Source organism: Xenopus tropicalis, chromosome 4 (assembly GCF_000004195.4).
Source record: "Xenopus tropicalis strain Nigerian chromosome 4, UCB_Xtro_10.0, whole genome shotgun sequence".
Classification (NCBI taxonomy): Eukaryota; Metazoa; Chordata; class Amphibia; order Anura; family Pipidae; genus Xenopus; species Xenopus tropicalis.
Window position 1 is genome coordinate 98,557,705 of NC_030680.2, and position 143,798 is coordinate 98,701,502.

Here is a 143,798-nt window from a genome sequence, read left to right on the forward strand (position 1 = left end):
GAACAATGAGACATCGGCTGCTCGAGAAAAGAAAATGAATAGATACACGGTGATGAAGAAACTGCCCTTTATCAAACACTGTAGAACCCTGCTAGCCGGTCTTTTAAAATCCAGAACAGCACAGCCCCTTTGCAACATTAGAAGAAAAACATTACTGACCAATAATGTATTTTGTATGTGTGAGCAGGGGCAAAACAATTCCCTGAGAACATGAATGAGCATTAAGCATAGGATATCAGATTATTTGGTACTATACTGTTTATCCACCCCAAATAGAACATGTTGATGGGAACTAAAGTATACATAGGCAGACAACTTGCTGTATGGGCTGTGGCCTAAAATGATCCCTGCCGATATCTTGTTCAGAAAGTTAGGCAGAAAGACCTGTCAGCAAAGGACATTGGGCTAAGGGAATAACACAAGCACAAACTTACCAACATGTTATTCTAAGGTAGCACCCAAAGACAAACAAAATCAGTGTGTGTGTGGAGATCTTTTATTTACATGTTATTTCGATCATGAGGTGGGAAAAGCGCAAAAAGTATGATCAAAATAGACACAATTTAGAATAATTTTAAAGAAATATACTTTTTAATGCACAAACCTAAAGATAACTGCATTAAATTGCTTACAGTTTTTGTAAATTAGACTGCCTTATTAATAACACCACTTACTGTCTCCTTCCAAGTGAAATTTGCCCTACATGTGCAATATAGCAGGGTCTTTAAATCACTTGTTAGACTCAGCTATTACTGAAAAGGACTCCAAACAAATGAGGCCAGTTAGCAGTTTTGTAGCAGCTAAGCCCTATAATATCTGCTAGATGGTGCACGAGTCTTCATTTCCTGAATCCATTCATTATTTTGTATGATATGCCATCTTCAAAAAGGTGTGTCCCAATATCACAAACTTATTAAAAAAAACAAAACAAAAAAACTGGGAATGGTGTTTGAGATTACTCCCCCTATGATAAAAACAAAGTCTCTACTACCTGGGTTGATTCTTCAGTGCTGGTATGATCCACAGTGCGCAAGCAGCTTTGAGCTACAGAACCCCTTAGTATTAGGGTAGAAAGCAGCACCAGAAAGAAAACTACACAGTAGTGGAGAGCAGTTGAGGAACCCAGATTTCCCTTTGGGGTTACCAATCTTACCCACTCCTGCCCTTGCCCTCCTAAAGACTTTAAGAGTCCAGAACAGAATTATGGTAAATGCTCTAATATTCTTTATTCGGTAGGGTTTAGAGTTTTCTTCTGTCTTGGTAAATGTAGCATGTCACTTCATTTGTAATTCAGAATTCCGTGTTTCATACCAGTTCCAGTACCTGTTGGCAAACAAGATAAAAATATTCATTCTGGTAGCAGTGAAGCAAGCTAGGGTAATGGGAAAGCAGAGGAATGCATGCTACCTGCCACTCCTGGTGACAGTTTTCTGGAGGGCCCTTGGCACCCCAGTCCGACACGGAGAATCTCTCTATAATGCTTTGCCCAGCAGTCAATGTGTTTTGTACATGAGAACACCCCCACATCCCTCTCTGCAAGATCATATAATTATAGCTATTTGGGTGTGCTCCCCAAGCTCCCACACCTCCTAACCAACCTGTGGCCCTCCAGTTGTTGCTGAACTACAATACTGGTGGTATGTCAGTGACCATACCAACGAAGGCTAATTGCAATCTTATTTCATTCTCACAATAACTATGGTGATTTAGGTCAAAATTAATGCTTCTAATATATTCAAATATTAAAGTACTCCAGAGGACTGTATTGCTATCAATAATGTTTTATAGTTACCATCATGTACATTATACTGCATAATTCCTATAGGAAAAAGTAAACCCAAAAATAACTCATAAGATCCTGCTCCTAGTGTTTATGTATATTATAACAAACTGTTTATTACAGCTTAGCCAAAGAAAACAAACTCCCATTTGTAATAAAAGACAATACTAAGTTTGCCAGTAACCCAAAGTGAACAATAAGATGTTTGCTTTTTAAGCAGGTGACCAGTAAATTCTACCTGATGAATGGTTGTTATGGATTAGTGCAACTGGGCGAAATTAGTGCGTTTTATTTCATAACTCCATAGTATTTTACTACAAGATTCTCTGTTTTAAATCCGACCAGTACTTATTTTAGCAATACAGTATATTCATCTGTACTTTACTCACTGAAAATTACTAACTAGAGTAGTAGCCATTTCAAAATCTTTGACCAACCAGCAAATTTTAAGTTAGCAATTCTGTACAACTAACACAATGTACTTGTACAGTGTCAATGTATTAATGTTCAATTATTGTTGGTTATGGCTGAGAAATAAAGACAAATCGTTAATGTTTATCAGTTTGTTAACTCGTCCACTCGTTCCAGAGAGGAAAACATTTTCTGAATCATTCACTTCCGCTTGTAATTTGCATCAGTGACGAATGATTTGGAGTAGTGCACATAGCATTAGAACACATTCCGCCTGACTTGACACATCTATCTGTGTTGAGAAATGTGTCTATATATTAACACTTTAAATGAAACAGAAAGCAATGGTTTACAAGTACTGGTTTCAAAAAATGTTAACAAATGTCCTTGAATGCGTTTTAAAGTCCAGGCAGGGAATACATTGGAGAAAAGTAAAGGTAGAACTTACCTTGATTGTGCCCTGACTGTTAGCAGCAATAAGTACATTTGACTCCTGTGAGAGGAAAGAGAGATAAGATCTATTACTCAAGTCCCAACACTGACAGCTCAATTCTTTATTGAGACATAGTACATCTGTTTCATTCCTAACAACATATTTAAACTATAAGGCACATTTATGAACATAAGTGCTAAAGCAAAAATGTATTCTTGGGTGATATTCACAAAGGTGCTTCTGTAAATACTGTAGCCCAAGGAAAGCCAAACCGTACCCCCATTCCCTATATTTTTCACATGGATCTTCTGTCAGCTTCTGGTCCTATGCACTTGTCACTGGAAGAAGATGATGAATAGGGTGACTTGAGACATAAATGAATGTCATCTACAGTAAAACTAACAACTTTAGTTTTTACTGTTAATAGAGCACAGGGCTGTTTAAAGGACATGGAAAGGCAAAGTCACTTGGGGGTGCCAAAATGTTAGGCACCCCCAAGTGACTTAAATCGCCTACCTTTTACCCTGTAGCTGCAGCGCTTCCTCCTTCCTGGTTCGTGAGTGCGCGCATGCGCAGTAGAGTGAAAAGCCGAACTTTAAAAGAGAAGTCAGCTTTTCACTCTACTGCGCATGCGCCTATCGGATAGTCACAGCTAAACGCAGGCGGAAGGAGGAAGCGCATCGCTACATGTACCCCGGGCTGGTGCTGTTTTCTCCTAACCCTTGTACCAGCCCGGGGTACAAGGTAAGCGATTAAAGTCACTTGGGGGTGCCTAACATTTTGGCACCCCCAAGTGACTTAGCCTTTCCTTGTCCTTTAAGCCATGCTGAACACAATTGCTTTAAAAATACTCTATCCACCCCCCCCCCCCACCCTTTCAAAACACTGGTTTAATGAATAGGCTTTGTGCTGAGCATACTTTTGGCTTATTGTTTTAATTAGAAAATATCTTGGCTTTTCTTGGTTGGCATAATTTGAAATTGAAACAAAAGTCATCCTACTTTCTGATCCCAATGAGCAAAGTCTACTGAGTCCACTGAAAAGTCTCTGGATAATGAGCTGCTCTTTATCTAAAGAGATAACAGGCTGTAGCTGGGGAAAGGGAGGGGTTATTTATATAAAGGGCTTCTCAGTGGGCTGCTGATTTGCTTGACTATGCAGAAAGTAGAATGTGATTTCATTTTCAAATCTTGCCCTCTTTATAGCAGGGAACAACAAAAACCATAGACACTACCTAATTAGGACAGCAGACAAGTTATGTTCAGAAAACACCTTATTCATAGCTCTTGTGAAAAAGGGGGTACCCTGTCCCTTTACGTAGTTTTAAACACAAAGGAACCACACAGAGGAACACTAAACTATCCCCCATAATCTTGGCCGTAGCTTTTGCCAGTAACTGGATATTTTATAGCGAGTATACAGGGGCAGTTTCTGCCTTTTTGGCGCTCTGTTTTTTGACATTTGATCATGTATATATTAGTGTAAAGTTTTTTTTTTTTTTTTTTTATGAATACCATAGTGTCAGGGATCTATGAAGGCAAGTCAAGTTCCTCCGCTTCCAAATCATAATCCCAATTCTGCAGGGGGTATTATAATGCTGAAACAGGAAAGGGTCACCCTCAAACTGTCACAGAGCAGAAGTTAAGCATTGTTACAGAATACTGTAGTGTAAACTTGTTCACACTTATATTAAACTTTTACTATGATAAAGGCAGTGATATTCTGTGACAACCTGCAATAAGTCATTATCTTTTACTTTTTTTTTGTTTTTCAAATGATTTCGATTTTTGTTCAACAGCTCTCTAAATCGGCATTTTAGCAGTGTCCAATTCACCCTAACCATCAGGCAGTGGTTTAAATAAGAAGAGACTGGAAAATGAATAGGAGAGGTGCTGAACAGAAAGATAATACAAAGTAACAACAAAAGTGTAGCATCACAGAGCACTAGATTTCTGGCGGCTGGCAGCTTCTCATGTCAAATGCTTTCAGTGCCATGCAAATCCTTATTGTTTAGACATGTAGGTCACTTTCAGATGACTTTTGGATGAGACAGGGCATTATACGAGGCAAAATAACTTCAGTTGTGACAGAAAAGCAATAAAAAATTCGGTTTGAATGAGTATTATTTAAAGGGAAAACGAACATACCGTAACTTTTAACACGGAGACATTCGTAAAAACAGAAATTGAGTTATCAATAAAAAGTTGTTTTTATGGTGTTTATTCTATTAAAATCCTCCTGTCATCAGTCTCCATATACTTTTCCCCACCTCATTAAAGAAGCCTTCAGCTGGCTTCACAATCTTTCAAAAAATGTTCCAAACAAAGATCTAACTGTAATGCCTGCTCAAGGACTATGCCTTGTTTAAAATGAATGGCCCCCTTTTTCTTTGTGATACATATTTATTACCTAGTGGTTTTTTTTTTTACTTCAGATTGATGACAGTTGAGATAAAATTCCCTGTGCTTCTGACTGCTGAATTTTATGAATGCAATTAAACTTCTTGGCATGCTTTTCTGTTTTATCTGCCACCAACTTCATTAAACTGCTAGAATTTCACACACTGCATTGTTTTAAAATAAAATAGCAGATGACAACACCTATTTGACAGTTATTTAGGAATATGTGATGGAGTAACTGTCGCCTTTTCTGATATTTGGGGGGAGAGGGAAGTCTGATATCCTTAAATCATATTGAGGCAGAAGAGCAGAGGACACAGTGCCGGTAGGCCTCTGCTATAGGGGCCACAATTAGACCTTGCATCTTACTACCTTACTGACTTCTTACTGGTCTGAATGAAAATTTAGCAATATTTAAGCACCCAGGTCATGTAATGGCCCAACAGGTAAAAAGTCAATCACCCATAAAAATGTGCTGACTTTTTTATTTTATTTTTTTAAATTTGTAGCTGATACAAATTCACACAGATTATTAAAACGCAAAAAAGTGGTAATATTTGTTTTTTAAGTACAGGTATGGGATCCCTTATCCGGAAACCAGTTATTCAGAAAGTTCCAAATTACGCAAAGGCCATCTCCCATAGACTCCATTAAAAGCAAATTATTCTAATTTTTAAAAATGATTTACTTTTTCACTGTAATAAAACAATAACTTGTACTTAATCCTAACTAATATATATTTAATCCTGTTTGGAGGCAAAATAATCCTCTTGGGTTTATTCAATATTTAAATGATTTTTAGCAGACTTAAGTTATGGTGATCCAATTTACAGAAAAATCCCTGAAAAACTCAGGTCCCGAGCATTCTGGATAACAGGTCCCATACCTGTACATGCCAAACATTTCATATTCTCAGCAGCTGAGAAGCTTCCAACACCACAAATTCAGCCTACCAACATCACTCAAATGAAATACATGTGGCAATACAGCAGGTATAAATATTAAAAACCCTACCAGTATATATAAATATTTGAAAACCCCACAAGAGTACCGACAATGCAGAAACGCTACTGCTTATATTTGTATTACCTCTTCAAAGATACACCAAATACAGAGACAAGTTTTACAGACTACTGATTAAATTGACCCCAGTGTGTGTGGTTTGTGAACATAATCAAGATTGAATGTAAGCTCCATTGGTAGTGGTGGTGTTTGGTATGTTCCTATGAGCCTTAGAAATGTGCACACTAGAGAGCATGTGTAAATACCAAAGATGACACAGATGAAAATGTGGAAATATTTCTAGTAATTTAGGAAAAAAAAAAAAAGTGTATTTATATATATATATATATATATATATATATATATATATATATACATATACATATACATATATATATATATATATATATATATATATATATATACATACACAGAAACATTTAAATATGAAAATCTAAAATCATAAGAGCAAAAGGTATATTACTGAATATACTCGAGTATAAGCCTAGTTTTTCAGCACCCAAAATGTGCTGAAAAAGTCACCTTCGGCTTATAGATTAGCACCCTCTCTCCTTTGTGTGCAAATTAGGCCACCTGCAACCAGACCCTCCAGTGCCCTGGCCTAGGCTCCCACTAGCAATACTTATTTCCCCTTACATCTCCTCCGGGACCGGGTCTGCTGCCAGTTTGCCAATGTGCAATGAGCGTGGGGTAGTACTCATATGGTTTTTGTTGACCCTCTTCTCTGCTTACAGAGCTAATTTACTGGTTTTCTTTGAAATAAATATTGAAAAACATTGATGCCTCAATTAATGTAATTTTATTGGTATTTATTTTGATTGTTAAAACTTAGCAGTAGCTGCTGCATTTCCCACCCTAGGCTTATACTCGAGTCAATAAGTTTTTCCAGTTTTCTTAGGTAAAATTAGGTACTTCGGCTTATATTCGGATCGGCTTATACTCGAGTATATACGGTAATAGTAATGTAGGAAGTGAGACTATTAAAAACATGGCAGGAAGTCCATTATGCAGGGTGTTTCTCTTTGCACTGGTAATTTAATTATCTACCATGCCAGGACTATACAGGCAGCAGTTTAAATTTCCCCATTTGCCCTGTTCAGCTCAAAAAATAACCAAACCCACAGATTTTCGTGATTACAACAATATGTAAAAGTAAAAAAAACTATTCATTGCACTCATGCTGAACAAGGTATTCCTTAATTGAGATTGGCCTATCATACCAGTTGGACTTGAAAGCTGGAAATTGATAGGAATGGAGGGAAAAACAACAGGATTTCAAATTCAAACTTTGATAAATCTGCCCCTTATTGTTGTATTAAAGCCAACAATAAGCAGTTTTCAAGCCATTGTTTTAAAAATCTAAACACCAGTAATACCATAAAAGGAGCGGTTTGTGTACATTACTGACAATCAACAGTTTGGCCGTGCTCAAGTACCCACTGACCACCAACCAAAATGAAAAGCCCCATATAGACAGTGCACCCTGTAACTCAAATTAAGAACCCTGTCTAGGAACTGAACTTTTTGTTCCAAATACTACAGGAAAGGAAGATAAAGATGGAATAAGGAAAATTAAGATGAAAGCAAAGAAAGATAAAATCTGAAACATACTACTTATTTGGATTAGATAAACAGATCAGGTTTAGCCTTTACACAGCTGTCTGTGGAACACACTCCCCTCCCCTATACCCACTGCTAATTTGCCTCAAAAGAGCAAAAACATTTTTAAAGCCCTAAATGGCAGTTGAAATTTTCCCTGAATCAATGTCAATTGATTGCCTGACTAAATGTATCACTGCGACTTCACAATTTTGCCTTGTAAAGGATTCCAGAATGATACTATTTAGATCAAGCTCTTGCGAGCAGGACCCTGATACTATTTTTACTCTGTAACCCTTGTTTGTTATAAATGAACATAAAACTTAACTGAGCATGAAAAGCTTAGGCATAGCCTTTAATTGTATTCGAACACAAAACGCGTAAGGCAATGGTGTGACGACGGCACTTCAATAAATGAATCTTTTATTTTCTTCCTGGAGATACACTCATTGAGTGCCTGCTCTTCAAAAAACTGTGATATCCCCTCCCCTAGCTGACAGCTCAGTCCCTCTGTCAGGGGTGAGTCTTGGACACATTTTGCGGTCTTTAATTGTAAAACTCTACAGAACTTGCTGGCGCTATATAATGATGATAAGGATATTCCAACTAAAATCATAACAGCAAAAGGTATATTAATAGTAATGTAGGAAGTGAGACTATTAAAAACATTCCAACAATATTCCAACTTGTTGAGGAAAAGGAAGCCTGTCATTAAAAAAAGAAAATAAATCCTCTAATTCTTACTGAAGAATTTAAATGTGTTCCAATAGTAAACATAGGAAATATATCAGTCCACAAGGCTGAGGATTATGTGTACACAAAATAATTAGATGTAGTCATTGTTTCTGGTTAAAACTACAAATTCAGTAACACAGTATTCTTTTAAATTAATCTCTCATAAAAATTAAAACAATCCAAAAAGGTTGAAGAAAGCTCTGAAATAAAAAGTGATATATTAGCTCATATTATACATTTCCTCTGGGAGACATCAAAGTCAACACTATAATATCATCACCATCATTTATTGAGAGAGTGCCAGCAGGTTACTGCGCTTCATACAATCATTTTATAACAAACAGGGGTCATATAAAATGCCCTTTGCATTCACTTAACTTACTGTAGAAAATACCACCTTGATATAATTATTAATTAAGGAACAGAAGCAGGATTGTTCAGATTTTTAATTCCACTAATGACCATCTTTTTGGTGGGAGGAAGGAGTCCAATAAGGCTAAACCAGACCCTAGGCAAAATCTTACCCCCTAGGCAACTTAACATCACATCTTGCTGCCATGCCATGATTTGTCTACTTTCTGCTCAACCACCTTCATGGCATAGTACTGCGGTAACATTTTATCTCCACTGCTCTCCCTGTTGTCTTGCAAGATTGGAATAAATATATTACACTATTCTCTTGAAAATGCTGTTAATCATAGACTTCAGGTGTCAGCTATAAAAAAAAAGACAGACCACAGCACTTGAGCAACCTTCAATAACCCTGTTCAAAAGCGGATAATTCCTGCATTAACCGCTTCATATGCTTGGGGGGGGAGGGGGGGGGGAGACGAAAAACTAAAAACCTGAATAAACTTTTGATAAATTTCAATGTACAAGAAATAGAAGTTACAATGAATTTTTATATAATGGAAGATATTTCCATTAGTAGAGTTTATATAGAACCGTTCCCCTTTAGTGCAAGGGCACACGGGGTGGATTGTAAACCCATGGATAAGTGCAGGCTGACAATCTGCCCCTATGCTTAAAAAAAAATCTTCTAATTGTGCCTGCACCTGGAAGCACAGAATCCACCCGGGTAGAGAGACACGCAGCCGATATTCTTCAAACAACGCTGATGTGGCCTGCACCCAAGAAGATTCAATGCTTCCTTGCCTTAAAGTAGTAAAGCATAACAGCTTAGATTTTTATTGAGAACACTCCTACACCATATATCATTTAAATTGTATAAAGTTGAAAGATGCCATATAGTGCTTGTTTTGGTTCTAAGCAAGTTTAAAAAAAAATCTTCAAAAGCAACTTTACCAGCACAACCTAAGTGACTAAATATAGCCATACAATCTGTCAGTGGCCAAGGAAGCAAACAGAAATGCATTCTAGCCACAATTAGGTCGACACAGTTCAGGTTTTTACATAATTATATCTTAATTGGGATCAAATACAAGGTACTGTTTTATTTTTATAGAGAAAAAAGAAATCAATTTTAAAAATCTGAATTATTTTATTAAAATGGAGTCTACGGGAGACAGGCTTTCCATAATTCTGAGCTTTCTGGATAATGGGTTTCCGGATAGCAGATTCCATACCTGTACTTTATCTTGATAAAAATATATACAAAATAATGTATTAATGTAATACTCAATTTAACATATATGTACAGGTATAAATAAAGAGTTTTTGTATGCTAAGCTTAGTGCATTAAAATGATTTCATAAATTATATCTTTCCTTGCTTTGGTCTTCAGTTATTTTGAGCTTAAATGATGTTTATTTCTTGCTTGGTATTTACACCTGTCTCAACTTGTTGTTATATTACTTATTACTAACATTAATTCCACTATACTTTCGGCACATGCTCCACCCCCCATCCTTCTCATCAGTATCTTTATCTGCAGTAATGAAGTCTTTAGGACAAACTGCCAGCAAATTTCAAGGAATCTTTATAAAAATTATGAAAAACTGAATTAATATGTATAATCATATCCTGCTCAGCCCAGAAACACCTTCAGCAGTGTTCAAGGAAAAGCTTTAGAATGGCCCAAGAATTGAGATCATGATAATTTTTTTTTTACGGTTTAATGCTATCCTCTGGAGGTCAATGTACACAAAGCAGCTGATCTAAATTCACCATTGTAGTTTGTAGAGTATAATGCAATGCATCCGTTTGAGAGCTTCTGCTGATGAACAGAGTGAGAATAAGAATACGCTGAAGGTCAATGTGGTGAAAAAGAACTAATGTAAAAACTCTTTTTTTTTTTTTTTTAAGCCCAAGTAAAATACTACATTTGTTCAAGACAGCGATTAGGTCATAACAAAGACATTAAATCTCTGCACTATTAGGACAGAGAGAACATTTTCATAGCCATTCTATGCCAACTTATCAGAGAAAGCAGACTTAGTATGTCTGTATTTTGAGCACATCTGTGTTTGGCATTAGAAACATTGCAATACGAAATATAACAAGGCATGCTATAGATTTAAAGTGTTAAACTGGCAATACACAAACGGACCCATTTGTTTGGCTGGAAGAAAGAGCGTTGATCCACTCCTCTGCCCCTGTGCCCAGAGGCTGATCTGATCTTTTGGCTCCTGGATTAATAATCAGATTGTAATAAAGGAATATAAAAGCCAACTGGAAAGGTGCAGCAAGGTCTTAAAAGGTTAAAGTGTCCGTATCATTTTTTTCATTAACCATTAACCACAAAGTATGTTAAGGGAGTAAGTAATGTGACATGAGGTATATTATAAAGTCTTGTTAGACCTATCAGACATTCACGGTTTTAGAGAGGGAGTAGATACTGCGTTAACATTACTAGTCTTGGTTTTGTGTATCCAGGATATATGAATATGCCACAAAAACAGAGCAACACTAAGGAAAAAGAGAGTGCCATGGTTATGTAGAATTATTTGTAAGTTTGAGAGTAGAGCTACCTTCTCCATAACTGGCACCCCAAATCTGCTATAAATCCAGTGGTGTTGTTGTACAAAACTAACATTTATAACAATCAGTAATAGAGCTACTGTGTGAATGAGAGGTAAACGGGTGACTTATCTATTACAAAAGTCACAGCACTTAAGGTTTTCAAAATATGGATAATGTAAAACAATTAGCTTGGCAACTGGCTAAATTAGACATAAGAGACCATTGTTCATATTTATCTTCAAACTTACCCCATCAGGGAGTGCACGCCAGCACACAGCGCTTACAAATTCATTGGTGTCATCTTCTTTTCTATCCTTGTCTAAAACACTCTTGACTGTGTCAAATTTGAAAGTCAACAAGGTTTTGGAAAGGCCCTTATAATACAGGTAGAGGGAGTTGTTTTCACTTCCTGTGGTGTAAAAAAATATTTAAAGACACTAGAATACAAATATAAAGTGAAATGGACTGGATAAGATTCTTAACATCAAAATTCTGTTCTGCTTGGCTGATCTCTCACTGGAAGGGTTGTGAGGGGGGGGGGTGTCTAAACTCAAAAAATTAATTGATGTAACTCAGGGTGCAAATTACATTCATTTTGTATTTTAAGAGGTTTCTGAGATATTAGCTATTAGCAGTTTATATTGCTAATAGGCTTTTGGTGCAACAGAGAGTCAGCAGCCCTAAGGCTAAATGAATACAGGAAGTGCATTGAAAGTGCATAGACAGAGTTAGGAGTGCTCTGGCTTTCAGAAAGAGCTGTTGGGCCAAGCCTTTTATTAGTATGAGAAGTCTAAAATGGCTTCTTTCTGCTTATATTACAAAAAAACACAATATTAATAAAAAATGCTAAATTGCTCAGAGGACTACTCTAAATAAGTTTAAAGGAATTAAATTTGGGGGGTTTACATTGCATTTAAGGATTGTTAACAGGACTACCCTACCCAGTTATACATGGTAACAATAAATGTTATATGTTTTAGCTTCTCTTAAATAGTATCAGAAAAAATGGAGAAACATAGTAATTGTTCGTTTGATAAATATAATATTGATAGGCTTATGAGGCTTATATAGCATAAAATGTGCAAGACTGTGTCAGAGATTTCTTTGTTGGCCTGAGTGTTGATTTCACATATGCCTACCTCTTTGTGCTTGTCTGCCAATACAATTAAAATTCAGCACTTTACAAACTGCTCTGTTAGTGCCAAAGATCATTGACATACACGGGGGATATTTCCTTTTAACCTTCAAGAGCTCAGTATGGCAGCATCCAAAATATTTGAATACAAAATATTAGTTTGTATATAATATGTTTTGTTTAACTTTTAAACAAAACCTTTACAAATAGAAACAGGGACATATAAACAGGGAACATGATATAATTTAATTATAATTATGGTTTTTTTTTTTAATACAATCTTACCACAAGCAATGTAGTCTCCATTAGAAGCCAAGCCAACAAAATTCTTTTCATTAATATGTCCCTTAAAAGAACGAAGGCAATGTGGCCTTGACACATTCCACAATTTCAATTGACTGTCTGTTGACCTAAGCAGAAATAAAGAGGCAAAAAAGAAGAGCTTTGACACAATAGAAGGGCACATGTTAAAATTGATGGAAACTGTTGCAAAAGGAGTTTTTACTTAGGTAGCAATACATTATTTGAAAACACTTTACGTTCATTTGGCCACAGTTTATATATTACCCTGTAGTAAATAACTAGGGATGCACCAAAGCCACTTTTTTGGGTTCGGCTGAACCCCCAAACCCACCCTGACGGATTCTGCCGAATCCTGAACCCTAATTAGCATATGCAAATTAGGACCAGGAAGGGTTAAAAACTGGCACACGCACAGTGAAATTGCCCCCCCCCCCACCCTTTAACCCTTCTGAATGCTAATTAGGATTCGGATTCAGTTTGGCCGGGACCGTGGATTCGGCTGAAACCAAATCCTTCAAGATCCCAAGCTGAATCTGTAATTCAGTGCATCCCTATAAATAACGACAATGTTTTTTGGAGAAATGAATGCACCCTAAGATGTGACACATTACATTAGGATGTATGGAAATAAAGAAAAAAAAACATTAAACACATTTTTCTTAGCTAGTCATTTTTAAAGCTGCCACGTTAGACAATAAGTAGATTGCACCAATATGAAGGTATAAACAATGTATTTTGAAAGGAGAAGGGACACACGATCAGCATTCTTTCCACATGACACATACAAGCCAATGCCTTTTGGTCCCTCTGGAACAAAATCCAGGACTAATCTTTCTATCCACTTTCACAATCAGCTTCCTTTATCTGCCTAGGGACAGGCAAATGCAACACTAACCCTTTTCTGATCAGTGATCTTTTTCAACTGGAAACTTGAAATCTAATTTATTCTCATTTAGAAAAAAAGCCACTTTTATAGCTTGCTTATTATTTGTGACAACTCTTGACAAAAACCTCAAATATACATTGTTGGGTGAAAACTGTAAGGTAACAGGTAGCTTCTATCAATGTCAGTAATGGGAAGCAAAAGGTGGGTGGTGAGCATTTCTATGCTGAATGAAATAAGCAGGAAGAGAAATACTACACCTTTCATTTGCCATATTTAGTCTTATTTTAGAAATTTTAGTAAATTAAGTAATGTAAAAATGTGAGTAATTGCTTTAAAATCCCTTTTGTGTAACACTACAAGGTGATGTTTTATGTAACCCAGGTCACTAACAGAAACCTTTAAAGCACTATTTAAATGTGGTTACAATATTAAACTCCAGGTTCCACATTTTTAAAGAAATAACAACTAGCCTTGTTTCTACATAAAGGCCATTTATTATCATGTCGATTTTCCATATTTACCAGTGTGGTAAAGTGCTTTTATAATTTTAGTGGGTGTGTTTGCCATGGACATTATAAGTGCCTTTATTAAGGGTGTTTGCTAGCCTAAAATATGTGATCCCTGCATACCTGTATCTCAGGTGACTACTTTTAGCTTAAACAAGAGAGCACAATATAATATCAAACTGTTTTTAATATTTTTTTTGAAAGTTCATACATGTAATTAGTGCTGTAACACATTTAATATTGGATTCTATTCATAAATGCTAGCATTCTAAATACGGTATCAGAATGGCTCACCAGTCTAATAATAGCAACAGTATTGTAAATAACTGTAAAGTATTATAAAAGAAGAACAATAAAACAATAACAGAACAAGAACTCTAAAATAAAACCAATTACAAGTAATAAGGAAGGATTTATTTAAAATAATCTTTTAGAAAACTTACGCTGAGACAATCTCATCCCCATTCACAAACTTGGCATAGGAGACTGCTTTGCGATGCCCTTTGAACACCATAATGGGCTGCTTAGTGTTTCGAAGGTCATAATAGTGGACACAGTGATCTACAAAAAAGATAAAATTTAGCAGTTGAATGTAAATGGAATATAGATTTTTATAAATCGGACTTCTAAACAACAATTTAAAATGAAAGATCAGTGTGATAGAACAACCTGAAACACTGTATTTTTAACCTAAACACTGGTGCTAAGGTAATGGGACCTAAATTACCTTCATTAGCCACTCCAGGCCATGTCTATAAAAAGCATAGTGCAGAAACTCCCTTTTCTCTTCTCCTGCCATGTAAAAGCTGCTGTATTCAAATCTGAAGTTGTTGCAAAACATCAGGATAAAACTAATGCAGTTAGTTAAAACCTTAACAACCAAGTGTTTTTTATGCAAATAAACTAAACTTGTACCAGTTTCCTTCCATGTACTTTTAGGAGTGCATTGTAAATATGTATTTTATACATATGAAAGATTAGAGTCAGTACCAGGGCCCCAACTTCATACTTAATTATGTAACATCAAAAGTGTTAAATTGTAATTGTACAGGTGTACAATTTGTCAATCAGATGGAAAGAGTTCATATGAATAAAAATGTCATTACATACAGCAGGGGTCCCCAACCTTTCTTACTCGTGAGCCACAGTTAAATGTAAAAAGACTTGGGGAGCAACACAAGCACCATAAAAGTTCATGGAGGTGCCAAATAAGGGCTAAGATTGGCTATTAGGCAGCCTCTATGCACACTATCAGCTTACAGGGGGCTTTATTTGGTAGGAAATCTTGTTTGTATTCAACCAAAACTTGCCCCCAAGTCAGGAATTCAAAAATAACTCCCTGGTTTGGGGGCACTGAGAGCAACATCCAAGGGGTTGGGGAGCAACATGTTGCTCACGAGCCACTGGTTGGGGATCACTGACATACAGGTTTAAACCCAAAAAAAAGCATTTCCCATTTTTGGGATATAAGGGTGCTGGCACATGGTAAGATTTGTCGCCCACAGTTAAATCTGCACTACTGCAGATGACAAATCTCACAAAAATGACATACCAAAATATAGTATTAAGATCACTTCACATAAAACCCATTACTTGCAGCAATCCGGCCACTGGAACTTGCCTTCCATCTGATTTTTCTGATATTAAGTCTGATTGACGCTGTGATCTTATTGCTATACTATGTGGGAGATTTGTGGTTCCTTTCAGGACCACTGTACATTAATGGGGGTGAAATATATCTCTCTTTAAACTCTTATCCCAGTTACCGGTTCACAAACTGAATACACTTTTTTATTTTTAAATAACTACACCAATTTTCCTGATTAGAAAAAAGTGCCTGCAAGAGTAATACTGTATTACTCTTGAATACTGACATGGGAAAACATGTTTTTTTCTAAACACATCAGTTAATAGAACTTCTCCAGCAGAATCTTGAATTGAAATCTAGCCATATTCTTTATTTCCTAGGGTGCTGTAGCCATGTGACATGTGCCTTGATACACTTCAGTCTCTCTCTACTGCTGCAATGCAAGTTGGAGTGATATCACCTCCCTCCCTTTCCCAGCAGCTGATCAGGAGAACAATGGGAAGGTAGCAAGATAGCAGCTCCCAGTAGATATCAGAATAGCACTCAATAGTAAAAAAAAATCCAGGTCTGCCTTGGGACTCTTCCAGTTACATGGGAGTAGGAGAAACAATAGATTATTGGAGAGCAGTTCTAATGTATGGCGTGGCTCCTTCTGAAAGCTCAGACTCAGGCACAATGCACTGAGATGGCTGCCTACACACCAATGCTATAGCTAAAAAAAACCCCACACATTTGCTGGTTTAAGAACAAAATTTTAAATGGTGGGGTGAATTATTTGCTATGTAAACAGTGTAATATTGAAATAAAAAGGACACCATAGAAATCATGATAGAATCCCTTTAACTAGATCATATGATACACACTGGGGGTTTCACATGCTACACTTAAGTGCCTAATGCCATTTACTTCCCTAATAAATGTGACATAAATAAAATCACATTTATCAATGTCACGCTGAGGGGTGCAAAAACAAAAAGCTAAAACAGCACAGTGGACTGTTACGGATGGATGCCCATGAGAAGAGTTATAGAGTTGTATGAATCCCTGTCAGATGTATGATTTAGTTTTATTTGTTAGTGAAGAGGAAGGTCCTAAATATACTTTAGTGTCAGGCCCAGTATTATATGTAACAATGCTGACCAGATCAACTTCAACTAAACTGTATTTTACACAAGCCTGCTTTTTAAACAGAATCTAAAGGGTTTTGCACATGATGCACGTTTATGCGGGTAGTTGGAGTGGATCTTTCATGCTTTCCACTGCACGGAACCCCGTGAAGAAATACAGCCTGATCTGAGTTTGTGCCAACTTGATATGTTTAACCTGCATTTGTTGTTTTCCTGTGGCAGAGAGAGTGTACTGAAAACTGAAAAGAACAGGCTGCATCTCTTCCTGCATTTGGCTGTGGTGAAACAGATTAAAAATATCCACCGCATGAGAATTCAGGAAGAACACCTGTGTGAACAGCCCAAAAGGTTCCAAAAAACTGGAACTACGCCTGTACTAGCGTAATAAACTCTAAAGCAAAAATGGAAAAATGTCAGAACTCTTCCCCAACCCCACTAAAAGTTTTTGCTTCAACATACATATTCTCTGTATATGAAGAGTAGTTTGCCTAACATCGCCCTAATCAATAACGAAACCATAAATATGTCTTACAGTACTAGCTAGAGAAAACACTCACTTGAGTAATCAACAGTACCCATTGATTTCTTCACAATAACAAAAGACAGCTGGAGTACACTGCCAAGATTAAAGAAATACTGTTATAGGAAATTTTTTTTTTTTTTTTTTTAATAGAGCTTCTCCAGCAGAATCCTGCATTGAAATCAGTTTTTTAAATGCACATTTTTTTTATATTTAAATTTTTGTGACTCCCAGTAATTTCTCAGGGTGCCACAACCATGTGATCTGTGTGCTGATAAACTTCAGTCACCCTTTACTGCAGCACTGCAAGTTGGAGTGATATCACCTCCCAGCAGTCAATCAGCAGAATAATGGGAAGGTAGCAAGACAGCAGCTCACTGACACCTGTATTGCTAAGACTAATGTCCGACGTCTCTGCTACAACTGCTCCGAAATGCCTTTTCACCAGCAACTATAATAGGCGCTGGTGAAAAGGTCTATGCATCCCTATGCTTCGGCTTTCCGAAGTCACGCGAAGTTGCCTGCAGGAGGAAACTTCGCGTGACTTTGAAAAGCCAAAGTGATGCGTAGGCCATGCCAGCGGTGACTCATATTGTTGCCAGTGGTAAGGCCTTTGGGAGTTTAGTTAGAAGAGATCTTATGTTGCCGACTAACTTGCTCCACAGGACATTAGCCTAGAAGTGGTAGACATCAGAATAGCACTCAACAGTAAAAAATTCAAGTCTGCTCATGACTCCTTCAGTTACATGGAGTATGAGTTTATCTGAAAGCAGTTCAGGCAAAATGCATTGAGATGGCTGCCTACAGACCAATAATAGAACTAAAAACAAAAAAAATACATGTTGGTTTAAGAATACAATTTTAACTATTTGAACTATTTGCTATGCAAATTGTAATTTAAAAATAAAAAGTACACCATAAAAATTATGACAGAATTCCTTTAAAGTTTATTTCAACTCCCTTCAGCCAAAAAAGCAATCATTGACAACAGAAGGTAGGATATGATGCACAAAAGCAAAACAAAGCAGTTTAACAATTTACCCATTCTGCAGCATGACACATATGCATAAAGCAAGCTGGCTTAAAAAATAAAAAGAATAAAGAAACAATGCAAAATATAGGCAGGGTCATGCTTTGCTCATGATAAGCAAGTGTATAAGCAAGTGTATAAGCAGCTGCACGGTAGTATTATAAATAAGACCCAACTTGCAGACGGGTATGAGAACATGGGTTAGCTTTCTTAACTCACATTTTTATTATATGTATTTAAAAATAGGATACTGCAGCCCTGCACTGGTAAAATGGAATGTTTGCTTAAGAAACACTAGTACAAGTTATATAAATAAGTTTCAGTAAATCATGGGAGCCATTATTTAAGTTGCATAGGGCAAACGGGCACATAATTAAGTAGCAAAAGCTTCTTTGTAGATGCACAGATACAACAGATACAAACTTTAAATGTAAAAAAAAAAAAGTTTAATTTAAGAATGGAATGAATTTAATGGAATTCCAGTAACAAGTATTCCTGGAATCCAGGTAAGCAGCAAGTTACAATAAACCAAGCAGCAAATAAGAAATAGCTTAAATGTTTAGGTTGCTTCTTGAGTAATGAAAGTGGATAAGTAACTCCAGAGATAAAAGCAATAGGCTCTGGCAAGGGTTTGGATGCGAGGTGTGATAAAAATGGAAAAAATAAATAAAAATAAAAGCAGCAAGCCTGCCTGGTAGAATGAAAGTACCAACCCATTTGTATCTGGGTGTCACATTCGTCACATATTAAACAAACACAGACTAATCCCTGCATATTTTTCTTCACATCAGATTATAATTGCCACATCTATATGATAGCTTGATATCAAATTAAGAAACACAACACCCCCAGAATGAATACCTAACCAACAGATAGTATGGTATAAACTAAGTAGCCTATTAAAGAATACCAAACTGGACTATATTATATATATATATATATATATATATATATATATATATATATCAGTAAATATTACCCTTTTACATCTTTTATCTTGAGCCACCATTTTGTGATGGTCCATGTGCTTCCTCAGAGATCACCTGATAGAAAAAAAAATCATTTCTGACAGGGCTGTGGAGTCGGTAGATAAATTCTCTGACTCCGACTCCTCAGTTTCTGATACTTCCGACTCCTCTGTTTTTAATATGCTAATGTATTTTATACATCCAGGAAGGGGAAGGGGCACTTAAAACACAACTGAACTGATAAATAAACTGATTTTGACTACTGACAATTTTATCTATACTCCTAATGATTTCCCTAGAATCCCATAGTCATGTTTAAAGTTTAAGCTAACATTACAGCTGAATTACAGCAGTTTTTCAAATGTTTTAAAGCTTCAGTCTTAAAGGAACAGTGACACCAAAAAATAAAAGCTTTAAAGTAATAAAAATATAATGCACTGTTGCCCTGCACTGGTAAAACTGGTGTGTTTGCTACAGTAAAACTACTATAATTTATATAATTAGCTGCTATGTAGCCACGGGGGCAGCCATTCAAGCTGGAAAAAAGGAGAAAAGGCACAGGTTACATAGCAGATAACGGATAAGCTCTGTAGAATACAATGGTGTTTTATCTGCTATGTGCCTGTGCCTTTTCTCCTTTGAATGGCTGCCTCCATGGCTTCACAGCAGCTTACTTATATAAACTATAGTAGGGTTTCTGTAGCAAACACCCCAGCTGTACCGGTGCAGGAATGGCTGCCCCTGGGGCTACACAGCAGCTTACTTATATAAACTATAGTAGGGTTTCTGTAGCAAACACCCCAGCTGTACCAGTGCAGGAATGGCTGCCCCCGGGGCTACACAGCAGCTTACTTATATAAACTATAGTAGGGTTTCTGTAGCAAACACCCCAGCTGTACTGGTGCAGGAATGGCTGCCCCTGGGGCTACACAGCAGCTTACTTATATAAACTGTAGTAGGGTTTCTGTAGCAAACACCCCAGCTGTACCAGTGCAGGAATGGCTGCCCCCAGGGCTACACAGCAGCTTACTTATATAAACTGTAGTAGGGTTTCTGTAGCAAACACCCCAGCTGTACCAGTGCAGGAATGGCTGCCCCCGGGGCTACACAGCAGCTTACTTATATAAACTATAGTAGGGTTTCTGTAGCAAACACCCTAGCTGTACCGGTGCAGGAATGGCTGCCCCTGGGGCTACACAGCAGCTTACTTATATAAACTGTAGTAGGGTTTCTGTAGCAAACACCCCAGCTGTACCAGTGCAGGAATGGCTGCCCCCGGGGCCTACACAGCCTTTATATAAACTATAGTAGGGTTTCTGTAGCAAACACCCCAGCTGCACCAGTGCAAGAATGGCTGCCCCCATACTACACAGCAGCTTATTTATATAAATTATAGTAGACACACAGTGCAGGGCAGCAGCACATTATATTTTAGTTACTTTTATACACTTTCAATTTTTGGTGTTACTGTTCCTTTAAACTATTGACTATCCATTTCCTTCACGTATACAAGTATTTCTAGTCTTAGTTATCAGTGAGAGTTAGGCTGGGTTCACAGTGGGCATTGTGTTCCCAGTAACAGAGGAACACGACGCAGTGGAGCTGCTGCACCTTAACTGTGCGTTACATCCCATTTAGTGAAGTATAAAGTCAATGAAATGCATGCTTCATGGTCGCTCAACGTGTTCATTTATGCACTGCGTGCATTGGGCTTTACTCTTATAGCAGAGAAGTAATTAATTATGACTGTTTGTGAATTGGGAAATTTAAACTTGCTTTATTTTTTTTTTTATTCCCATTTAAATTTAGTAGGAGTCGGTTCATTTTTTGCCGACTCCGACTCCAGGTACCCAAAATTGCCTCCGACTCCTCGACTCCGACTCCACAGCCCTGATTTCTGACAGTAACAGGAAGATGTGTGAGAGTAAAAGAACTTTGTCGATTAATTGACTGATGTGACCTAACATGTATGTGTGCCCTTGGTTTGTTTGTGTGCACCATCCCAGGGGGGGCCCTTGGAACGTAAAATGGCAATTTTAGGATTACCCAACATACAACTAAAATAGTGTATTTTTCTGCAAATGGTTTATTTAGGTGAAGCAGGGTTTTACATATGAGCTACTTTATGTACATATTTTATAGAGACCTACATTGTTTGGAGGTATAGATTTCCTTTAAGTTACATGTTAAGAGGCCAAACAATAGATAGTTTCTTCAGTGTGTGTTACATAGGAAGAAGCATTTTAGTGATTTTCCAGCCTGGCTATAACAAGGACCCAATTAATAAACCTATTTTGTGGGACTACTCCTAACTTGAAGGTTAACAACTCTTCTAGTGAAGGCAATGCCCTCTCCTCTAAAACAAATGAACAATAAATAAAAGCGGGCCCTAAGCCTCTAGTGGCTGGCATAAAGCCTGTATACATAGGCTTGCTAAATGCTCAATCGTTTCCAATCCCTTTCGGCATAGTTCTTTGGCTAGCTAAAATTAGTAGCTTAATTATTAATTGATTGCTCTAGCACCGAGTGCAGAAAGCATACAATTTTGTTTTTCTTACTTCAGTCACACTACTTCTGCCACATTAACACAGACAATCTATTTTTTCCCATTGGATGCCCCCTTTCTATTTCCAATGAATAAAGCTGAATGTCACTGGTAAGTATTAATAGGAAACACAGAACAGCTGGTCCAGCATTAAAGAGACAGCACTGCTTTCATCCCATATGGACATTCTCACACAAAGATTAAAAGGAAAGAAAAAAGCCATCTGGGTCTAAAGCAAAACCCACAAATAATGTACAGTGCACAGGAACCTGAAAAGCTTTTAACAGTACACAGCAATGTAGAGCCAGCTTTATATTTACTAGTTATGATTTTATTTCTGGTGGCAGCAGAATTACCATTGTACAGCAGGTGTTAACAGATGTTTTTCTTATTAATTATACTAGAGCTCCAGTCTCCCTCTAGTTACAATAAATTAATACTACAGAAGCTTCCATTCTAAGGTAAAAATATATGCATAACTAATAAACCCCCCTACCCCCCAAAGTGAACACAGGTACTTCCATGAAACACCTGGCTGAGAAACAAGATGTTTAAGGGTTAATTTAACTCAGTCTCAGGACAAAGGTTAAATCACACAGACCCTAAAGATTGCAAAACAAATATTACCAGAGCCTATATGAAGGCTACTATAGGCCTATATCAATAAACCTACTTTAAAGGGATACGGTCATGATTCTTATGGTGTACTTTTTATTTCTAAAATTACTGGAAGGGGGATGATATCACTCCAACTTGCAGCTCAGCAGTAAAGTGTGACTGACGTTTATCATAGCACAGATCACATGGTTGTGGCACCCTGGGAAATTAAGAATATGGCTAGCCCCATGTGAAACTTCAAAATTAAATTAAAAAAAAATCTGTTTGTGTTCGAAGCTCTATTATCTGATGCGTTATGAAAAAAACATGTTTTCCCATTAACAGCATTGCGATAGGACAAACAGGAACAACAAGAGAAAAGGTATACAACTAGTAACAAATAATCATAACATGAATGGAATTAATAGGGCTTGTTCTGAACCTACTTTCTACTTATTGTTTTTAATAAAAATAAATAAATCCGAATCCTGAGCTAAACAGGGAAGCCAGAGATTGAAGCTACTCAAGGTTTGGTCCCCGGGAGATAAATAATTTCATTATTAGAGCACAGATAAAGTGAAGTCCATTATGAAGTAGTATTATTTTATCTCTGGTAATCTAATTATCTATCTTGTAAGACCAAACATGGAGCAGCATTAAGGTGGCCACACACGTGGCGATTTTCAACCTTTCATGTGACCAATGGTCGTTCCAATCGGCCACTAACGTTCAGGGCTGAAACGGCAGATATGGAGGTAGAAACAATAGGATTTCTACCTCCTTCTGCTGATTCAACTCTGAAGGCAGATTTTGCTCAGGAGCCTTCTATGGCGCTTGATCAAAATCTTTTAACCCACCCGATCGGCGAGCCGACCAATATCAGTAGAGTCCTGTGATATCAGTTGCCTTGCCATACACGCACCGAATAGTGTCCAAAACGAGGTTTCGTACGATATTATCAGTGCATGTATGGCCAGTTTTAGGGCGACTCAACCGCTCAGAAAAGGTTTTCCATTGGCAACAACAGGAGTCGCCAGTGGAAAGCCCTTCGCATCGAACAAAGTTGCCTGCAAGAGGAAACTTCAAGCGACTTTGGATTACCGAAGCAATGCAAAGGGCTTTCCACCGGCGACAACTATTGTTGCCTGCGGAAAGCCTTTTTCAGAGCGGTCAGTTGCCCACAATAGCAGAGATTTATCTCGGCCGACTCAACCGGTCCATGGGACAACAGCCTTAGGATAATGACCCACAGAGAGATTAGTTGTTTGCGATAACTCTCTGCTACTATGGGTGACTAATCTCTCCAAATTGCCTAAATCCCATTGAACATCTGTGGAAAAATCTTAAAATTGCTGTTGGGAAAAGGCGCCCTCTTCCAATAAGAGAGACCTGGAGCAGTTTGAAGCTTATTGATGGTTATCGGAATTCAGTTATTTTTTCCAAAGGGTGTGCAACCAAATATTAAATTAAGGGTGCCAATAATTTTGTCCAGCTCATTTTTGGAGTTTTGTGTGACATAATGTCCAATTTTCCTTTTTTCCCTCCCTTTTTTGTTCTGTTTCAATACACACAAAGGGAATAAATATGTGTATAGCAAAACATGTGTTAATGCAGTACTTTTGTGAGAGAAATACTCTATTTTCTTGAAAAATTTCTGGGGTGCCAACAATTTTGGCCATGACTGTAAATATTGCCCTCTTATAGAATCTTCCCTTGGGCCACCCTTTCAGCATGCAAAATGACACTTTTTCTACATGCGTTTAGTCAATGGTACACACTACAGTACTAGAAAAGTAAAGTTTTAATAAAAGGCTTTATTTATACGAAAGTGTTTTAGCTATGGGCTGTTTTATGTGATCTACAATGTTTAGGGGTTTAGTTTCCCCTTAAAGGCATGCCTTTGAGGAAGCAGTTTGTTTGCCCATACCTGAATGAGTTTAATTTGCATTTCAACAGATAAAACAGACAAAATAGCATGAAGACAGAAATGCTAAATAATTTAAGGATTTTTTTTTTGTTTTTTTTTTGTTTTTTAAAATCTCCTTTATGTAAATAATGACAAACGACGTGAAAAAACATATTGACCTCTTTCTAATCTAACCTTTAAATGGTAGGTGTATATTAGGCCACAATGGAAAAAAGGGTTGATCAGTTTCTGGACTTTTGAAGAATGCATCTGACTGTTTGAGTAGTTCAAGCTTTCTGTATATATGCATTATACATTCCTGCGATAATATTCTACTTTTTTCTCTTGACAAAATTGTCGTAACAGCAGACAAAAAGCTTATTTACCTTTAAACAACTACGTAAAGAATGTCAGTTACAATAGGTGCAGTAGCTTTTTTCCGTGATTATTCCAGACAAGCCACAAAGCAACCCATTAAATTAAATGTTCTACCATTATAAAAGACTGCATTTACAGCATGTTAAAAGCTTGTCTTTACCTGCATTTAGCAATCCAGTATACTTACATAAAGATATTAACCAAGTAATGCAATATTTTAACATGCTGTACTACCTATACCAATTGTTCCCACAAAGTGGCTCCTTCCACAATAATCATTCCTTAAAATTATTGAAGCAAAGCAAAAGAAAATAAATCCCAGTAGAGCTCAGAACAAAGCTCTATGCAAAAGAAGTTCTTATGCAGCACAGATGTGGGCAGGCTAACAAGGTTTTTTTTTTTTTTTACTGAATACAGCAACTAAAATAAGCAAAAAACAAATCCTTAAAGGAGACTAAAGCTTAACAATGAAATCTCTAGTTGGGTAGAAATTCTGCATGTTATGTTTTAGGCTTCTGTACCCGCCCAAGGTATCCAAAGCCCTTTAGCACTGAATATCTGTGCCACTGAATATGCTGCTAGAAGATCCTAATTTTTTTTCTGTAGATTGCCATATTTAGATTACTTACAAAGCAGCTCAGCAGCAAATTAGAATTGAATAATTAGCCCTGTAGCATCAGCTTCTATAATAGGTGATCTTCATAAATTGCTTGATTATATGTGCTGACCCCCCTTGCATGTGAAGTATCACCGAACAACAATATCCAAGATGATGTGCTCCTGCATAGAACTTTGAAGGTCTGGATCATTACTTATATAAGGATGTTTAGACTGGTGCAGTTAATTTAAAACAATATATAAAGTATGGCAGTGTTATATTTTAGGGTTTAGGCATCCGTTTACTAAAGTGCGTTAAAATTAGTCACACAATTTATAGACATATAGACAAATAAACGCCAAATATGTTAACGCCAGTTTACTAAATGATGAAAAATCCCAGGGTACCTGCAGCAAGTGCTTCCTTCTTCCTTCTGTGTCAAAAACCCTGGGCTGGTGCATGCGCAGTAGAGTAAAAAGCCAACTTTTTTGTTAAAGTGGACCTGTCACCCAGACATAAAAAGCTGTATAATAAAAGTCCTTTTCAAATTAAACATGAAACCCAAATTCATTTTTATATTAACACATCCATACCCATTATAAAGGAAATAAAAATACCAGCTGTCAATCATATATTGCTTGCCCCGCCTCTAAGCCTTAGGCATAGAGGCGGGGCAGACAGTAACTTTAGCTTTCCGTTCAGCACTACCTAGATGTCACTGCACATCTCACTTTTCCCCTCCCTCCTCAACATATAATTGTGTAGCCAGTGCATGGGCATGGCCATCTGCCCCCCCATTCTGGCACATAGACAAGATTTTGGCATGATATATAGTTTGCCTTCATAACAGTGTCCACAAAATGGTGCCTGCCTGCTTGCTTTGACTGAGTAATTCTAAGACAAAAGGAAACAAGATTTATATTATTTATATAGTGTAAGTAAAGTTTATTTTGCTCAACTAACAATATAGAAAATAATTTGGAGTTATTTCTTAGGGTGACAGGTCCCCTTTAAAGTTCGGCTTTTCACTCTACTGCGCAAGCGCATGAAGGAAGAGGAGACGCTCGCTGCAGGTACCTCGGGCTGGTGCGGTTTTCTTCTAACAGGGGCACCAGCCCAGGGTAAAAGGTAAGTGATTAAAGTCATTTGGGGTGCCTAACATTTTTGCACCCCCAAGTGACTTAGCCTTTCCTTCTCCTTTGAACTAATTTTTCACCAGATTCTCAAGGGGACACTATTCCCCATCATACCCATCATTTTTTTTCTATTCGATTTCATTGTAATTGACTAGATTAAACTGTGCATTTATAGGATGCAAACAATTGGTGAAACTGGTTTATATTTGTTTATATGATTGTTGCGATGGGGTTAATGTTAATATGATGAATACATGTTTGATTGGGTAAAATGTGTTTATCATGTTGTTGATATTATCTTCATAATCACTTCATAAAGTTTATCAGTTTTGAAGATGCATATCTGGCCATAAATGTATCAGTAAAAATAAAACCAGACATTTTGATAGCATGAATAGTCACAAACTTAAATGCCATAAAAGAAGACTATTTTATAGCAGATATATTTGCAAACTAATTTTGTGGTCAGAAAATTTGCTAAAATTAACGACAACATAAATTGGTATATTTGCGTAGTTAACACAAGTGATTTCCACGCACGTTGCTGTTTAGTAAACTTTGGTGCGACGAATTTTCTGCCGCAAGAAAATTCTCTGTGATAATCTGCGGAAAGTCAGACAATTTTATCGCAGTTTAGTAAGCAGACGCCTTAGTTCTTTAATCTCTGAAGTAGCTAAAGAAACTGAAAACAAGGACACAAAAAGACTAGACTAGAACCTGAAAATCTTTTTTCAAAAAATTTGCATGAATTATAAAGTAATTTAATTTATGCTACACTCACTAAGTGCTGTATTTTGCACATTATGTTCACAACAATTCAGCTATGTTTTCAAACAGTGTAAATGAGTATCACAGAATGTGAAACAGAGGCAAAAAAACACAGATGTTCATAATCCTTATTTTCCTAAGCACTTTTTCCAAAAACATGCCATATTATTATACATGCCATACCCCTTTGTAAGATGTCCTTCCTGCTTAGCATATGCACATTCACCAATCCTCTAGGCCTGCTACAACTGCTAAGGTGAAAATCAACCCAACAACACTGAAAGATTTAACACAATTAGACCAGATATCTTCTTATTCCTTCACCTGTGCCCCTGTTAGGATACCCTGTAAGCATACACTCATGGAATATATTTATCAGATGAACTAATTGCATTTTGAGATTAGCATTCCCCAAACATTATGAATCCTGCTTTGGGAAAGTGGTTTAATTAGGGTTATAAGGCCGTAAAAGCTATGAGTAGGAGCAAGCCACCTCGGGGTAGGAAGCATACTGTAATAATTGTGTTGAGCAGTGTGTCCCCTACAATAATTTTGTAACCTTCTTTCTTGACAGGGTCCAGCCAATAGCTGGAGGTTACAAATGACATTCAGTCTGCTCTGGATAATAAGCTTGACGGAAGAAGTGGGGGAGGTACACATGCATCCTTTTTTTTAATTGTATTGTTAGAAGTGCTTGACGTGGCAGCCAAAAAAATATCAATTAAAAAAAAAACATTCGCTATGAGATGAAAATGTAAATTTAAGTAAAAGGTGGTTTAAAACAGCTACCAATGTAATCAATAGACACAGTTCTGCCAGAGAGATTTTTAATCACAAATTGCAGTAGATGCATCGATCAAGTACTTAGCTCTAATATTTTATTTATACAAAACCACGGCAGCCTACACACTTACGGTATAGGGGTTTAATCTGTTATGAAATGTACATGGGTATATTTTCCTTCAAGGTACATTTAAAGGAGAAGAAAAGTAATTTTCTCATTTTAGCATTTTACTGCCAATAGATTTGCCACATTAGTGCCACCTGGAATACTATATTTATTCTGCAAAAAGTATTACTTTACCTGAGTAAAGAGCCCTAGAAGCTTTCTCTTTTTGCTTAAGATTGCAGCTGCTATTTTAACTTTGTATTCATAGCTTCCTGTTGTATAGCTCTAGCCATTATAGCTTAGATTACACTTTCCTATGGGAGGGGGGTAGGAGAACATGGCATTCTTGTGGGAAGGGGGAGCAGAAGAGGGGAGAGTAGAGATAACTGCACAGACTCTGGCCCCTGGAATGAAGGATTTTTCCAAGAGAGGAGGTCAGATACCAGAACAACATGTTTACAAAAAAGGAGACCAGAAATCCCGTATTTCTTTTGATAGAGGACTCAGCTTTTCTGTGAGTGCTTATGGCTGTGTTTACGTGGCCTTTCTGATAAAGCTTACTTAGTTTTTACCTTTCCTTCTTCTTTAAATGGTTGATGAAATAGCTAAATAAGAGTTCAGTGCTTTATAGCCTTTTAGCATCATAACCTTATGGCACTGGCTGTAAAGAACCATAATGCCAGAGTAACATAGATTATACTGTTGTCTCTGTCATCAGTGCTGTCCTAATATTTATATGGCAGCACATGGCTGCCAGATGTAAGTATTAAATGAGGGATTTAAATTTTACTTTCTACCGCCTGTGTCAACTGGTATTTATATATAGATGTGTTCTACAGCACTGCAACACATGTAGGTGCTATATAAATAAATACAACTAGTTGAACGGCCACTGGGTGTGGGGGCAGATTCCGGTTAAAGTAAAATGGTGCTTTTGGGACCACACACAAATGATAAATGGAAATTTGATCGAAAAAGTTTAAAGGAAAAACTAGAATAGAAATGTAATTTTTAGGTCATTGGTTGGAACTAGCCACTCCAAAATATTTTTCATGCTCTCTAAAAAGACATTTTCTACATGATTTTAAAAACATAGGCAAAGCACAGTAAGAACAGTACACACGGCTACACATCCCTTACACAGCTTAATAAATACAAGGGGATACAATTTTACATGAAAGGGCATGATTCTGAAATGGTGATCTATAATGTACTGTAACTCACATCTTAATAAACAGGCCACATAACATGGGGTTTCACGTAGCCATCGTTTCGTACGATATTCGGTGCGTGTATGGCATGTCGGCGAGTCGACCGATATCGCAGGAAGCTGCTGATATCGGACGACTCACCGATCGGCCAGGTTAGAAAATTTTGATCGGGCGCCATAGAAGGCGCCTGACCAAAATCTGCCGTCAGGGCTGAATCGGCAGAAGGAGGTAGAAATCCTATTGTTTCTACCTCCTTATCTGCTGTTTCAGCCCTGACTGTGTGTGGCGGATCTGACGATGTTCGCACGAAACATCGTTAGATCGCCACGTGTATGGCCACCTTAAAGCTGATACTGTCTGTTGTGTACATAAAAGATGCAGTGCAGGTCAAAACACTTGCCTCATTTGATCATAAAGTTGTAGTAAACCATGCTTTACAATCAGGATATAAAAATTCCCATTGCTTCCTGTCCCGGTTTATTAACTTTTGTAACAGACACAAGACAAGAGTGTGCACCCAAAGAAGAGATTGTGGATCATAACCAATGTGCCCTCCAAGATTAGACTTACAGCAAGATGTAAGAATATTGTAAAATATTCAGTTACCAGCACATATTATCTAAAATATTTACCTGCACAACCGAAGGCTAAATGATAGCGGGAGGAAGGGCTGAATTTAACACAGCATACATTTGCTTTGGCTTCAATACTTGCAACAGAGTTATCCAAGTTTGTGGACCACAGCTTTACTGCAAAAAGAGACACAAAATTGCAATCCTTGGTCAAAATGCATTCTCAAGTAACAAAAAATTACTTCATGTTTGTTCCAAATTTCTGCCAAACCTTTAGTATTCAGCAGTGGCTAGGACCTCTTAATTTATTATGATCTATTTCAGTTGCTGGTTTTCATTTAGTTCCAGTTTAGCAAGAGTATCGTGCAACTATGGAAATGGTTTTAAATGTGTATAGCTATATCACAAGTTCCTTTCTATGAGCAATTACAGATGGCTTTAGGATTATTAAGTAAATCCTCTACTAATAATTTGAACACTGAATATCTTTTAGTGGAATTCTAACCAGCCTGCACTTTTAGCAGTGTAAGTAACAAACATTGAGTTATAAGTTCCACAAGCATCCCTGGATGAAAAATTTCCTTTACAAAACAATTATAATTTTTTTTTTTTTGCAAAAGCAGAAATATTATAATGCCCTAATACTGTACAGTCAGACACCAGTTGTACATTTATTGTTTGGCTAGCACACAGAGAATATGCTGCTAATACGTGAACATTGCATCTGTTAATTCATTAATAAATTATTGCCAGTCGAGCTTCACCAAAGGTTGCCAGAGCTAAATTATCCTGAATTGTTTCACATATTTTTTAATGGCAGCCTGTAAATGTGATTCAGTACACAGCATTAATTTGCTTCTCCCACAAAGAGATCATGTTGTTTCACAAATTTTGTTGTAATACATTTCTGAAAGTCTTCAACAGATCTGCAATGCAGTATTAATTAATCTCGAAGACAAAGAGACAGACACTAAGGCAATTACGATACCAGGCAGATGAAGCAAAAACCTTATAAACTTCCACTAAGGACAACGACAAACAGGGTGATTTAGGGCGTGTTGGGGCGTTTTTTAGTAGTCGACAGACACAGGCCAAATTGCCCAATTTTGTCTTCTATTACAATGCCCTAAAAGCAATTAAGTGCTTATGATTCAGGCCATTCATCCTGATGAGAATGTAGGATGATCTGCTGCGAATATCTTGCATTAACAGCCACCTTCAAAAACAACCTAGAAGTTTAAGGAAGTTACATCTGGGATTATAGATGTCTAATCTTAGAGCAGGAACCTGGCACCAGTTTAGCTTCTTGTGCAGTAAACACAGCAAAAGCCTAAGTGAGGCTCATTGCTTTGATTTTTACTTATATTATACAACTGAAATACTGCTTATAGCGTGTGGCAATATACATACAATATGTATGTATATGTAGACTCAATCTAAAAAATAAGTAGCAACTATGTAAGAAGATGTCTAGTGTTGAACGGAAATGCTAGTCCTAATACTGGAATCAGCATGGCTAAATAGCAGTTGGTTGCTCTTGAGTCTAAATCTGGTACAACTATGTGGCTGATTACAATACCCCAAAGTTTGCATCAAGCACTAGAATGCGAGAGCTACACAATAAGAGAAATCTTTTTAACAAACCCCATATTAGCAGGGTGATAGGTACAATGAACTTAGTCTGGTGCAGAAAATATACCCTCCTGTGCACATACAAACAATGAAGAAAGGACAAAATACTACTGTTTGTTTTCCCGTAGGACAACAAGTGACAAAACTGAATGTATAATGTAAAGCATATGCTCTGGATGTGGTTGCAGAATTTATGTTACTATTAACAGGCAGAAAAAGTGGCAACTAAATAAAATGGACAAAAAAAAATCAAGTTACATCTATAATTTCCTGACTTGATTCCTTCTAGCTCAGAAATAATAATACTAACAACTAGAAAGGGAAGTTTGAGAACAAACTTCATTGTTGGGTTAAAAAATGTGAAGTCACTGAATGAAATCTGATCTGTTGTTGGCTCTGCCCACTTTTTTTTAACCTTGGACCACAGTTATATAATAAAAACCACTGTGCAAAGTTTGGGGACCCTGGTTTCAATAGTGTCTGAATGGCAGCAATTTAAATTTCCTCACTGAAAGTCAACAAGTGACATCTGACAGGCCAAAGTAATTAGAAATGTAGCAAGCATTTACACTATAAGCTGCTACTGACATGTAATTGCAACCAATACAGGTTTGGCTTGCCTTAGGCAGTTTGAATTTGTAAAAGTTGTTACATTACATTTTACTATGCAGATCCATTCAGTAAAACCCTTGACTTTAGCAAACTGCAAAGCCCACAGATAAAACTATCAATATATTCAGCCTTTTCTGGCTATGACCTGGAAGGCCATCTACAAACACTTCTGCTATAAATTAAGTCACAAACCTTTGGCATCATCTGAACCGGAGGCTAGGAGTTTGGGGTCCATAAGATTAAAATCAACACTCCAACACCTTTTCTCATGTTCCTGTTTAGAAATAAAGTAGGATCAGATTTGCTAATAACAACAAAGGGGACACCATACAATGTTTACTAACAAGGTATAACATGTAGCAGCATTGACACTTGAATTTCTAATACTAGGTCTCCGAAATGGATGGGCATAGGATGGTAAACTAGAACACAAAGGCTACGTGGGTGACTTGTGTGTGTCAATAACTACAGAGAAATGAGGGTTGCTGCATATACACCAAGGCAGCATTGTTGTGGTGCAGAGCAGAGTAAGTACTATTTTTGCATGAATATTCTATTGCCCTTAGCATGTTATTGGGAAAGCCTAATTTTCAATTAGGGGTCATTTAGGTTCCAACAATTTCACTGCAGTCATTTGCACATGAAACCCCATTCACTAAAGGTACTAGTCAGAATGCTGCCTAACATTCCAAATTGAGTGCAGATGTGCCTACTGACACAGAGGAACCTTAATGTTCTGCATTACTGGGTGCAGTGCACTAAATAGCAAATGCCACCTGCATGCCAAACACCTGAAATTACATCAGCTGGAGTTTGTCGCAATGTGGTAATTTTGATGCATCTGCCACAATTATGTCTGGCGCAATGATGCTGGAATTCTGGAAAAAAGGCCGCATTATGAGAAAAACACAGCAATTGTGCTCAAAACTGCACATTGCTCACTGCACTTGTGGAAGCAAATGACTACTTTTATCTTTTGCTCTCTCACCCTAAAAATATATTTTAATATGTTATTACAATCTATTGTTAACACTTTATTTCCCTAAAAGGAAAACTGATTTTTGAGGTACCAAACCAATGTCAAGAAGTTCACACAAACAATTGCTAGGAAATCTGTATTCACCCCAAGCCACTATAAAAAGAAGCAAAGTAAAAGTTGCAAAGGTGTGAACACAGCAGTATAATTTACTAACCCAATGAAACTAAATTCATTTTAAATATCAAGTATTTACACAAATAAAAGATATGTTAAGTAAGGGTAATAATGTACATAAGTGTCATATCTACAATTTCTGGTGTTATGTTCCCTTTTAACAGTGCAGATTATTACCTGATACACCTTGGATCTTTGTCCTGTGAACCCATCCCATAAGATAACAGTCCCTTCATAATCACTGCTAGCCAGGACATTCTTGTGGTAGCTACTCCAGCTTATACAGCTGCAAAATAGTAAAAAAGGCACAGTGTATTATTGATTCCTGAAGTATCTAGAATGCCCTTGAAGGAAAAAGAAAATTTTCCAAAAGTAGGTATTTTTCACATGGTAAACAGGGCCTATCCTACGCCAAATGAATGCTCTTCATAAATAATCAAATTAATTAGCACTCAAAATAGTATTACAGTCTTAGATGACACGGAAAGTGTTATTCAAATTGTAGGGGGGGCTGGTTAGTGCATATACAGTGGATATAGAAAGTCTACACACCCCTGGTAAAATGTCAGGTTCCTGTGCTGTACAAAGATGAGACAAAGATAAATCATTTCAGAACATTTTCCACCTTTAATGTGACCTATAAAATGTACCACTCAATTGAAAAACAAACTGAAATCTTTTAGGTGGAGGAGAGAAAACCAAAAAAAAACTAAAATAATGTGGTTGCATAAGTGTACACACCCTTAAACTAATACTTTGTTGAAGCACCTTTTGATTTTATTACAGCACTTAGTCTTTTTGGGTATGAGTCTATCAGCATGGCACATTTTGACTTTGCAAGATTTGCCCACTCTTCTTTGCAGAAACACTCCAAATCTGTCAGATTGCAAGGGCATCTACTGTGCACAGCCCTCTTCAGATCACCCCACAGATTTTCAATCGGATTCAGGTCTGGGCTCTGGCTGGGCCATTCCAAAATTTAATCTTCTTCCAGTAAAGCCATTCCTTTGTTGATTTGGATGTAGACTTTTTATATCCACTGTAAATCACTAACCATAGACAGGTTTGTTTTTCAGTAAAGAGGATCTCCAGTCCAGGGTTCATTTAGGGCAGGGGTCCCCAACCTTTCTTACTCGTGAGCCACAGTCAAATGTAAAAAGACTTGGAGAGCAACAGAAGTACCATAAAAGTTCATGGAGGTTCCAAATAAGGGCTAAGATTGCCTATTAGGTAGCCTCTATGCACACTATCAGCTTACAGGAGGCTTTATTTGGTAGTAAATATTGGTTTTATTCAAGAAAAACTTTCCCCCAAGTCAGGAATTCAAAAATAACTACCTGGTTTGGGGACATTGAGAGCAACATCCAAGGGGTTGGTGAGCAACATGTTGCCCCTGAGCCACTGGTTGGGGATCACTCATTTAGGGCAACCCACATTCCAACTTTCTGCCATTTCCCCCATGTTTCCCTTTGCGGTCCGGCATTAAAGCAAAAGATCCGATTTTATACTATTAAGCATGCACATATTTTCAATATTAGCCTACCATGCACACCATTGGAATAGTATCCTGGGCTAGTGCATTTTTTTTTAGCAAAGAGGAGCAACGGCAAGGGTCTTAAGTTAGTGATGCTTAACTTTAAAGGAAAAAGAAAGGTAAAAACTAAGTAAGCTTTATCAGAAAGGTCTATGTAAATACAGCCATAAGCAATCACAGAAATGCTGCACTGACTTCTCTGAAAAAAGATTTCTTGTGTCTAATTCCTGTGCCACAGACACGCAGCTTTCTGTTCTCTGCTCTTTCGTGCTCCCCCCTCCCTCAAGAATGCTAAGAACACACCCCCCCCTTAGGAGTGGATCTGAGCCAATCAGCAGGAAGCTGACTCATAGTATTACTAACTGAGCATGTTCACTTGGGTCTGCATGTCTGTTTAGGAGTGAGGCATTATGGGAACTTTCTTTACACAGCTCAGCGTTTTTTCTTCCTGTTTGGCTTCTGATCATCTGAACAGGTGAAATATGGAGAGACTTAAGGACACTATTGAGACAACTGGAGGTATGCCTGCAGCTTGAGATTAACTCTTTACTAGCCTTTCCTTTAACAGCTAAAGTTTATTTCACTGGGGGGTACCATAAGTTTAGGTGCCCCTGGTGAAGATAACTTCAGATGTCTTTTAAAATAAATTGCTAAGATTTATCCCCAGCCCCAGTCCTTCTGTTCCTGAGGAAAAAATTGTACCAGCCCATGGAAAAACAAAAAGCTGTGCTTGCATTTGCTAAATCTTTGGGCCATTTGGTTATTGGAGATTGTGAATCGCAGTAAAGTAAAATTTGCCAGGTTTACTCTACAATGCATGCACAACAATTCCATACTGGGATGCCTGGAGAAAGGTAGGTGAAATGTTGGAGGAGCGCTTAAATACAGTTTTTTCCATGGGCCAGCAAAGTTTTCTTCAAAGATGATCACCAGCCCGGGGGAAAAAGACTTTATTTCACCAGGGGTTGCCTAACAATTTGGTACCCAGTGAAATAAGCTGTACATGTCATTTAAACCTTAATATTCCATGCAGAATCTAACATCTAAGAATATGCTTCTGAAACAACTTTACCCCTACTGAACACTGTAAAATGTTTTGCAAAATGCTTTCATCTGTCATTTCAGGGAACATATTTTTGAAGCCTGAAAATGGCTGAAAAGGCTCCATCCCAAATCTCACCATCACACTCAAGAGCCAGGCCAAATTATATGAGCACCCAAGGCTCCGCGCGCTCAATCACCCTCTGCCCCCCTCGGGGTGAGATCACACCTCTTCCCCCTGCTCATCGCATCAGCACATGATTAATATTTAGTTTCCATTAGCCAGCTGCCTATGAATAGATGGGCCACAACAAGGGGTAGGCAGGCAGAAGAGGTATATGCCTGGTGTTCCCAACCATTATGCCCTTGACACGTGCCTTTTTTTGCTTACCCCTAGTTCTGGCCTTGCCAATATTTCCAAATATGGGCCTGCTCCGTGGTAGCAGGTAATATAAGGCAGTGCAGCATTGTTTGTGGCTGTGCTATCTGGCTGGTACCTTCTCTCCCCAGCACTAATGGCAATGGACGGCCATGAACTTATGCAGATTAACCAATCTGGTTCTGACTAACTCTGCATGCCTCTGGTTGGTAGATGCCAGCAGAGACAAAAGGTATTAACAGTAAACATTGATACCAGGATTCATTTGGTTTAGCTGCCAAGATCCTTGACTTGCCAACTACAGACAATTTACATTTCAAACTGAAGAGAGGCAGAAATGAAATTAAATTATTTAACCGTATATAACCCTAAAATGTAAGTTTCCTTTAAGAAAAAGTGCCATGAAATAGTTGTAGATTCATTTATATTCAGTACTTATAAAGCTGCTTTCTTTGGAGTGAACGTATTGATTTTTATTGTTGCTCTCTAATTGCAGACATTTTTGATCGATTGTATACTGTACATAAACAATCATCCTTTCAGTCAGAGAGCCATTGTTTTAGAATGATGTTTAGGTAATACATATTCATGACATAAGTACATCTAAATAAAGATACAGTACCATATTTTCCTGGAATTTTGCACTTTATGCCTAAAGGCATCTGGAGTAATTTTGATGGCTGGTGCTCTAAAGTTGTTGGGGTTGAAGACCATGTTAAATATTTGATCAAACAGTCATATTAACCAATTGACTCTATGAATAAAGGTACTATTGCTCACAAATGCACTTGCACAGAATGGCCAGGGTGATTTGTTTTATGAAAGTTGCCAAAGAGACTTGTTGGTAACTACTTTAATGTGACAAAGCTTTCTCTCACTATAGCCACATTAAAAGATTACTATGCATTATGCATGTTTGGTTCTGAATTGATGTGGAGACAATTGTGGAGCACACAGCCTAAGCAAAGCTGCACAACAAAGTTCTAATAGTGTCTTTAAAACGGTCTTTCAATTTATTCTTTTTCTCGTTCATCATTTTGTAATTACTGTTAACTGCACATGGCCAAAGATTGCAACCTCAAACCATTCTTGACAGACATTTATGATAGATTAAAATAATGAATTTAATAATGCAGTTAGCTTGGCACCTGTTTGGCACCTAAAGCTTCATATTATTCTAGATCCTCAGTTCACACAAGAGTTTCTACAGCAACTGTACAGGCGTGTTTTAAGCATTTGTTGTTGCTAATACTTAACGCCTACAACTGCTAACAATACCCTCGATTTGGAGCTTGTCAGGGTAAGTGGCTGCCAAAAGGGAGAAAAAAAAAAATATAAAATGAAATATTTCCAAAAGGTTCTTACTGTGAATAGAAATTGCAATGGAATGGTAAATGCGTGCGTATAGGAAGCAGGTGAGAAGAATCGGTGATCCAGCTGGCCTAGAGCCATATACAATGTTGCTGCAGAAGTAGTAGTCAGAGCTTGGGGACACAGCTGGCAGACCACAGATTAGCTCTGAGAATGTTTAGTATGGCTGTAGTTGATGGCAGATATGCATCAACACAGATTTAAAAACAAGTCTGAATGACTGCAGAACAGGATATTGGATAGCATAAGAAACTGAAGCTAGACTAAAATGACGAAAAAACAGCAAATTAAAAGGGTTTCTCATTAAGGAAGAAAATAAAATGGATACACTAATTCTTACAAGAATAAAGGGGAACACTGTTATAAATAGTCAAAATATCTTGAATACTGTTTTACCATGTCTATAAGTATGTTATAGTGTGTTTCTCTTGAAGCATATATTCTGCAGTCAAAAGCTGTAGCCACACAGCACTTTATCCAGTTTAAATCTACGAAGGCTAGCACTTCCAAGTATCAACCATCTGAAGCCCAAGCGTACCATGCAGGTCCATGCATTTGCTACTGAGAAGTACAAATGTTGTGATCAAAGGCTTATGCAATTAAACAACTCTTTAAATGCAGAACAGGAATGGCTACCCCAATGAAGCGGTTCTTTAACCTCAACTACTAACATCATGCCACAGCATATTATGAAAGCTGGGGATAAACAACTGCGTGAAGGCCCTGTGCAGACATCCTAGATAAAAATTTGACAAAATATAACTTAAACTGTAACTGGTCTATCACAAAGGTGCAACACTATTCTTACAAAACATGGAACACTGAATTACCTACCTAATTTTAGAATTACATGTCATTTCATTCTCAGGGTAATGTATATCCACAGCATCCTGGATAACAGTGCCATATTCATACACCTTTATCTTCTTTGTCACGCCAGCAATGGCAAAGTAGTCACAGTCTCGGTCAAACTCTATGCTGTGGACACAGAAAGAATGGATTAGAATATTACAAATGTTTAACTGTTCTATTATTTGCTGTTTGCATTAGTAAGCTAACTTAACTAGAATTGCAGCCCCCTCTACAAAAACTAGTATTATGATTTAGCCATCTGCAACTCCCATAATCCTCAGTCTAACAAAGTTGTAGATTAACCAGCCAAGGACTTGACAAGTCTAAAATCATACATGATAAAGCAGATTTTGCACATACTTCATACTTAATATGCATGTCTTTTCTGTACTGTAAAATCATCAGAATAGCACATTTAATTCAAAGCTAGATTTAAGCCAATTCATTAATGTAAAGCAAGTACACTGTTTCAGTACTCAAATCCATGGAAGTCTATCAGAACAAACTGCTTGACGGGACATAACATTACAATAAAAAAACAAGGATATTATTTAGAAATGTATTTTTAGAAGTTCCATTATGCTCTGTGTACGGATATATCTCCACTTCTCGGCACAGCCTTAATGTTTAAACATTTCCTGAAGGCCAGATCTATGGAACCCATGACTGCCTGTTCTCTATCTTGCAATTATTTTAAAATACTTTTCCCATCCCCCAAAACCCTCTCTGCAATGCTCCAATAGGTAACCATTACTTATTATTGCAGCAACACTTTTACTATTGGCTTAGGGTATGAAAAATTACTGTAAAACGGGAACTCAACATAATGAAATGGGAATTTTGCTTAAAACTGTACATTTAAAAGAAAAAAAAAATTTAACACCAACAAAATAAAGCAGTGCAAGCCCACTGTACATCATTTGCTGGTCATTTCTGTGGGAACTTTACTTTCAAGCAGGGTAATGATTGCATAAATACAGCTAATAGGGATCCACCAAGACAAATATCAGGATCAAAGTGTCCAAAGCTGCTGGTATAGATCTAAAGCAGACATTGAGATGGTGCACTGTTCCTTACACAAAGCCCAGTGGGAAAAACACAATATTCACAATTATAAAGTATTTACTCATACTTTATGAACTGTATACATCTAATAAATATGGGTTAAGCAAGCAAATCTATACATGGGCAGAAAACTGTAAAAAGTGTAGAATGCAAAGAATATTTTGCAATAGTGCTAAGGCAGGGATTTTCAAATTAGAGATTATAGAAATACAAATATTACCTTACTATAGTTTTCAAGGACAAGAAAAGGTAGAATAACTGGGGATTGCAAGTTGTTAGGTATCCCTCAATGATTCCAGCTGCTTATTTCAGACTCTAGCACTGCATGTGCATTTGCTTTTCTAGATATTCGTGAAGCTATAAGTGAATGACTGCTACACTGGTATCTTCCGCTAACTGAAATATTACAAACTACTATAGAAAAGGCTCATACAATCACCTTAATGACTTCTTGCCCATGTACCTATTGCAGTCATTATGTCTCTACTTTCTAAACCTGAAAGGATGGGAAACTGTGATTATCCTTGCCTGTGACCCAGAGTCATTACACCTTGCTTCTACAAACCAGACATTTACTTTCAGCATGGGCTATTTAGGCTTTTACACACTTCACTCAAGCAGCTCTCTTAAGTTTTATATCCTCCAAACTAAAAGCCCTTAGATGTATGTTGACACAGCTGTTACGCAGCTCCTATTAAACCAGACCGGTAATCATTGTAGGCAATGTTTTCACCCATAACAATATCCAAGATTTTGGCCCAAAAAAAAAAAAAAAAAAAACTCTAAAAAAGATACAAGTATTGGATCAGTTATTCGGAAACCCATTAAAGGAGATATTAACTCGAATTTTTATTTTAATTGTAATGCATAGGGCACCTTACCCCCACCTGAACCACACTAGATACGCTCCCACAATCTCTGTTCCTTTGCTTTGGATTTCACCCGGCGCCCATTTTGCCGAGGTGACATCATCAAGCGCCTGTATCTCTTTCAAATGCGCATGCCCCTCCTGCCTGATCTATTGAAGAGTTTTTGTTTTTTAAAGAAACTTTATTAAAACATGCCAAATAGACAGATATTGGCTGATATGCGCATGCTCAATAAAAACGGAGTAGTACTGCGCATGTGCACCACGCCAGGCAGACAAGCAGAATTCTGAAGGGAGGGGGGAGAGGGACTTACAGAGCCATGCAGAGGAGACACATCTAGGGATCGCTGCAGCTTCTCTGATTGGTTTTAAGATCGGAGTGGCAGGTATTTAAAGAATGCTGTAAGACTTTTCACTGATAAAATTTATGGTTGGGGGGTTTGACATGTCCTTTAAGCAGAAAGCTTAGAATTATGGGAAAGTTGTCTCCCATAGACGGAATTTTAACTAAACAATTTAGATTTTTAAATATTTCCTTTTTCTCAGTAATAATAAAACAGTAGCTTGTATTTGATCCCAACTAAATTATTAATCCTTATGGGAGGCAATACAATCCTATTGGGTTTATTTCACATTAAATCATTTTTAATAGACTAAAGGTATGGAGATCCAAATTTCGGATAGGTCCCTTATCTGGAAAACCCCAGGTCCTGAGCATTCTGGATAACGGGCCCTATACTTGTAATTCTCGATTTAACTGCCAAAGTAAAAATTCTAATTCCGATACTTCCCCAAAAATGTCCTCCAAATGATATCTCAAGCAGACAGAGCCTCAAAGGCATGCAAAGCCTAAGCACCTTAAAAAAAGCCTATGCCTTCTGATGTGACCCATTCCATATGTGATTAATACATTTAAGTTGCCCAAGGCACCAGCCTCAATTAAGTGAGTCACAGGCCCTTGTGTCCTGCAGTGACACACTGTCTATGACCTTGCAAGCGAGTACGCAAAAGGTTTGGTGGGGCATGAAATGCTAGAAATTAGGCTATGCATTTTTATTTAATGTATCTGTAATAGGTCATTACAGCTGTCTTTTTTCTAAAACCATAGACAATTTTAAGATATTAACAAAGCTTGCAACTGGCTGGTATGAATACCCAGCAAAATTACTAAAATGCATTATCGAAGGGTACAGTATTTAGTAGAATTAAGTCTAAAACAACTGGACTTTTCTGAGTTTTTCTTGAAAACGTTTCACCACTCATCTGAGTGTCTTCTTCAGTTCAAATGACTGGTAGGGAATTCCCCGGCATTTAAACTCTTGATGGTAGTACAGTCACAGACATCCAATCACAATGGTTACATTGAACTTGTTCAGTTAGGTGTTAGCTCAAACTGACAGGTGTAAGAATGTATGATCCAATCACAATGGTACCATGATTCTCATTGATGAAGGTGTTAATCCTTCAAAGTACATGACTGGAAGTGTGAACTGTTGTGAAACCGCCAGGGTAAGGATGTCAAAGCGGCATTGTATGTTGATGACAAGAGGTGTCGCAGGCCCGCTCCTCTGTTCAGGGATGGTTTTTCCAGGTTGGCATAAATGGCCTCTTTCACACCCCTTTCAAACCATCTGTCCTCTCGGTCCAAAATATGCACGTTACTGTCCTCAAAAGAGTGACCTTTTTCCTTGAGGTGTAGATAGACTGCTGAGTCTTGTCCTGAGGAGTTTGCCCGCCTATGTTGGGCCATTCTCTTACAGAGAGGTTGTTTTGTCTCCCCAATGTATAAGTCAGAGCACTCTTCACTACACTGGACAGCATAGACCACATTACTTTTCATGTGCTTGGGCGTAGGGTCTTTAGGGTGCACCAGCTTTTGTCTCAGTGTTACTGGGTTTGAAAAACACAGGAATGCAATGTTTGTTGAAAATTCTCTTAAGTTTTTCTGATGTTCCAGCAACATATGTTGCTTTGCCTGCTGTGTTCCTCCCTTCTGTTTGTTGGTCTGGTCTTTCTGCTGGTCTTTGATTCGGTTTTGATAAAGGCCCAGTCTGGGTACCCACAAGTTTTCAGAGCTCCTTTTAGATGTTTATATTCCTTCTCCTTAGCCTCTGCATTAGATGCCACAGTTTCAGCCCAATGATGTAGAGTCCTAATGACACCCAGGCCATTGCAGGCCAATCCACACAATTACTGGCTCTGATGTTTTAAACAGTACAAACGTCAACATTCCAGCTCATTTTATAAAGGAGAAAGTGCAGACTGGGCTCATATTGGATTCCTAAGCAGGCCTTCAGCATGGTCCTATACAGTGTCCAATCATTAGGGTCCAAATAAGACGGTTCACAGACATTACAAAAGCAAGTTATGTAAGGATCGTGATTTAATGCTATCAATCTGTCCCAGACAGACAGACCCAATACTACTTAGTTTTTATAAAGGAAATTAAATTCTAAGCAAAGTTTCAGTACACATTAATTTAAAAAATATAACTGGTTTTAGTTATTTACAAATGTTACTATTTACTATACTATTTTCTAGTTCCTTTCTATTCTCTTGAATGCTGGTTACAACAATATAGCAGGAGTAAAGGTGGCAGATTTCGGCTGCTGATTCGGGTCCTTCAGACCAATTCGGCAGCTTATCTGCTCATGTATGGATACTCCCTAAAATTGGCCAGCTCTTGATCCTTTGATTTTGCCATTGCCTGATACTTTACTTCAATCATTTGGCCTAGTTGGGCATATTGAGAGAAGATCGCAACATGTATGGCCACCGTAAGCTGATTAACTGACCAACAAAGAGGCACACAAGGTACTGCTGAAGACAAGAGTCTTGGCTGAAGGAGAGCTAGGTTCTGCTACATTGTTTCCAGATTTGAAATCAGCAGTACAGACAATAGAGAAAAGACAAAACTTTTTTTAGTTGCAATAAAAAGAACCTAAAACCAGTGAGAATTTCTAATAAATCATTACTGGAAGGGTCCTTAAAATTACATTTTCTGTCATTTTGCAAAAAAATAATGGTGAGTTCCCCTGTTAGTGGACAAAAGTGGAAAATGTATTTGCTGTTTTAAATTTATCTTAACCTGTGATTTTTTTTTTACGATCTTGGCACAAAATGAGTCTCTGCCATCTGTACTTCTGTAGCTGCAGAATAATTTCGAATTTGGATACTGCAAATGTGGCAATGGCTTGTAAAAATCTTGACAAGCTAGTAAAACAAATTAACCAATGCAGCGTTTGGTTTTAAACTATATTTCTGATTTATGTTAACACTATATAAACAGGTGATGAATAGAAATAAAAAAAAAAAAAAAAAAAAAAAAAGGGACAGTGACGGGAAATCCTTGAAAACACTAGTAAAGATGCCCCTGTAGTTTAGAGAACTACAATGCTGTCTAGTGATTAAAATCAACTTGTGGTTTATTTATATGTAGGGCTTATAACTGGAGTGTGAGCTGCTGTGAGAACATCAGTGTTCTTGGATGCAGTGCCAGTTGCCTAGCAACATGAGTACCCTCACACACCTGTGCACCCTGGGGACCTATTGTTTGCATCAGGAGAATGAGTGGAGGGCCATTTATATTGCAAGAGCTTACACTTTATCTGTACCCATCAATAATCCCTAGGGCAGTGAGGAACAAATCAGATATTTACTCTACATCATTCTGTGCATATTTGCATTGATGTTAAAGAGGGACCTAACAAACTCCTTGCATCTGTTAAAGGTATGCTTGAAAATGGTCCATGAGCACAAAAGAACACCTCCAAGGGAAATAAAATTGGAAGTATTCAGTGGAATATTATTTGCATAAACAAATTACACAATGCAGGCAAAGATAGTAGTTTTGGGTCACAGAGCACCATCAGTTGAGAAACAAACGTGACCATATACTGGCCAACTAGGTATGTTTTCCACTTCTTGTTTACAAGATAAATTTATACTGTGATAAAAAAAAATTAATGTCTTGGGTTGTTAAAAAATGCTAAATAACTAGCATGGTATGGTCAATTATGTTTTTTTTTTTTTTCTTTGTTGTTGTAGCTTAAATGATTTAAAGTAAAGTAAAAGCCAATCAAAAGTATTCACACCCATGGCAATTCTTTAATTTTTCTGAACAAATACTGCACTGATATTTTCAAATTACAAACTCAAAATTAGGAAATAATTTATCAAATATATAAATGGGGAATAAGGATTCCCAGCACAGCAATACTTCCCCCATTTATCAGAATTGTCTTGACAACCAAGAAACTTTTAACAAATTGCCATTATTCATCAAACCCGAAACCTGTGTCAATTTATCAGAATGGGGTTGACTGCTCTGAACAGCTGAATGCCATTCTGATCTATGAAGTAATAGTGCTCCTCCAATGTGTATCACACACAGGGCGAAAGAAGATTTTTTATTTGTTTCAGAGCAGAAAATTAATGTTTAGGGAGGATCTACAGTAGAATAAACCCCCAACTACTTTAGTTTTAGGTGCCCAGTTGTCCTTCATATTTACAACCTAAACTTTATGGAGCTTTTATTAAGAAACATGGGAGTTATATTCCTTGTGGACAGCAAATACAAGGCACCTTATATGTAAAGACCTAAGACTTAATTCAGTTTTAAATACGAATATCAAAAAGAGATACATTTCAGTGTAGGATTTGTTATCCTGTAACATCAGATAATTGTTTTAAAATGTGATAGTATCTACATGCTTTTTGCAGGTTACTGTAATGGGACAAAACAAATAAATACCTGATTCATGTACAAAGATCCTCCAGTTGAAATCATAATTTAATCATAATAAAAAAAAAATAATGGAGGCAAAGGCAGCAGGGTTGATGTGGCTGGGGCGGGGGGGGGCGAACATGTAAACTATGGGGGTTTTGTTCCCCTTTAACAGTGGAAAAACATAGTGAACAAATGCAATTAATTAGGATTTGGGAACAAAATGAAAGATGCGAAAGTTAAGAAAAGAACCCTGTAGGTTTACACATCTACAATTATTCTACAGTTAATACACTTGTGCTGCAAAATTGATTTTTTTTTTTTAAACACTAACCTATCTGTGAGCGAGGGAGAAGTGGGTGGAAAACTAATTGCTACCTTGGTGGTATATCGTTAATGGATTCAGTTTTCAGAAAAGACAGGCTGCAGAGTTAAGACATGGGAGAGATTGAGTAAAGGGTGCCACCTTGTGTTTATTTAAAGGAGAACAACACCTTGGAAGACTTTAAATCAGGGGAAAAAAACCTGACAGTAAAATTTGCAAATATACCCAGTGGTAAAGAGTAATAAATCTACCTTTTTGCATTAATGCTTAACAAACACTTTAACACTGTGTATGGGCCCACTATGAGGCACCAGATGGGCTGGAAAGTAATGTTCTTGCTTGTTTCCTTTAATGTGGGCTTAGAGAGACATGAAACCTTAGCTTTTCTGATGATTACAGCACAATGTTTGCAACCTTTGAACTGTTTTTCCCCTCCAGAGACAAATAAGACAAATAATATGTTTTAATTATGATTTACCTGGACACAATGCTAGAGCCATTGTAGAGATCACTGGCATAAGAGAGGGTTGCTAAAGGGCGCACGGAATTATATCTGGTGAATTTAGAAAGGCATTCTTGAAATTCATCTAACTGACTCGCTGTTCGACTGTCATCTATAAATAACAGAGAAGGTATACGAAATACAAAAAAAAAACACAAGTCAGCAACAATAAAAAAATCTTAAATGGTTTTACATTATATATATTTATATTGCTCATTTTTAAATGGCTTTTAAAGCCTAACTAAGAAATGTAATATATGTATTGGGCTTCTGTACCAGACCAAGGCAACCACAGCCCTTTAGCAGGGAAGATCTGTGTCAGTAAAGATGCCCCAGTATGGCAGCTCTGAAACCAGTGCAATTTGTATCAGAATTTAATAATCATCCCTGTAGCATCAGCTTATATGACAGACAGACCTCATTTCCTGCTTGATAATTTGCAACGAGCCTTAAGTTTAGTTTCTCAACAGCTTTTCAGAGCACACTGAGCATGTGAGTGTTGCCGACACTTTCCAAGATGGGGAGCTGTGGCAAGTTTGAAGGCCTGGATCACTGTGGTTATTGAAATGCTAATACTTTAGGCTGGTGCAGTATATAAAATATGATATACTTAGCCATATTCATTTTCAGGGTTAATTCCTCCTTTAAAGCTATGGATACATTGATTTAGTAGTCAGAAGCAGAGGTGTCAAGAATATGAAGCACTCGACTAACTGTTTTCAGTAAAGGTGACCATACAGCATGAGATATACACAAATAAATTGACAAACTGTTCTGAAGGACCCGAACCAGCAGCTTTAATCTGCCTGTGTATGGCCACATTTAAAATTTGCAAATAACTAAAACCATTATAAATGTAGAATTCATGTTTAGTGTAATGGAAAGATGCTTAGATTCACAGTTTCTTTCAACATGCAAAAACTTGTTTCCAGATTGAAATCTGCTTTATGTCAGCAAACCATTTACCTCTTTCTGGAATATGTAAAAAAAACTAATTTCAAACAAAGAAAATACATAGGAACGTGTCAGTATTAGTAATGAGTTGTGACATGCAAAATGTTTGGGGCCAAAAAAAATCCCAAAACTGCCCCAAGTCCAGGGATAATTCCCAGCACGACACTCTGACATGGCTAAAGAATCTTCCGTAGTTGTTTCAGTCATGCTGGGCTGGGGGCTGAAAGATCCTTCCATAGGCAGGAGTACTAATAAGGGGCAGCTTTGGAGGACTTTTGGCCCCAAACATGTGTATGCAATTCACTATTAATACTAACATGTTCCAATGGATTTTCATAGGAACATTTCAGTATTGCTTTAAAAGTAAACATCATATTGGTTGCTATGGCTTACTGCATCATGGCAAAGTTTGTAAGTTTGTACTGTAAATATTCAACCTAAGGTTTTTTTTGTGTTATTAGTCTATTACACGTATTAATCATGGATTTAACAAAAAGTAAACCTGCTCACTTGATGCAAAAATTTAAGTGGATTAGATTTTTCTTTGTACATACTGACGCTGAGGTTTTACATGAAAGTTAGTTCAACAATGTCAGTCACACAGTCATGTACAAATAAACACCAACTTTATTCTTTTTGGCCTATCATTCTGATTTGGCTCTGAATAAGAAAAACTCTTATTGTTTATAAGATCACATACGCAAATCACAAATACTTTAAATAGTTAGTTCAAAGCCATCAGTTTAACAAGTTACAAAAGCACAGCTGTAAGTTCAGCGAACGCCTTATAACAAGTTTTTGCCCAGTGAAGCGATTATAAGTAATTAACACCAGAAAGGCGGCTAGAAAGAAAACAGAAAGCAGACAAGAATTAAAGGAAAAAGGTCAAAGCAGTTTTCTTGGAAGACTGCATTGTAAATTTCCAAGCAAAAAGGTACAACAAACAGTGCTGGTACTACAACCAAGCTTTCCGCATTCTGATTAGAAAATTAGTATTTAAAAGTATTAAAAAAAGGGTGTTGTTAAACAAATATAACTGAATGCAGATTTTGGCCTTTAAACTGGTAGAAGTAAAAAAAAAGCAAGCTTTGTACAGGTATGTGATAATTTACCCCATGTCAGGGCCAGAACTAGGGGTAGGCAAAGAAACACCTGCCTAGGACACAACGGTGGGGGCACCAGGCAGGTACCTTTTCTTTCACCTACCACTAGTTCCAGGCCCATTACATCCCCCCACTACAGTACCTCCCACCAGCGGCCCCGGCAACTGTGCTGCCTTGTGTGCACACATCTTGCGCACGCACATGGAGGGGGACGGACACATGTATTTTTCCAAGGCATCAGTTAATAGAGCTTCTCCAGCAGAATCCTGCATTGAAATCTGTTTCTCAAAAGCGCAAACTGATTTTTTTTAGATTTCATTTTGAAATTTCATATGGGGCTAGCCATATTCTTTATTTCACAGGGTGCCACAGTCATGTGACTTGTGCTCTGATAAACTTCAGTCACGCTTTACTGCTGTGCTGCAAGTTGGAGTGATATCACCCCCCTCACAGCAGAACAATGGGAAGGGAGCAAGATAGCAGCTCCCAGTAGATATCAGAATGGCACTCAATAGTAAGAAATCCAAGTTTGGCTTAGGACTCCTCCAATTACACTGAGTAGGAGAAACAATAGGTTAGCAGTTCTAATGTGTAGCGCTGGCTCCTTCTGACAGCTCAGAATCAGGCTCAATGCACTAGAAATGGCTGCTTACACACCAATATTACAGCTAAAATCTGGTGTCCTCTGCAGAAGCGTTGTCTAAATGGAGGCTCATAAGCAGAATGTAGCCTCCAAGGAATTATTATGGCCCCCAGGCGTCCTATGGGATGCATAGCCTGTGATGTATGACATCACACTGATACGTTCTGGCACACTAACTTTGTATTTCAGCCACTTGGCCCACTACATGGCAAATGTTGGACAGTATTTTAGTACTCCTTAAAAACTTACTGGTTTACTGCATATCTGCTCGCCATTATTGCCATTCCCCTGGGGCAGCCAGCAATCTAAACTCCCTTTATGTCTGCTTGATAAAGGTGGTGGCATGTAATAACATTCATAACCAAGTGTCCAGTTTCTGAACAAAGCACAGTAAGAAGCATAAGAACAATTATCCAAATTATGCTTATGGGCTTTTCCTTTTGTATACAAAAGATGTATATATGACAGAGCCAAAATAGATTCTTTGTAACCAGCTTTGAAGAAAGAATTGAAATGCTCTGAAAGCTTGGTGTGATGATCATCCTAGCTTGCCAATAAACGTATCATCTTTATACCACTTTTGTTATGCTTCATAGTTCTTCAAGTTCTACCCTATAACTTGAACAAATGTTGAAAACCATTTCCCTTAAAGGAGAAAGAAAGGTAAAAACTAAGTAAGCTTTATCAGAAAGGTCTATGTAAATACAGCCATAGGCACTCACAGAAACACTGCACTGTTCTGTCAAAAGATTTGTTGTGTCTGTTTTCCTGTGCCAGCTCTCTCCTCTTTCCCCTCTCCTGCTCTACCCACCCTCAAGAATGCTAAGAACTCACTCCCCCCCTTAGGAATGTGGATCTGAGCCAATCAGCAGGAAGCTGACTCATAGGGGCACATTTACTAACCCACGAACGGGTCGAAATGAGTCCGATTGCGTTTTTTTCGTAATGATCGGTATTTTGCAATTTTTTCGTATTTTTTACGCAACTTTCGTAATGGCTACAAAAAACTCGCGTTTTTACGCAAAAATCGTATTGGTAACGAAAAATTCGTAAAGACGCCGAAAAAATCGCAAAAAATACGAAAAAGTCGCAAAATGTTCGTTTTCAAGTCGGAACTTTTCCAATTCGGGTCGGATTCGTGGGTTAGTAAATCAGCCCCATACAGAGCTCAGCATTTTTTTTCCTGTTTGGCTTCTGATCATCTGAACAGGTGAAATATGGGGAGACTTAAGGGCACTATTGAGACAACTGAAGGTATGCCTGCAGCTTGAGATTAACTCTTTATGAGCCTTTCCTTCTCTTCTTCTTTCTCCATAATACTACAAATGAATGTGGTATTTACACCATTATTTTAAAACATCTATGTACAAACCAGAAAAATAGACAGTATGCAAAATCTTATGTAGCCACCAATTGATCTCAAAGCATTATATCTGAACATATAGTACTAGGGGGTATTGTCACAAAACTCTAGATACAAAACAGGATAGTTCCCAGATTCTAGGTAAATCAGATAAGTGGAAAGAAAGGACACAGAAAGGGATAGACATGAAAGGATAATATATATAGGGATGGGAGCGTGGGAGTGAACAAACCTTGTAAGACACTCATTCAATATTTTAGGTGCTTTTTTTTTTTTTAACTTGGATTAAAGGGGATGTAAACCCCTGCTGCACTGCTCAATCAAGCTTTATTTAGTATTAGCTTGACTATGAGAATAATGTAACATATTATGGAGGTTGAGGCATGCTGGAAGCTGTAGTCCAGCATCATGAAGGTTGTATTCTTAAACGAGTGTTATACAGTAAAGCTTTTCCAAACTTTTCCCCAACTCTCCAAAGCCAGTGACAGCTTTAAAATGCAAAAAATCCTTCAATGATAATTCCAGCTGATCTGTGTAAACCTGTCTTCCTGTTTTGTTCCTGCAATTTGAGTTGGCATTAAGCAGTTTCCCAGCACTGCACAAGCCCTTTATACACGTTATATATAGTGTTATATAAAGGAAAAAAATGCATAATTATCTCTATACGTAAGATAACAGGAAGATACCTGACAGTGTTGGAAATTAGTTCTCTCATTGATCAATTATTTTACATTTATAATGAATTCTTTGATCAGTAGAATTCTTATTGATTTTTTTTAGTATCTATAATTACATTGTTCAGCTACTTCTATAGCAAAACTAGGGGGCACAAAGGACAGTGTTATGGTAGGGTTTACAACCAATTTATGGGTTTGCTGCTCCTACGCTTTATATTTTATGTGCAGTGTGGTGCTCTTGCCATAGTTACACACGCACAAATCCATTCCAGGAGAGTTCCTTCCAGTTCATGTGGTGTTTGTAACTAAGCAGTCACACAAGTCCCAATAATAATGAAATAAAACACAAAAACAGCTAATTTGCAGATAATCTATACTATATTTTGCACTGAGTGCTAAATACCGCTGGGAAAGCAGTAAGAACCCATGGAACGAGTTACTCACCCGCGATAGATCAGCAGATCTATCGTGGACAAGTAACCCGCTTTGTGGGTTATTACCCTAAGCAGCGGTTCTCAACCCTTTCACAGGGGTCGCCTAAGACCATCGGAAAACTTTTTCTATTTTTTACTATTTCTGATGGTCTTAGGAATAATTTTATGTTTGGGGGGTCACCCCAACATGAGGAACTGTATTAAAGGGTCGCGGCATTAGGAAGGTTGAGAACCAGTTTGTTCTTACACCTCTCTATGTAAATAATTTGTGTATGTAACCACAAAAATGATTACCTCAATTAAAAAACGAAAAAAAATAAGTAAGCATTTATGCCTTGATAAAAGCTGTTGCTAATCAGTGTTTGGATTCCTTCTGTTTCACTTTTTTACTATTGTTTTTTGTTGCTATTGGGACAGATGTTTAACCCTGTAAGTGCCACAGAACAGAATCTATGCTCTGTGGATAAAGTACTGTAGAGTATCTGGACCACTAACCAAATCAATACAGAAGACAGCTTCCTCTTCATTTCCTGAACCTTTCTCCTCCTCCAGATGGATCTGCCTGCCTGCTACTTCAGGTTAGTGTAATGCACACACACACACTTATTACACTAATACACAATCACACACATACATTTTTGGGGGATTGGGGGCTTTTACACATTTACAGCAATCACACATACTTGCACAAAACGCACCATTTGCCAAGTGTGCACATGCATATACACACTTACATGTAGGGGCACATTCATCAAAGTACGATCCAAATACAAAAAAAATTGTATTTTTCTAAGTTTTAGAACTGTGTGGTTTTTTTTTTTGCGTTTTTTTTTAGTTAATTTGCACAACTTTTTCGTACTTTGTGACAATTTGCGCAACAATTTGTGCGACAAAATCGGATTTGTTTCAATGAGTGCGAAAGTTTCAGATTCATTCAAGCTTCGGTGACTTTCCTTGGGCCAGGTTGGAGCTGCAGAGTGCCATTCAGTCCTAAGGGAGGCTTCCAAAATCATACACTGAAGGTTCAAAGTCAGAAAGGTTTTCCAGCCGTTTAACGTTCATTTGGATCGCAAATGATTGTTTCAAAAAAGAAAAAAAAAAACCCACAATGGGCCAGATTCACTAAGGTACGAAATCCAAATCACGAAATCTGATAATTTCTGATGATCGCAAATGTCACGAAAATTCTTTCTGTTTGAATACGAAAACTTCGTACTTACAATCCGAAATGTTCGTATTCAAACGGAAAGAATTTTCCTGACATTTGCGATCATCTGAAATTATGAGATTTCGTGATTTGGATTCGTACCCTAGTGAATCTGGCCCATTGTGGGTTTTTTTTTTTAAATCACATCATGGGTTTGTTAGACTAAAAAAATAGTTTTGTTGCGATTGCAAATAGCGTATTTGCTAACCACACTATGAATACCTTTTGTATATTGTCCGTAAAACTTATTTTTCTAACCTAAAATATTCAAACTGTGATTCTGATTTAGTGGTTTTATTGGTTTCTAGTGATTTTATTGCACTTTGCATTATTGTTTGTTACTTGTTTGTGCCCATGGAAATTGTCTGCTATATATCCATTTCGGACGCCAAACAGATTGGCAAACCTATGAATATTGGGCATCAAACTGTTCAGTAGACCCCTGGCGTTCATATTTTAGAATGTTTGATGTTTGTACATTACAATATGGGGGGTATATAATGGGGTAATATGCAAGCTTTGTAACTTTTTTTTTTAGAAATTCCTAAAAACTGCTACATTTAGCATAGCTTTCCTGTTTGGTAGTTTGAAGTAGAAAGAAGTAATTACCAAATGGTTTCATCAGAATGTGTACTTAAAAAAAAAAAAAAAAAAATAATAATAATATTATATATATATATATATATATAGTTTTCTAGGGACTCTGTGCTGTTAGAGGGTCTTATTGCACACAATACACATACCTGGTGCTTATATTGCAGCATCCAGAGGGTCAGTCGTGAAAATTCATATGCACTATTTTCATTTGGGTGCTTAATCTATGCACACTGGGTAGTGCTGGGCGGTATACCGGTATAAACCGAACACCGTTTTTTTTTTTTTTTTTTTAAATGATATAAATTTTTAACATACCGGCATACCGGTGTGCGCGCCAATTTTTCTTAGTATTTCCGGGTTGCGCGCGTGACGTCAGTGCGCGCGTGACGTCAGCGCGCACGCGGCGTCGCTAGGACGCATCGCTGGAGGAACCACAAGTTGGGTAAGTTCTGCTGAAATTCTGGTTGGGGGATTGTGGTTGGGGGGTTGTGGTTGTGGGGCGTGCCCTGGCCACCAATATTTATTATTTATTTTTTATTTATATACCGTCAAATACCGTGATACCGATATAATTTTGAAAAATACCGTGATATAAATTTTTAGTCATACCGCCCAGCTCTAACACTGGGCATCAAACTGTTCTTTTTATGTTTTATGCTGGAGTGTTACAAAATGTGTGGCATATAATGGGGCAATTGCAATTTTTAGAAATGACATAAAAATCAATGTATTTAGCCTAGTTTTGCTGTTTAGGGCTTTGCCATACCAAGACATATTTACCCACTTTAGATTTGGCAAAATGTATATTTTCTGAAAATATGATGTTTTCTGGGGTCAACTTGTCACTTTTACCACACATTTATTAAGTGGTTTATTTTTTGGGAGTAGAAATATATGCCCTGAAATATGTATGCACTCACTTTATTTTGGAGTCTCTAAATGACAGATACTTTGGTAATCCTAATGCACAATGGACATCAAACTGTTCAGCGGACCCTTGGCTTTTATATCTAGGATGTTTTTTCTTGGTACTTTGGTGGCCATACACGCCACCTCATTTCGTACGATATTCGGTGCGTGTATGGTATGTCGGCGAGTCGACCGACATCGCAGGAAGCTGCTGATATCGGCCGACTCGCCGATCGGACCAGTTTGAAAATTTTGATCGGGTGCCATAGAAGGCGCCTGACCAAAATCTCCCTTCAGCGCTGAATCGGCAGAAGGAGGTAGAAATCCTATTATTTCTACCTCCTTACCTGCCGATTCAGCCCTGAATGGTGTGTGGCGGATCTGACGATGTTTCAGGCCAGCTTAATGCTATGTGGGAGATAAGATGCTTGGAAGTGGAAACTTTGAGGCGATTTTAGAATTCCATAAATTTTTATAGAAACTGCTAAGTTCTGAAAACCATTGCTGTTTGTTACTTAGGAGTAGAAAAACATTTTGGATTCAGCAGAATGTGTAATTTTCAAAAAATTTTGGTATCCTTGGTTAAACCTAATGTTCCAGGATTTAAGTTATAACACATGTGTTCTAATTTAAGAGCAGTCCAAATGTAACATTTACATTTCTGTATCCACAGGTGCATTAGGATCTTAACTGGTTTCATTATATATTTAATTTGCTGCAGGACTGTAATAGGATGCAAATCAAACCAACGGACTCTTACCTGATACACGTGCCATCCTTGTTGAAAAGTAGCACTGCTCCAAATCCTCAAAATGGGCTGTAAGACGTTTTCTTCGTGATGCCAGAGTGCTGTTGTACCATGGTTGCTTTTTTGTCTGTAAAGATAAACAGAATCTATTAAAAAGTGCAACTTTAAAAGTCAACAACAAGATTTGATATTGTAAAGAAAATTTATCTTTCAGATTGCTTCCCTTCTCCATGTTTACTAGTAGTTAGAGGCAGCTGCTGATACTATAGTACTGAGTGCAAAAGTCTAAGTCCACCATTTAAAACTACTTAATCATTTTAAATATAGTATTTGTATGAATGATGATTTATCCCGTTGAGATGTTTTTGTACAAACTTTAATAACATTTTACTGCAGCCTGTATTTCAATAAACTGTAAGGGCAGTGGAGCACACAGGGCTGTTGATTGGTTTTTTGCCACCTGCATATTCTAGGCCTCTGCGCTCCATCTACGGACAGGAAAATAGTTAGCCTGTGAGCTCACACAAAGTAGATTTTGGAGCAAAAATACATCTTTCCCGCTGAACCTTACTTCCTGTGTTAGAGAAAAAGGTAGAGAAAAGCCAATGAACAGCCCTTTGTCCCACTAGCCTAAGGGAGAGATTTATTAAGATTCGAACGCTACAAGCTTCATTTTCGCTGTTTTTTTCACGCTTGCGTGACTTTTTCCGTACACTTGTGCGAAAAATTCGGAAAGGTTCTGCCGCTGTTTACAATTGGTCGGTACAAAAATTTTGTGACTTTCGGATCGCCAATATGATATTATCGTAACTAATACGATTTTTTCATAAGCATTTTCTTGATATTTGCGATCTTCAGAAATTATTGTATCCAATCCGAATTTTTCCCATTCGGGATTCAAACTCGTATTTTAATGAATCGGCCGCTAAGTGTCGCTGTGACAACTGCTACACAAATATTTAATATATTGAAAAACATATTCCAGCATTTTGTAACAATGTCATAGAAGCTTGCCAACAGTAAAAAAAGCAAAGCACACTGTTCTAAGTTAAAAAAAAAAACAAAAAAAAAAACAACCCCGCGCCAAGCTGCAACTAAAATGAAAGTTTCAAAGGTAGTAATAAAATGCATGCTGAAGAGATTGTCATAAAGAATGTAACCTTCAGAAAAAAACAAAAATCAGGCAAACATCTACAGTTAGGAGACAACTTTTTTCTAATTTTGGTTCTGTATGTTACCACAATGAATTTTAAATGAAACAACTCAGATGCAGTTGAAGTGCAGGCTTTCAGCTTTAATTCAATGTGGTAAACAAAACGATTGCATAACGATTTGCACACACAAAACCTAGGAGGAGGAAAAACACAGAATTATTACCTGGGAACTACCACTGAACCCTGGGGATTGGCTGTATTCTGTTGAGTCAATTAGGCTACTAGGAGAAAATATATAGAAAAAACAAGATTTATTATTTGGATACGAAAATGCAGATAAATATAAATACATTGAATAGCAAAAAAACCCCGAAAACATTGTAATCCTTTAATATAATCCCTCTTTTCTTTTCATATGCTCTACATTTTCTCCTGCTTCTTTCATTTGTTCTGCTGAAGAATACTGTCTTTGATGGTTTCCATGTTTTGTCTATCAGCCCTCTTCTAAACTTTCCTAGTCTACTCAGGTTCATTTTGATATTTCCCTTCCCATCTTTTATCAACTTCTTTTCCAAATATTCTGCTGTCCCCTTCAGCTTAAGTGCTCTTCCTCCTTAATTTTCACATTCTTTTTTTTCTGTCCCTTTCACAACCAATTCTTTCCTACCCATATCGTTATAACTTTTCTTTTTTTTTTTTTTTTATCAGTTTGAGTCCCTACTCTTTCTTCCCTACTAGATCTACATTATTTTAATGCTTTTCTCTCAAGTACTTTTCTCTCAGTAACTCTTTGAAGTGTAAATACAATTGTATTACTAAGATCATCTTATATGTAAATGTTAATGTTTTAATTACAAAAAAGTACTGTGATTACGGTTTCACCAACTATACTTTTGTTTTGATTATTCTTTACTAATTTAGGCAAACCTGTGGGAAGGAGAAGGAGCTTCACATTGAGGCACAGTGCTATCTTCACTGCCAGGGGAATATAAGCCACTCATTTCCTGTAAAAGCAAACAAGGTGATTTTACTAACTTAGTGTGATATAGACACATATCTATATTTTCAGTTTTATATATTGTATAATATATATATTGTATATTTTCAGTTTTTTACATTTTTTAATTTTTTTATCTTCATTTTCTCTCTCTGATGTAAAATGCTATCAGGGATACAAAGAATATGCACATTTTGGATTTGGCCAACACTAGCTGCTTCTCAAAGGCCAGATACCACAGCAAAATATAAAGGCTCTGATTTGGTTTAGCTGAAAAAAAAAAAAAAAAAACTGACAAAATCTGAAACACGCAAACTGCTTGTGAATTTGGTATACAGTCATACTCCTAAGTGGCATTACCATATATAATAGGCCATAATTGCATTTATAGGCCCCTTTAATGCAGAAAGGAATGTCCCCATAATCAAGTCTGTGTTTGCCACTTTTGTTTTTTTGTCAGCACCCCCTCGCTGCTTGCCTCTCCCCCCCCCAGCACCTGCTTGCCGGCTGTCTGTTCTTCTTCTGTGCCGCTGCATACATACATGCATACACTTGGCTGCATACACGCCATGGCAACCGGATGCTAGGGGGGGTGCGCATGTGTCGCCTACAGTCCCAAGTCACCAAGTCTGGGCAGGAGCGAGGCATTATGGGAATCTTCTCTACCCAGCTCAGCTTTTTTTCTAACTGTTTGGTTTCAGATCTTCTGAATGGGAGAAATATGGGGAGACTTAAGGGCACTATTGAGACAACTGAAGGTATGCCTGCATTCTGAGATTAACTCTTTACTAGCCTTTCCTTCTCCTTTAAGACACAAGGATCACAAACAGACTGCAGATGTCATTAATGACCCCAAACCTAGGTGTGCATGTGCAAAGGTCATCATTATAAGAAAAAAGGCATACACCAAGTTCACAATAGGCGAAAGTAATTTCCTCCTGCTTGGCGACTCAAATATAGCTGCAGGGGAAGGTTTTGAGTATAGATCTACTATAATTTGTGACCAAATCATTCATCATCATTCCTGCTAAGGTTTTCATTGTACCTGTGTTTCAAAAGCAAAATGGTTTCTCCTTAATTAAATTTAAGAACATTTTTTTTCCTTGTCCACTAAAAAATGTAAAATGAGGGTTCTACTGTATGTATCATTACTTGGGATTGTTGATTACTCAGGAAGACATGGTTTTTATTTATATAACTTATTCTATTTAGGCCATCTCCTGTTATGCAAATGTAAGCCTTATAGCCCTAATAGTGCTTAAATGGTAGACCCCCCCCCCCCCCCGCCATGGCTACATAATAGCAAATTAATAATAGCTACATTATACACCACAAATTATAATTTTCTCAGTTCTATTTATTTTTTACCCTTTTCTAAAATTTAAAGAATAAGTTTCTTTTAAGTTACATATATTAAGTTTCAAGTTACGTATATAAGGAAGACATACTAATACTAAATTAAGTCAGTAACCTTTTTTTCAAACCTGAAAGGTGGAAAAAAATAACTCAAAATAGCAATTAAGAAAATCAGAATATTTTAGGTGCACTATTTAAAAATTACAATGTTAATGAATGGCTTTGGAAAAAAGCAGAACTAAAAGCTTGTAAAATTGTAGAATAATAAATCAAATTGATAATAACTCCCACCCATACATTTGTATTTTGTGAGAGCTAGGTTGCCAACCTTGGAAAACACAGCGGATAGTGGTATCTGTGCAATGGCAGAAGCTTCCTCTTTTCTTCCCTATTTCTTAACTTGAGGAAATAAGTTTCCTCATCTCACTGAAGAGATGCAAATATACTGGCTAGGTATGGCCACACAGCTAACTCATTAAAAATAAATCTATATAAATTACATTATGGTTGCATGACCACACCTAACACATTTGCAGCGCCTCAATCTTTTTGCGTGACATGAGGAAACTGTTTTCTTACTGCACAAACACAGTATAAAAGCTTCTGCCTTTGTTCATATGCCATTTTATTACAGTAACACTTTGTTCTTTTTCAAAGGTCACTGACCTAGCGACCTTGCTCTCACCGAAGGCAAAAACTTAGGTGAGATTTATTATAAAAGCATAGCAATAAATTGTAAAAAACCTATTAAAAATTTTTTTTCATTAAAGCACAACACAAAACATTGCAAAAAGTTGAACCACCCTTTATTAGTCAAAACAGTTGAAAGGAGATGGAAAGGTAAAAACTAAGAAAGCTTAAAATCAGAAAGGTGTATGTAAATACATAAGCACTCACAGAAAAGCTGCACTGAGTCCCCTATCAAAAGAAACAAAGAATTTCTTGTCTCCTTTTCTGTAAACATGTTCTTGGATATCTCCCCTCTCCTGATCCCCCCCCATAAGAATTAATAAAACTCCCCCCTTAAGAATGTGTAATCAGAGCTAGCAACTGCTAGAGCTGCAAACAGGAAGCTACTTAAAATGGCAGCTGCTGTCTTAAACAAACAGAAAAACTTTCTAGGATTCTTTACTTAGGTATGGCAATGCTTTCTACAAAAGAGAAAATCTTTTAGAGGTTAACTGAGACAATGCTTAAAGATAAACTTGAAGCATTATATCAAGAAATAAAAGACTAAAAGTAGTAATTAATCAAGGATCTCACCTCTACACGTTTTATGTCCTCTTCCAGTACACTTAGCTCCTTTTGGATCTGCTCCAGTTGCTGGAAAGCCAGAAAGACCGAAAGGAGGCATGAAACAAGCTGCTTAATATTGCCCCTTATTATCCATATAGTTACAAAAACAGGAAATTGTGTGTTATTGGCATATGCATGTGCCCATCATTTCACAGGTATGGCTTTCAAGCATCACAGTCACTGAAGTGTTGCAGCTCTGCAATTAAAGGGGACCTGGCTGTCACCCTAAGAATTAATTCCATTTTTTTCTCTTTTGTGTTTGTCAAGCAAAATACACTTTACTTACACTACATAAATATTATAAATCTTGTTTACTTCAGTCTTGGAATAACACAATCCCAGCAAGCAGACAGGCACCATGTTGTGGACACTGTCCTTAAGGCAAACTTTGCAGCAAGTAAAAACATTGTTTATGTGGCAGAATAGGGGGCCTGACACTCATTCCCATGCACTGGCTACACAATTAGATTGTGAAGAGGGAGGGGGGAAGTGAGTGCTAAATGAAAAGTTAAAGTAATTGTCTGTCCTGCCTCTATGCCTAAGGCAGGGGTCACCAACCTTTCTTACTCATGAGCCACAGTCAAATGTAAAGAGACTTGGAGAGCAACACAAACATCATAAAAGTTCATGGAGGTGCCAAATAAGGGCTAAGATTGGCTATTAGGCAGACTCTATGCACACTATCAGCTTACAGGGGTTTATTTGGTAGTAAATCTTGTTTTTATTTAACCAAACTTGCCACCAAGTCAGGAATTCAAAAATAACTAGTGACAGCAAGATCCAAGGGGTTGGTGAGCAACATGTTGCCCCCGAGCCACTGGTTGAGGATCACTGGCCTAAGGCATAGAGGCAGGAAAGGCAATATATGATTGACAGCTGGGGTTTTTAAATGCCTTTATAATGGGTATGGATGTGTTAAGAAAACAACAAATTGGGGTTTAATTTAAAAAAAAAAAAAAACTTATTTTACAGCTTTTAATGTCTTGTGACAGGTCCCCTTGGAGAATATTATAATGTATTTTTTCAGCTGTGACAAGGCACTAGCACTATTTAGTATGTGACATCTTCTTGGTGCAGAAAAGAAAACAACCAGTTAAAGTCTTAATATTGCAATATTCTCCATCACTGCGTTTTCTGTAACTGCTGATGACTGAGAAGACCTAATTTGTTTCTCTTCTTTCAGAGGATCCATTATTTTATATAATATTGGAAAAAAAATTACACATGACATTATTATTATTATTTAACCTTATGGGTTAAATATGCACCCAAAGAAATGCAGGACATATTCCTTTCAGTAATATATTAAGCATCCAGCCAGCCAAAAATGAAAACCCAAACAGACACAAGAGTATTTTCTAAAGCTGGAATAAGATATAAAATAAAACCTAGGAGGCTCTGTTTAAACACTTTGGTCATCAGCATAATGTTTATCTTGAAGAGCAGGGGGAATTTCTTCAAACATGAGTAAGCCAACATAAATATCAACCAAGTCATTTGTTTTTAATTATTCTCCACAAAAAAAACCAAAAACATAAGAAATGTATGAAGCTGAAGAGGGGACTGTAGTATTTGAGAAGACAATAAAAACACATTATGCAGTCGTTTACTTTATCAGAAAGACTAAGCATCTGTTTAGCATCTCTTGACCAGATATAAAACTGCTAGAACCAGTTTTCTAAATATAAGCTATGGAGTAAATAAAAAGTAATTGCACTGGAAATGCCAGGAATGCTGAAGTATTTTATATCAGTGGGTAAACTGAAATTACTAATTTATTTTAATACAACCCCAAGAATGCCAAGCACAGAACAGAAAATAACAAACCAGGGTTTCTCAGTTGAAATCTGTAATTCCACCTTGGGACCCAACATCCACTATAAAATGTATTACAGGTATAGGACCGGTTATCCAGAATGCTCGGGACCTGGGGCTTTCTGGATAAGGGATCTATCCGTAATTTGGATCTCCATACCTTATGTCTACTAAAAAAATAATTTAAACATAATTTAAACCCAACAGGATTGTTTTGCAACAAATAAGGATTAATAATATCTTAGTTGATACACATACACACACACACACACACATACATACACACACATGCATGGCTTTGCTGCAAAATTTCTGCCTACCAGACATGTTGTAGACATGTTTTATAGGGAGGGGATAAGGGCAACAAAACAGATATTTGGCTTACAGCTCACAAAGTGGTAATGATTGCCCTGTCTAATTATTGCCCTGAAGTGATCAAAATGCTTGTTCTAGCTGACATCTGCCTGCCCTTCACTTGCATATAAAACAAGCTGCTGTGAGTACCTGGGAAAAATGACCTTTTGTGTTCCTAACCAATAAGCACCTACTGACACAACCAACACAGAGGGGCACATTTACAAAAGCGCGAACGCTCCGATCGTATTTTCGCCGATTTTTTCGGGCGTCTGGACGACTTTTTCGTTTGCCGCACGACTTTTTTGTACGCCTCACGACTTTTTCGACGTTTGCACGAAAAAATCGGAAAGGTTTTACTGCTGTTTACAATTGTTCGGTAGGAAAATTACGTGACTTTCGGATCGCCAATACGATATTATCGTGACTGATACGATTTTTTTGTAAGCATTTCCGTGATATTTGTGATCTTCAGAAATTTTCGTTTCCAATCCGATTTTTTCCCATTCGTGATTCGGATTCGTGGATTAGTAAATGTGCCCCAGAGTGTGTTTAAATGAGCGTCTTTAAATGTATTTTATTTACTATATATAAATAGGCAATGTTCAGTTCAGCCAGCAGGTGGCACCAGCCCTTACAGTTGTCTTTAGGGGAATTCCTTTATAGGAGCCTATATAAAGAACAGGAGTCAGGGACTTCCTCTTTGACTTGACAACATATAAGGCAAGACCAGTTGTTGATTGCCAGGCCATTTAGAGGCCGCACCATGCTTAAAGAGATACTGACACCAGAAATTAAACATTTTTTTACATCTATCATAACATTGTCTTTGCATGACCTTCATTTTTGCCATAAAAGTATTTACCCAACGCTTTTATATTACCTGTCTGGTCCCCAATGTTCTCCTATAAGGGGGCAGCCATATTTGTCCAGCAGGAGGCCGTTAGCATTAGAAGCTATAACTGACAGGCTGAGAAGGGACAGTCAGGTTCGCAAAACAGTCAGGTTTAGGAACTTCAAGTAACAATTATTTATAAAAGCAAATCTCTCAGCGAAAATCAATCAACATGACATCAACTTTTTATGTAGATTCATATTTTGAGGAGTCATTTTTAAGTGTCAGTATCACTTTAAACTAGGCAAGTTAGGAGGTAAGTACAGGTGGACATGACAGAGAATAGGGGAACAGCACTATTAAAAGTAGAGGCCCACTCAATGGACCTCAGGAGAAGATCTCAGGACCTCATGGATCCTCAGGAGATTATGCGATTTGTGTACCTGATGAAATCTATTGACAATGTTGGGCCTCCTGTGCAACAGTCAGTAACCTACCATCCCTTGTGAGAAAAAGCTCACTAAAGTCTGTACTTTGGTTCACAGCCTACCTGGTGATATGTCTACTTCTTACAGTAAAGACCTAATCAGCCCCTTTCCTGTGACATGGGTTTACCAGTCACGGTAGTCCCGTTACACACTTTCTTCACAAAAAGCAAGTTTCATCCAAACGAATGTGAATCCAGGCACAAGAAGCAAGCATTACGCTGCGAGTTGAATTTGTTAGCACGTATTAAGGTGGCAAAAAGTATTTGCAGCATTTTGTACCTGGCTTCATGCTCATTAGTATAAAACAGTGTAACTTATCTCTTCTATTTATTTAGTGAAAGAAATGTGCATGCTGCATGTACAAAAAGAGCTGAATAAATAAACATACAATTTAAAATTGAATGCACTATACCTCTCTTTTATTCCGGCGAGCTACAATGAGAAATTCCATGAGGATCTGTAGCTGAGCAGCATGGGATTCCTATATGAGTAAAAAATATAAATATTATGGCATGGTATATAAATTGCAGTAACTTACAACTTAAAATACTGGTCATGGGGAAACATGTTTTTTTTGTATTTGTTTTCATGTATTGGTTAATAGAGCTTTTCCAGCAGAATCCTGCATTGAAATCGGTTATAATATTATTATATTTTTTTTTATATTTAATTTTGAAATTTCACATGGAGTTTGCCATATTCTTCATTTCCCAAGGTGCTACAGCCATGTGACTTGTGTTCTGATAAACCAGCCGATCAGCAGAACAATGGGAAGGTAGCAAGATAGCAGCTACCAGAAGATATTAGAATAGCACTCAATAGTAAGAAATCCAATTCTGGCTTGAGACGCCTCCAGTTACATGGGAGTAGGAGAAACAATAGGTTGTCTCTTCTAATGTGTGTAGTGCTAGCTCCTTCTGAAAGCTGAGACTCATGCACAATGCACGGAGATGGCTGCCTATACATCAATATTACAACTTAAAAAAAAAAAAACACTTGTGTAGATATTGGTGTTTTAGGTTTATGCTATAAACATGTATATATTAGTTATTATCAAAGGACAAAGATTTAGAACAGGACACAGGCACAGAACAACTGCAATTGTAGGATGATTTTAGACATGAAGACCAGAGGTCATTCTGTTTACTTGGACCCTAGAATGTTTACACAGAACAAGGAATGCATCATCTGTTGTCTCCTGTCACAAGTATCCCTAGTGCAAGGTTAAGAACGTCACAAATAGTCTCAGAAACACCAACTGCACAAATACCACTTAGGACACTGCGCTGATGTAAAAGATTTCTTTTTCCAGAGAGATACCTTTTGGGCTATTGTACTGGGACAGTGAGACACTTAATCCTTTCCTAAAGATGGACAGAGAGACAAAGTTATGCTAAAACAAGGCTAATGATTGGCTGCCATGGGATCAGCCCCATGTAGGAAGAAATGGTTAAATGGCAACATTTTTGTACTTGAATTTGTTACCTCAACACTTAACGAGCTTTCAGGATGTATGAGCTATTATTTAATACTGTATTGTAATACTCTGTATTAATGTATACCTCTAATAAAGCTGTCTGGTTAATATCCTTTGTGAATCTGAATGATTCAGGTCAGGCCCAGGGAGAACTTCGGGGCCAGGCTCGATTTGAGTATTTATTTAAATCCAAGAGTGACTTACTCACTGTGGGCGAGAATCATATATCCCTAGTGAAGGATCATACGAGTATAGATACGAGACATTTATAGAATTGTGACAACTTGTTGGTTCAAGAATAAAATGTTAACTCTTTTCCTGCCAAGTACGTATGACATACGAATGAAGCATCTCTCTCTGCACTGGCTGCTTTCGCCGCCAGTGCTCAGAGTCCAGTGTGCCCCAAACCCCCTAGGCAATGAGCCAAGGGGGCTGGCAAGTCGGCCCTGCGACTCGATTGTTGCAGGACCGACTTTTTACAGATCATATTGTGTCTGCTGTTAAGAGCTTCCTTCCCCAGCCCTCCGGATCCCACCCACACACTTTCTGCTTCAGAGACTCAGCAGAGAGATCATGGGACGCTGTTTGCTGCCAACGACCCTCCAGCTCACAAAAAAAGGTAAGTGGCCTTATCTTTCCTATATACACACACAACTTACCTTTTACTAAATGTAGATTTTGTTCTGCTTTTCTGACTTTTTTTTCTGCTTTTGTACATATTTACACACTTACATACACAAATACACACATTCACACACTGTTTAGAGGTGTACACAAACAGACAAAATTTTATTTTTGTTTTTTCAAGTTCCTTATTTTATCCTTTTGTCTTTTGGTTTTTTTTTCTCCTAAAAACTATTTATTTCACAATGTGACCATTGGATCAGGTATTCTGACCACTAACCACGCTGTAAAGTAATTAATTTTATGTGATTTATTTGCCTAATTGTATTTCATTTTGGTGATTTTATTCCGGTTTTAGACTTGCATTGTTGTTTGTTGCATTTCTTTTAGTATAGCTTTGCTGATTGGTAGTAGAAAGATTCCTTACCCATGTTTGATTTTTCGGAATGTGCACTTTCCAAAAACATATGGTTTTCTGGGGGTCTCTGTGCAGTTAGGGGGTGTTATGGCACATTATGTAGTTAGGGGCTCTGTAGGCAGAATCTGAGTTGGCTGGTGAAAAAATTCATATGCACTACTTTTATTTAGGTTCTGTACATAACCACATACTTTGGTATATCTATGCATATTGGGCAACAAACTTTTCTGTAGACCTCTGGCATTTACAGTGCATATAAAAAGTCTACACACCCCTGGTAAAATGTCAGGTTCCTGTGCTGTACAAAAATGAGACAAAAATAAATCATTTCAGAACTTTTTTTCACCTTTAAAGTGACCTATAAACTGTACCACTCAATTAAAAAACAAATCTTTTAGGTGGAGGGAAGACAATCAAAAAAAACTAAAATAATGTGGTTGCACATTCAAAATCATGTTAAATAGGAGTCAGCATATACCTGCCATCATTTAAAGTGCCTCTGATTAACCCCAAATAAAGTTCAGCTGCTCTTGTTGGTCTTTCGTGACATTTTTTTAGTCGCATCCCACAGCAAAAGCCATGGTCCACAGAGAGCTTCAAAAGCATCAGAGGGATCTCATTGTTAAAAGATATCAGTCAGGAGAAGGGTACAAAAGAATTTCCAAGGCATTAGATATACCATTGAGCACAGTGAAGACAGTCATCATCAAGTGGAGAAAATAGGGCACAACAGTGACATTACCAAGAACTGGATGTCCCTCCAAATTTGATGAAAAGATGGGAAGAAAACTGGTCAGGGAGGCTACCAAGAGGCCTACAGCAACATTAAAGGAGCAGCAGGAATATCTGGCAAGTACTGGCTGTGTGGTACATTTGACAACAATCTCCCGTATTCCTCATATGTCTGGGCCATGGGGTAAAGTGGCAAGACGAAAGCCTTTTCTTAGAAGAAAAACATCCAAGCCAGGGTACATTTTGCAAAAACACATCTGAAGTCTCCCAAAAGCATGAGGGAAAAGGTGTTATGGTCTGATGAAACCAAGGTTGAACTTTTTGGCCATAATTTCAAAAAACATGTTTGGCGCAAAAACAATACTGTACATCACCAAAAGAACACCATACCCACAGTGAAGCATGGTGGTGGCAGCATCATGCTTTGGGGCTGTTTTTCTTCAGCTGGAACTGGGGCCTTAGATAAGTCAATATTGGCACAAAACCTTCAGGCTTCTGCTAGAAAGCTGAACTCAAGGAGTAACTTCATCTTTAAGCATCACAATGACTCAAAGCATACATCCAAATCAACAAAGGAATGGCTTCACCGGAAAGAACATTAAAGTTTTGGAATGGCTCAGCCAGAGCCCAGACCTGAATCCGATTGAACATCTGTGGGGTGATCTGAAGAGGGCTGTGCACACAAGATGCCCTCGCAATCTGACAGATTTGGAGTGTTTCTGCAAAGAAGAGTGGGCAAATCTTGTCAAAATGTGCCATGCTGATAGACTCATACCCCAAAAGACTGAGTGCTGTAATAAAATCAAAAGGTGCTTCAACAAAGTATTGGTTTAAGGGTGTGCACACTTATACAACCACATTATTTTAGGTTTTTTTTTGGTTTTCTTCCCTCCACCTAAAATATTTCAGTTTGTTTTTCAATTGAGTGGTACATTTTATAGGTCACATAAAAGGTGGAAAAAGTTCTGAAATTATTTATCTTTGTCTCATCTTTGTACAGCACAGGAACCTGACATTTTACCAGGGGTGTTTAGACTTTTTATATCCACTGCATATTTGGGGAGATTTGCCATTAAATGTAAAAAAATTGTGGAGATAAAAACGGCAAATTGCAATGTTTTTAGGTGACTTTCAGAAATGACAAATAACTTTTGTGTAGAAAGGCATCCTTACCCATGCTTGATTTGTCCAAATGTGTAGTTTCCAAAAATATATGGTTTTCAGGGGTCACCCTATATTACACAAAACTGCCCATGTGTTTATGAATTACAGTAGGTAAATGTAAGCCACGAAAGTAGTGTGCACAAGGTATATTTTGGCGTCTGTAAGAGCCATGTACTTTGATAAACCTTTGTATATTGGACATGACCTATGTACATTGAATAATGACCTGTGAGAGAAAAGATGGTGCAAAGTGGAAGTTTTGAGGTGATTTTCAAAAGTTGTGTCAAAATCGCAAATTTTAGAAAAGCTTTGCGGCTTGGTACTTTGGAGTAGACATGGGTACCCATTTTAGATTCGGGGAATGTGTACTTTCCAAAAATATATGAGTTTTCTGGGGTGAGCGTACTTTTTTATAGCTTTATCCCACATAAAATGATGTAAATGTGTTGATTTTGCAGGAGCTGAAATGACAGAAATGATAGATTGCATTGGGGCCCCTACATACCACATACTTAGGTAAGCCTATACATATTGTGTATCAAACTGTTCAGTGGACCCCTGGCATTCAAATTTAGGGTGTTTTATCTTGGTACCTAATGCTATGTGGGAGATAAGATGCTGCAAAGTGGAAGCTTTGAGGGGATTTTTGGAAATGTCATCAAAATTGCCAAATTTAGGAAAGTAGAATGACATGGGTACCTATTTTAGATTCAAGGAATGTGTAGTCTCCAAAAATATATGGTTTTCTGAGGTAAACTAAGTTTTTTATAGCTTTACCCCCATAAAATGCAGTAAATGTGCTGATTTTGCAGTAAGTAAAATGACAGAAATGATATACCATATGGGGGTATTTTCATTTTGGGGCCCCTACATGCCAATTCATTCGGGTGCAGGCTAAGGTAGGGGGAGTTTCAAGCGTACGGTGCGTATTCTCGGCAAGCGTGTTTTGGCTTGCCGAAAATATGCACCATATGCTTTGTGTGGCCTAACAAAAAACCCCGTCTTTTTTACTCTACTGCATGGGTCAGCCCCAGGATTATGGAAAAAGGGCCTCCCTGGGCTAATGCAGTTTTCTGCTAAAAGGAGCACTGGCCTTGGGTATCAGGAAAGCACTGGGGTGAAACTGAACCTTTCTTGTCCTTCAAAATCACTGCTTACATTAGAGGTTTACATATAATAGAATATAATCCATTTACTATGCCTTAGCTAAGCATACTTACCCTTTTGGTCCCATCTTCACCAGCAATAAAATTATTATGGACAGTATATCCCCCTTTCCAACATTAGTTTAATGAATAGAATTTTAACTGAACATACTTTTTGACTATTACTTTAAAAAATATCGATTTTTTTTTTTTTGCTATTAATTGCACTAAATTGTTACTTATACAAAGGGGCTTCTCACTGGACAGCTGATCTGTTCTTTTATGACCCAATAGTAGAAAGTGACTAAGAATTTCTTCAAACCCTTCCTGTTCAAATAAAGGAAGAGAGATGCTGTTTTGACATGTGAGATATGGATTCCTCCAAACAAGCATAGTGCCATGAAATTCTTAAGGTAATGTAAGGTAAAATTCGCCACCAGAGAAAATTTGAACTGCCCACAGGCAAAAAACCTCCTGAAAATACTTTAGTACCGGTGTCGGTGTGAATCACCGGTGGTAAATCATATGACTACTGTATCTATTGTAAAATGCAGGAGGCAGCAATTTCCATCAGTTACACAATTCACATTTTACCAAAATAGATGGGTGTAAATGTTTTTTCAGCACAATACTGTGTTACGGTATGGCAGGGCTCCATGATGCTCAGCAGAAGGACTGAGCTCTATCACACATCCAAATCCTTACTCCCTGATGCAAATCACAAGCGTAGGAAAAAGAATGTAATTTTCGCTGTTTAAATTTCTGGTGCACTTTAATGCGGTTAATAAATTGGCTCCAAAAACCTTTAGCTATGTTAGCCACCACAGTATGATCCAGTAACTATTCCATGAGTTCCTATGCAACATACTCGTAAGGCACCATTTGTATAATAAGCACAGTGAAGTTATTGGTAATAGCCAAGTGATTTTGCTTGTGGTACAGAATGCTCTCTTATGGTAGTAAATTAGAAAAAAAACTGAAACACAAGGAGAATACTTAATACACGACTGGTAGGAGGGAAAGCAGCCAAAAGCGCATGCAATAACATGGCTGATAAACCCCTGGACACGAGTTATAACACCACCACTTTCCCTAGCCAAGTAAGAGAAAATAGAAATCTATACTCTTAAGTGTATGTTTATCCCAAATATTTCCCTCCCAATGAGGGCTGAAATCATTTCATGCCAGACTTTAATAGACAAACTGTGTAAAGCTCCTTTCAAACCTATTCTGCCTCTAAATTTAATCCGAAGATTATATTATTTTCTCTTTTTCTGCTGTGATATTTGGCCAAATATTTTTATGACCCTCCTGGCAGCTGAGCTGAACAATATGTACTGTAGAGGCAGGCTCTGTTACTGGCACGGCATGCAGCCGGGACAGAAAGCCTCTATCAATTCCAAGAGACTTTGTCTTCATTAGAGTAAAAGAAATTGCCAAGGGGGAGGAATAGAGTAGGCGCAGGCACCTTGTTTAGTAACCAGTAATAAAGTTGGTGAAAAAGAACCTATCAACAACATTTTTTTTTGCAAACAAGAGATCTAAATGCAAAAACCAGGTCCAGTGTTTAAAGATCGGTATAGTCATTGTCAGTTTTTAATAAAGGGTTTTGGAAGTTACACATGAGTACAAAGGTGAACCAAATGCTGGTTTATAATTTTAATTGGAATGTACCATTAATCCACTAACATTGTATCCAGGTGGCAATAAGCCCATTGCATAATTGTTGATATAACTGTTTTGGTAAATTGTTTGTACAACTGGCCTTGTTACATGCCAACTAAAAACCATTACCAACAATAGAATATACTCTCTTTTTTTTTTTTATAAATATGGTACAGATGGCTCAGATAAGCCATATGGTAAATCAAAATATTTCTAGCATTTCCTGTGTATATTTGAGGGTAAATTAAAAGATAAAAACTCAATAAGCTTTCCTGCAGGGATTCATTTAGATAAATTATAGGTCTGCACACTCTCTTGAGAAAGAACTCTCCTAGCAGGATACAATTAAAGTCATTCTTTAGCAACACAAAAGGAAGGGGGGCACAGCGCAACAAACTGCATTGTGTATATTGTGTGGGTAAAATGACAACAATATTGTTTTACAACAAAGTTAATCATTATTAATCATTATACTAGAAGTGCCACCCTAATGCTGCTTATTATTGCATTGCTAATTGCTTTTGCTTTTAAAAATGCTCCATTTTGAGCAAACTGCAGTCAAGGCCATAAACCTGAAGGCAGAAAGACCAAGGGGACTCAATGCCAAATTCACATTTTACCTTATTAAAAGGGTGTTACACTTCCATAGAACATTATTTTTATACAACGCATGTTTTAACCCTTTAAGTGCCACAGGACGTAAGATCTACATCCTGTGGATAAAAGTACCCAAGTGCCACAGAACGTAAATTCTACGTCCTGCAGCACTTCCGGATTTGTGCCACACATTCACAGCACTTACAGCATTCAAACTTACTTGCACACACACACACACACCACGCATTTTGCCAACTGTACATGCAATTTTGCGGATTTTTTTTTTATCGCATCGGTTTTTTTCTTGCCATTGTGGATAGTGTATTCGCTAACTGCACTGCGCAATATATTTTGTGTATATTTTGGTGTATTTATTACATTTTCTGTGATTTTGGTGCATTTTTAATCATTTTATTGCATTTTTGCCATTTTATTGCATTTTTAGTTATGCATAGTTGTTGTTCCCTTGACTTTGTCTGTAAAACTAATTTGCCCAAGCCAAAATACTCGAACTGTGATTCTGACTGCAGATATTACTAGGAAAAAAAAAATTGATTGTAGTGATTTTTTTTTGTTTTCTTTGTTACTTGTCTTTGCACATGGACATTTTGTCTGCTGTATTTCAATTTGGCTTCCTCTGTACATCAAATAGTTTGGTAAATCAATGCATATTGGGCATTAAACCGTTCAGTAGACTCCTTGCATTCATATTTAGTTTTTTATGTTGGTACGTTACGAAATGTGGGATACATAATGGAGAAAAATGCAAGCTTTATAAAGATTTTTAGAAATGTTATAAAAAAAAAAAAAAAACCCACTATGTTTAGCCTAGCTTTGTAGTTTGGTAGTTTGTAGTAGAAAGATGTATTACCCATTTAGGCAAGCCCTTTATAAATAGTGTTTAGACAAACACACCCCAGCTAATCCAGGTAAAGATGTAGGATATGCAGCAAAGAAAACTATAGAGAGAAGTGGGTTTGATTGTTCAATTGTTATGATGGAATTGGTCTTAATAATTTGGCTATTCGACTGATGCTACTACACAGCACCTGTACAGTAGCTATAGTTCAGCAATAGCTTGTAACTAATGTTGCAGACCCATGCTTTGGAAAATCAGATGGTTAGTTATTTTAGGAATGCTATTTGTGGTGAAAGACAACAATTGAATGTGTATGAACCTTACTAAAGCATGCAGATAATCCCACAATTATAATGTAATTTTCAAATATGATGTATTTTCCAATAGTGGTGTGTGGGCTGCTATCTCGGCACATTATGCATTATAGCTTTGAGATACAGACAGCAAAGTGCAAGTCCTTTCAGAAACTGTTGCTTCAACCAACTTATTTCAGATAGTGCCCTGGCTGGAATAGTACATAGCACCCCAGTGCTGCAAAACAGCAATATCAACTATGAAGTTGTCCGTGTGTTGTTTAAACAATAAAAAATCTGGAAATTTACCATTTAAAATAAGTTGTACATCACTATCCCTTCACTATGCTAGTAAACAGCATTTCTTCCTTTCAATTTACTTACAGCCTCCAGCTGCCTTTTTTTCTGGACCAGCAGCTGCAGCATTAGATTCACATTGGCCAAATCTAGATTATCTTGGTCTGTCCCTAGTAAATCCTGGAATATCTGCCACCTGTGCCCATTCTGAGAAGAGAAAAAACAAAACAAGAAAATTAAACCAATATACTGCTACAAAAGCCTTCTATATAGAGACAAGATGTACAAACAAGATGTCTATAGGACATATATTGTGTCTGACTAGCAGTTTGCATACAGTTTACATTTTAAGTAAAGGCTTTCTCCTAAAGCATTACTTATTTTAGTTAGCATTTTCCTTTAGGGCTCTGGCACAAGGGGAGATTAATCGCCCACAACAAATCTCCCTTGTCGCGGGCAAATAATCTCCCCGAAATGTCATCCCACCGGCGAGAATGTAAATCGCCGGTGGGATGGCATGCGTTGCGCCTCTCAAGGCAACTTCAAGGCGCCACATATGCCATCGCACCCGCGATTTACATTCTCGCCAGTGGGATGGCATTTCGGGGAGATTATTTGCCCATGACAAGGGAGATTTGTCGCGGGTGACTAATCTCCCCATGTGCCAGACCCCTTAAATGGGATGTAAAACCTGCAAAACAAGTGAAACTGTTTTGATTACAAACAAAACACAATATACACATACACAAAGTATCCATGTGTGAATATACTCATGGTTATCTGGACACTAGTTTAATAAATACCACTTAGTTTTCATCATCTGAACAGACTGCCTTATACAACTGGGTAAATGCCTATTTACTTATATTATTATCAACACAATTTAATAACAAATAAAGGTTTGATTTATTCATCAAGAAAATTACTGGAAATTACTTGTTGGCATTCTGGATGGTGAGCGAGGGAGGCCTACATGTAGTGTTGTTTCTTCGATTCTCTGGACAAGGTCACTTAATCTCTCTGTGGCACAGGCAACAGGCATCAGGCATCAAACGCCATATCAGTTAGCTTTAGTTCTATTCATGGCTGACATGCCCATTTTCAAACAGTGCTTAATTGCACCAGTGTAACTGCTAACATCAATCAAGTTCTTTCCTTTAATTTTCCAATTTACATTAGACTGCCAAAACTAATTGCTCAGAGGCTGCTATTGGTAAATGCACTTGGGACCACATTGCACTGGACCACAATATTTAATATTTATTGTGCATTTAGTGACTTTTAATGAACCAGTTTGAAGCTTTGAAGCTAGGACCTTTAGTTTATGACCCTCATTTTTCACATTATACTTTTCCTAAACATACACCACTTTTAAAACTGTAAAAAAAAAAAAAATGAATAAAAAAACATGGCCTAAAGGAAATAAAACACATAACCCACCACAATTAAGAAACTAAAAGGTATAAGTAGGTTAAAAAAAAAAAAACAACAACAACAAGCCCTATTAATGTCTACAAAATAAGCAACTGTAAAACCAGAATTATAACAGAAAGGAATGCACTGCATTGTTTTATAATTTATTTAGAGACATACTCTGGATGTATTCGGACACTGCTGAGTGGCCAATGTTGAGTGGCTGCTTGGCTCATGCTTCTTTTTAACTTTCTGGCAAGATTTAAAGCATTCCATTATGGTTCTCCACTCTGTTTTTTATATACGTGAGGAATTTGGCTACTCTCTATTTTACTGGCATTAGAAATGAAAAGAAAAAAGGGCTTGTGTGTGTTTTCTTGGCTTGTGATTTCTGGTTAAAGTCCAGTACTTACTGCTGCATTTCCTAGATTATAGTTTTAAAGAAGCAGTCATGTTTTACATTTACTTTCCTTTGTAAAAAAAAAAATTTAAAGAAATTCTACCCAAACTTATAAAAGTTTTAATTTTGCATTATAAAAGAAAATGTAATTCTAATTCAAATTTCTAATATACATTAAATATTTTCAGTAGTTTTTAAGTTATTTGTACTTGTAACTGGAATTGGCAGCAGGATCTGTCTGTCCTTTTCTATACTCTGCACTCCTGACTCTTAAATCAGGGGTCTTTTATGATCCTCTACACTGCAGCCTATACGGATTAAACATATAGCACTCAGTGAAGAGGGCAGTGTCAGAATCCATTGGGACCCTGTCCTTAAGGAAGGCAGTAAGGACAGGGCCCTAATGTGGGCTGTGCATCCCCCTGCTCATACTTTGCACCTGTGCTTCCCACTTTAAAATCGAGGGTACCCTAAAGCAGACCACATTCAATTCTAAGTCTGAATGTCTCTGCTCTCCAAAATGGTGCACAGAGGCCTGTGGCTATTTGTACAATGCCTCACCCAGTGGGCAATGTGCAAAATATGGCGGTCTTTTCTTGCACATTACACACTTGCTTGGAGCATTGTGAATGAATCCTAATGTAGCAGAAACCAGCTGTCTTCCAGCCAGTTATTTAAAAGGGATGGTCACCTATCAAACTGGTAGGACTTTGCAAAATGAGCACTTTTCCTAAATACCATAGTTTACCTGAAATTGACTAAATAAAATAGCCCCTTATCCTTAGATCTACTTTCTTCGTTCACCTCCTTCACGGTGCAAATGCAGAGATTGGCAGCAGGTACAAATTCTCATATTGGACAAAAACAGCCTTTGCCAAGACTTGATTGTCGCTCATACTTAAATGTAAAAAGTGTGCTTACCCAATGTAAGGGTTAATTGCAATTCAAATAAGTGGGTATGAAATTTCACGGAGGACAGTTGCCGCTTAAAGTGCTGGACAGCGAAGCAGAATACAAATTGCACAAACTCTTCAGTGAAAATATTTACCTGTTGCTGATCTCTGAATGTGCATGGTGGAGGAGAGGAACAGTGACCTATTTATCCAGAGAACGATATATGTATAAAGGGCAATTTTTAAAAAATAACAAAACTGCAACAAGTCATTTTAAGTAAACTATTTTATTTGTAAACATGCTTCTTTTGCATAATCCTACCTGCTAGGTAAAATGAAAAAAAAAATGATTTGTTAAATAACAGAAAAATTATGCAAGACACCAATGCTTTAAAAGCCAGAACAAGCCATGCACAGAATAGAAATGGCCAGAGAGATACTAGTTTAACATTTATAAGTAACTTAATGAAAGCAGAAATATTCTTAGAATTACATTTTCTCATTATTCAAAAGTTTATATTTTCAATTATTCATGCAGAGGTCCCCTTTAAACACTTTGTGAAGTAATACTTGTGATTATCAAGCACAAATGTCAAATGTTCCTGAAGAAAAAAAAGAAATCAAAGTTTTTACTGGCCGAAAAACATTCCATTTAACCATGCCTGTGATTTTTGTATACATTTCTCACCGATGGGTCCAGCTTCAGCCGCTTATCATCAAATCTTTGCTTCTGTTTGAGGATTAACTCATTTACTGAAAGGAGAAATAAAATCACAAAGCAGTTTAATTACAAGAACATACAGCAACGCTGTACACAATACAGATTGTACACAAAGAGAGAAGTTTTAAAGAAGAACTTAAGAATAACTAAAGAAGTTGGGCAGAAAGGCTCAAGCAGTCATAAATCTGCCCCTTAGTCTCTGCAAAGTGTTTATGTGAACATGACCTACACCAACCATTTGGATTTGTAAGTGTCTGTGTAATGCACCCTTTCAGGGCCTCATAATTCATTTGAGGGGTTTCCTTGTTAAACTAAAGCTTAAAGGAACAGTAACACCAAAAAAATTATGTGTTTTAAAGTAATTAAACTATAATGTACTGTTGCCCTGCACTGGTACAGCTGGTGTGTTTGCTTCAGAAACCCTATTATAGTTTATATAAACTGCCACGGGGCAGCCATTCAAGCTGAAAAAAAGGAGAAAAGGCACAGGTTACATAGCAGATAACAGATAAAACACCATTGCATTCAACAGAGTTTATCTGTTATCTGCTATGTAACCTGTGCCACTTCTCCATTTGAAGGGCTGCAGCCATGTCTACACAGCAGCTTTATTTACATTGACTATAGTAGGTTAGCAGTACATTGCAGTTGCAATTACATTTTCATTTTTTGGCCTTACTGTTCCTTAAACAAAAAAAGTAGGCTAAAAATACTACACATTATGTTTCACCCTTCTGTACCATGCCAAGACAACCACAACCCTTTAGGCTAGTGCCCCATTGTTCATAAGTGTTGACAGAGAAACAGCGCATCCACTCGTGCATATCCCTACAGCAGATTTTGGTGGGTAAACTATTAAGTATGCATTTTTAAATCTGCTCTGTGTGTCTCAATCCAGGCCGATGCAGTGCCTGTCAATACAGAGACATGAACAAACAGATGCAAACAGAGAGGCCCCATTAGCTGCCCATCAACTTTTTTGCTGCTTCCCTGCACATGCTCTAAACTTAGGGACCGACGCACAATATACTGTGTTACATGGCAGCTCAGAAACCAGTGCAATTTGCATTAGAATTGACGTAACAGTCCTGCAGCATCAGCTTCTTTGACAAACAAAATAATTTTCTGTTTACTTGCAGTGACCCCTAAACTTAGCTATGCATGTGAGTGGCACTGTTAATCCTCACAAATCCAAGATGGGAAAGCTCCTGTGTATCATTAATGTTGTAGGGATGTGGAACCTCTTAACTGGTACAGTAAGTCTAGTATATAAAATACGGCATTTGCAGCCATATTCCTTTTTAGGGTTTAGTTCTCATTACTCAGCTGCAGAGGTAGATATCTGAAAAAGTTAACTTTTTACAACTAAGATCAAATTGAAAATATTTTTGTAATATATGACTGAAGAGCACATACCCTACTTACCTAAAAAGTTTGGATAGAGATGATCAATATTGTCTACCACATAATTACACTTTGGACAGCGGTTATTGTCCTCCAGACTTTGATGGATACATTTATAGCTGTGTGAAAAAAAAAACACATTTGCTTTAAAAACATTAAGGCTATATTATGAATTTCAAATTGTGTGGTACTCTTGACACTGCAAAGCATCCGCAACATTAAATGTTGTTTAAATTGGTTCGCTAAGTGCTTAAATTACCAAATTCACTCCTTGCCATACTGAGCAGCCTTCAGCACTTAAAGCTAATCACAAGTTATTGGTTCTACAGTGACACATCCATTCACCGTGTAGCATCTACTTACACATATGTCTAAAGTGCCCTAGTACGATCTGAAATAAAAGGATATCAAAACATTCTGCTTCTCATGCTAATATGGTAGTGTGCACAGATTATAAAATCTGCGTTGAGTGGACAGAGTTTGCATTACCTCCCTATTCAACTCAACAATGATAGTTGTTTGGAAGGGTAGAGAAGAATAAGCAGAAACAAATTAGAGGACTTTAGAGCATATTGGCAGAGTAACTTACTGGCAGAAAGGTTAAAACTGCATTGCTCCACAACACAAGGAGGCCCCTTTAGCAACAAAGGGCTTAAGATGAGCCTCAGAAAAACAAAAACATGTTTCCCCTCTGTATTTTCATAGACATGGATTTATTCCAGAGACTGAAGTTATTCAATGTCAGGGAGGCAGCTGCGATTAGTTTTAAAAGGGTTTTAAGAAAAAAAATAAGAAAGATATGTATCCAGTCTGACACCTGGATGTGATTTGAGAACTTTTGCCATACTTTTTTTTTTCTAAACAGAAACAGGCTTGAAGTGTCATGGTTAGCACAGAAGCCTTACTTTTACTAGGGTATGTCAAGCTAAGCCTGCAAAAACAGTGACAGCACACATGCAGCAGATGAAATATATATAAAAAAAAAAAAAAGTATTGCTTTAAAATAGTGATTTGGGATGAACTGCATACATTACGTGCATACATATATATTGTTTGAGACATGATTCTTAAGACAGCCTTTTAAGGTAATGTCAGCCTTTTAAGGTAATGTCAGAATGTCAAGTATTTCTAAGCAATCACACGTTGGGTGCCATGAGAAATGGAGTGGAATTGGCATCCCCTAGCTGTCAAGATTGAGCTAGATTAGATCAATTACAATTTTGTGAATAACTTGTGTTTTTTTATACTTGCAGCAGTAAATAAAAGCTATTAACAGAAGAAAACGCTGGCTTAAATGTACACAAGAAAAGATCCTGATTTGGATCACTACAAAGTTTTTATCTCCTTCGCAGTTCCTCCAGCTGATTAAAATGAAGTTTGCCATTCTTAGGAGATGCTGGGCAATAGTAATTTCAGAAATGTTTGTTGAAAACATTGTGTTTTGCTCAACATTTAGGAAGACATATTCCACTTATAAAAAGAGTGTAAATGATAAATCAGGATCAGCCCTGGCTGCATTTTTAATTTCAGCAATTGCCGTTTTATATTTAAAAAAAAAAAAAAATGGTTCCAATGTTAACATCAGGGTAATGGCACACAAGACATTTTGTCACCTGCACTAAATTTCCTCCAGTGCGGGAGACAAAACACCTGAAGATGCCTTTTAATCCGTGAATTTCCAGAGGTAAAACATTTGTATCGTGTAAGCACCAGAAAATGCAGGACAAGGCAGCTTCTAGCACTTACACAATACAAATGCTTTGCCACAACCAATTCAAAATGATGTCAACGAACAGTAATTTTTAGATGTTTTGTTGCCCACACTAGAGATTTAGTGAGGGCAACAAAAAGTCCAATGTGCCATCACTCTTAAAGGGCATCTATGAGAGTAAAATTGTTTCCCATACCAGAGATTACGGCTAATAGAGCCCATACTCAATAATGTGGCTAATCTATTGCCAGTAAAATGCCCTTTTCTTCCCCTTTAAGTGAAACAATGCTATTTTGGCAGTAACTTTTTTTTTTTTTTAATTTGCTGTTGAAATGGCACGCCCCATGGTAGCCTGATATGACTTCTGAAACACCTACCTAGAACCACAACCTGCTTTTTTGCCCGCTTGGACCCGCTACCCTAACCAACCTTCAACTACCTTATTCTTAGCATCAAATGGAATTAAAGCTTATGCTGAGCCCCGGTGCACAATACCACACCCTCCAAAATACCTGCAGGTACCCACTCCAATGCAGGACTCAATGGCTTTAATCAGACAGTATACATGCAAACAGACTGGCTCTTTCAAGACTGGACATCTCCAGTGATCCATGAATTAATGAAGCGTGATGTGGGGATACCTAGACCATATTTGGTTTGGCTTGCAAGCACTCAATGTACAACTGTAAAGTTCCTATAATTTTCATATCCGCTAAGTTCACTTAAGGACAGAGAACATTTATATGAAAGGCAGGGAAGTATCCATGAGAAAATATGAAATTCAGTATTTTTCAGTTTAACATAACCAAGGGGGCAAGCAGTCAACTTAGGGTATTAAAACATAAAGAAGAAAAAAAATGCATTGTCCAAACAAAATGTAATTATTTTTTGGCTCTAACTTGGCCAAATAGTTTGTAATGACATCAGTTATTGACTTATGCATATTACTCTAGAAATAAAGCCAAAAGAAACAGAAAAGAAAAATAATGGTTAAAATTGGAAAACATACATTTTAAAGCAGCTGCAAAATATAAAGAATCAACAGTCTCTGGTGCACTATAACTCTCATGGATTTCAAAATTCATAATAACCAACAACCAGCACAGTCAAGAAACTGTTTAGATAATGTATTTGACAGGATGGTATTCCAAACAAATTGTTCATAATGCAAAGGGTAAATAAATACTAGACATTTATTTAGAATTAGTTGAATTTCTTGTCAATAAAGTATTCTATCTACAAAAACAGAAGAAACAAGGGAGCCAATCGACTTGCACCTAGTAAATAGCACATTAAAGCTAGCCACACACGGACAGATTTTGTTGCCACCCTACGATCAATTTTGCTAATCAGCGAACCAATCATTTTAATGAACAATTCATCTATTTATAGGTAACTATACTGGAAGAGACTTTTGTTGTGTTGGCTGCAAGATCATACATATAAAAAAAGCGATAGCTATCTGTTCCTTTCTTTACTTTTACGTTTACGTTTAACCAAACACTTTATGTAATGTAACAGTAAGTAGACAATTTTATTCAATAGTTTTGGTCATTTCACATTACAAAATCTTCCCATGTATGGCCACCTTAACACTGCAAGGCCGAAGCACCCTAGTTTCGTATGTAATGCAATTAATAAATGCGGACACCAGAAAAATGCATTTTGCATGTGATTTACAAGCACAGTTTGGCTGCAAAAGAGTAAGGATCTCTGTTCAGCTCACATTTTAACACACTTAATGCAGGTGACACCAAGAATCCTAAATTTCAGCCTTTTCCCTCCCATGCTTGCCCTTTAATTTAATTTGGTAACTAGTTTGATTTTATCCTACCATTTAAACACAGACAGGGTATACCTTTAGAGGTTGTTTGCCAAATACCAGCCTTACAGATTTCAAGTGAGGCTTTTTAGATATTGTAGACAGCATATCTAAATAATTACTTAGCTTGAGCTCTGTGGTAGGCTCTTCACAGTCTAGTTCTGAAACAATTTTTGCAATTAGTCTCCAATGACCAACTAACTGAACATAATTTAGGACATCTTTGCAGGGCCGCAGAGTTGCAGTTGAGAACAATGTATTTTAAATGTAGAGTCTGTCTGTAGAGTCTGGTAGTTCCTGTTTTACCAAAGGTGAATGCAAAAAGTAACTTACCAGAAACTGTGTCCACATTTAGTCATGTATGCTTCCTCAATCATTTCAAAGCATATTGGGCTGAAATGCACAGAAAATGAAAAGATCATCACAAAGATTAAAACATAAAAAGCCTTATAACCATAATGTTACTAATCATTATAGTGTTACTTTATATGTCCTCATGAACTGGACTGTCCAGTTCATACGCATAGGATATATAATATGGATGATTCACTAGAATGATGAAAAAACCTTTAGTATTCCGTTATAAAGAGCTTTAATATCACGTGACATTAGATACAGATTAGCCAAACATTTCAGCCTGCAAAAAGTTATATGATTTGGCCAAATACCATAACAAAATCTTACATTTCCATTATGAACTGGAAGACATAAAAGGGAATTTTTAAGTAGGGTTTAATACGCATTTATTTTCCTTACAGTGACAATATCCGCTCCCCCAGATGTTACAGAGAAATAACTACTCCACCAATTCTTAAATTTAGAAGTACAAGTACAAACAAATTTAGAAATACAAGTACAAACTTGAGGCAAAACTTTGTTTAAAGATGTCACCTTTAATAGTGCTACTGTAAGCAGAGGAAATTGTAAGCAAATACATTTCCAAAAGGAAGCCCAGGAACGCCATGGATGTGATGACTCTTGTGGTAGGCAGTTGAACTAAGAGGTGCTAATAAGTAATCGTGAAACATTAAAGTCAAGCCCTCCCTGATAGCAACTACCATACAAAAGTCTAAGACTAGCAAAAACTGTAGGTGAATCTAGGGAGCCAGCCTTAAATACAATTATAGGAGGCTGTGGGTCTGAAGCTCCAGTGTCATAGGTACCCCTTAAAGGAGACATATCCTATAAAAAATAAGAATGTACCAGTGAATTATACCCCTCTAGATATAGAAGGAATGTGCTTAAAAAGTTGTATTTCAGACTGATTTATTGAGAAATTTCCCCAAAACCCCACTAGCCCCGTCCACCTGTTCTATTTCCTGCTGGCTGAATTCTCTGGATGTGCAGGGGAGCCAGCGGCTCTCAGTACACTGCACTGTAAGATAGGAACCAATCAGCAGCTAGGTTGACCTGATAGGGAACTGAAGCCTGTCTTTGCTTGTGTGAGTGCAGGGCTGCGATTGGCTCTCCCCCTCCTACTGTGCTTCTGGCAGGGACCATTAGGACACGCCCACTCTCCATTTCAAACTTGGACAGAGAGCTGATATGATCTATAGGGAGCTCCAACAAAGGAGACATTTTTACAGATTGTGCTAAAAATTAATCCTAAGTGAAACCAGCACCGTATATTATTCATAATTGCCTACAAAATTAGGGTTTTTCCCATTTATCCTATATGTCCCCTTTAACAGAAAAATGAAAGGTTTTACAGTATTCTTATGAATTGTGTCACATACTGAGGATCCCTAAGCAGCTTAAGGTACCTAAAGTGTATTTGTATGGATATGTATTAGAGCAAGGGACCACACTGTTCCATTTTAACAGGACTTTTGGGTTTTATTGGGGGTACCTTTAATGGATCTGTGGAAAACACTGGAGAAATTGATTTGATTTCTTTCGAATAAGATTAAGCACTTACATTTAAACATTAAATCAATTCAATAGGACAGTTTTCTGGATAATGGGTTTCCGGATAAGTGATCCCACACCACTACTGGAAATGCATCTGATAATTTATATCCAAAAAAGATTACAACAAGGAAGACTGAAAAACATGGGTAGCAACACAGAAACCCAAAACATTGAGTCACACACTTTTTCCAGGGATTTAATTCCACAAGGCATTTCAACACTAATAATATAAAGGCACCTTTTAAATACAGACTTGTATAAATTGGCATGACTGACATTCATTGTTTCTGGTGATTCTTTCTTCTAAGGATGATCTAACTGCAAAGTTTAACACCAATGAATGTGATTAATAAGAATTGTATGTTATAATGTGATGTGAGAAAAACTAGAGACGGAAACAAAATAATAGGACAAGTATCAGTGTATGAAATGAGCCAAGGCAAGAGTATGATGAGACCTAAGTTGAAACAGAACTCACATTATATATTGGCTTAAGAGATATGATATTTTACAAAAGAAAACACATATGGCTAGTGGTTAGAGCAGATTGCACAACTGAATTCAGTGTTTTAAACATCAGTTCCCAAAAGGAAACTTTTACAACAGTAATAATTACATGAATACTGGAGCTATAACAAAAACCCCAAGACCTGAATACTTTGGAGTAAGTCAACTGCATCAAAATAGATAACTATTTAACCCTTCTTTTAACAAGTCTGGGTAACATTCTAATATAGTTTACAGGGCTACCAAACACGCTGCCCCACGTGCTGAATGCAGCCCTCTAAATGATATTTTGGTTCCATTGTCTACTCATTGCTTCCACAGATCCATTTGCAAGACAGCATTTTTATTTAACCTGGCTCAAGCTGTTCGACTCCAACCAGGGGAAAGTTTGACCTTCTTTTAAAGAGATTTTTACACTGCAGGGTACAGGACTAGTAATGGAGAATGCAAAGGTAGGGACCCATAGGGTTAACATGTCCCTATGGCTTTAAACCCTACAACTTCCAAGTATATGCTGTTACAAGGCAAAGACCCATGTATCCAGTTTATAGTTTAGCATATGTACCTTATTGGTTTACAGGTTGACTCCACCCTTTGCACTGGTGGGGTGGGTCTTCCTCTTTGGCTGCCTCTGAAATCTCAGGTGGAAGGTCCACTGAGCCTGGGACCAGAATAGGCCCCAGTAAAGCCAAATCCTACCCTAGACTTACCATCCACTCTAGAGAAGTCGGGGACAGGGAACCTGTTAATGAGGACCAGTTATATAGTTATACTCCATTGAGCACTTTCTAGGAAAGTGAGGTAGTGAGGGAAGGAAGCCAGCAAGAGCAGTTTTTGGCTCCATCCAGGTGGTTAGCTGGAAGTACCCTTCCATATAGGCCACATACTTAGCATGGCCACAGTTAAGACACAGGATACAGTCTAGTACCGTAACCCTGATCCACAGTCGGCTGTAGGGCTCTTTTAGCTAAAGGTATTCAACCTGAGGACTGAGGTATTTATCCAGACTGCCCTTTATAGTGGTGCCGAGCTGACCAGGTGCTTTACCCTGCCCAGTCTCCCAAAAGAGGTGGGATAAGCCAGTGGCATCCTCTCTTGTTGTCCTTAGAGTGTACTACTGCTATAATATCTGCATTTGTGAGCATATGAGCTAACCCTGTGCATTAATTGTCTTTGACAATAAAGCAAGATATTTGTTCATCAGCAAAGAACCTTCTGGCATTCATTATTTGCTATTTTACTCTACACACAGTACAGTGAGTTGTAGTTGCTCTACACCCCAGGATATTTCCACTTTGCGAAAGCCCATCTGAAGGATTGAGTCCTATGTACACCGTGCTCTAAACCTATTCTAGCTGGCGCTTGTCTGTTTTACAGCCAAATAGGGGTTACACATATCTCCTAAAACAAACAAATAAGGAAGGTCATCACTTATTACCTTCACCACACCCCCATTTTTTTTTTACACCATTATCTATAGCAGGGGTGGGCAAACTATGGCCCGCGGGCCACATCCGGGCCGTTTACCTTTTTAATCCGGCCCGCCGACTCCTGATTGGTTGCGCCCCGTGCGTGCGCGTGATGTCAGAACGCACGGGGCTCAACCGTATAAAACTTCAGATGCAGCGGGAGCCGGGGGACTGACACAGCCGGAGGAGGCAGGAGGTCGCTGGAGCATGGAGCCAAAGGAAGCTGTAGGTCGCTGGGGGGGGGGGGGGGGGGGAGAGCTGGTGGGAGGATGTTGAGGAGGATGATGGGAAGAATGCTGGGGGGAGCTGCAGGATGCTGAGGGGGGAGCTGCAGGATGCTGGGGAGTGGAGCTGGAGGATGCTGGGTGGGATGCTGAGGGAGGAGCTGGAGGTGAGCTGAAGAAAGCTGGGGTGGGGAGCTGCAGGATGCTGGGTGGGAGCTGAGAGGCCCCGTGATTTCTAAAGGCGGCCCTGGGCATAACGCTGGTCCAGCCTGGGCCGTCTGTAAGTCAATGTGGCCCCTGAGCCAAAAAGTTTGCCGACCCCTGATCTATAGAGTCGTGTTAAAATGTATACCCAGGGCAATGTATTGTCTTTATCAACATACAGAAGTTTGATTTTTATTATAACAATATCATTAAAGGTGACATCAAACATCATGCACTATTTATATTGTGAAGTCTACTGTGTAACTTGACATGAATGCAAACTTTGCTGACAAACAGGTCAAGATCTGGCCCTACACTCCAAAAAGCTTATCGTTGTGCCTGCACCCTGGCGCTACATTGTGAGCACGGGGCAGAAGTCCAAATGTATCAAAAGCTCGAATACCCAAAATAAGAATCAGGTACAAAATGATTGGACATTGTTAGCGAGGATCTCTGAGGAATCTGATTTAAACCACAGACATTCAGTTATGTTGGGTTGAAAAACCCAACATAATTTTCTTCCACCTCAGCTCATTCTTCTTTTTCTTATTCTTAGCGCCCCCCCTTTTCTAAACGCTACTCCTCCTACAGTTTTAGAGGTACAATGCCCAAACTCTCCACACTTCTTCGCCCTATAGTGGAGCTTGTTGCTTGTGCTTTTGCAAGCGATTCTGTCCCCAGTCTTTTTGTGGCGCCGCTTCGAACACCCTAATTTTCCCATTGACTTTGACAAGGAAGATTTTCAAACTGCTGCCACTCTTACAGCTTTGAAGCTACACTCCACATACTTCAATAACATAATCATGAGGTCACGCTGAATGAAACCGCAACATTTCTTAAATGACCCAAAGTGGGAGGGGCCAACAACAGTCTATCAAATTTCACTAATTGACTTTAATTGGGAAATTGAAACTGCTGCCAATCTTACAGCTTTGAGGCTGCACTCCCCAAACTTGTATCACTTACTCATGGGGTAAGCCTGAACGAAAATTTTTATCTTTCAACCTGCTGCCATTCTCACAGTAATAACGCCTGGGTCCCCAAACTTTGCAGAATTAGGTACGAGGTGACTGTGGTTCAAGGTTGGGAAAAGTGGGCGGAGCAACAATCAGCCAATCAGATTTCACCTACTGAATTTTATTGGTTTAAATTTAAAATGCTGCCTCTCACACTATTTATGTCAGGGTTCCCAAACTTTGAACAGTAGTTTTTACTATATAAAATTGTGATCCAAGGTTAGAAAAACTGGGTGGAGCCAACAATAGCCAGATTTCATTCAGTGACTTCACGATTTTCAAACCAACATGAAGTTTGTTCCCAAACTTCCCTTTCTAGTTTGGTTTGCTCTTTGGTGTTAAAGTGTCTGGAGTCAACATCCCTAGAATGAAGAGAGTTTTCAGAGGCCTTTTATTAAAAAAAAAAAAAGATTATAGATGGCGATGAGTTTGGAAAGGGATTTAAAAAGATTGCCATACAACTGGACAACAATCACATCCACAAGTGGCAATAATTCACAACTGCCAACTTGCCAAGCAAGGCAGCACCACAAGCAGAATGTAAGGTGTATGAGACTATTACTAGAAAGAGGCTGCACAAATTATGTCTACATGGGAGTTTTGCCAGGGTCAAAAATACATTTTTCCCAGTAAATCACAATGCCATACAGGAACACGGTTTTCTGACCAGACAAGGAAATCAAGTTATTTTGCTGTGGTACCATAAGATTTGGTTGGTGAAAGACAAGACAGCAGTAATCAGAAGAACCTGATAACTGCAAAGAATGGTGGTGGTGGAAATGCTATGGTTTGGGGCTGCTTTACTGCATCAGGGAACAGGAAGCTCACCATCATAGAATCAACTGAATTCTTCATTGTTCATTTTCTATCAAATACCATAACCCACCATCCCAATGCAGCTTTATCCAAAGTTAACTCACTTTACCACCCTCTCCCCAAAAGTGTGGGATTTTATTGTATCGTACTTTTACAGCAATTAAACACAAAAATGCATCCAAATCTTTGTATAAGAAACACAATTTTACAAAAATATATCCATGACATTCAATCTTTCACTTACTTCCACAGCATATTATAAAGAGAAGTCTTCTTTTATTTTTTTGCCATAGGACTAAGAGCAGAGAGCTAGCAATGCTAATCACTGTGCCACAAAACCTTCCGTAAATGTAAGTTAATATAAAAAACACTGAAATGAAATATACTTTAGGTTCTTCATCAGAGTTGATAAGGAACTGTCTAAAGTAATGTAACATTTTAAAACTTAATCTGAAAACTACAAGAGAGATTTGCCATCTGACACTATAAAAATGTCAGAAGGGAAAGCTGTATGCTGCCTTTTTTTCCAATTAAATGGGCTCTCAGATGTAGATATATGAAAATAAGAAATCATCAAACTGTATCTGAACATAGTTTAAATCAATCCAAGGAAAAACAGATTTTGTTGCAAACCACAAACTAATGTGCTGTGGCATGCCAAGACTGGGATTTAGGGGACAGACATGTTTACCAATTAAACTCTTTTGTACTTCAGCCTAACATCCACATATACAGAGGCTTAGTTGCGACTTGACCCACCATTAGGCTATAATTTTGTTTATGTAAGTACTCCAGCCTACTATAGGATATTTTTGCTTCATTACCCAACATGTGTGGAATCCCACCATCTAGCAGAGTATGAGGGGAAAAAAAACAGAAGTGTGAAGCATCATTAGCTGAACATAAAGGATAAATATCTTAACAAGCTGCCACATGGCTATAAAATAATTTGTAAATAATGGCATCAATGATGACACCAATTTTAACTTCATTTCTGGTGCTAACTGGGTTCCCAGGATATAACAGCCTAGCGTAACAAACATAGTAATGTGTAGATCTGTAGAAACTGGCCCCATGCTCCTGGTAAACATGTTTAGGGCTAAACTCCATGGAAGATTTAGTAGCATGGCGTCAGAGTTACAAAATGCATGCTGCTATTCAGATGTAGCAGTATGAGTCAAAATACAATATGTGTAAACCTACATGTAACTTTTGCTCTCTGACACCACACGACTGTCAGATGCAAATGCTGCATCTTTATACAACAAAATAAAACTTATGGTATCCGACTGAAATACACTGACTGTCAGATGTAGATGCAGAAACAAAACACATCATATGACGTTATCTGATCAAACTTTAAATTAAGCTTATGGAGATCAGATTTTGTAGAATCCTAAAAAATCTGGTGCTGTTGCATTGACTAGATCAGATAAAATCCCACAAAATGACCCACAAAATCTGATAAAAATCAGCCATTTCGGTGGGGAAAATATGCCCAACTTGTAAACCCTACATTTTCCTACCATGTATATATGTTCTTTAAATGTGCAAAGAAGCAGCTAACACTAGGCTGTTAGGATATCCTAGGGGGCTACTAAAAGAACAAAAAAAAAAAATTACCTCAGAGTGTTTCTATAACAGATAGGAGTCAGTATCATATTACTGCAACAAACATGCGCTTTTACAAGTGAAATGGGGTACTAGATTTTAGTATTGTTATAGCGTGAGGTGAATTTCCTTTGCAAAGTCCACTCTTTCCCAAAAAAGTACAAAAGCAGAATGCAATAAATACTAAGTGACTATCCCACTGTGAAGCATTTATAGATTATATAGTGCCCGGAATATTATTATCATCATCATCATCCACAGGGTATTTGCGGTCACAAAACAGTTTGATGAATAAAAAAAAGCAATGTAAATCATATGCCATGGACATTCCAGTCATCAGATCCTAATTGAATTGAACACTTATGCAAGACCCTGGCATGAAGCCAGAGAAAGTGTTTTCCAGCACTATAAAAATAAATATATTTAGGGAAAAAAACTAACTGAAGGAATTTATCAGGGAAGAATGGTGCTGCATTCCCACCAAAGTTCCAAACACTTTCAGAATTTACGCCAAAGTGCAATTAAACTGTTCCGAGAACCAGGATTAATTTTAACAAATATTATGTCTATTTTCCTTTACCTGTATTTCTCCTATTAGTATGACTGAATTGTTTTCTAGTGATACTAGAACTTGTTTTTGTTGTAATCAGGGCCCACTGATTTTTTTTTTTTTTTTTTTGTTGGTTGCCATAAATTAGGTCTGCTGCTTGTGCATTTGACATGTTATGCCACGCTGCTTTCTTTAGATAAAATTGTACACGTTATGTCAAATCAGACGAATGCTTTCCCCAAAATACAAGCATCTGGTGTGATCTGATCATTCTGCCCATCATTACACAGGATTACAGTGTTAGTACAAGAGAAGATAAATGCAAAAACAACAAGTTGACCTTTTTTTGGTGTGGAAGCGAGTAAATATCCACATTCAAGGGTACCTGCACTGTAGGCATTTATAAGTGCATCTGCAGAAGTGCCATAGTATGGCAAAGACATCATAAATGACAATCAGTATCATGGATCATTTAAATTTACTGATAAACCAATTGATCAGTATTAGCACCAGATGAGGTAGACGCATGGCAAGAATTGTGTTTAAGCTGCCACAAACTCAGATGTTCACTGTGTATCATGTGATGGTTTAATGCAAACCAGCCAGCTCAGGCTGCTTGCCAGTAAAGAAATGCCATTAAGTCAATGCAGACAGCTTGAAAGTTGACAAGAGTTTTTCCTTCAATGGAAATATGCTGGTAGTGGACAAATGTCTGTGTGCAGAGAAGCACAAAGGAAAGGTGTATCACTATACATTCTAAGCGATACCAGAAACTAGAAATGTCAAATTATAGAAATGATAGAAAATACTTCAGATGCGTTTTTGGTGTAACAAGTAAATCCAAGAACTATTTCACCCTGGCTTAATGTATACAGAGCTGCCACAGGCAACTTGAAATTTTTTGTGTGAATTATTAATGGTATTTCTTGGGCCTTTCCGTTGAAAAAGCTTTGGTACTGTTGGATGTCGAATTCGGATTTGCATTTTCTCGCATTTTTATAGGGATATCAGCTACATGTGCCTGCACCCGAACGTATTCAATTAATTCAGGTGCAGGCACAGGTAGGGGGAGTTTCAAGTGTATGGTGCGTATTCTTGACAAGCGTTTTTCGGCTTGCCGAAAATATGCGCCATGCGCTTTGTGTGGCATTAGCCTTAAGCTGCTTGCCATACACACACTGATAATATCGTACGAAACCTAGTTTCTTACGATATTCGGTGCATGTAAGGCAAGTCGGCGAGGCGACTGATACCACAGGCGGCTGCTGATATTGTTCGACACGCCAATCAGGCGGATTAGAAGATATTGATTAGGCGCCATTGAAGGCACCCAAGCAAAATCTATGTTCAGGGCTGAATCTGCGGAAGGAGGTAGAAATCCTATTATTTCTACCTCCACATCTGACGATTCAGCCCTGAATGTCAGTGGAGGGTTGGAACAATCTTTTGTGGGACCGGTGGTCACATGAAAGTTCGAAAATCGCCACGTGTGGCCAACTTTAGACTCTGCAGTGGGAGTGTGTATGTGAGGATCTGGGCCAAACTGAAGAGTGTTTTCTATGATCTTGGTCAGTTTCTCTGAGGATTGCATAAGATATTTCTAGCGCATGTAAAGTCCCCTGTTGACTAATTTGACCTAAAAAAATTATTCAGCCAAAAAAAAAGTTCAATGCAAAGCAACTTTCTAATATACTGTACATAAATTATAACTGTCTACAGTAAACTTGCTACTAAAAACATTATTTCTTTATCCCTTTCTATTATTTGCCTTTATGCTTCTGACTTTTGAAACAATGTAGCAGAAGCTTGTCAGTAACTGTACAAAGAAGCAGCACAAAAAAAAAAAATCAGCAGCTGCAGAAAGGCAGTAATATTGCTTTCAATTGCAATTATATTGACATATATATGTAATTCACATTGTAAAGCTGCTTAGAATCATATTTTTATATATACCACTTTCAGCTATTTTTTAATGCTCTCTAATCATTCTGCAAAACCTTAATTGTTGTAAAACGCAAAAGTATAAATCATTTTGATCTGCTCAGCTTTAACGCACTAAATGGAAGCTAGTTTCAACTCTGGGATCCTCCAGCGCATGAAGGCTGTCAGGGAATTCTGGGAATTGTAGTTTAGCAACAGCAATTTCAGCATGAGCGAACGTGACAGTCCATAGACAACCATGAAATAGAAGTTAAAATTTGTTGTGAATTTGTTCTCACCACACGAAGTCGTTACTCTTGTCCTCGTAGGAGTTAATGAGCCCATTGCACAGAGGTGTAGGCAAAGGCCTCTTCCTACCAGCTGAGCTTCCCGGCCTGCCTACTAACGCGGATCCACTGCCTCCCGTTCCGAGTCGGCTGAGAGCAGAGCCACTGACTAGTCCCGGTCTCAATGTACCCGCTGAAGAAGAAGAAGACGGGGCTGACGACGATGACGAAGAGGGGCCCGTTCCTCCTCCTGGCCCGGGGAGTTGCTGAGATTGCCGGCTTGAGGACATGGTCCTCCGCCTTAGTGCCAAAAAGTGAACTCCCGGCCTAGGCCCAGCACATGCTCCGCTACACAGAAGACAAACAATAAAGTATCTTCAGCACTGTCCTACCCGGTCCGACACCGGAAGGCTCCGGTGAGTGACGGGGTACCAGCGCAGTAACCACGCCTACATTGCGCGATGACCCCAATCGAGTGACGGCAACCAAAGAGGGACAAATTCCTTAGAGTCATTTGAGGATTCTGGAACGCAACGCAGGATCAGAGCGAGTAAGCGAGCGATGTCGGACATATATTTCAGGAATACGTGGACGGGGTGGATGAAAGGTTGCTAGGCCGTTTGACACAAAGTATTTGCAAGGATATAGTGCTACAGCACACAGCTATGTATCAGGGCCGACCGGTCTGTGTATAGAGACAAATACTGTCCGTTCACTGCCGGTGAACTCTGCGAGTTTGTGTTAGAGACACGTGGGGTTTGTATTTTATACAGTGCGAAACATTATAGGGCGTAATATGTATTTCTATCAACGTTGTCAATCCCATAGGGGTGTCTTGGACATTATATAATGTGTAGCTGTTGTTAGTTTAAAGAAACGGTTCAGTGTGAAAATGAAACTGGGAAAAATGAATAAAAACAATATGTGCAATATAGTTAGGCAAAAATGTTATCTATGAAGGCTGGAGTGGGCAGATGTCTAACATAATAGCCAGAACTTTACTTCCTGCTTTCAGCTCTCTAACCTCTTAGTTAATCAGTAGGGTTGCCACCTGGCCTGTAAAAATGATGCCAATGTTATTAATAGGATAAAAATATAGGAAGCCTGGATTTTTTTCTCAGGCAACCCTATTAATCAGGGACTTATGTGGTGGTCACATGGGACATAACTGTTCAGTTAGTTTGTGAGCACACAGGTCAGATTCAAATGCAAACTAACTGAACTGTTATGTCCCATATGGCCCCCCTCAAGTTACTGACTGCTAACAGCTTAGAGAGCTGTAAAGGAGGAGGTAGTGTTCTGGCCATAATGTTAGACATCTGCCCACTCCACCCTTATAGATTACATTTTTTGGCTAATTAACTATATTGGAAATTATTTTTATGTTGCACAGTCTATCTATTTTACCTAGTTTCATTTTTACACTGAACTCCTCCTCCTAAGGGGGTTGTTCACCTTCAAATAACTTGATGTAATCTTGATATTCTGAGACAATTTGCAATTGCTCTTCACTTTTTATTTTCTGTGGCTATTAAATTAATTTGCTTTTTGTTTAGCAATTCTTCCGTTTGGAATTTCAGCAGTTATCTGGTTGCTAGGGTCCAAGCTGCCCTAGTAACCATCAGAGGTATCTGTGAGACTCTGGGATATGAATAGGAGAGGAGCTAAATAAAAAAAAAAATAAGAATGAAGAAAAACGATAAAATTTTAGCCTCTGCTGCCTTCTGACAGTTGAAAAGTGGAAGAAAAAAAAAGCAAATCATTTAAAAACTGTAAGAACTAAAAAAAACAAAGACCAATTGAAAAGTTGCTAAGAATTAGCTATTCTATAACTAAAAGTTAACTTAAAGTTGAACCACCCCTTTACGAACATAGATTGTCCAAATCTTCAGCCGTCATGGGGTTGGGTTGGAGGGTTGGGTTGGAGGGTTGGGTAACTGGCTGGACATTCCAGATATGTGTATCATGGTACCTCAGATGCTAATCCTATAGGTGTAAAGGCTTCCGTAGCAAAAATACAGTTGTGCAGTATGAAGGGCTCAATACATGCAGCCATATGAAAAAGTTTGGGAACCCTTCTTAATCCTTTTAATATATAACATGCCTTATGGAAACAGTAGTATTTCAGCAGTGACATAAAGTTTATTGGATTAACAGAAAATATGCATCATAACAAAATTAGACAGGTGCATAAATTTGGGCACCCCAACAGAGACATTACATCAATACTTGTTAAGCCTCTTTTTGTAAATGTAACAGCCTCTAGATACCTCCTATAGCCTTTGATGAGTGTCTGGATGGCGGTATTTTTGACCATTTGTCCACACAAAATCTCTCTAGTTCAGTTAAATTTAATGGCTGCCGAGCATAGGCAGCCTGCTTCAAATCATCCCATAGATTTTCGATGATATTCAAGTCGGGGGACTGTGATGGCCATTCTAGAATATTGTACGTCTCCCTCTGCATAAATGCCTTTGTAGATTTCAAACTGTGTTTAGGGCTTTTGTCTTGTTGGATTATCCAACCCTTTGTGACTGTAGGGTTGCCACCTGTTCTGGAAAAAAAATAATGGGCTTCCTATATTTTTTTCCCCTATTAATAACACTGGTATGAAGCCTCGTTTTTACCAGCCAGGCCTGTAAATACCAGCCAGGAAGCAACCCTATATAATCCACCCATGTAAAGGATTTAGGGCTAGAGATGGCTAAAGCAGGAGTAAATAAAATATTAATGCTAATTGTGAGCGTTAGTATTTAGTTATGATTACAATTGAATTTACACCACAAGTTACGCCACCATTGCATTTTTTTTCATGTTATAATTTACTGGTATATACTTGTAAGTGCTGAACATACCGATAATCCATTTCATTGATCCTCTTGGAGAAAGAGGTAGCCACTGTTCTGGAAAAATAAATACTTTTGCTCATAATATCATCCTTCCTTGTTATAAACTATGACAGGGGAAACTAGAAAAACAAAGTGTTGCGTAAAAGTCGCCCAAAATTTCCTCACTAGGAAACTTAAGGGTAAGAAACTACGGAGCGTTTAAATCACCCACGACAGATCTCAGCTATCGCAGGCGACAAACCGCTCAGACTTCGGAAATAGAAGCGATGCAAAGGACTTTCCACCGACAACTCCTATTGTTGCTGGTGGAAAGCATTTCGGAGCAGTTTGTTGCTCGCAATATCAGATATCTATTGCAGACAACTCAGCCGCTTTATGGGTTCTTACAGATATGTTTTTCCACTGGCAATTTACTTTATCAACAGTGGGAAATCATTTTGGGGAGATTTGTCACCCACAGTAGTGCTGGGCGGTATGACCAAAAACTTATATCACGGTATTTTTCAAAATTATATCGGTATCACGGTATTTGACGGTATTTTTTTTTTCCCCATGCATGATTAGGTGACCACCCCAAACACCCGCCACCCGCACCCCCCCCACCACCCCAAACACCCCCCCATCCGCACGCAGCCCCCCCACCCCCCCATCCGCACGCACGTCCCCACCCCACCCCACCCCAAACACCCCCCATCCGCACGCACCCCCCCCACCCCAAACACCCCCCCATCCGCACACACCCCCCCACCCCACCCCAAACACCCCCCCATCCGCACACACCCCCCAACCCCACCCCAAACACCCCCCCATCCGCACACTCCCCCCCAACCCACCCCAAACACCCCCCATCCGCACACACCCCCCCCCACCCCAAACACCCCCCCATCCGCACACCCCCCCACACCAAACAGCCCCCCATCCCCTTCACATAAATATAACCCCCCACCCCATCACAACCCCCCCAAACACAACCCCATCCCCTTCACATAAGTATAACCCCCCCATCCCCTTCACATAAATAACACCCCCCCATCCCCTTCACATAAAATATAATTACTTGCCAGGCACCCCCACCCCCGACAGCTCACATTGGTATCCGACTCTGAATGCGATGGCGCTTTTGTAGAGTGTGCGCGCTGACGTCACGTGCGCGCTGACGTCACGTGCGCACCCGGAAGTATTCAAGCACACCGGTATGGGGGTATGTAGAAAATACATATCGGTTTAAAAAAAAACACCGGTGATCGGTTTTTACCGGTATACCGCCCAGCACTAACCCACAGTAGCAAAGAATTACGCCAAGTAATCTCCCATATCCCAGGAGGCTTATCTAGATTTCCCTAGAAAATGTCAAAGTGCGTTAAAACCAAGTTGGGTTTTGATTACAGCACAACATTATATATCAATGTAATAATAAAAAAATTAAGTTTATGATTAGGCCACTAAAAATGATTTACTTATTAGTTAGGGGACAGTAGCATTCCATTTCCACCCCCATAATCCACTGAAAAATGATGTCTTAGGCTACTGCCATACATAAGTGCAGACAGAGAAACCACCCCTCCACTCCAATCTGCTTTATAGTGCAGCCATACAGAGCGGATTTCAGCACCAAAGTGCGCGAGTATGCATTTTTGCTGCAAAATCTGCTCTGTTTCTGCACCCAGGCCAAAGTAGTGTCTCTTATACACAGACTGAGGAAGCACCCCTTGTGGCAGTAGCCTCTCTGAAACATGTTGTCTTACACAGGACAAAAGGGAATCCTTGTTTTTGATTTCCATACCCACCACCTTACAGATTTAGATATTAGTACCTGTTCTTTGCGGCTAAGGTGAAGTTGCTGACAAAATTTGGTATTATAAAGGTAAAGCTATTGTCAAATATTTGTGGATCATTATTAGGTAACATGCTTTGCTTTGTTTCTAGCACATATGTCTCACTCAAACCTCCTGGGCCTATGTAGCAATCAAGGGGTATTTAGTAAGGTCAGCTAAGTAATCAGTGCTGAAAGGTTGGTTAGGCTTGACATGTAAAAACTGCACTATTAATATTTTTTTTTTCTTTCTAAAGTTTGCTTCATTATGTGTAAAAAAAAAAAAAAAGCATACTCTCCAAATGGTCTTCTCAAGCCACACAATGACATGTTACTGAAGTGTATTTTGATTAATGAAAGTAAAGTAAAAGTAATTTGTTCTTTGCTTTAATGTATTAAAAATGTGGACTCTATTTGATCCATACTTAAAGGATAAGGCATTTGGGTTGTGCCAAAATGTTAGGCACCCCCAAGTGACTTTAATCGCTTACCTTGTACCCCGGGCTGGAGCCCCTGTTAGGAGAAAACTGCACCAGTCTGGGGTACCTGTAGCGAGCGCTTCCTTCTTCTGCGTTTCTTCTGCACCAAAATCCCTGGGTCGGCGCATGCGCATTAGAGTGAAAAGCCGACTTTCTTGTTAAAGTTCGGCTTTTCACTCTAATGCGCATGGAAGAAGGAAGCACTCGCAGCTCTCCTGGGCTGGTGCGGTTCTCTCTTAACAGGGGCACCAGCCTGGAGTACAAGGTAAGCGATTAAAGTCACTTGGGGGGTGCCTAACATTTTGGCACCCCCAAGTGACTTAGACTTTCCTTCTCCTTTAACTTTGGAACACAGAAACATTTTTTCTGTGTGCAAGGATGCGTTCCCCCTTTAGACAAAATTGCAATCTATATAAGCAGTCAAAAACAAATCAGAAACCTGGTTGTTGTTGTGTGCACAAACCCTTAACTAATACTTGGTTGAAGCACCGTTTTATTTGATTACAGCACTCAGTCTTTTGGGGTAAGTGTCTGTTAGTTTGGCAAATCTGAACTTAGCAAATTTTGCCCGGTCCTTGCAAAAAAATTTCAGATCTGTCAAAATTGTGAGGAATCTCATGTACACAGCTTTCTTCAGTTCTTTTCATAGATTTTCAGTTGGGTGAAGGTCTGGGCTCTGGCTGGCCCATTCCAGAACATTGATTCTCCTTTGGTGAAGCCATTGCTTCCTCTTTACCTTCTTAGCAGATACTTGTTGCTATTCCTGATTACATCCATCCTGACTAAAAACACTAGTTCCAGCTGTTGAAAAGCAGCCCAAAGCATGATGGTGTCTCCATGTTTCACTGTGGTTATGGTGTTCTTGTGATGATGTGCTGTGTTATTTTTGCTCAAAACATACCTTTTGGAATTATGGCCAGATAGTTCAACCTTGGTCTGATCAGACCATAATACATTTTTCCACATGGTTGCGGGAGACCGGGTATATCTTTTTGCAAAGTTTAGCTGGGATTGGATGCTTTTCTTTGTGGGTAAAGGCTTTCATCTTGCTACCCTATCCCAAGACCCAGACATGAAGACTATGACTCATTGTTTTCACATGTAGGGAGCAACCAGCACTTGCCACGAAATTCTGCAGCTCCTTTAAAGTTGCAGTAAGACATGTTTACTAAGATTGGAGATAAATATCACCAGTAACCAATCAGTTCTTTGCTTTTGGTTTCTAACTTGTAGGTGATTGTTCAAATCTAAGTACTGATTGGTTGCTATAAGACACATCAGCGGTGATATTTATCTCCAATCTTAGTAAACATGCCCCTAAGTGGCCTCCCTGACCAGTTTTCTTTGTCTTTTTATTACGTACTGATCTTGGTACAGTCACTGTTGAGCCATATTTCTCCACTCGTTGATGAATGTTTTCACCGTGCTCCATGAAATTTTTGGATTTTGGAGTATGCAACTAAGAGAAACATGAAAACTTTATCTGAGCTCAGTCAGAGCTACTTTACTTGATGTTGCATTACACTGTGAACCTTTCAATGTGTGGAATCTGATATATTTGTGTAAAAAATACATTATTATTTATTTCTGAAGGTGTTTACACCTTTTTTTATGTAAGCCCAATATAATGAGCTCCTGTCTGTGCACACTAAAGTCACAGAGGATGGTTTGTGTTTGCCTAAAATGCACTGCCACTGTGGCTTTGGTCAGATCGGTGGGTGAGTATGTACCCAGCATTGCCTGGTAGATGATCCACATTATTAGGCTCAGCACCCTTTAACACCTTTGTGTATATATCTTCTCCTTTGTTACAATGTTGTGTGAGTAGCTCTCTGAGAATATGGTGACAATGTCATTAACTAGTTCTCAACTACTCTGCCTTCCCCTCTACTTTGCTGCCTTCCATACATCACTTTCACTTCTGCTGCCTCACAATTGTCCATTCAACCTCTTACTTGCTCCATCCCATTTGTCTGTTCCTCCTTAGCTGATTCAATAAATAACAGCTGATGCCCACTTCCTTTTACTCTGCTGTCTCTCACCTGTCTATTCAGCCTCCACTAACTCATGCTTATTGATTCCACTATGCTGCCATCTTTCCCTCAATCTGTTTTTCACCTCTTCCCCTTAGAACCTCTTTTCTGGTTCTCCTATGCTTGCCAGGGATTCAAATAGTTAGAAGGAGCAGTAGTCGCAGAGTTGGTGGAGGGTAGGGAGGGAAGCAGCAGTGGGCAAGTTCTTGTTTCTGCATGGTATACAGTACTGTCATGCCAGGCCATATTGCTCGGGCATTGTAACAAGGTAAAATGGCAGCATTTGCGTTGTGTCCACCAGACACCCCTAATTAACCCAATACACACTATCAACATCTGGTTTCGGGCTCCCGCAGAGACCCTTAATTAAATATGCAACCCAGGACTGCAGGAAGGTGTCAACTTCATTAGACAATGCGGGACCAGCCCGTTGGGGCAGGAAGCCGGGGTCTTTGCCTCTCTTTGATCAACAGATCAAAGTGTGGGCCTAGGAACAGCAGGGGGGGGACAGCATACAGAAAATATGGATTATAGAAATGGATCCATATCTCCGCTGCTTTAAGGTCCACATCCTCATAAATCACATAGGATTGGTATCATTTTGATCGCCCACATATAGGTTAAAACAATTCCCTACTTTCATAATAATATTGAGTACTGGCAAGTACCAATATTATATGAAAAGAAACTGGCTCTATAAGTATAGCTCTCTACAGGGCAGGGGTCATGTGACCAGTTCCTGGGCACTCCCTCCTCATGCATACGGTAATGAGGGAGGGGCCCAGCGGGGAATAAAAGCACGCATGCCCAGGTATTCTTTAGCTCATTCTGGAGGCCTCAACTTATGCAACTTATGTTGGGGGATGGGCTCAGGATTTCAACCTCTTGCCTCAGAGGGCACAAGATATTCGGTAATGTATTTCTCTGTGTTTAAATCCCCTTTTATTTTATAACTGTTCTGCAACATGTATGTCTGTTTGTAACATTCACTGGTTTTATATAACATATGCACTGTCCACTTTGGAATATTAAATATAAAATTTAATAAGTTTTTCTTTGTGCTCTATTGAACCTTTATGCCTTAAAAAGAGTGTGTATGTAAATGTGTTTAACCCCTTGCTAGTTATAGGGAAAGTGTGTCTGCTTAACCTTTTGTTTGCTTGCGGGAAAGTTGTGTGTTGTCTGTAGACTAACTTGCATTGTCTGCTAGAGTGCTTAGCTAGGAGTCTGGGGTGATTTGCCTCTGTGAAGTGTCAGTGTGCAATAGAACCTCTAGATTTGGGTGCTTGCGGCCTTTAAACGTGGTGGTGGCAGTTTGTTAAGTTTAGGCGGGTTGGGGCTGTTTGGGGTTTGATTGCATGAGTTAGCGGAAAACTGTGTAGTTGATGTGTTAACCCTTACAGCTGCCCGCCTGGTCACGTGCGTCTGTGGTGGCGTTCATGACAAGTACGCACACATAAATGTGTACATGTCTCTTTAAGTTAGAGTTAGTTCTGATGTGGGAACATGCTAATGCTCAATAGAAAAAAAACAAGCTGTAGAAAAAATAAAAATGAAGAATTATTCAATGTTCAACCTGTAAGTCAGAAAGCTTCAGGTCAAGTGATAGCAGGAACATTCCTGTAGATTAAGGGAATTATAAGAAAGTACATAAAAATTTACTTTTAGAAAATACTTCCCAATCTTGTGCAAAAACATTCAATGATTGCAATGGTGCTCAGATCTGTAAGCTCTGTTGCCCAGGAGCCCAATATGTTTTGTGTTGTTGCTACATAAACATTAAATTTTTTCTGCATAATTTACCATAATGCTGCACCATCCATGCTTTGGAGCCCCATAGTTTGCACTATTTTGAGTGCTTGTGCACATGAGCATTTGTCCTTGCCCAACCCTGTGTTGTGTTTTTCATTCTTTGGCAGATCAAGAAAATATTTGCCCCACACATCATGGCAGATACACATAGGCGCTGAGCTAGACTGATTGAAGGCAAACACTAATTGCTTTCTCTAAGCCAGCAATCCCCAACCAGTTATTCGTGAGTAACATGTTGCTCCCCAACCCCTTGGATGTTGCTCTAGGTACCCAAACCAGGTAGTTATTTTTGAATTCCTGACTCGGGGGCAAGTTTTGCTTGAATAAAAACAAGATTTACTACCAAATAAACCCCTGCAAGCTGATAGTGTGCATAGAGGCTGCCTAATAGCCAATCTTAGCCCTTATTTGGCACCTCCATTAACTTTTATGATGCTTGTGTTGCTCTCCAAGTCTTTCTACATTTGACTGTGGCTCACGAGTACGAAAAGTTGGGGACCCATGCTCTAAGCTAATGCAGTGCTTTTGTTATAGGAATACTGTAATGGGAAAACAAAACACATCAGTTAATAGAGCTTCTTCAGCAGAATCCTCCATTGAAATCCATTTTTTAAAAACACATTTCACATGAGGCTAGCCATATTCTTTATTTCCAAGGTGCCACAGCCATGTGACCTGTGCTCTGATAAACTTCAGTCATACTTTACTGCTGAGCTGCAAGTTGAAGTGATCATCACTTTTAAAGTGTTGTGATTGCCTTGGACTGGTACAGAATCACATGTAGGCTGGAAAATGCTTAATTCAGACCTTACTGCAATTTTAGGATGGTTACCTCTTACCTGTTTCTTTTGGAGGCAAATCGGAACAGCCACACTACTGATGTGTGGGTCAGGAAAAACTCAATGTGCAAAACCTTATCCCCCACCTGACCCGCAAAATGTTGCCATTGTAGCATATCCCCCCACCTTACCCTTAAAATGTTGCCATTGTAACATAAGGAGCAGAATGATGCGGGTACAGGTTGAGTGCAGACTCAACCTGTACCTGCATCTTTCTGCTCCTTATGTTACTGCTGAGCACACCTCTGGTTCCAAGAAAGGGAATCTTTGGGAGCAGAGGTAAGTGTACTTCCCCAGTCTGACCCACGCCCAACTTGAACCCACAACTTCAACCTGAAATTTAGACGACCAATTTAGGTGTCCTAAAGTGCTGGGTTTGGGGAATGAGAGATATGTCAACATTGTCATGTTGCCAGGTAGAGTTGTAGAAAAAGCAGAATCTCTCTATGAAGAACTGGAATGAAGTATAACTGAAATTTATGTGAGTGAAAAAACTCCGCTTGGGACGAGGTGTGGAGTCCTGGGAAAATCATTTAAACAACCAACAATTATCTGAAGCAATGAAATTGCGTAATTTTTGAATCAGTACAGAGCTATTAAAATCTGGAGATAATTAAATCATAAATATCTTGTGAAACTTAAAAACAAGTCAAGCCATAGTTAAGTTTAATTTTACAATTATTGTGTCATAACACGTTCATAAATGTATGTAAGTACTTTATGTAGAAGTGTATATAAAAATAATCTCTGTATCGGGAGTCATTCTGTGGCATTGTAACAAATGTTTTGGAGAACAAACTGTTTTCAGTAAAATAAATATTGCTTGTTTTCTGTTGTTTCCTTTTTTTTTTTTTTAACAAAAGAAAAATATTTTGAACTGAAATCCTCTCAATACCTACTACATTTCATGTGTGAGGGGGTAGCCAGGGCTTTTCAGAATTTTAAAATTGCAAAAGTATCTAATTACAGTGTTTATTTAGTAAGGAATTGCAACATCAGGGTTCCTGCAAAACAGTGGTGTCAGTTTATTAAGAAAAATAACCATCATCCCCAGGGTAATTTTCCTAAATGCTAACTAACGCAGCCAGTGTATTGATGTGTGCAAATAAGACTTGTACCTAATACTTTTTCTTCCCTAGGCATTTAAAGGAGAAGTAAAGTCTCGATCACTGAGGGATGCAAAATTCTTAGGTACCCCCAGTGATTGCAATAACTTACCTGATACCCTGGGCCAGTGCTCCTGTTATCAGAAAAAACGCACTGGCCGGGGTACCTGCGATCAAGCGATCCTCTTCCTTCTTCTGCCTTTGCACAGCTTTGGGATTCCAAAGATAAACAAGGAAAGGTGTCTAACATTTGGCACCCCCAGTAATTGTAACTTTCCTTCTCCTTTACCCACAGTACCAGAACCAAAGTATATTAAGCTTTAACACACTGTATTTTCTTTCCTGTTAGAATTTTCAAGCTACAATATAGTGGTCAATTTACCATTATACACAGAACGATCAAGGGATATGAGTACATAGAGGGCCTGAGATTAAGAATCTGGTGGTCGTTTGAGGATTAAAAGTGATGTAAAAATTGGGGTCAGGGGTTGTGACTGGAACAGTGTCTGCTTTTATGGGACCTTAATATGCCCATCTAGTGGGGGCTGGCCAGATGTAGAATTTGCATTGGGTTGCATTGTGTTGAATATCACAAGTCTTGTGTTGAACAGATATACTTAGCTGTAAAATATATTAAAATGACTGACATATCTTTTGTAATGTAACTATTTAAAAAAAATGCTCTAATCTGACTAACTATTATCAGATAAAGCCCAAAAAAATCAAACTATTTCTAGATCTCTCTTGACGCTGTTGATTACCCTCTCCTCCTCCAGCCTCTCCATACTTGTGGCCATTATGACACTGCCTATCCTGGTTTTCATTTTACCTCTCAGATCGCTCTTTCTGTGTCCAGAGTAGCATCTGCTTCCTTACCTCTCTTTGTTGGGGTTCCAAAAGGCTCTGTCTTTGGCCCCTTATTATTTTTTTCTCTGTATTTCCTTCCTTGGCAAATTAATCAGTTTATATGGTTTCCAGTACAGTCTCTATGCTGACAATCCAAATCTATCTCTTCGATCCTGATCTCAACCAGATTTCTTCCTGCTTATCTGTTATCTTTACTTGGATGTCCCAATGATGCATTGAATTTAACAACTCTAAATGTAGCCATAGACATTCCGATGTTAGTCTTCTTCCGACGAATGTTTGGATATCGATCGTATGTTTAAATGCAACGATCTAAAAATAACATTCAGACTGAAATTCTAGGATAATGCATTGTAGGTCCTTCTTCTCCAGAGAATGACACCTCTCCAGTTTGTAATAAATACTGCCGCTAGTTTAATACACCTCAGCAACTACCCTTCCTCTGACATGCCACTCTGCCAAACCCAGCACTAGCTTCTGCATCCTTTCAAAATAAATTCAACTAACAACCCTCACATTCAAAGCAGTTCATAGCTGTGGCCTACTCCACATCTCTGAACTTATCCCAATATACCCATGCTTGTTATGCTCCTCCACTGACCTGCTTCTCAGCACCTCCTTACACATTAGCATTTTGAGCTGCACCCCTTCTCTGGAATTCTATTCCAAGTTATGTCTGACTTTCTCCCAATCCCTTTGCCTTACCCTTCGGTGTGCACAATATACTGCTAAATTCAGTGCTTAGTTCCCTCACCTGATAGTGCCTCTCTGTACAGCTTGCTTCCCAACCCTTTCTTTTAGATTGTAAGCTCTTTTGGGGCAGGGCCCTCTTTTCCTTTTGTATTGCTTATTTTGTATGTTTTCTTTAATGCAGGGGTCCCCAACTATTTTTACCTGTGAGCCACATTGAAATGTAAAAAGAGTTAGGGAGCAACTTAAGCATGATGTACCCAGAGTATCAAATAAGGACTGTTATTGTTTATTTAGTAGACCCTATGTTGACTGGCAGTCTATCATAAGCTCTGTTTGTCAGTACACCTGGTTTTTATGCAACTAAAACTTGCATCCAATTAAAAAATAAGCACCTGCTTTGAGGCCACTGGCAGCAACATCCAAGGGGTTGGTGAACAACATGATGCTCCGGGGATCACTGGTTTAATGTATACACCCATTTATTGTACAATGCTGAGAAATATGTTGGCGCTTTTTAAATATGTGTTAATAAAAATCTATACAATAATAAAGCTATGGAGGGAATAGTTAGTGCATTGGGGAGAGGTAAGAGGGTTGAGGGTCTGGGATTTGCTAGCCTGAAGCTTTATATAAAGACAATGACACGTGGAGGGGAGGATGGAGGAAGGAGAGGTTTCTCCGTTCTCTCCAGGGTTGTCTCTGATGAAGTAAGCACTAAGCAAGCTAGGGATCACCTGCGACCTGAATAAACATTTACCTCATCAAAATGTCAGTATTAACATTTTGTTCATTATCTGTGCTACTTAAAAGGGAAGTTCAAAATGGTAAAAATCATGGCAGCACGCTGCACAAAAACTAGGGATGCAGGATTCCGTTTGGGATTCATCCAGATCCTGTGACTACGGTTCTGGACAGATGACTTTTTTTGTTTAAAACTGATAACCAGGGCGGGCCAAGCCGACTGAGCGCTCTAGGCTACCTCGCCCCCTACCACCCTCTTCCACTCCCGTTACATTCTTGGAGGAGAGTGCAGCTTGCCAAGGCAGTGGGGGCAAAAGATTGCGGAGTTGGCAGAAGAGGTACCTGCCTAGTACCCCACCATCGTTGCAGCCTAGGCAGGTGCCTCTTCTCCTACCCCTAGTTCCGGCCCTGCCGATACCATTTTCCTAATAAGTCACATGCGTTTGGGTTATGCGATTCAGGACAGCCTGTGGACTTCCCACCTGCAAGTTCTTTCAATTTCTATTTCTGCACCTTAGCAAATGAATAATACCAAATACCAATGCATTTATTTATTAGAATCTTGGAATCTCAATAGATTAAAAAAGTGAAAAAAAAACTCAACCGCAGCAAAATTGCATTTTACTTATTCTACTATCTTTCAAAAAATTTTGAAAAACTCCCATTGATTTGTGCATGAACGTGCTAGCTTTTAGATGCCAAATTTTTACATTTGAGTTTCACTATTTTTTGCGTTTAAAGTTTCGGAAACCCTTATTTGAGTTTGTATGTTTTAGGCTGATGTCACACATAGTGCATGGCGTATATTTTTTCAAGCGGAAAAACGTTTGCTGAATATAGCGCCATACGCTCCTACCTGCGCCTGCACCCAAATGAATGAAATATGCTCGGGTGCAGGCTCATGTAGCCGATATACGCCGAAGATACAAAGTCTTGTGTTTTTTGGCGAATATTGGCTACATGTGCTTGCACCCAAGCGTATTTCATTCAGATGCAGGCACAAGGTAGGGTAAATCTAGCATAGCAGGGCGTATTCTCGGCAAGCGTTTTTCAGTTTGGCGAGAATACGTCACAGTAAAAACTTTTATTTGAATGTTAATACATTTGTCCTATAGTCTAATTGTCCATTTCCATTTCAGACTCTGCAGTGTCACTAAGGACATTTTATGTACAAAGAAAAATGATTATAGCTAGATATGTATTTATTTATAGGCACCAGAGTCACAATTTACATACATTTTGAAGCCCAGATTAAGTTTGCATCTTTCTTTTCCCACCATTTTAACTTAAGGTGCCCATACACCTTAAGATCTTCTCCCGATATCACCCGAATCGGTCTAAGGGACCGATATCGGCAGCTATAATTGGCCCATGTATGGGGACCTTTACTGTATGCGTATGAAAATGAAGTCTTCCAAAATCAGTGAATGAAATATTTTATGGACAATTTGTATAAAAAGTAGCTCATTTAAAAAAAAATTAAATACCCCTAAATTGTCCGTCACTCGTGCTCCAGGCTGGTAGACACTAAACTTGGGTTAAGGGAAGCACACTTGTCACACATGGCCAGACTGAGCTTTTTCTGGGGCTACTGGCAGCTGTGGTGTTTCAATGTACTTAGGGTCCTGGTCTTGCTAGGCATGTGCCTGCAATATAATATGGCTGTGCATATCAGGACACTGCAGTTACAGCAGTGCCAGGCAAAACTCAGCCTAGTTTCTTTCTACCAGTGACAGTTTTGTTTCTTCCCAAATAGAGAGTAGAACAAATTGCGGCACACTTGCTACCCTTTAAAGTAAACTGCAAACACACTTGGACCTGCACATACTAAATCTTTGCCTACATTTTTAAAAGGCTTTCTTTAAAACACACAGACACAAGCAATAACTTAAGTGCACATGCCATATAGGTGCCTTCATGATCAAATCTTGCTAAATGTTTTTGGTCACCAGAGGGCAACCTAAGTACAGCCTATATTATGCGACATGTTACTTAGCGTGAGCACTAATTTCTCTGCATTGCATGTTACAGCAATTTCATTTGAAAGCTGTTATATGTAGCCCACCTTAACCAATGCACTCTGCCACCTGCCCCTTTTAAGGGTTATACAACAGGTATGTAAATTAAACTGATGTGGGGACAGTGTGCATGCAGTTAGGTAGACTGTTTTTATATTGTGGGTTAAATAAAAAGCAGTTTCTCTATTAGCAGAAATTATTTGATCATATTTTTAGAAATACTGTCGTGCTGGAAAATTCCAACTACTGCTCACTCAACTACTGCAACTACTATAAGTTGTCAAGGGGTTGTGAGAGTTGTAGTTCTGCAAAAGGTACAGGTTAACGGGTTGGCTATACCTGATCTATCTGGTGTAGATTTCATAATACAAACACAATTTTGTGCCCATGGATCTAATCATAACCAAACTTCATGATCAAAAAGTGACTGGTTAACGCTCTGGTCCTTTAGAACTTATAAGCGCTAATGTGTTTTGGTGAAACAGGAAAAAGAAAAACAGATATACAGGCATAGCAAATGTGAGTTAAGTTGCAAAGTATGTTGGCCTTCCTCTAGGCCTCTCAAACTTCTGCATTCCTTGCATTTTACTCACTAGTTGTCTTAGAAACAGGTCCCTAAAGGTGTACGCCTGAGACCAGGAAAATGCTTCATGCCTTTTCATTATCTAGCCTGCCTACCCATAGGAGGCAGTCAGAACCTAATTTGTTTCCCTGCCTGATAACATATATATTTTATGAGGCCTATTGATATAAGAATCTGCATTCAAATAATTAACCTGATTAAACTGATACTGACACATTACTATATTTGAACTAGAAATATGCCTATATAAATAGTAAAAGAAGACCACAAAGTCTTGTACAAATTCTCCGTATAGGCCCCGGGCACACAGAGGGATTTGTCCTCTTCTTTCAGCCCTGTGTTTTTTGTCAGCCTAAGAGAAGCAAATTCCCCGTGTATGGGGACCTTTACTGTATGGATATGATAACGAAGTTTTCCAAAATCAGTGAATGAAATATTTTATGGGCAATTTGTATAAAAAGTAGCTCTATTAACTTTGAGTTTATGCATAGCCAGGGCAGTGCAATACTTTAGTAGGTAAGAAGGTCCTGATCTGAAACCACACTGTTAAAAAGGAAAAACGTCATAAATCAATATATTATGATAAATAATTGTTTTTAAAAATATATTTCAAACTTTTATACAAGTTATATGCCTATATAATAAGTAATATGCCTATATAAATAGTAAAAGAAGACCACCAAATTTTGTACAAATTCTCCGTATAGGCCCCGGGCACACTGAGTGATTTGTCCTCTTCTTTAAGCCCTGTGTTTTTTGTCAGCCTAAGAGAAGCAAATTCCCCGTGTATGGGGACCTTTACGGTATGGATATGATAACGAAGTCTTCCAAAATTAGTGAATGAAATATTTTATGGGCAATTTGTATAAAAAGTAGCTCTATTAACTTTGAGTTTATGCATGGCCAGGGCAGTGCAATACTTTAGTAGGTAAGAAGGTCCTGATCTGAAACCACACTATTAAAAAGGAAAAACGTCATAAATCAATATATTATGATAAATAATTATGTTATTAAAAATATATTTCAAACTTTTATACAAGTTATATGCCTATATAATAAGTAATATGCCTATATAAATAGTAAAAGAAGACCACAAAATCTTGTACAAATTCTCCGTATAGGCCCCAGGCACACTGAGTGATTTGTCCTCTTCTTTAAGCCCTGTGTTTTTTGTCAGCCTAAAGGTGGCCATACACGTGGCGATCTGACGATGTTTCGTACGACCATCGGTCGCACGAAACATCGTAAGATCCGCCACACACCATTCAGGGCTGAATCGGCAGGTAAGGAGGTAGAAACAATAGGATTTCTACCTCCTTCTGCCGATTCAGCTCTGAAGGGAGAATTTTGGTCAGGCGCCTTCTATGGCGCCCGATCAAAATTTTCAAACTTGTCCGATCGGCGAGTCGTCCGATATCGGCAGCTTCCTGCGATATCGGTCGACTCGCCGACATGCCATACACGCACCGATTATCGTACGAAACGAGGTTTCGTACGATAATATCGGTGCGTGTATGGCCACCTTAAGAGAAGCAAATTCCCCGTGTATGGGGACCTTTACGGTATGGATATGATAACGAAGTCTTCCAAAATTAGTGAATGAAATATTTTATGGGCAATTTGTATAAAAAGTAGCTCTATTAACTTTGAGTTTATGCATGGCCAGGGCAGTGCAATACTTTAGTAGGTAAGAAGGTCCTAATCTGAAACCACACTGTTAAAAAGGAAAAACGTCATAAATCAATATATTATGATAAATAATTATGTTATTAAAAATATATTTCAAACTTTTATACAAGTTTTGATAGGTGTTCTGTTATATTGTCACAATACAATTTCAGGTTTCATATTTATTAATGTCTGCTGTGCCCTTGGCTATGCTGTCCTCAAGGTGAGAAAAAGATGTTGGCTGCAATGGACAGAATAAAGGCTTTTTAAATCTATTGTTTTTTGGATGGTGCTGGACAATCTCATTATATTGTATGATCTACCTCAGGGAAGCACTTAATCCTGCAGGTACACATACCCATTTTGCAGATATCACAGATATATTATCATTAGTTCATGTAAAGCAGAGATACCTTTCCTGCACCCATACATCCACACAATGGCATGTTTCTTTCAATGTGTAAAGGAAAAAGGAATCTTGTCATACTGTTGGTTAAGAAGTCACTTTGTAATTGCAAGTGACAGTATGTTAACAAAATAGATGTTACTGGACCAATAATAATCCTTAGGGGCAAGTTTGAATTGAAATTACAGATATGTACAGATATTGTACAGATATCCAGAATGTTGTATAGGTATAGGATCTATTAGCCAGAATGCTTGGGACCTAAGGTTTTTCAGATAAGGGATCTTTCAGTGTGTAGGGGATCAGAGAACCCTGTCCCCTGTTTCTCAGTCTGTGATCTCATCCAGCCTAGCTACAGCCTGGGGAGGGATCCGGTTGGCTGGCTGCCCCAGTGCACGTCTGGGAGAGGTGTGCCTAAGCTTTGGAGCCAAAAATCTAGGGGCGGGCCCAGCAGCTTAAAAAGGGAGCCCCTGCTGTTGTTTGCCAGTGCAGAGGAAGAGTCCCAGAGTGAGTAGCCAGCATAAACTGTGTGGGTTCAAACTAAAAGGAATCAAAGTCTGCTGCTGGGCTGCCAAGGTGTAATAAATCCTCTGTGGAACTCTGTGTGTGTATCCCCTGGAGGAACAGGTATTGCATTTGCCTGCTACGTGGGAGCAGCCACCCCTTTCAACAGGGAAGGTACTCTGGGGCAGGTAGCGCTACCTGGGGGGACAAAAGAGCTCTTGGGAAAAGGACTGAACTGATTTAAGGGTTGGGGGTCTATCCGGATCCAAAGTGGGCCAGTTGTGGATAGCCCTCCCAAGTTTCCTCAGGAAAGCATTATCAGTCACCCCAAAGCTGTTCTACTGTTTATGTCCAAAAGTTATATAAAGTTTGATATTGTTGCAAACCGTGAGTTATTATTTCCTAGTGGGAATCCCCTAGAGGTGTGTTCCTCAGTGTCCACTAGGTGGAGGCACTGCGCTGTTCCCAGTATCAACATCACTTTGAGAACACATATCTCCTGCCATACAGCGCAATATTAAGTGAATGTGCCAAGAAAGGGTTACATTTTGGAGGCACTGCTGAGATTCTATTGGGAAGCTGTGAATGTTGGATGAAAGCATGGCTGCACATGAAACCCCACAAACTGTTTGCCAGTGGTGCAATGCTTTGGGACTTAACCCCCGGAAGGTTGCTGTTGTGGGGCCCATGATGCCAAGAGTAAAAGAAGATTCTATTTATGAAATCCTTGATGAGGAGCCCATATTTTTCCGCCCAAGGGTGGCTGCGTCACGGCGAGATTCTGACGGGGTTTTGCTGAATGTCCTTATAGATAGCCCCAGAGAGACAGACCGTGAGAGGGTTCCCCAGGATATTGATGCGGGAGATGAAGGGCCATGGAGGGTTGTTCTGCCAGATCTGTCTGATGACGCAGATGATTTAACTACCCATGTTGACACCCTTGTTTCCCAGTTTGCAGTTACAGCACCAGGAGGTGTGCTGCCCAGTAAGAGACTGTCTTATTTGCCAGCTGAACAGAGTCAAGTAAAGCAAAGTCCATCCAGTGAGAGCGTGGCCTCCAAGGGGAGTCGGCCTAGCTCAGGAGGCCAGCTGGATAACCCTGAGATTGTGAGTGCGCTGGGACTACTGACTGACCAACTGCTTCAGCTGGCCTGGAATGGTAATTTTAAAAGACTTAAAGTGTTTTCAGGTGCAGATCCGGTACCCTCGGGCGAGGAGTCCTTTGAGAGTTGGAGAGACTCCACTGTGGTGTCCGTGAGAGATTGGGCCGGCCCTGAGGCAACCATGAGGAGGAAGATCCTTGAGAGCCTTCGCTGCCGTGCTGTGGATGTGGTAAAAACCGACCTAGTTAGTCACCCTGATGCTACTTCAGGCGACCTGATAGAAGTCCTAGAGGTGACGTTTGGCCCTGTAGCAAGTACTACAGAGATGCTCCACAACTTCCACTCTACCTTCCAGAAAGAGAAGGAAGCCCTGTCTGCCTATCTGGTGCGGGTGGAGCAAGGCCTGAGACTGCTGGTGAGTCGTGGGGTAATCCAAAGCTCTGATATGGATTCCCTGAGGATTCGCCAAATGAGGAGAGGGACTTTAAATAGTGACCCTGTTGCCGTGACAATTAGAGCTTACTACCAGGATAGACTAACCCCTGGCTATGTTGCTCTGATGGAGAGAGTTTGGCGGGAGGAGGCTGATGCCTATGTGAGGGTGAAGAGGAGTTCCACCCAAGGGCATGCAGAGAAGTCCCCTGCTGATGCAAAGCTGCTGAAGGAAAATAAGAGACTTCGCAAAGAGTTGGAAGAGTTTAAAGCTCAACTGTCTGAGGAGCCAAAACCCCAACTGAGACGAGGAAACCTCCAAAGTGCTACCGGTGTGGCAGGATAGGCCACATACAGCCAAACTGCCCTGTTCCTGATGAGGGTGAGGTCCAGGCAGCACCATGTAAAGTACGCCGGCGGCGTAAGAGATTTCCAGGGAAATGTTACAAGTGCCATGTGATGGGTCATCAGGCCCGGAACTGTAAGACTTACAAAGGCCCAACAGTACAGAAGTCCTTCTATGAGCCTTCCATATCTGAAACTGACTCCCCTGAAGGAGACATGGGGTTGAGTCAAAGGGAGACCACTGTGGAGCACCCTGTTGAGTGTTGTACTGTTTCTGAGTGTAAGGAGGTATGGCAAGCGAGGCCGTTTCCTGTTTGTCCAAGGGGAGAATGTAGGGGATCAGAGAACCCTGTCCCCTGTTTCTCAGTCTGTGATCTCATCCAGCCTAGCTACAGCCTGGGGAGGGATCCGGTTGGCTGGCTGCCCCAGTGCACGTCTGGGAGAGGTGTGCCTAAGTTTTGGAGCCAAAAATCTAGGGGCGGGCCCAGCAGCTTAAAAAGGGAGCCCCTGCTGTTGTTTGCCAGTGCAGAGGAAGAGTCTCAGAGTGAGTAGCCAGCATAAACTGTGTGGGTTCAAACTAAAAGGAATCAAAGTCTGCTGCTGGGCTGCCAAGGTGTAATAAATCCTCTGTGGAACTCTGTGTGTGTATCCCCTGGAGGAACAGGTATTGCATTTGCCTGCTACGTGGGAGCAGCCACCCCTTTCAACAGGGAAGGTACTCTGGGGCAGGTAGCGCTACCTGGGGGGACAAAAGAGCTCTTGGGAAAAGGACTGAACTGATTTAAGGGTTGGGGGTCTATCCGGATCCAAAGTGGGCCAGTTGTGGATAGCCCTCCCAAGTTTCCTCAGGAAAGCATTATCTAGTGGGAATCCCCTAGAGGTGTGTTCCTCAGTGTCCACTAGGTGGAGGCACTGCGCTGTTCCCAGTTCCCAGTATCAATATCACTTTGAGAACACATATCTCCTGCCATACAGCGCAATATTAAGTGAATGTGCCAAGAAAGGGTTACAAGTGTTTTAAATAGCCATACCTAAATAAACCCAGTAGGATTGTTTTGCAACCAATATGGATTCATGCAGCTTAGTTTTATTATTATTGACAAAAAGGAAATCATTTTTAATCATTAGAATTAAAATGGACACTATGACCATCTTATAATTTAGAACTTTCTGAATAATAGGTTCCCAGATAAGGGCTCCCACACACAGATATATATTTATATATAGTACACAGAGAGGAGCACACCCTATACAAGTCCAAATGCCCTTGGTGCCCTTGTCAAAAACAAAAATATAATAGAAAGAGTGCCGCACACATGGGTTTGATACAAAAGAAAAAGTGTTTTTATTGAAAAAATTCCAACGTTTCGAGCACAACCATTCTTTTAAAGCAACAGTCACTCATGAAGAGGAGTGCCCATGCAACTGGAAAAGCTACTTGATTGTAAAGAGAAGTCAAAGCAGTGCTAAATTGTGGCCAGGAGCTAACTTTTGATATATGAAACAGTTTATAATATATTTCAGATGCATGTAACTCCAACTTGCCTACCATACCACATTCTTTTTGTTTTGTTATCCTACTGTGTAACTGCATTTCGTTTTGGTCATGAAACATTTGAACGCAGTGTTTCAGAATGATTTCCCTAAAGCACAGCTAACAGAGACCACATGTTTGACTTTTAGCTTATTGGTGAATAGCCACATAAACTTACACTTTGCATTATATTCGCCAATTGCCTTTCTACCTATTTCTGTTGCCATTTGCCATTCTAGCTACTACTTATCTCCAGTAATCAAGCAATTCCAACTTGTTCCGCTTTTCCCTTTTCATACAGCATTTATTGCATTTTCCGCCTCACTCTTTTATGCCTTCCTGATTTAGGCCATTATTATTTTTATTCTTCCCCCTGACATTAGCTTATGTCCTCATATGCCCAGGGTTCTGTATAATGATTTGTTCAGTACTTACATCTCCCTCCCTGTATCTCCCTCTGATAATTTGTCTCAGTCCTATAAAACTGTTAAATATAATATGAAAAATCAATAGAACATGCTTGCACACTTTACTTTGATTTTAAATTAATATTTCATTTTATTCACTATATCAGATTACAGAGTATAATTGCCTGTCCTCTCTCTGTTGTATATATATTATTATTAATTCAAAGCCAGTGTTCTGCATGTTATCATTTTTCATTGATCGTATTTAGCTCTTCATTTCTCCTGTATATGACCCCATTGTAAAGGGGAACTAAAGTTAAAAAAAAAAAAAAATAAATTAAATAACTTGCCCAATATGCTCTTCTAAGCAGCTTTTTTAATGTTTGCAGTTTTATACTGCTAACATGAGGCCTTCTGCTCAGCAACTCTGTCCTAGAACCGCTATGCCAGTCTTTCAAGAGTTAATTGAATATGTTGATGGTACTTCATATGAGATTCTGCTATCTGTGTTCTCATTAGAATTGTTTTTTAAATAATTGCATCAGGTGAGGACATGATAATTGACTGGAGGACTTAGAAAACTATACTAGGGTAGAGGGCAGCAGCTTTTCTCCAGTTGTTAGCACAGCTCTAAAATCCAAAGGGACCACAGAAAATAACATGCAGGGGGGCATCACGTTGAATACATTTGCATATTCTTTTAATCCATGAGCCTTTATCTTATGTACAATACCTGGTATTAAAATACACCACAATTTCAATAATAAATAAAGCAAGTTGAGGCACTTATTGAACACATTTCTTTTGTGCAAGAAAAAAAATTACAAGAATTTTAAAATTTGATATATCTGCTAGAAATCCTACATTTACTACAGCACCACTTTAACAGTAAAGACTGATTCCTCAGTAGCTACCCATCTTTTTTATAGACTTAAGATGTGGAATTGCTGTGTACAACTTTAAAAGCAAAGTTAACAACCTTTATAGTGCTTCAGAACCTTTGGTACAGTAAATAAAGAATATAAAAATACAGCATATCCAGCCATATTGTTAATTATGCTTTAGTTCTCCTTCAGTGTGTCACTGAATAATAAAATTAGGTACAGAACATAAATTCTGATAAATCATGGAGAAATGCCTTTTGTGTCTTTCTACCCTTATATAGAATATAAACTTTTCTCATATACAGTAAAATGGTTGCTGCCTAAAGATATTTTTTTGCTGGGCAGTCAAATATAATCTCTGAATTTATATGAAGGTATTTCACTTTTGGTGTTACTGCCCCTTTTTACCAGTGAGTAAATCCACTCCAGATGCAATTTTGTGGGAAAATTAAGCACCTGCACTTCAAATGATCATCATGAACACCAAAATAAATCTCTGCTGTTTAAACATTTACTCCTCCATCGGGGTCCAGGCATGTCATTGCAACACTGCCTTGGTAATGATACTTCTAAATCCACAATGGAATTCTTGGTTATTATCTTTTATTTCTATACAGACAACAAACCGATATTACTCAGGTAGTACATTACACTTAGTGCCTCGTGTTGAAGAAGAGCATCATCATATACAACTGTGGAAAACGGTGTTGTACTGTGTTGAGTCCAATGTGTCAAGTCTGTTTTCCAAAATGCTGTACAGTGGAAATATACAATAAACATGCTATGGTTACAATATAGCAAATATATTGAGACGTGGGTTAAAGAGTCAGAAAGTGCAATGGGTTTCCCTAAGTGAGTCATTATCCAAAAATATAGCTGTGTATTGATCCATTGTTGCATATCACGTTAGTCACAATGCTTTTCTGTTTGATAGCCTGAGGAATTATATTGTACTGTCATTGTTATCTGAATTAGTAATTCTGTGGAGGGAAGGTAAAATGTTAGTAATATTTGTATTCCACATGGTCATTTTGGGAGTGGTGTTTCAAATCAGTAAGGCCATGTAGTTAAGTATAATAAATTTGAGAGTTCTTTGTAAAAAAAACAAATGTTTGTGAAGTGCTGTCATAGTGAATAGGTGCTACAACAGGAAAGGCATAATAACAATCAATGACTGACATAAGTCCTTGGTAGAAGAAAAAACAAAACATATAGGGAGATAGCGAAAGATAAGCAGCTGCAGAATTCATTTGAACTAGAAAATTCTATATCAGTTTGGAATTTCAGGTTATCTGGATTCTAGGGTTCAAATTACTTTAGCAACCAGGGAGCATTTGAATGAGAGACTGTATATGAACATAAAAAGGTCTGAATAGAAAAATAAGAGATTAAAAACAAAAATAACAATAACATTTTAGCCTCAAAGAGCAATAGTTTTTTTTTTTTTGGATTCTGGGGTCAGTGACCCCCATTTGAATGTTGGAAAGAGTCAGAGGCAGAAGGCAAATGAAAAAAACTAAAAAAGATAATAAAGAGCAAATAAAAGATTGCTTATAATTGTGCATTCTCTAACATACTGAAAGTTAACTTAATGTGAACTGCCCCTTTAATTTATATAGGACTAGAAATACTGTTCCAGTTGTTCTAAAGGACAGATCACTGCACTGCACCTCACAGAAGTAATGGTGGAATGGTCTCCAGACTGAACTGTGACTTTCAAATGTTTAATTTTCCACAGAAACTTGGGTGCCAGTGATTTCTAACTAACAACATACTTATTGTACAGGAAAGTATTTGTTTTTTACACCGAATATTTGTGGCACAATATCACATCACTGTATTTAGAGTTACGAATGGGTATTACTTAAACCACAGGGCTTCTCCTAGTGTACCCATGCTCCAAGGGGTTACATTACTATTTACTTACCCATGTGAGCCCTACATTAAGAGGGTGCACCTCTTTATTCTCTGCAGTGAGCACTTCTGCCTCAGATCTGGCTGCTCTCTGCCCCTATTTTTTTTAACTAGAATGAGGTGCAGAGTGCAGACCAGCCCTGGGGAACCAATGCAAATGCAGGGTGCACTATATTCATAGGGCTGACTGCAACTCAGTGCTCCAATTCAGAGTGCAAAGACCTGTGGCAATTCATTTGGGCAGAGTGCAAAAAGTTGCTCTTGGCTTTTACTGCACTTTGCACCTGGCCTCCCTGCTAGTATAGTAGCCCTTAAATCTGCTTGGTGGCACACAAAGCTGCTCTTACTCACATTGTCTGACTAACACTCCTAGAGTGTTCAATAACAGGGGCTACATGTCATTAGCTTTACCTCATTCATGGGGTCTCTTATGCTTGACTTTACTAATGCTTCAGTTACTTTTGGGTTAATTCTTCCCCAGCCCTGAGGCCTTTCTCTATCTTAGGCACTGCAGTAGCATCCTCCTGTCATGGAGTCCAAAAAGACAGAACCATGTGCTCTTCCATTTTATAGATTAGGGAACAGGAACTACAATCACTCATCCTGGGCCTATAAGTGCACGCCTGTCTTTTAGGGCATAGGTATTTCTTTATAGCAGAGATAGTTCACTCCTTACATCACCTACATTTCAATATCTGTTTTGTCTAATTACCAGATTGTTTCACCTAATTAACATTGGCTAATTCAGTGTTAATCAATGAAAATTGCCTTCTTCAGATTAGTTGTGATTGATTAGTGGGCAACTCAGCATTTTCTATGAAAAATCATGAAAAAGGGAAATTGGAACAGTGTGTAACAGGGCAGAGGCTAATGATGACAAAGATGATATGTGACTTGATGACTATGGAAAGAATACCTTAGGGCAGGGATACACTGAGCGGATTATCCACTTTTTCTCAGCCATTATGCGCTCAGTATAGCTTCACACAGGCTGACACCATGGGGCACATTTACTAAATGGCAAATTGTCTTTTTCTGGCAAAGATTTGCCAAAAAGATGATTCGCATTGCATTTGCTAATTTACGAAAGGGCAAAGGTGACTTTTCTCTAGCAAAAAAGCTAAGCGCTAGAGGATTTTCGCATCTTTTCGCCAGTTGAATTTTCGCATGCATGATGGCAAAAATTTGCCAGTGTTCAAAGAAAATTTGCATTTTAGTGAATAAGCGTATTCCGCATGAATTACCGCCTGCCGTAGTTGCACGCAGTGTGGCAAAGCTTCCCAAGGCGAAACTTCAATTTTTAGTAAATGTGCACCCATGTGTGTTAATGGGGCACCACGACAGAGCAGATGACAGTAGATCTGCTTATCTGCACCTGTGTATAAGGGTTATGACACACGGAGCTACTTGTAGGCAGCTACTTGTCACGGCTACAAAATGCCAGAAAATACCCTGCCATAGGCAGTACTGAGAATTGTTGCTGCTAGAATACACAGAGACAGTTATCAATATTGTCTATTTAATAGCCACCACAGTAGCTGGCTACAATTAGCTCATCTGTCAATGCAGGCTAAGAAATGCGAATGATCCACTCAATGTACCCCTGCCCTTATGAGAGAGGAGGAGCTGAGTTTAGAGTGTGAAGATATACAATGCCAGTGAACAGGGTTTGTGTTTTTGAAAGATTGAATGAGTTCCTGTTAAATAAATAAGGATTCCTGATACTTACATGGATAGTAAAATAGTAGCTGATTGTAACTAAATGTTATAAATGTAAGTGAAAATGTTAATGGATGTTGAAAGTATGTACTACTTTTTTTAGTATAATATAATTCAGTACTATAATGGAACAGTTATATTACATGGTATAAATAATTTACTCTTTCAGAATCTAGAGTCTGATGACTGAAATGGCACAGATCACTTCTTTCTGTGTTTACTAAAACTCTGAAAAGGTAACAGTACAGCTCCAGTCTGAAAGGTTTGAAAGGAATTTAGGTCCCAAAGGCAGGAATTTCCTACACCACAGAATTGAATTTCTTGGTTACTTTTTATTATTCTGTGATCTGACGGGACATACATTGTAGCAGGCTTTATGTTGGGAGTGCAGTGAGTTTGAGCCCCTGGGAACATGACACAATCAAGAAATGACCATTCCTCAGTGATAGGGTAAAACCAAACTGTAAACAGGTCCAAATAAAATCTCCTTGTGCATTTTTCTCACAAATACACCCAAGCGTTACCTGCAGGTTCACTGGTGTGTAAACAGCTTAAGTTTTGATGGCATAGTGTAAAGCTGACTGTGCCGTGGGTGCTTTCATTTGGAGCTCTAATCTGGTTCTTATTTTAGTGTGCTCTGATTATGCTGTAATGCTGTATTTATCAGGCAGCAGACAAATGGGCTAATCTAACACCCACATAATGCAAAATCTTTGTTTTTGGGGAAGGATCACAACACACTGACAGTGAAGTGCAACGCATTATGACAGCTATTTGTCCTTAAACTGTGGACAGCCGCATCATAATGGGCTAACAAACCATTTTCAGTTTTATATTACCCCTTTTTCTTGTGTTTAAATGCTTATGTCTGTCTGTCTATTGTTTTTTTTCTCTGCCTAGCCCCCTTCTCTGTCTATCTCTGTATGTTGTCTTGCCTTGTGAGTTTTAAGGCACTGTGTACTTAAGTTGGTCAGTAGAATTCTACAAATATTTCATGCAGTGGCAAGCTGATATGTAAGAGGTAAAACAAAACTGTAATTGGCAAAGTTCTATTTTACTATCCACTCTCTCCCTACAGATATCAGAGTGCATTGGTCAAACCACTGGGGACTCATTTCTCAATGTAAACTGCTGCAGTTGCACTAGTTTTGTGAGCAAGTTATTAAATTATTTAACAAAGGCCTTTTGTTACTGTTACCTATGACAGAGCTGTATATTTAATACTACTGCTAGGCAGATTCAGTTAAAATGGTGATAAGATGGTGAAAAATGTTTATGCAGGAGTCAGCAAGGTTGGGGAACTGTACAATCTGCTTTCAGTTGGACCCATTTAATATACTGCTTAGTTTTTATGCCACTCTGTGATGCTTATTTTCTCTGGTTTGACTGTCCTCATCCTCCCACATTTCAAAAACATACAGACACAGGTTAATTAGCTTCTGATAAAGTTTTCTGATAAAGTTTGATGGCTTCTGATAAAGGTTGTCCCCTTTGTGTGTGAATGTGATAGGGACCTGGGGCAGGGTCTGATGTATAATTTCTGTAAAGTACTGCAGAATTATGTGGCACTATATAAGTACAGGAAATAAATAAATAACTCTATTTCAAGTTGGTCCACTTTTCCAGTTTGACTTTGCATGGCGCATTTCATATATCAACCAACAACAATTTACTTTTTAGCACCTTACAGGGCCAGATGAAACTTGAGACTATTCTTATTGATATTACTGTGTTAGCTATCAGGGATTGCAACTCCCAGTATGTATCAAGCATGCAGAGATGTAGAAAGAACTTTTTGTTTATCTGCTACCAGTATTCCAATGGATGAACCTTTTCTCTGTTGGGATGCAGCTAAAGAAGTTATTGGAGGAAATCATATCTCGTTTTGCTGCCAGTAACAGAGACTTGGTGAAGAGCCACTAGCATCTCTCATAGGAGCTTACTAAAGCAATTTCCAAGTTAAAAATCAAGTCCCACACTACTTAATAAAACATTTTTGTTTAGGCCAAGAGCAAGTTAGAGCATTGTATTATTAAAAGAGACTTACACTTATTTGGTAAAAATGATATTTATTTTCTACAGATATGGAGGTAATTTAGAGAAATGATTGGATTGTATAGTTACGTCTGAGTGGAAAATATTGTTCCAGGAATTAAATAAAACAATACAAATAGTATTAAATAAATATATAAATCCCAAGTGCTTAACTATTACAGGTATAAGATATATTATCCAGAATGGTGAGGACCAAGGATTCACAGATAATGGATCTTGCCGTAATTTGGATAACCATACCTTTAGTCTGCTAAAAAGTACAATAAAATTCAGCATTAGATAAACCCAATAGGATTATTTTGCCACAATATGGATTTATGCAGGTTAGCTAGTATCAAGTACAGGTATGGGATCCCTTATCCGGAAACCCGTTATTCAGAAAGCTCCGAATTACGTAAAGCCTGTCTCCCATAGACTCCATTTTAATCAAATAATTTAGAATTTTAAAACTGATTTCATTTTTCTCTGTAATAATAAAACAGTACCTTGTAATTGATCCCAACTAAGATATAAAATATCCTTATTGGGGGCAGAACAGTTCTATTGGGTTTAATTAATGTTTTATTGATTTTTTAGTAGACTTAAGGTATGGAGATCCAAATTACGGAAAGACCCCTTATCCGGAATACCCTTGGTCCCGAGCATTCTGGATAACAGGTCTTATACCTGTATAAGGTACTAATTTATGAATACAGAGGAAAAGGTAATCATATTTAAAATTAGAATTAGTATCTTTTAATGACTACCGTAATTGGGAGCAACTGCACTTGGTCTTAAATCAGTACTAACATGTACTTGTTTTGATGTTGAATAAGTATCTAGAAAATGTATTTACTTTAGTGGTACAAATGATTGTCTTGATCAAAACAAAATATTTTACTCATCATTGGGTAGTCTTTTTATAGATCATTAAAGTGGCTGGTTATGATGATGCCAGACTTGTTTATGCTACATGACACCTGTTCCTGAACAAGCTGCCTTTAAAATGACAATCTGTTTTACCATTTACGTTATTTCCTTATTTACTTTCAAAGTACAAAACATAATTATAGCTTTGTATCTCTGAACACAGTTCTAGTCCTTTGCAACCACACAACATCAGATTTAATTTGCTGGTTATATTTGGCTTGAACTATTTATCATTTACTTAAATTAATTGTTGTGTTTAAAGCTTTAGTCATGCTGTTCCTATGCCTTGGAACTCACTACCCTGTCACAGAGGCCCTCTAACTTGAAATATTTTTAAGCAGGCTCTAGACTGTTATGTTTACCCAGGACTTTGATTACTGAACATTCATCTGTCATGCACCCAGCTCCTGTCTTTCCAGTCCATATGATGTTAGTGTTTTATTTTTAGCCTCTTGTTTAGTTTTCTTGCCTTAATGCTTAAAGGGATACAACTGTCAAAATAAAAATGCTAGATGTGTGGAAACTTGTACTATATTGAGTAAAGTAGCACTGTATTATGAAAATATAATAATTTTACAAAATGCCACCGGTATCACTTTTTTCCTGTTATGCATGCAATAACAGATATTTTCTATTGTTAAAAAGCAAAAGTCATGCTATATTGTTGAAATACATACCAGATATGTATAAAACAGATCAGTGATCCTTCACTGGAATGGCATATAGATTATATTTTTATATAACACTATAGAAATGAGAGAATCAAACAGAAGAGGGGAAAAGCATGACCTCCCATGTGTAGGTTGGTTGTGAGGCATCCAGAATACAAGACGGTCTGTGGGTTCTTTCTCTCCCTGATAGAGGAGATTTAGGTGACCATTCTTGTCTTAGACTTTACCCCATCCAAAACACTATTTATTGTAAAGGGGGTGTGCAGGGAGATGAAAGTTCCAGTTTGGAACTGAAACATCGGACGAATAAAAAACCATGTGATAATACTTTATGTAAATCCTTTATTTTTTCTGCTGATGCTATTTTAAAAAGCCCCGTGAGTGCTGGCCTTCATTGCATTTGTATTTTTGCATGAGCACCCGGGCATTTTGTGCATTGTCTGTGGTGTGCTAACTCTGCTGGAACTGTATATATATGTATATATATATATATATATAATATATATATATATATATATATATATATATATATATATATATATATATATAAAATGTACCCCCTATTTTAATATAAGGAACGGAGGTATTCCATGACCATATACAGTGGATGGTAAAATGTCAGGTTCCTGTGCTGTACAAAAATGAGACAAAGATAAATCATTTCAGAACTTTTTCCACCTTGAATGTGACCTATAAACTGTACCACTCAATTGAAAAACAAACTGAAACCAAAAAAACTAAAATAATGTGGTTGCATAAGTGTGCACACCCTCTTCTAACTGGGGATGTAGCTGTGTTCAGAATTAAGCAATCACATTCAAAATTATGTTAAATAGAATCATTTAAAGTGCCTCTGATTAACCCCAAATAAAGTTCAGCTGCTCTAGTTGGTCTTTCCTGACATTTTTGTAGTCGCATCCCACAGCAAAAGCCATGGTCCCCAGAGAGCTTCCAAAGCATCAGAGGGATCTCATTGTTAAAAGATATCAGTCAGGAGAAGGGTACAAAAGAATTTCCAATGTTAGGCACCCCCAAGTGACTTAAATCACGTACCTTCTACCCCGGGCTGGTGCCCCTGTTCGGAGAGAACAGCACCAGCCCGGGGTAGCTTCAGCGCTTCCTCCTTCCGTCTTCTGTCACGCACGCATGCGCAGTAGAGTGAAAAGCTGAACTTTAACAGAGAAGTCGGTTTTTCACTCTACTGCGCATGCGCCTGTCCTAAGTCCTTCCAAAATGCGAAGGTGGAAGGAGAAAGAGCTGCGCTACAGGTACCCCGGGCTGGTGCTGTTTTCTCCTAACAGGAGCACCAGCCCGGGGTACAAGGTAAGCGATTAAAGTCACTTGGGGGTGCCTAACATTTTGGCCTTTCCTTGTCCTTTAAGACAAGCTCTTGATCATCTCAAAATGTGCCATAATGAGGGTCCTAATGCCCATGCCATTTGCACAGCCTACATAATTCTAGACAAAGGGAAGGGAGGATGAATGAGAGGAGTGCAGTGACATCTAGAAAGTGCAAAATGGAATGAGAAAGTAACTGCTTGCCCCTCCTCTACATATGAGGCATATAGGTAGGGCAGGTAATATACCTTTATATTAGGTATAGATTTTTAATGTGGGTTTCATGTTCAGTTTAAAGGGACTTTTATTATACAGTTTCTATGTCTGCCTGGACTGGCAATCTATGGATTCTGTAAGATGCCATAGACAGTCACTATTTAGTGGGCTGTTTAGGGGCTTGTTTGGGCCCTTACTGTACTTGAAATTCCAGGGCCTATTTTGAATCCCAGTCTGGTGAAGGCCTTTATTACAAATATCTATGGCTCTTGTAGTCAGGGACCGTACTGCTAGATGCCATTGATTTTTATAGGTCAGGGTTATACTCTGTGTTAATTCATAGATGCATCCAGAGGTGGCAGGAAAAGTTTATGCTATTAGCCCTTTTACTCTCCTGTATTTCAAATAAAAAAATGTTATACAGTCCCAGAAAGATCATGGTATAATTTTCCACTTCTGCCTCTTTATTCAAGACATACAGTGTTCTGAAAGGTGTACTAAAAAAAGCATAAACCAATGTAGTCACAGTGTGCCATAAACTGACCGATTTCTGCATATTGTATAAATTCTGTTCTGACACAATGTTTCTAGGAATATGCCAACCTGGACTAGCTGGTGAATTCAAACATCCTCAGTCAACATTGTCGACTTGTATATGTTCTTATGTAGGTGCACTTAGTGGCATGTTTAGAAATCTGTGTAAAATGATTTATGCTGGAAAAATGGTGTAAAAAGCAGTGTAAAATAAATGGCATATTTATAGAGCTGTGCAATTCTCCTTATGCATAAACCTTGTTTAAGCTATTAAAGTACATGGGAAAAATCAGAAACTGCATGTAAAAAAAGGGGCAAAAACAAATTTTGCTATTTATATTAGTTAGTTCGAATTTTAACTGTTATTTTAGCCCAAGAATCTCATCCGTATGAAGGAGTAAAGTTTCACTCCATAATAAAAGTGGAGCATGCTTTTAAACTGTTTATTGTATTAGAATAGCCATATCCATCAAATACTATAATATTACAAAATCATTCAGTGTCTTAAATGTTATTCATTTTACTTTTTGTTATTCTTTCTTTTTTTTCTGTCCAGTTACCATAGAGAGACAAGAACACTGGCAGCTATGACTCTTGGATTATTTTTCCAGTTCTATGCGGCACAGAAACAAAAATATGACTTTCAACCGAAATCCACTGCCCTCAACCAACAGGGGGCCACAGAAACACCACATAGCATCACTTGGCATACTTGCTCATCAGGTAGAATGGGATCCAATTCCTCTTATGCTGGCTCTGTTCCTTATGAAACCTTTAGGAAAATACAGACACTATAATACTGCCAAAATATTTCTGACGTTTACTGCTAGTAGATGCAAAGAACAAGTGATGCTCTACAGCAGATATTGAGAATAAAAGAGGGCATGGGGTTCTCTGAAAAGAGGGTGTGACGTTTTGGCATCACACAGTCACAGAAAAATCTATTATAATTTGTAGAGTAAATAAAAATAGACTTTATTTTTCATCCCCAAATAACACAATATAATATTTTATTAAAGTTAATAAATTGAGTTTTTATTTAGTAATTGTTGAGTTTCCTTATGTTCTAACCCCAAAGTGAATGAGTATTGGCAGGACAGTAAAACAAAACTTTGTATTCTAAAAACTCCTACCAAGATACAAGGAAATATAACATTTATTGTACATTATACTGTATATATTTAACATGACCAGGATTTCTATAACAGCTATATTACTTCGCTAACAAAGAGGCAAAGCCTAATTAATTTTATGCCTAAACAGGGCAACTCATAGTCTAATCTGAGCCCTTAAATCATCTATTAGATTACATGGTAGGGGGCCTGTGTATAGGGTTACCACCATTTTAGTGAAACCATACTGGCTGAAGCAGTAAATGGGTGGGCCAGTGACATCATCAGTGGAGTCATGACATCAAGGAGCAGAGCCAAGCCAGTGAGCCTGGAATTGTGAAGTGTTTGTTAAGTATTCTAGCTAGAAATAGGAGAAAGGGGAGTATTTGAGGCAGTCCAGGGTGGATTTCCTTGTTATTACAAATTTGCTGGCAAGTACATTGCCAGTGCAGTTGTCAAAACATGGCCTAATGCAATCTCAACAGGTCAGAATTAGCAGACAGTAAAAAAAGTAATTCACTGAGGTTAACTACTAAATTCAACCGAATAGCAGTATACCTACACATAAGCCAAAGACAATTTACATAGCCATTTATTTAACTCAAAACAGAAGAAAAATAAACCAAGAAAATGTCATCCTTTCATCATCTGAACATTTTCCATATAGATGAAATTTAAGCATATTATAACAGTGATGAATTAGTCATGTCAACACAGGAGAGCAATTCACCTAGATTACATTGTCACTACTGATGCACCCCAATACAGTTATTACATTGGGGAAAACTGCAAAATACTGTAGGACAGCAGTTCCTTGTGTAAGGAGAGAAAACAATGACCATTTTTAAAATAAATTTGTTCTGCTCTCATCAACTTTAGCTATCCCTTCCTACAGTGTTTCCTTTGGCTTTTGAGACAGTGATGATTTTTAGCTTTTATTCTATTGAGGTTTAATGCTGACTTGCTATGAACATGCACACTGTGATTATTTATGCACTGTGGGCAGAAAAAAAGAATGAAATATAATGTGTTTTACAATGTTCTGAGGACTTTAAGAATCTGGCAAATAGCTCATTTTCAAAGTCAATATGATATGCTTTGTCTGAAATAATGATTTCAAGCCATTTAAGAGGTGAAGGTTTTTGCAGCTCAGTAGACCAGCTGAAGCATTGAAGCAGATCACTTGTGTAAAGATCTTTTTGATGAATTCCCACTGAGCTGCTGCTCATTCTGTTGTACGGGGCTGCTACACACAGGTTGTTCTGGGTGTTGACCAACCAAGTACTGTATTAAAGAGTTAATATAAAATGTAACCGTAGGGTTTTTTAATGCATATGTTTATTGCTGACTACATTTAACACAGCTGCATTTGGTAGTTCTAGTGCAAAATGTATGGCCCGTTGAATTCCACTGTTGTTCTAGTGGACATCTGCAAGCATCCAATTGATGTTATTTCAACAAATTAAGAGACATGGTACACCAAATAAAAAGAACATTACATTTCTTCTACAAATGTAAAAAAATGTTAGATGTATAGCAAATGAACCCTCCAAAAAAAGTTCTGTATATCATAAGTGACTCTCTCCAGTATTCCACCATTATCTTTTACCCATGACACAAGCTTGATGTTTGCATTGGCAGATACTCATACCTATGGTTCTCCATGTATGCTATTGTGGTATCACAAGGATTTACCCAAGGGCGATTAGTAACTGTAAATATTTTTTTTTAAAAAGTTGTGACAACTAATCTGTGCAGCATAAAACTGCACGCAATTAGTCGCAGCAACTTGTAGAGTAGCCTATGGTGAGAACGTTGGCGCGAACGCATAGGTGTTTGCTTACCATAAGTTAGATTGTAGCAGCTGAAATTATAAAACAGATTATTTCATATGTTCCCTATCATGGGTCCTTTTTTCTTATGGTTCCAAGAAGGTACATTTCAAGGTTTTTCAGGAAATAGTTATCTTACCAGCAGGTTTCAGGAAGCTTTTATAAAAGCAAATACAAAGAAAATGTTGCTTAGCTTGTCCCAATGGAATTTCTAAAGTTGCCTCTTTATGTAAAAATATAACATTAGTGGCAACAAACTTAGTGCTGTATTTAGTCTTTATTGTCAAATACAAATTACACAGGGCTCATTTATTAACACTTTTGTCAGACAGTTGCAAGTAAAGCAATCAAAGCAAATATTTAATTTTGTTGCCATGGATAACTGCCCAGGTACAAATGTGTAAATGAGCCCCAAAATGTATATGTATGTACTGTATATATGTATACTGTAATAAAATGGCTGGGTTAGTTGTAGATGGACGATATGTTTCTCCCAGGGTTTTGCATAGTTGGTACCCTGGAACATGGAATAATTAATCACAAACCCAGCCCTTTAATACAGACCTTAGCAGCAAGGTGATTGCTGCAGCTGAGAGCCTTTTAAAAAGACTCCAGTGGGGGGAGGGGGAGCCTCTTCCCCACTACACAGGTAGCAGGAGCTGCGCTGCATGGGAACGGTACTTATGATTTCTGATTTTGTTTGCTTCTATTAAGTTGGAGTTGGAAAAGCCACCCAACTGTAGTTAGGCTGCCAATTGTGTTTAGCCAGCGCTCTGGTGCAAGGGTTTATTTTCCTGTTTCTTATTTTGTGTTTGTTACTGAAGTTTTGTAACAAAATAAACTGCTGGCACTTGCCTTTAAGAGAGCAACCTCTGTGACTGCTATGTTTACCCTAAAAGACTGTGGGAAGCGGCCCTAAGACACTGAACCAGATCCCCCTGTAGGTTCAAGTGTCACACGTGGTGGAGGATGCGGGCAAGTCATTACCTGCAAAAGATGGCAGCCACTGATGATGTTGAGGCATACCTACTAGCCTTTGAACGCACCGCTGAGAGGGAAGGATGGCCAGCTGGAGAATGGGCAAGTTTACTAGCGCCTTTCCTAAGTGGGGAACCCCAGAAGGCATATTATGATCTGGAACCTGCAGAGGCCAGCAACTACAGTAAATTGAAGGCAGAAATTCTTGCACGTCTGGGAGTGACAGCTGCAGTCCGGGCCCAAAGGTTCCACTCTTGGTCTTTTGTTCCAGACAAGGCTGCCCGATCGCAGATGTTTGACCTGATACATTTGGCTAGGAAGTGGTTACAGCCTGACATCAACTCTGCCATCCATATTGTAGAGTTGCTTGTAATGGATCGCTTCCTGAGGGCTTTACCAGCTTCACTACGATGGTGGGTAAGTCAAAGTGACCCCCAGAATGTTGACCAGTTGGTCGCCTTGGTCGAAAGATACATTGCTGCTGGAGAACTTAGTAACCCACCGAGAGCAGAGCGGTTCTCTGGTACCAAGATCCTAAGTCACACTAGGTCTGGTAAGACTGGTTCAAAGTTAAAGGACGATGGGGAACAGCTTGGCACTAGACGGCAGTTTGATAATACAGTAAAATGTTTCAAATGTTTTGAATATGGACATATGTCTAAAGACTGCCCTTTAAATGTTGAACCTATGCAATGTGATATGAGTTACAGGGGTAAACCCCACTCGTTGCTTACAAGAAAGGCAGGTTCAGAGGTTGTAAGTTGTTATGCGGGGAAACCACAATGGTGTACCATAAAAGTAAATGGGAAAGAGGTACAAGCATTACTTGACTCAGGGAGTATGGTAACCCTAGTAACCAGGTCCCTTGTGCCCCAAAGTAAAATTAATCATGCAAAACAAGTGGGAGTTGTCTGTGTACATGGAGATAGACAGGATTATCCTACCGCCCAAGTCACCCTGTCTACCCCATCTGGGTCTATGGATTACCAAGTCGGAGTGGTTCCCCAGCTGGCATACGAAGTGGTTTTGGGGAGAGATTTTCCTTATTTTCTGAATTTATGGGCTTTTGTCACCTATAAGTCACAAGAGTCCTTAAGGGGTACGAATGACCTTGAATATGCATTTCCCTTTGCTGATGTGCAGTCTGATGAGGTATTACGTAGTGAGGTAGGCTGCAAGGCCCCAACCCCGCTTCAGGTTTTGGTAGGGGACAACACAAGCAGTGATACAGAGCCCGGCACCTCTGATGAGCCTGAGAGGGAATTAGCTGACTTAGAAGTCAGCCCCGTTAATTTTAAGAGTGCACAGTGGGAAGATCCCACTTTGCTGGAACCTAGGCGTAATGTTCAGGTGACAAATGGTGTTAGAAATAACCCAGATGGCTCCCTTTCTTATCCTTATTTTGAAGTGTCTAATGACCTTCTATATCGTGTAGAAAAGAGAGGTGATGACATACATAAACAGTTGTTGGTTCCCCAGGCCTTCCGTAATACTGTGCTAAGGCTAGCACACAGTCACGTATTAGGAGGGCATTTAGGGGTGGAGAAAACAAAAGAACGCGTTTTAAGGCGATTTTACTGGCCCGGGGTGTTTGCTGCCATTAGCAACTATTGTTCCTCATGCCCTGACTGCCAGCGTACTGCTCCCCAGAAAGCATATAGGAGCCCACTTGTGCCTTTGCCAATAATTGATGTACCGTTTGATAGGATAGCAATGGACCTGGTCGGTCCACTTATAAAGTCTGCTAGGGGTCACCAATACATTCTAGTTGTTGTGGACTATGCCACACGTTACCCTGAGGCTATTCCCCTACGCAATACTACAGCAAAGAGTATAGCGAAAGAACTAATGTTCATGTTTAGTAGGGTGGGTATCCCCAGGGAAATTCTGACAGACCAAGGGACACCATTTATGTCCAGGGTTACAAAAGAGTTGTGCAAATTGTTGCAAATAAAGCATCTCAGGACATCTGTATACCACCCGCAGTCAGATGGTCTTGTCGAAAGGTTTAATAAAACCTTAAAAACCATGCTCCGTAGAGTGATTGATAAGGATGGAAAAAATTGGGACTTCTTGCTGCCTTACCTAATGTTTGCAATCAGGGAAGTTCCCCAATCCTCAACAGGTTTTTCCCCGTTTGAATTGTTGTATGGTCGGCACCCCAGAGGGTTGCTGGACACAGTTAAAGAAACCTGGGAGCATGAAACTACCCCTCACCGTAGTGTGATAGAACATGTGGCTCAGATGCAAGATAGGATTGAGGCCATTATACCTATTGTACGTGAGCACATGCTAAAAGCACAGGAAGCTCAAAGAAACTCATACAATAGAAACGCTAGGCTGCGTGTATTTCAGCCAGGGGACAGAGTACTTGTTTTAGTCCCTACTGTAGAGAATAAATTTCTAGCAACCTGGCAGGGCCCTTATGAGGTAATTGAAAGAGTTGGCGTGGTTAACTATAAAATACGGCAACCAGGTAGAAGGAAGCCTGAACAGATATATCATGTTAACCTGCTAAAGCCATGGAAAGACAGGGAAGTCTTAATGGCAACACAGTCTCCAGACTCTCCGATTGATATGAAAGAAGCACCAGAGGTTAATATAGCAGACACCCTGTCAACTCCCCAAAAGCGTGAGGTCAGAGAATTTGTTAACCGTAACAAGGATGTTTTCTCCACTATGCCAGGGCGAACTAAAATAATTGAACATGACGTTATTACAGAATCGGGTAACAGGGTACATCTTAAACCATACAGAATACCAGAAGCTCGTAGAGAGGTTGTTAGTAGAGAGATAAAGAAAATGCTGGAGCTTGATGTGATTGAAGAATCCCAAAGTGAATGGAGTAGTCCCATTGTCCTTGTCCCAAAACCCAATGGGAAAATTAGGTTCTGCAATGATTACCGCAAGGTAAATGCTATATCTAAATTTGATGCTTATCCCATGCCCAGGGTTGACGAACTGATAGAGCGGTTAGGCAAAGCAAGATACCTCACAACTATTGACCTGACAAAAGGTTATTGGCAGGTGCCTCTTACAAAACAAGCAAGGGAAAAAACTGCATTTTCCACCCCAGATGGGCTGTTCCAATATAAGGTCCTACCTTTTGGGCTACATGGGGCCCCAGCAACTTTTCAAAGAATGATGGACCGAATTCTAAAGCCCCATGGTCGTTATGCTGCTGCCTACCTTGACGATATAGTCATTCATAGCACAGATTGGGAATCCCACCTAGCAAAAGTTCAGGCTGTGGTGGACTCAATTAGAAATGCTGGTTTAACTGCCAATCCCACAAAATGTACTATTGGGCTTGAAGAGGCCAAATACTTGGGGTTCTCAATAGGAAGGGGACTAGTTAAACCACAAGTCACAAAGGTGGAATCTATTCAAAATTGGCCAAGGCCTTCCACCAAGAAACAAGTCAGGACATTTCTGGGCTTAACTAGCTACTACAGAAGGTTCATACCTGACTTTGCTACTATTGCCAGCCCTTTAACTGACCTTACTAAAGCAAAAGCCCCTGTAGTGGTACGGTGGTCAACAGAAGCTGAAGAAGCTTTTGTCAAATTAAAAGAAGCCCTCTGTGCCCATCCAGTTTTGGTGGCACCTGATTTTAGGAAGGGATTTATTGTGCAAACAGATGCCTCAGATGTCGGCTTAGGAGCTGTTCTGTCACAGGAGATTAATGGTGAGGAGCACCCAGTTTACTACTTGAGTAGGAAACTTAATTCCCAGGAGAGGAATTATTCAATTGTAGAAAAAGAATGTTTAGCCATAAAATGGGCTCTAGAATCCCTAAGATATTATCTCTTGGGTAGACAGTTCAGGCTCATTACAGACCATGCCCCGCTTACTTGGATGAGCCAAAACAAAGAGAAAAATGCAAGGGTTACTAGGTGGTTCCTGAGTTTGCAACCCTTCAGTTTCACTGTGGAACACAGGGCTGGAATTAAACAAGGCAATGCTGATGGGCTCTCAAGGTTATATTCCTTAATGTCCATGGTCGCTCACCCCTCTAGGGCAGAGCTGGGTGGGGGGATGTGTAATAAAATGGCTGGGTTAGTTGTAGATGGACGATATGTTTCTCCCAGGGTTTTGCATAGTTGGTACCCTGGAACATGGAATAATTAATCACAAACCCAGCCCTTTAATACAGACCTTAGCAGCAAGGTGATTGCTGCAGCTGAGAGCCTTTTAAAAAGACTCCAGTGGGGGGAGGGGGAGCCTCTTCCCCACTACACAGGTAGCAGGAGCTGCGCTGCATGGGAACGGTACTTATGATTTCTGATTTTGTTTGCTTCTATTAAGTTGGAGTTGGAAAAGCCACCCAACTGTAGTTAGGCTGCCAATTGTGTTTAGCCAGCGCTCTGGTGCAAGGGTTTATTTTCCTGTTTCTTATTTTGTGTTTGTTACTGAAGTTTTGTAACAAAATAAACTGCTGGCACTTGCCTTTAAGAGAGCAACCTCTGTGACTGCTATGTTTACCCTAAAAGATTGTGGGAAGCGGCCCTAAGACACTGAACCAGATCCCCCTGTAGGTTCAAGTGTCACAATACATACTGTGCATATACCAGTGGTATACCACTGCCATCCTGAAATAATTTTTGAAGCAGAAGGATTGTTCACATTGGCAGCCTTATTTGCCCAGGTTTCAAAGGGCCAAAAGCTAATGTTTCCTGCCTGACAGCACCATAATAACACAGTTACCTCTCCAAAACTAACACTGATAAGAAAAGAAAATGTATGATTTTCTTAGTCTGACAGTTTACCTTTTATTAATGCTTTTCATCAAGACTCTATTTTTTACTTCTTTCGATGGAACACTGTGTGCAAGTTTTCACTAATAAATATAACTGTCTGGATTGTTTTGAATGTCATCCAACTGAACTGGCATCTTTTGTGAACTATATAAATATTCAGCTCTCCTTTCATGGTCCATATGTTTCCATAGAAGGTATTATCTTTGTTCATACTATGATTTTATGCAACACTCTGCACACCTGTATAGGGATAAAACACTGGAAAATAAGCAACCTCCACTGTGAATTTATTGCTTGAAATTGTCAAATTGTTGGGAATATAAGACCCACATGCCATAAATATTGCTAAATGTACACCTGCCATCATTTAAGTTTAAATAAAGTGTTTCTTGTTTCTGTGTGTTTTGCCTTAGCAAGTTTGATTACAGTATATTAAATGACAAATATAGAGAAATATAAGGGTTGGCATTTGTTAGAACATAACGGTGGAAAAAGTGATTGTAACAGGTGCCTTTGTATGCCTTTGGCATAACACAATACTTCCACAACTCTGTTAATGTATGTTAAGACAAAAAAGCTCTAAGAAGCAAAATACTGTGCCTAAAACTGTAGTTATAGGGGTAGGCTAATGGTGTCAGAAAGGGCTATCATGTACGCATTTAAATATAACAATATAAATTGCATGTTTGCTTCAGAATCAGTAATATAGTTTAGGTCTATGGGTGCTTGTCCCTAATAGCTTCCCATTCATTTAAATGGGGAAGGCTGCAAGTCGACTAACACCCTTGAATGTGCCATAAACCAACTCATTTGTATTTATAAAAGGAGTCAAGTTGGGTTCAGCTGGGCTAAAGGACCCACTATTTTAGTAGCTGACAGATATGCTCTCATAATACAGGTATGGAAAGCGTTTTATAGAAACCCATTATCCAGAAATCTCCAAATTAGGAGAAGGTAATCTCCCATAGGGTCCATTTTAATCAAATAATTATATTTTTTAAAACATATATGCTTTTTCTCTGTAACAATAAAACAGTACCTTGTCAATGATCCCAACTAAGATATAATGAATCCTTATTAGAAGCAAAACAATCCTATTGGGTTTATTTAATGTTAAATCATTTTTTAGCAAACTTAAAGTATCCAAATTACGGAAAGACCCCTTATCCTGAAACCCCTGAGTCCCAAGCATTCTGGTCCCTGCAAAGGTCAAATGGTTGCTCTTAACACATGCAGAGGATAAAACCCATAGTAAAACCCTGTATTAAATGAGAAAGTTGTTTACATTAACACTGTTATTTGCAGTTGCTTAATAACAGATTTGATTAATAAATTTACATCAAGTATTTTTTTTCTGTTAGTGACTTGAATTATTTTTACACTTAGGGGCTGATTTACTAATCCACGAATCCAATTCCCGAATGGGAAAAAATCGGATTGGAAACGAACATTTTGTGACTTTTTCGTATTTTTTGCGATTTTTTCGTTGCCGTTGGGACTTTTCCGTAGCCGTTACGACTTGCGCGAATTGTCGCGACTTTTTCATATTGAGCGCTAGTAAACGACGGGCAAACCTTTCCGATTTTCTCGCGACGGCTACAAAGTCGCGACAATTTACGAAAAAATCGCAAAATACTGATCATTACAAAAAAAAACGCATTCGGACGCTTTCGATCTGTTCGTGGATTAGTAAATCGGCCCCTTAATTTGGCACAGTATAACTGATTGATGCTAGTTTTGGGAGAGTTTATTAACTTTTTTAAATTATTTTTATTGCTGAATCTCACCAGTGAGAGTTGTCGCTAAGCACTTCTCTTTTTCATTTCATTTATCATTTGTCACTTTGATTTCCATGAGTGTGAAAGTGCCCGAGAAAATTTTTCTTGCATTCCTAGCGTTAGGACTAACGTGAGAATTCTCAACAACTTGCGATGATTCTCAAGTATGTGGATGGATAGAAACATTTCCATTCAAATAAACATGGATTTGCCCATTGGTTTGAATGCATTTTAACAGGTTTGATTTCCTGAATTGTTTTGTTGAAGGAAGGTGCAAGAATAATTGATAAGTTGAAAAGAAATCTGTAAAAGGATTGTGATTTTTTTTCTGAAGAAAACAAATAAAATGGGAATCTCAACCTGAAATATATATTTGCTTTAGATTCTCCCAGGAGGCTCTACTGCATTGTACAGTAAGGACCAGCAATATACCGTAAAGTTCTTACAGGGCAGCTCTAAGGCCCCACTGATTTGAGCTTAATCAGAAGGCTGGTCAACCCTAAACAGCCTTAAAAATGATTACCTTCTAACATGTGTCTTGGAGCTATGGGTGCCATGCATTATTTCTGAAAGTTGCTTTTCATTTTTTATATGTTTGCGGTTTTTTCTCTGCTTAGGCTTGAAAAAAATATGGTTGCTAGGGAATAAGTAGCAGGGAGTGGTTTTGCAATCAGAATGTAAGATTAATAGGAGAGGGCCTGAAAAGCAAAGATAAGAAATAAAAAAAAAATAAGAATAACAATAAAATTGGAGCCTTATAGTCAATCTACTTTTTGATTGCTAGGGTCAGTGACCTCTTGTGAACCAGAAAACTGGAGGGTGAAAAGAGGAAGAAATTCATTTAATGAATAAAAACGTTTCTTATAATAGATTTTTTTTATGCCATGCTAATAATTAATATTAGTACAGGCATAGTATGCCATTAGAGATACAATATGAGCACAAAGTAAAGTGCCAAAAATAAAATCATTATAAAAAATGATTTCAATTAAATTAGGATTTATGATAGCAGTTACATTTTAGGTGATTTTTAAAAAGCCCCAGTAAAGCAAGATAACAAAATACTTGCCTGGTATCTGGCCATCATACTGCAACATAGTACGGTATGTTGCACAATAACACCTTGCACAACTACAAAGTGTATGTCATGGTGCACCCTGTCCATTATATCTGTAGTTTGATTAGGTTAGTTTGTCCTTTACTTGCGGTATTTGTCATTTGCTAGCCATCATGTATTGAGTGGCTGAAAGCCTTTGTCTTTAAGAGCGCTGCACATTCCAGCCTCATGAGTGTGATAAAGGCATTTTATTATCTCATCTATGCTATGTAAATCTAACCAAAGAGTTATGTAAGCTGCCAAGTGTGGATTCTGCTGCCCAGAGTCCATGCTGTATGGAGGCAGACACACTTATAAATCTGTTTTGTAAAAGCTATTTTGCCCATCAATTAATTCTTGAGGGTTCTATAGAAATATATCTCTTCCTTCTAAGTGTTCCGGAATCAATGTAATGGAAACTGCTAAAGACAAAATATGCTCATAGTTAGCTTCCTTGAAGAGCAATTGAAACAACGCTGAGGGCTTGGATACAAGATGTCTTCATATGTTTGCAGTTAACTCATACTCACTGAGGTTGAATTAATAAGAATATTGAATATTCTGATAAGAACTTTTTTTGCTAAATAAAGGTGATGTCTTGACTTCATCATGATTATCTTCCTATCACCAACTCCCCTTACTAATATAGATTCATTTACTTATATTATTATTGCATCCTTAACTTAGACAACCAGCCTTGAAATGTATTCAGCATTATCAGTTAATTTCTAAATGTAAGAGCTAAAGATGAGCAAACATGTTAAGCAACTTGAAATTTCAGATTTTTAACAAAGTACACCTATTATCCTTTTGTATTGTGTATTTGCAAGGAAAGCATCCAATTAAATGGCCAGGAAGTATTAAGTCATAACTGGTTTACTGAATGTCATTTCTGGTTCCTGATTTTAAATGTTTTAAAAAGCACACCCTTAACCTTGTTAAGTGATCCTTCCATAATTTGGATCTCTATACATTAAGTCTGCTAAAAACCTTTAAATATTAAAAGACCCATTGGATAGTTTTGCCACCGGCATAGATTTATGTAGCCTAGTTACCAAATATAATGCACTTTTTTATTGTAACAGAGAAAAAAAAGAATCCATTAATATAATGTTGTGCTTAACATGGACATGGATTAACATGGAGAAACAGCTTTACTGTATTGTAGAGTTTCCTGAATTAATAGTTTCTGGATAGCAGATTCCTTACCTGCATGTATTTTCTTAATCAAGTGAATGTGCATATCTATCTGTTTGTAACTATGTACAGTATATCTATGTATCTAAATACCCTTTTACTGAATAATTTCTTTCTGTACCATGTTGTACAAAAAGACTTCACCATTGGTTGCAAGTTAAGCAGGGAAACATACCCTGTGATCTAGATCCTATGTACGTTGACTTGCACAGCCAGTGCATGGGAATCAGAGTACCCTAACTGACTGCCCAGGGTTCTCCCTCTAAGATAAATTAGAGGCAGTTACCAAAACTCCTTGATATCACATTAGGAGGATATCAACATACCCCAATGTTTCCACAGGAAACAAACCAGTAATGTGTAACAAAGGGAATATGTGTCCCAATTTCTTTGATCCTTTTCCCTACTCCATTGGAAACCTGTTTATAGTAACCTGGAACCAGGAATTTCTTATACATCTCACTGCTGTCCTCACCTCTCTGGTTGACTCATCAATGGCTATTGAAAACAATTCAGTAGTGAACCCCCCTTGATGTTTAATTACCTTCACATGCAGAATCTGTATGGACACAGAGTCCATATGTAATGTGTTAGATATATTTGGGTGCTCCTCATTAAGCTGACAATTAAATTGCGAAATGGACTCAATGTTAACCCTCCATACTATGAACACATCATCGATGTACCACCAAGCCACACAGTAGTTGGTGAACAGCACTGGATAATAAATGTATTCCTACTCCTGTCAAAGCATAAAGGGGTTTGCATAAGAAGGGTTGATGTGTATTTATAATAAGATACCCAAGGGCCTGTGCCTAGGGCAGCAGGTTTTGGGGGATGGCCCTCGGTGCCTATATTTTTTTTTTTTTATTTAAAAAGAATGTATACCTTCAGCCTCCATCGAGGATTTCCATAGGAAATCTGATGACAGAGCTGGGGGTTGAAGGGGTCGAATCACTCTGTGGAAGTGTCACTTCCACAGTGTTGGTACGTGTGACACTAAGCGTTCCCTTGAGCTGTAGATAGTATGTGTTTTTCCCAGTACAGATGTGGCATACTTTTCACATGCACCGGAATAGAGAGTTGTGCTGAGGCACCCCTTAGTGATAATAATCAATTACCCGATTCCCTGGGCAGGTGCTTCCATTAGCAGAAAACTGCTGGGGTACTTCTATAGAGCACCATGTCATAATCTTATCTCTTTTTCATTATTTGCACTGGGTTTGCATGCACAGTAAAAAGTTGAAGTTTAAGCACAAAGCTGGGCTTTTCAGTTTTTCAAGTGCTTGCCTAGGATCATAGAAGAATATTGTGACGTGGTACTCACAGTAAATTATCCCGGGCCAGTGCAGTTTTCAGCAAACAGCAACACTGGCTGGAATACCAGATAAGCTATCTAACATTTGGCGCCCCCCAATGCCAACTTTTTAACTTTATAATTTAGGACACCCAAATCACAAAAACACAAAACTGCAATTTAACCTAAGGGTCAGGATTCAAACAGGTTCCTATACTGTATAATAATATTAATAAACAACAGTAATTATAGTGTAGCACAGGGATCCCCAACCTTTTATACCCAAGAGCCACATTCAAATGGAAAAAGTGTCGGGGAGCAACACAAGCATGGAAAAAGTTATTGGGAGTGCAAATATGAGCTATAATTGGCTATTTGGTAGCCCCTATGTGGAATGGCAGCCCTATAGAAGGCTCTGTTTGGCTTTACACTGTTTTTTATGCAATCAACATTTGGCTCCAAGCCAGGAATTTAAAAATGAGCACCTACTTTGAGGCTACTGGGAGCAACATTCAAGGGGTTGGGGAGCAACATGTTGCTCACGAACCACTGGTTGGGGATCACTGGTGTAGTACATACACCATTTTCACCAATGTTTTGGGTGGGGAAGCTCCCAAACTTAATCTGAGAAAAGTTCCACTGTTTAAATGAAGTAGCAACTGGATTGGATGGATCACTTAACCCATAGTGACTAATCACCAATCTAGTGCAGATAAAATGGTGAATAATAATACCTGACTTGATGATCTATGTAACTAGACCCGGCCAAGCAGTTGCTCATGTTACTACATTAGCCAGTTTGTGCTTTATTGTTTTTCATATATGTTTACAAGTACTTTAGTTGCTGGCCATAACCTATCGTGTTGTGTATCTTTCTGACGTGTTATATAAAGAAACACGAAAAATCTAATTTTTTGCAGAATCTAAAGCTATTAAATATAATCCCTGCTAAATATGTTTGGTAGTTTTTAGCATCTCAGCTTTTCCTCATGTATTTAACAATCATTTTTGCTGGTCTTCATTTATTTAACGATCACTTTTAACAATTCTCAACAATTTTCAACCTAGAGTGCAGTGTACACAGTGTACAGCTGGACACATTCTCTGTTAAAGTTGGCTTAGGAGTTGAGGGTATTGTAAAGAAACAACCCTTGTAATTTTGTGGTATGCTTTATACATTCTAGAAATATTTGGTTCTGAATAGCTATGTGTATAGACTTGTCATGCTGGCTTCTTTCAGAACCCGCGGCAGTCACTCTGGCTTCAGAGCAATGTCCATGTTAAAAGACAACACAGGTGAAATACAATCAGCCAATATGGGTGCAATTATAGACGCTGTCCAGGGTGCTAAACAGCTTGTCTACTGTCATCCGCAGAAAAGACACAAATAAGACCTTATAAGGAAAGCTGGTAACCAATTGTAACTTATCTTTGGAAATGAAAAGGTTAAGTGAAGTCCTTTTTTCCACCCCCACAATCCCTGTAGAATGTTAACCTTGATTCTCTTGATTATAGCCTTTATGCCAAACCTTTGTTTTCTTTCTCGCATTCTCCTTTTCTGTCTTGAGTTTATCCTGCAGGATATTGCCAATGCTATGCCATATTTCATTTCACATTAAATTCTCCCCAAAGCTCCCTCTTTGGTTTAATGCCAGTAAAAAAATTACCAGTCCTGCCAAGCAACATTGTTCTCTGTGCATTTGGCTACAAAGGCACCTCTCCATTCTCTCTCAATTGTATGTTCTGTTTCTGTTCTTGCTATACTTTATTTTTCCCCTTAATCCTATTAATTACTTCACTAACAGAACTTTAGGTCGCATTGATTGCCAAGCTCTGCTGTGCCCTTTTTCAGCAAAAAAAGGTATAAAAAAGATGTATTTTCATTTGTTCTCTGTTCTTTTCATGTTCACTCTCACTTTTTCATTTTGTTGACAGAATTATTCATTTTATAACTTTTTATTTCCCGCTCTCTGTCCTTCTGTCTTTAAAACCTCTTCTTGTCTACAACCATATAACTTTGTTATTGTTATATGCCTTCTCTCTGTGCTGTTTCTTCATCACCATCCTCTTCTTTTCTACACATCTATGTACTTTCTTGAATGCTTTGGCCCTTCTTATTTTTTCATATCTTTTTTCAGATCTCAAAGAGACATAATGGCTTTTGAGGTGGAGTCTGGGGTTTAGGATGGATTTGTTTGCGTATTTTTCTACATTTTGGCCAATGCTTGGCCTAAGTACTAAGGGATAGTTAACATAAATATTCTGCTTGAATCAGCCAAATAATAATAACAGTCCAAACACACAAGACTCAGAATAGCTTTGAGGAAAAAGAGGTTTCTCTGAGAGTGGGATCCTTGGCCAAAGTTAGAGTCTAACGTCTAACAAAAACTACAATTTTTGACTTCCCAAATTAAAAAAAAAAATGAGACACCATGGTTCTCATCTGTTTTGCTTCTGTTGATATGGAGAACTGGTTGGTTAAGCTAACCCACAAATGGACTGATGACCATGCAGTTTAGTCACAAAATTACAGACTTTTGCCATATAAATAGCCCATGTAGCTTTACCCAACCAACTACAGTTCACACCTTTGTTCTGTCACCTTTAGCCATGCTCAATAATCTAGTTTTTTCAAAAAAGTTCATATCTATTAATTCAGTTCCCCCTAGAGAACTTGATAATGTAGCAATTCTGTTAATGATAGACTTCAAAATGGACAGCTACCTGTAGTCTTCTCCCTTCTGTCAGGAGGAAACCCCTGCAAGCACACCTTAAGGGTGTGTTTGACAGTACCAACAGGGGACCCATTCTACTTTAGAGATCAGGCTGGCTAAGGTTCAGGGCAGGCAGCAAATAAAAAGTCATAATGGGCTGAGATCCAAGCCAGAAAGTCAGAGAAATAGCAGTAACAGGCCATAAAAGGATCAGGTGCCAGCTCTGGCAAAGTTTGGAATAGAAATGCAGAATTTAACACGGCATAGGCCACAAATGGTACAGAGGGAATAATGCTGCAGCATCAAGAATGTGCCCCCTGGGTAACAGTTTGCTCTCACCAATATTAGTTCTTTTCATTAAGGGAAAATATATGAGAAAAGAGGCACAAAGATAAAGAGGGCACTGAAAAGTGGTACACTCAAAAAGGATGGTTCATGCTCCCATGAACATCCTGGAGGTTTAGGAGACCAGGATACGTTAATACCTTTCTTTATGAGAGCAGTACTAGGAGCTACATGATGCAAGAAGCCTTTAGTAAACCACATTAATGATAAATACACCATGGCCCAAAGTAGTAGGTTATCTAGGAATTCAAAGACTAAGATTGGATCCATTTCGAAAGCTTAAAGAAGAATGATATATCCAAAAAAAATCTTGTCCTGGCAAAAATCACTTTTTTCATTTGACTCCCTCTTAGACATTGAAGAATGAACCAGTCTTATTTGATGAATATGTTGTGATTCGGAAGAAAAAAAATTAAAATGTCATCACAGCACAACATTATAGGTCACAAAGGACATCATTAATAAAGTTTAAGAATAAAGATAAAGCATTCTACAAGCCAAAGGACATTACCAAGTATTTATAGTAACTTTCTGAATATTGAAAGCAGTTTTTCACTTTCACATCCCCCTGTCAAATGTGTATGATAATTGTTTTTTCCTAGTTAAAAAAAGAACCTGGCACTAGATAACTGTACAGTCATATTGTCTGTAAGAGAAGGATTTCCACATTCTGTTTTCAACAATATTGAAAAAGGTCTTGTAGCAGTCAGGCAGAGGTTCAGAGACAGATGCTACAGTAGTAATTGTAAAGGTAGGGTCCACAGTGCCAGACTATTAGAGAAACAAAAGCTACTTCAGTTTATAAATTTGTTCCATAGTCCAATCTATGGTTAGATTTGTAAATGTCATGGAATTTACTAGCCATGGAAGTGCCAAGATGATAGAAGTAGTGGGACTCTTAAGTTGCTGTAGGCTGGCCATTTGAAACAAAAGGGGAGAGGTAAAAATGTTATAGGTCTACCATCAACCAACGATGGAAACAACACCTTTAATAGAGGCTGAGCTCAGAATGGAAACATCGAGAAAACAGCAGGAATGGTCCTTAGCAGGGTCTGAGAAGCAAAAGCCAGCTTGAATAAAGTTTAAAGAATTAAAGGATCACTGACACCAAAATAAAACCCATACAAAAGATATAATGCTGCAGCATTAGAAATGTGCATGATAACATGTCTTTAAGAAGTTGTACACATCCCTGGTATGAAAACATACCTAGCCCATGTTTTAACTTGTTAGCTGCACCTTGTTATTGGTGTGCCTTTGGAAAAATGCAAATGTCTGGGGACCGGTGAGAAAAGGTTTGAACTTGATGGATGTGTGTTTTTTTAACCACATCTACTATGATACAAACTTACAAATAAGTTTACCCTGCAACTGCTGAGGGCCCAGGAACTAGAGGTTGGGTTGCCACCTGGTCAGTAAAAACTATGGTTAATGTTGATGGAAAGGTTATTAACAGGGGAGAAAGTGAAATAATTGAAGGATGGGAGCACCAAGTGGGACTTTGACTAATAAGAAACTACAATATATGTTTATGGAAAATGTCTTGTTTCTAAAGTTTAGGGGCCCAATGATGCTGCTGTGGGGCCCAATAACCAGTCATATCAGACATCATTCAGAAAATAGATGCCAATATAAACAGCTGATGTACATATTTCAATGAAGTAATGTGCTAGAAAGTCAGTTCATTGGGAATCAATGGAATTTGCCCTAAGTTTAAACCCTACCCACCTACTTCCCCCTGTCATGTTGCTAGGTATTTTTTATTACTTGATATGGTAGTTATATAAGCTTTTGCATAAGTTAGGCAAATTGCATAAGTTTAGGGTCCCAGTGATCTTGATTGTTGGGTCAAATAACTTATCATTACACAGATAAAAAGTTAATGTAGGAGATACTCATATAATTCAGTAAATACAGTAGATCACAATATAGACAGTTGTGCTTATGCTATAATTTATTGATATTATCAATATTAGTTCATATAAATACTTAAAATAATGAATTCATATGCTAATAAGTCAGTCAGTTCACTCCTGAATTTAAAACCCACACTCCTACCTGCCCAGGTTGCGCTGTTCTGCGTTGCCATTCATTCATATGTAAGATTCTAGGCAAGTCTAGGAAGTATGTAAATAAGTTTTCGCATTTTACTTAACTTTGCGTTATGCAGCCTGGCCTCCCTGAGAAAGAATTTGACCTATGAAACCCCATAGATTTCAAAGTTGATTAGCTCTGATGTACTAAACTGCTTTCAATGTGGTCATGCACTGCACGTTTAAATCACGCCTGCAGCATGTGAAATAAATAGGATTTTTGTTATGCAGATGAGATAGAAAGTTTGATAACCAGAAATGGGCAGAAACAGCTTTGAGGAGCCATGTACTATCCACATTGTTCAGGTGAATTAAGCCATGAAAAGGCTGAGAAAATCAATAGATTTAATTCAGCCCACTAAACCTGTGAGAAAAGTAGAGAAATTTGCTGTCCTATACCAGCAATTTACATGGAAGGGTCTAAAAGGGGTGCAAGAGAAAAGGATGAGTTTGGGAATTATTTTGCTTTCCTCTAATGTACAAGATTGATTGGTGGTATTTCTACTTATATACAAGATGTTGGTGCCTAATTAAGCATAGGCATATAAGAGATGACTCCACCATCTTGAAGGATTTACCTAGAGTGCCCCACAGATAATCTATGGGGGAGATTTACTAAGGCACGAACGATTCGAATGCGTTTTTTTCGTAATGTGCAGGTATTTTGTGACAATTTAGTCGCCGTCGCGACTTTTTCGTACTTTGCGACAAAATTTTGCGACTAGGCATGATACCATCAATAATTACAGCAGAGAATAGAGCTTTCATACTGAAAGGAGATCCCACAGACAGAATGACATTAGTATCTCAAAACCAGTGGCTCGCAAGCAACATGTTGCTCACCACCCCCTTTGATATTGCTCCCAGTGGCCTCAAAGTAGGTGCCCATTTTAAAATCTCTGTCTTGGAGACAGCTTTTGGAAGCATACAGACACAGTTTTACTTCAAGCAGAGCCAGCAGTCCACATGGGGGTACCAAATAGCAAATCACAACCCTTATTCGGCATCCCCAAATAACT

The 143,798-nt window shown here is 38.4% G+C and overlaps 1 protein-coding gene across 2 annotated transcripts; it reads right to left on the reverse strand.

Moving 5' to 3' along the window:
* Window positions 1-480: 480 nt before the first annotated feature.
* Window positions 481-91,783, reverse strand: cop1 (COP1, E3 ubiquitin ligase). Of its 2 annotated transcripts, none has more exons than XM_012961071.3 (20): window positions 91,118-91,783; window positions 80,924-80,983; window positions 77,079-77,176; window positions 75,621-75,685; window positions 72,314-72,433; window positions 63,368-63,436; window positions 59,431-59,490; window positions 56,742-56,818; window positions 56,038-56,092; window positions 54,673-54,787; window positions 46,002-46,137; window positions 38,522-38,665; window positions 33,540-33,648; window positions 32,402-32,483; window positions 30,026-30,142; window positions 14,576-14,693; window positions 12,723-12,847; window positions 11,551-11,711; window positions 2,640-2,684; window positions 481-1,323 (listed from the first exon to the last, which is right to left on the reverse strand). In XM_012961071.3, the coding sequence occupies exons 1-20, from the start codon at window positions 91,393-91,395 to the stop codon at window positions 1,306-1,308; spliced, it is 2,052 nt and encodes a 683-aa protein (XP_012816525.1). In that variant the 5' UTR covers window positions 91,396-91,783; the 3' UTR covers window positions 481-1,305.
* Between the last annotated feature and the right edge of the window lie 52,015 nt (window positions 91,784-143,798).

Excerpts from the sequence above, each read along its gene's own strand:
- cop1 (XM_012961071.3), bottom strand. The coding sequence starts at position 91,395 with ATGTCCTCAAGCCGGCAATCTCAGCAACTCCCCGGGCCAGGAGGAGGA. Across the intron at positions 14,694-30,025 it reads TTTAGCCTTCGGTTGTGCAG|ATCACTGTGTCCACTATTAT; the intron begins GTAAATATTTTA and ends TCTTTTTTGTAG. Across the intron at positions 12,848-14,575 it reads GGGGATGAGATTGTCTCAGC|GTCAACAGACAGTCAATTGA; the intron begins GTAAGTTTTCTA and ends ATTTCTGCTTAG.